The sequence below is a fragment of the Phyllobates terribilis genome, unplaced genomic scaffold, assembly GCF_046119375.1.
Source record: "Phyllobates terribilis strain yellow unplaced genomic scaffold, ASM4611937v1 Scaffold_1__5_contigs__length_1240528914, whole genome shotgun sequence".
Lineage (NCBI taxonomy): Eukaryota > Metazoa > Chordata > Amphibia > Anura > Dendrobatidae > Phyllobates > Phyllobates terribilis.
This window is the reverse complement of record NW_027362761.1, coordinates 902,789,675-902,933,853: the sequence shown is the minus strand read 5'-3', so window position 1 is coordinate 902,933,853 and position 144,179 is coordinate 902,789,675.

The following is a 144,179-nucleotide window of genomic DNA, read 5'->3' as shown; positions in this document are numbered from 1 at the left end:
TTTTCAGGGAAATTGTCCTGCTCTTACCGCCAATTTGCTTCCTTTCTCAGCACCCTAGCACTTACTACGACCATTTTAGAGCCATTTTACAGTACAAAACAGCATTGGTTTCTATGGGGCTTGTGTTCGAGGTCAATTTCAGGTCAAGTTCTGGTACCCGAACAGAACTTTGCACTACAATTTGACAGAACATGACTAACCCAAACATCCACGGGTCTGCTCATCCCTATTCCTTAACTTTCACTGCTTCACCTTATTTGAATGTGTCTTAATTTCTCACCTTGGGTTCTCGTATCTCTCCTCACACTTTCCTTTCTCCTTGTTGGTAGTGTGCTGAGGCCTCCCCTCTGGTTCCACAGGAGGTACAAGAAACCCCTCGACGGCCTTTTAGGGAGCCAGGTCCGAGGTGATGTTTTTTAGTTGTGTAGCTAGGGCCTTTCTAGTCTGTACAGGGACCAGTTGGGTGTAGGTGCGGCATATCCCTATTGTGAGTGTGGTCACATGCATAACAACTGCTAGATCTGGAGAAGATAAACAAGGATTTTATCAAAATGACAGCAAGCAGCCCAGTAAGGGATACATTGCTGGAATTAAAATCTCTGCCCCTACATCATGATACTGTCAGATTTGGTACCAAAATTTTTGAGGGCCATTATAAGAGATAACCTGCAAAAATATATTACAGATAATAATATAACTGACAACCAGCATGGTTTCATGAAAGCTAGATCGTGTCTAACCAACATGTTGGGTTTCTAGGAGGAGGTAAGTGCAAATCTGGATGTTGGTAATGCTGCTGATATGATTTATCTGGACTTTGCGAAGGCATTTGATACACACCAGCCTTATACTGTACTGAAGCTCCAGAAGCAAGAACTAGCGGACCCTATATGCACAAGGGTAAAAACACTGGTTAATGACAAGGAAACAAGTCATTGTAATTATTACATGGGATGGCAGGCACCAAACCCCCCCACCCTCACAACATTCCCAACTAAAATGAAACACGACACATAGTGTGCGGATAAAAGGCCGCAGTATTCATTAATGGTTACTCAAATATTAAATATATTAAAGCAATAAATAACCATAAAATTCATTACTCCATAGACAATAAAAAACATCCAGTCTCCACCCAGCATAGCTGGGCGAGAACCATCTAATAAATACCACGACGACATTATAACTTAAGGGAGGGCGGGCGGGCAGCTGTTTCTTCAGAAACTCGGCTGTTGTGAGTCCCCTGACAGGAAGGCAGGGCTTACAAAGGCTCTTCTGTTTCCCGCCGAAATCTGTCCACCGATCAGGCTCCTGTCGCTCATATTTGCCTGGCACCTGAAGACTAAGAGACCAATCTACAAAAGGTACATACCATTAGTCATTACCTATCAAAGGAAGGGGGGGGGGTAAAAACCCATTACTGATAGAACTAACGGGACATACCAAGACTAAACCCTAACTAGACTAGGCTTTAGAAAACAGGGGGAGTTGGTGCCGCAATCCCATGAAGCAGCCACGCTGTATGATCTAAAGGGGGGCTTGGACATTCTATAAATGGGATATAGTCAGTAGAGATGAGCATTGTTCTACTCGAACTGTTCGCCAATCTCAAATTCGAGCTGTTTTGGGCGGTGTTCGAGCCGTTCGGCGAACACGAACGATTTGAGAAAAATTCGGCTGTTCGAGGTTATGTTCGATAACTGTTCGTGCACCAAAATCATAACTGGATTTTTTCTCAGTAATGATGAAAATTAATGTTAATACGCAGTTTGAGTGTATAGCGGGGTGGGGGGAGGGGCAGGGGATGGATCTCTGCAGGAATAATGAAGATCTCCATTTTTTTTTCTCTTTCCCGCATTTACAGTGGGGAGGTGCAATCTGTCAGCCTATCAGCAGCGCACACACGGAGCGAAATGCTGTTTTTCACACAAGCAAGGGCATGTGTCATTGGCAGTGTATGTCACATGTCCTTGCCCTATAAGACCAAGCCATTTTCCCCGTCGCCACCATTTTCTCACTGCTGCAGCTGTGTGTTAGACAGCACCGCTGTTGCTGTGTGCGCTATACCTTGTTAATTTCAAGCCAATTTTCGCACAAATCTACAGATAGCTTGGGAGTAGGGAATAGTTGTGATTGCAGTCCTTTTAAGGACTAGGTTACAGCATTTCCTACGACTTTTATCAGGCAGGTCTGTGCTCTTAAATAGATAGATTGTGGGAGTAAAGACTAATTGTAATTGCAGTCCTTTTCAGGACTAGGTTACATCAGTTCCTATCAGTTTTTGCCAGGCAGGTCTGTGCCAGTGCTGTGCAAGTTTTTTTCACAGCATTTGGCTGAATCTAGCAAAGCTAATCCTTTTTGGCCTATTGCAGAGTGTGTTAGTCAGTGGAGTAGCCTATCTGTGTTGCAAGATATACCACCTGTGTATAGAATACCAATTTTTTTACTGCACCTAGTGAAGTAAAATCTTTTGGGCATAGCATCATTCTATTACTCCATCTATACTGACCTCCATCAGGTTGCAAATTGAATATAATTTTTTTCTGCATCTAGCTCTGAAAAAATATTTGGGCTTCTAGCCGTGTGTGGGACTTGATCTATTAGTCCATCTATACTGACCTCCATCAGGTTGCAAACTGAATATAATTTTTTTCTGCATCTAGCTCTGAAAAAATATTTGGCCTTCTAGCAGTGTGTGGGACTTTCTCTATTAGTCCATCTATACTGACCTCCATCAGGTTGCAAATTAAAAATAATTTTTATCTGCATCTAGCTCTGAAAAAATATTTGGCCTTCTAGCAGTGTGTGGGACTTTCTCTATTAGTCCATCTATACTGACCTCCATCAGGTTGCAAATTAAAAATAATTTTTATCTGCATCTACCTCTGAAAAAATATTTGGGCTTCTAGCTGTGTGTGGGACTTGTTCTATTAGTCCATCTATACTGACCTCCATCAGGTTGCAAACTGAATATAATTTTTTTCTGCATCTAGCTCTGAAAAAATATTTGGCCTTCTAGTAGTGTGTGGGACTTTCTCTATTAGTCCATCTATACTGACCTCCATCAGGTTGCAAATTAAAAATAATTTTTATCTGCATCTAGCTCTGAATAAATATTTGGCCTTCTAGCAGTGTGTGGGACTTTCTCTATTAGTCCATCTATACTGACCTCCATCAGGTTGCAAATTCAAAATAATTTTTATCTGCATCTAGCTCTGAAAAAATATTGGGCTTCTAGCAGTGTGTGGGACTTGTTCTATTAATCCATCTATACAGACCTCCATCAGGTTGCAAACTGAATATAATTTTTTTCTGCATCTAGCTCTGAAAAAATATTTGGCCTTCTAGCAGTGTGTGGGACTTGTTCTATTAGTCCATCTATACTGACCTCCATCAGGTTGCAAATCGAACATAATTTTTTTCTGCATCTAACCCAGCCAATAGTTTTGGCCTAATACCACAGTTTGGCCACTCAGCTCTGCTCGGTTCCCATCCATTGTTTTTTTGTGCAAACAACTCCAGAGTTGTGAATTAGTTAACCACCAAAATGAGTGGAAAAAGGCCTGCTGCTGGTGGAAAGGGGAATAGGTGTGTTGAGAAGGGGAAAAAAGGTTGTGTCCATGGGGTAGGTGTTAAAGCAACAGTAACATCTGCAGAAGAAAGACCATCTTTCAGCCAAACTAAAATGTCTACTTCTTTTAGCGGACAATGTGATAAGATCCCTTTCTTACGGCCACGCCAATCGCTACAAATTCCAGATGAGGCACAAAAACAGCAGGTGCTTCAACGGATATCAAGTGCTCCTTTAAGTGGGCTCTCCTCCACATCAACTTCAACATCACAAATACTCCAGTCCTCAAAGGTGTCACCCCAATCGCACTTGCTTCCTCACAGCTCCCAAATCTCCAGCTGCCCGTCTGAGTATGAGGTAGAAGAGATGGTTGAGTCTGCAGAGCTGTTTACTCATACTATAGCCTGGGAATCAGAGGTCGACTCCAGCGCTTCTGTGAATCCAGACGAGGAAATGATCTGCACTGATGCCCAGAATCTTTATGAGTCGGATCCAGGACCAGACGCAGAAGGTTCTGACCATAATGTAGACCCTCATTCCCAAACTGTAACTCCTGTTGGTGGAGACAATGAGGAAGACGATGATAAGATTCAAATACCTGATTGGAGCGACAACTTTAGTTTTTTGTCAGGGCAGGAACAGGTTGGCTCTGAGGACGACGGGTGTGATAACGCACAGGGTGATGATGATGAGGTCGGAGATCCCACTTACTGTCAACCCACAGTCAGCCAAGAGATGAGGTCAGCAGAGGAGGTGGAGGAAGATGCTAGTGACGACGAGGTCAGGTTGCGCCTTCCTGGACAGAGACGTAGTACTGGAAGCACGTCAACAACTGCATCCTCAAACACAACTCTGCCTCTCACCACAAGTCGTGGTGGCTCTTCAGGTCGCATGGGTGCTAAGCCTTGCATAGCCTGGGCATTTTTTCAGATCGATAAAGATGACCCAACTCGTGTTATCTGTAACATTTGTCAGCAAAAGTAGAGGCCAAAAAATACATAGTTTGAGTACTTCATACATGAACCGGCACATGGACATGAAGCATAAGTTGCAGTGGGAAGCTCAGTGTGCTACAATGCGGCCTAGCCGGCCGGGCCAACCACCGTCTGCCATATCTTGTGCATCCGCTGCCTCTTCATCCTCTGTGACTGGGGGGACAGCAGTCACACCTGTTTTGGGGCGCAGACCTGCCACCTCTTTACCCGCAACAGCCAGCGTGATTGGCAGGTCATCATTTTCTTTGGAGGTGGTAACACCAGCTGGTGTTGAGCGCTGTCCGACATCGATAGCACCACCTTTGGATCAAGGCAACCTAACATGTCCGCCTGCATCTTCCTCACAGACCGGCAGTTTGCCGGGGACACCCTTATCAACCCCGTCTAAGCACAATAGCCAGCCCTCGGTCCCTCAGATGTGGACAAGTAAAAGACCATTTCCTCCTAGCCATGAGAAAGCCAAGAGGTTGAATTTCACCATCTGCAAGCTCTTGGCTACAGAAATGCTGCCTTTCCGCCTGGTGGACACAGAGGATTTTCGAGACCTTATGTCCGTCGCAGTGCCCCAGTACCAGATGCCCAGTCGGCACTACTTCTCAAAGAAAGGTGTGCCTGAGCTCCACCAGCATGTCGCACACAACATCACCGCTTCTTTGAGAAACTCTGTGTGTGACAGGGTGCATTTCACCACAGACACTTGGACAATTAGGCATGGACAGGGGCGCTACATGTCGCTGACTGGGCACTGGGTAACTATGGTGACAGCAGGACAAGGGGCTGCTGTCCAAGTCTTGCCGTCCCCACGAGTTGTGCGTCAATCCTCTTTATGTCAAAGTTCCTCCACTGCTTCTGCCTCCTCAACCTCCTCTCGGTCTTCCACCTGCACCCAAAGCCTGTCTGGTCATGCCACAAGCTTTCTAACTGCGCAGAAGGGATCCTGCACACCTCCTTACTATGCTGGCAGTAGGGCTCAACGTCATCAGGCGGTTTTTACTTTGAAATGTCTGGGAAATGTGAGTCACACAGCTGAGGAGTTGTGGTCAGCTCTGGAGAACCAATTTCATGAATGGTTGTCTCCACTGGACCTGAAACCAAGGAAGGCCGTGTGCGACAATGCTGCAAACCTGGGTGCGGCCCTTCGCCGGGGCAATGTCACACACGTGCCTTGTATGGCTCACGTGTTGAACCTGGTTGTCCAGCAATTTTTAGCCCACTATCCCAGACTAGATGGCCTTCTGCAGAGGGCACGGTCGCTGTGTGCTCACTTCCGCCGTTCGCATCCCGCAGCTCAGCGACTTACATCTCTACAGAAGTCGTTGGGCCTGCCACTTCACCGGCTAAAATGCGATGTGCCTACCCAGTGGAATTCAACTCTGCACATGTTGCAGCGACTGTGGCAGCACCGACAAGCCCTGGTGCAATACGTTCTGACGTATAGCCTGGGCCAACGAGATCCAGAGGTGGGGCAAATCACGCTGGAGGAGTGGTCTCAGATCAGGGACCTATGCACCCTTCTGCACAGTTTTGAAATGGCGACGAAGATGTTTAGTGCTGACGATGCCATTATCAGCAAGACTATTCCGGTGATTTACATGCTGGAGCACATGTTAAACAGAATTCGGAGTCAGGTGGTGGCACAAGAGGAGGTGGAGGAAGTAGAGGAGGAGGAGTTGTATGCGGAAGGGCTAACATCTGCAAGGTCCAGACGGTCGGCAGCACCAAGGCGGCAGGCATGTGAGGGTGGGGGAGATGGTTTTACCAGGGCGCATGGTAGCAGCCAAACTAGTGAGGAAGGTGCAGGAGCCCAGGAAGAAGTGGAGGACGAACTGATGGAAGACTCATCAGATGGAGACCTTGATCACATTTCTGTTGTGCGAGGTTGGGGGGAGAGGACAGAGGAAGGAAGCATGATTGTTACCTCGCCACCAACACAACAGGGACTTGGTGCTCCTGCATGCGCAACACACATGAGTGCCTTCTTGCTGCACTACCTGCAACATGACCCTCGAATTGTGAGAATTAGAAATAATCCTGACTACTGGGTTGCCACACTGTTAGATCCCCGGTACAAAAGTAAATTTGCAGAAATTATTCCTGCCATAGAAAGGGATGCACGCATGCAGGAGTATCAGCAGAGACTGTTGCAGAATCTTACATGTGCTTTTCCACAAAACACCAGTGGTGCACGTAGTGAATCTCACAGTTCCAACTTGCCAACCGTGGGACCGTCAAGTGTTCAGCACTCAAACCGTAACAGAACCACAGTATCTGCTGGTAACATCAATTTTGCGGAATCATTTCACCACTTTTTTAGCCCATCCTTTGCAAGGCCACAGGAGACAAGAAGTCTGACACATAGTCAACGCCTAGAGACGATGGTACAGGAGTATCTCCAAGTAAACATTGAAGCCATGACTGTGTCACTGGACCCTTGCTCTTTTTGGGCTTCCAATCTGGATAAATGGCCGGAGCTAGCCACTTACGCCTTGGAGATCTTGTCATGCCCCGCAGCCAGCGTTCTGTCTGAACGTGTGTTCAGCGCTGCTGGTGGTGTGCTGACAGATAAGCACACGCGGCTCTCCACTGATAATGTAGACAGACTCACGTTCATAAAGATGAACAAATCATGGATCCGAAACGACTTTTCTACCCCTGTGTCATCCTGGGGAGAGTAAAAGCTTGATGATTGGTTAAAATCACCCTACCAACCGTTTTAAGCTTTCAAATTACTAATCATGTTTATCTGTATCTTGGCTGGAAAATAATTTGGGCTTTGTAGCAGTGTGCAGCACTGATTCTATTAGGCCATCTATAATAAGCTCCACCAGATTTAAAATTACTAATCATGTTTATCTGTATCTTGGCTGGAAAATAATTTGGGCATTGTAGCAGTGTGCAGCACTGATCCTATTAGGCCATCTATAATAAGCTCCACCAGATTTAAAATTAATAATAATTTTTAGCTGCATCTAGCCCGGAAAATAATTTTGGGGCTCCGAGATGCGCAAGACACATAAGTGCCTTCTTGCTGCACTACCTGCAACATGACCCTCATATTGTCAGAATTCGAAGTGATCATGACTACTGGGTTGCCACACTCTTAGATCCCCCAAACTTTTCGATCAACCTTTTCATTTTAATAAAGACCAAAAAAATGGTCATTTTTGAAATTATAAGCATTAGCAGGTTATTAGAAACTGAAATCAAACAGTTTTCAACTCAAAACTTTATTCTAGGTGATGTTACATTTTCACATAGGACCCCTTGTTTGAAAGGAGCTTCTGAACTCTCTCGTCCATTGAATTTGTCAGGTTTTGGATGGTTTCTGCTTCAATTGTTTTGCATGAGGACAGAATACCCTCCCAGAGCTGTTGCTTAGATGTGAACTGCCTCCCGCCATCATAGACACTCCTTTTGATGATGCTCCAGAGGTTCTGAATGGGGTAGAGGTCAGGGGAGCATGGGGGTCACACCATAAGTTTGTCCCCTTTTATGCCCATATCAGCCAGAGATGCATATGTTTTATGTGCAGCATGAGATGGTGCATTATCATGCAAAAATATGATCTTGCTGTGAAATACACGGTTCTTCTTGCTGTTTGAGAAAATCCACATACATTATGGAGTTCATCTTTAGCGCCTTCAGGGATCCTAAAGGGGCCGACAATCTCTCTCCCCATGATTCCAGCCCAAAACATTACTCCACCTCCTCCTTGTTGGCGCTGTAGCCGTGTTTGCGTGGGGTGTCCATCAACCAGCCATCCTCCACTCCATCCATCTGGACCATCGAGCGCTGCATGGCACTCATCCGTGAACAAAACAGTTTTGAAATCAGTCTTCATGTAATGTTTGGACCACTGGAGCCGTTTCTGCTTGTGTGAAGTGGATAGAGGAGGTCGACAGGATGGCGTATGCACAGCTGCAAACCTCTGAAGGACCCTGCATCTTGTTGTTCGGGGGACGTTGGAGGCACCAGCAGCTTAAAAAAACTTGTCTGCTGCTATGACAAGGCTTTTTTGCCGCTGCTCTTTTAACCTGACGTAATTGCCTGTAGGAAAGAGTCCTCAATTTGCCCTTATCAGCACGCACACGTGTGTACTGTGAATCAGCTACATACTTCTTGATTGCCAAGACACTTCATCCTGATCATCGCACAATGTTGATTGTAGTCATGCCTTGACCTAAACACTCCACAATTTGTTGCTTCTCAGCAGCCGACACATCCTTTTTCTTTCCCATTTTGGCAGAAAATGTAGGCTGCTTAATAATGTGAGACAGCCTTCTTAAGTAGTCTTGCCTTTCATTGGACACACCTGCCAAACTAATTAGCACAGGTGTCTGCAATTGCTTACAGTGATATAAAGAGCCCTGACACACATCACCATCAATGAGTTTAACTAAAAAACAAACAAATTCTTCCCTTATCACTCCTAAACACTTTTTGCATAATAATTTGGAACACAGTGTACATGTGCTTTTCCACAAAACACCAGTGGTTCACCTAGTGAATCTTACAGTTCTAACTTGCCAACCGTGGTCTGTATGGAGTTGTTCAATAAAGGGCCCAAAATTAAGATAACATAGATGGGAGAGGTCTCTATGAATAGGAATTCCTAAGTATTTGATACCCTGTGAGGGCCAGGCAAAGGGAAAGTTGGACTGGATGGAATCCTATATGGATTTGGGGAGGGAGAGATCGAGGGCCTCAGACTTCGCTGCATTGATTTTAAAATTTGACCATGTAACAAAGTGATCTATTTCAGCCATAACAGCATGGATGGATATATGTGATTGAGTGATATATACTAGGACATCATCAGCAAATAGAGAGCACTTGTACTCGGTGCCTCCCACCTCAATCCACCTAATATTGGGGTTATGGCGAATTGATGAGAGCAGGTGCTCCGTCACTAGGATGTATAAGAGAGGGGACAGAGGACATCCCTGACTTGTCCCATTGGTGATTGTGAAAGGTGATGAAAATGTTCTGATGCACCCCCTGGGCCTTGGGACACCCGGAGCCGGACCCTTTTTGGTGGATGCTGGTGGTTGTAGTCTTCGTGGCAGCGACCCGGTTCCATGGCTCAGGGTGGTCAAACCAGTGGCGGAACTATTTATGTGGTTTTGATGTTTAAATGTCCGACTACGCCACCCGTGGATTGCGGTCAGAGTGAACCGCCGCTGCAGGGCAGACCGCTGAGGCTGGTGTTGTGGGTGCAGCAGAGCGTAGCGTAACTCCCCACGGGAGGAGTATAGCCTCAGGGCAGTGTATGCGGAGGATGGGGGTGATGGTGCAGGGCAGCAGCAGTAACGACACGGAGTCAGTGATGCAGTCCAGGGCCTTTACTCACAGTTCTTATTATCCAGACCACGTCTGCAGGTAACGGCTGCCCACGTCGTACTGTGCTCACCAGGTGAGGGGCTCAGACAACTCCCAGATAACTTTGGAGCGCTTCACAGGACCCCCTTTGTGTGTCCTTTGTCTGGCCTTTCTTACCAACCCTTCTGTCCGGCTGCCTCGGGCCTCCTCTTGGTAAACTTGGCGCCAGTTTCCCTGACCCTATGTGGTGCCTTCCTAGCGGGTGTAGCGAGGGGCTGCGCCACATAAAATGTCACAGCCTCCGGTTTCTAGCTGAGGGTCGTTTCCTGCCTCCACTAGTTTCGGGAACCGGTCTCCCCCTTTGGCCTGACCCCTCCACGCAGGTGGATTCGGGCGTGCGGTGGCGACTCGCCCGTCCGCACCCCTGGGATCCCTTCATTCCTTGTTCCTGGAGCCTTCTCCGCTCCTCTTCCTTCCTTCTCCCTCTTCCAGGCCTGGGCCTCTGTTACTAGGCCGGCCTCCGGAGCAGAGCTCATGCAGAGCCCCTGCTCCCTGCCACTTCTGCTCAGACTTCTCTGCACTGAACTAAGATGGTGCCCACCTTTTATACTCCCTTCTCAATGCACCCAGGAACTGCTTCCTCCCTGCTCCTGCACTCCAGGGTTCCCCTTCCTCAGTGTTCCCTCCCCCCACTCCAGCCAGGGACTGTCGTGCCCATCTCAGAGGCATATTGGTCGCCCTGCCACACGGCAATGTGGTGTAATGCATGCAGGTGTCGGGTCCTGATCCACACTCCATCCTTACCTGAGAGTGAGATATCACACCTCTGGGTGAGGTGCAATACCTCTGTAGCAACCGAGCCCTCAGGGTGCTACAATTCCATTTATCTTCAGCCTAGGTGACGTATTGTGATACAGGGCCGTGATTTTGGCTATAAAAGGGTCCCCTAGACCCCTACCCCAAGCTTTTTAAGAGAATCATATATGGCGTGCCAGGAGACTCTATGGAATGCTTTCTCAGCATCCAACGAGAGTATCTAATTACAAATTTTTAACTGCATCTAGCCCAGGAAATACTTTGTGCCTAGTAGCAGTGTCTGCTAGTCAGCGGATTATCCCGGCTGTTAAGCAAGCTACACCACCTGTAGTTTGGACACTTAATTTTTTCAAAGGAAATGCTTCGGGACCACGGGATACTCAGTGAAGAGCATCAGGAGGCACCCCAAGGCATAGGGGCTGGGACTGGCAGTAGGATGCCTTGCGGTGGACAGCCAAGCTCGATCCTTATAAAAGCTTTTTAACTGCAGCAGCTTTAGTGGACGCTACTGGAGCTGGAATTACGCGGCTGCTGGCATGAGACTTGCCCTCCAATAGATCCTTGTAAATGGATTTAAAGTGTATTCATTCAAATTAGAGAGACAATTTAAATTATAAAGCTTAGAGCTGCCTCCACCACAGGGGGGCTCGCTCAACCCACCAGCGGACAGGCACCAGTATTGGGAGAGAGGGGCTGGCCGTCAGGGTTCACCGCGGCTCTGGCACAAACCCGGCAACACGGAGGTGGCACGGGCAGGAGCAGACTGAACGTGTCGGCTTCTCACTTTTTGGATTTTAGAAGGGCATGACATGCCTATATCTGTGTCTCCCCCTCCTTTTACTCCTCCACCTCTTTTCTTTTCGCATGACTATATGTACTTGTCACTTTTCCATGTGTTAGTTGTGTCTTCTGAGCAGTTTGTCAGCTTTTGGACACCTTTGAAGGTGTTTTCTATGTGTTTCTATGTGTTTTTGTTTGCCTGCCATTGGTTTTAACGGTGTTAAAAGGTGTTCGACGAACAGTTTGACGAACAGTTCGGCGAACACACGGGTGTTCGACGAACCGAACCGAACTCGAACACTACGGGGGGTGGCTCAACACTAATAGTCAGCAGTGGGTCTGTGCTAAGACCGATTATTTTTATTCTCTTTATCAATGACCTTGTTGATGAGATTGAGAGAAAAGTGTCAGTCTTTGCTGATGACATAAAACTTTGTAGGATAATAAAATTTGAGCTTGTCTGTGTAATATTACAGAACAATCTAGATAAGATGTCTGTGTGGGCAAAAACATGGCAGATGAAGCTTACTGTAGTGTAATGCACCTAGGACGGAGTAATCGTTTTGCTGATTATATAGATTACAATACAAAGGACTGGCACATGACTTATCCCTTCCAAGGACCTTAGAAAGGACCAGGGGATACTCACTACTTAGGCTGCGTGCCCACTATGCGTTTTTCAAGCATTTTGAAACGCTTAAAAAACGCTTGGTAATACGTGCCCCATGGTCCCCAATGATAATCCACATGTGCTGTGCACATGCTGCGGAAATTTCCGCTGCGGATTATCATTGCGGAAAAATACGCAGCATGTCCATTAATTTTGCGGACACACAGCGTAATCGCCGCCATTGACTAGCATTGGACCGCGTGACATCCGCATCACTGCATCTGCACAAGCGGATATCACACGGTTCAATGTGCGGATGGTACCCGGGTCTGGAGGAGGAGACTCTCTTCCAGACATGGGTACCATAGAAACTGTAAAAAAAAGAATTTAAAATAAAAAATAAAGATTATACTCACCTTCCGATGTCCTCCCAGTGTTTTCTCCCCACCGTCTGGTCTGCTGTATGGGTCACGGTGTTGTGAAGGACCTGCCATGACGTCATTGATTCATGTGACCTGTCACATGACTCAATCACGTCACCGCAGGTCCTTCACACCAACCCGAGCCGCCCAAGACACCGGACGGACATCGGAAGGTGAGTATAATCTTTTTTTTTTTAAAATTTTTACCATTCTTATTCTTTTTTTTTTAACTATTACTTGGTCACACTATATAAATCCATGCCGGTTGCATGGATTTACATAGTGTGAACAAGTTGTCAAGCACTTTTCTGAGTGATGCTAAAATCGCTTGGAAAGCGCTTGATAACCCGCGCGCAGAAATGCATGCAAAAACGCTTGACAAACGCTTCTACCTGGCGGGAAAAACACATGTAAAATCCGCATGCGTTTTTCCTGCCAGGGAGAAGCGGAAAAAATATGCAGCATTTCTGCATCATGGGCACATAGCCTTATGGAGGAAAGGCGATTCCAGCACTAAATAGGAAAGGGTTCTTTACAGTTAGAGCAGTCAGACTATGGAATGCCTTACCACAAGAGGTAGTAATGGCAGATATTATATTAGCATTTAAAAAATGATTGGATACTTTTCTCACAATGAATGACATTGTGGGTTACAAGTGATCTAGCGATGTATAGTGTGCAATTGGTAGAGAGGTTGAACTTGATGGACCTCTGCCTTTTTTAAAAAACTTAATTTTGGAAGGAATGTAGGTAGCACTCAGTAAAAATCTGTCTGTCTCAGTTACAGGAACAGAAGGTTTGTCACTGCTATGGGACACTGTGACTTGCACTTCTAAGGAAGCACAAAAAGAGATCGCCATGTGCTGTCTGCATTTTTAGTTCTGAAGTATTAGAATACTAGTATACTTTTTCTTTACATATCTCACAAATCTAATTAATAAATTTCAGGTAGGCCATCCTATTCCCTCCTACCTTATGGACCCTCTCCCTACAGGGAATGCATCCATTTGAGCCAATCTGAGCAATCTTTAAGAACATGGATGCTGGAACATGTTGCTCTTGCAACTTTATATGAAAACAACTGCCAAAGTATCTGGTGAAAAATAAAGGGAAGTCTTTTCCCACCTTCTGCCTTGCCGTGTGATTGAAATGCTAAAGGTCTACTGAATGTGTTCTAATAAACTGTTGAAAGGCTTCTGGCATTCTTTCCATATGTCTCTTCAAGGTGGTGTTCATCTGGTCTGCAGATACCTTCTAAGTCAACCCTCTTTTACCATTCACTGCTCTACAATAGGTTCCAGGTGAGTCTACAGCCTACCCCATGTATAATGATAGCACAAACTGATGGGAAACAGCTTAACTACCAGTTTCTCTACCACATCTGAAGTTCTTCATATCCACTCTATAAATGGAGAATATCCTGCAGGAGCGACAACAATTTTGTTGAACTGCAAAATTGTTTGAACTGCTCCCCCAAGCACCCTATATATCTGATGTATCTAGTGATATGGCCAAAACCAGATGGCAGGTAAGCGATAGCAAAGTTTACATTCAAATACTCGTAACTTTTCCTAGACTTCTAGACTTGCAGAGAGGAGCTAAAAACATTTTACCGATAAAAGTTTTCACATAATGACTTATTTTATTCATCAGTCATGATAACTAATAATGATTGCACATATAAGGGTATGTGCACAGGATAAGGATTTGCAGAAAACATTTCTGAAACTAATATGTGTATCTTGCGTAAAATATGCACATTTTTACTTTTTTTTGCCATTTTTTTGTGTGTTTTTGACGCTTTTTTTTCTCTTTAATTGAAATGTGCAAAAAACGCTGCAATAATGCTGCAAATAATTGACACGCTGTAGATTTGAAACTGCTTCAAATCTGCAAGGACATTTCAGAAATCTCATTCACTTTGCTGCTTTTTTTTTCAAGGAAAAAACGGATGAAAAAAAATGTAGCAAAAATGCAATGTGTAAACAAGCCTTAAAACAGATTAAAAATAATCTACAAAGTGTTGCTATTTGAGAGAAAGAAAATCTGATGAAGCAGAACAACTACAGGGGCCCTAATGCACAGCATTTTCAGATAAAATTTTCTTTAGATTTTTTTTTACCATAAATACACTGCATCTTTTGTGGAGCTTGGTATATTAAAGATGTGTAAACCAAAAAAAGGCTTGTAATAGTTGTATCCAGTTTATAGTTTTTTTTTCTACAAGCCCGAATAATAAGCTGCAGCAAAGTGTGTGAAGGTAAAGTTAATACACACAATCAGGAAGAGAACAAAACAAAGTGTGCTAAATCCATTCACTTAGCAGCTTACTTTAAGTAGGGCAATTTTTTATCCCAAATTTTGGTAAGCCTCACATATAAGATACACTGATGCTTATTAAAATTATTTCTGATTAGCTAGCACCACCTACAGGACTATCCAAAAATTGAGTGAAAGGAAAATATTGTGTGTATACGTCATTTCTTATTTTTAAGCAGGCATAATAGCACAAAAAATCAAGCAAGTTATGCAATTTTAGAAATCGATCCCAATGCAACAATTAATTTGGGTTTATTAATCATACATTTGGAAAAATAACCTATTCATACTATTTGATTACCCATGGAAAAAAGATATAATAGTCAATACTCCCTTTTTTGAAAACTCTCCAAAATTCCCCTTCTCTGGCTGACTATGATCCAACCATATGTTATCTGTTTTCCCATTATATTGACTGTATGACCATCTGCATCTTCTCTAGAGATATCATCTTGCTGTGCTGAACTATCACTGTTACTCCAAAAGACAATGAATGGAGGGATTGAGAGCATAATCTCCTGGTAGTGATGAGCGAATACCGTAATATTCGTAATCACTATACTCGTAACGAGTACTTTGTAATAATCGCATATTCGTTCGGAATGTAAGTCAATGGGAAATGCGAGTAATTTTCTGCTGGACCCTACAAAGGGGTCTGGGGACCTGAGGAAAAGGCTGAAATGGCTGAAATGGATGGGAAAGTGATGAAACAGAACGGGAAGAGCCTGGAGAATATGCCTGCATGCATTTCTGACTCACATATGATTTCTGGGAATAATTTTGTCGCAGTATTACACCACTTTTACAGACACACAAGAACAACTACTAAACCTAACCTAAATTGCATTTAACAGGCCAAAAAGGTTAAGAAAGTTTTTCCTGCATAATCACTTGTACATAAGGCTTAATAAACCAGAGAAATATCCCTTTTAGTGTTTGTTCACACATACTGTTGTGGCTTTTTTTCGCCTTTTACAATTGGGAGGGCCCTGACTTATACATTTTGTAGGTCCCTCTGTCATACATCATTTTTAGTTCGCTATTCCCCAGCACTTTACAAGCACAGCTAGAACGCACCAGTAGGTATGTTGGTCTTTGACCCAAGAGGCCTCAGGTGGCTCTGTAACATGCGTTTTGGAGGGACAGCTGTTACTTAGACATTTGGGCGGTCCCTCCATCATTGACACTCAGATAGTGGAATACATATTCCATAGCAGTTTACAATGTGCTCATTGTAGCGTTGGGCTTGACCTCCTCCTCCTCCTCCTTTTCCACCACCATGTGATACTGCGGCCCTAAATTCCAATGTTCAGAGGGCCTGCAGTAGGCAGGAAAGCAGAGTTTTGTGAGTGCCCTCGTGTGGCCCTGTAACATACATTTTGCATTCATATTGTAGGGCCCTCACTATTATTTAACTCATTTAAGGGCAGAGACTACAGAGAAAATGGCCAAGAGACATGGAGTACTAGAAGGTAGCAGTGAGTGCGGCCTACGATCCTCAGGTATGGCTGAACTCTGTGAACCGGAAAAATAAAGCTGCAATAGTCAACTGGATAACGAGCTCAAATATATCACTTGTGCAAGTCAATGGACAAAGGATATATGGTGCCCCCCTCCAGGATGGGTTGGAGAAGCTTCTCCAAATGGCTCAGAGATTTTGATTGTCAATATTCCCCAGATTATATAGCAAAAGAAGACTTCTTGATACTGTACTACTTGGTCCAATGCAGAATGTGCATCATATTTCCAAAAATTACTCCTGGAGCTGGGGGCTGTGTCATAGGTGCAGGAAGATTCCATGACAAGGGCCTCCCTTGACAAACATTATCTACGATGGAGTACTGTAGTAGTTGTGGCCCTCAATTCAAGTTTTCAGAGGGCCATCAGTCGGTCATCAACAGTTAGTGTAAATTTCTATTGAATATGTATCCCCTATCTCAGTCACAATGTGGCACAACCTGTGACAAGGGCCTCCAATAACAAATATTAGTTTGGTAGGACTACTGCACATTTCAGATTTGTCCACTGCACAATGTGCATAGGGTTTGTGAAAATTAGCCCTATGGGCTGAGTCATGGTTGACGTAGGAAGCCCCCATCCCAAGGGCCTCCAATCACAAATAGTAGTTAGGCTGGAGTAGGAATACTGTCCTGGTTTGTCCACTGCACAATGTGCATAGGATTTGTAAAAATTAGCCCTATGGGCTGTGTGATGGTTGACTCACTATTTTGGCTGTGCCTGTGACAGCTAGCTTGGCTTGTGCCATCAACATCTGAAAATCTGTCAACAAAACCCAAAATGCCAAAAAAGCCTGTTGTTAAAGAACATGGACATGGTGTTGTCCATGGTGCGTGAGAAGGCACTCAGTCTGTGTCAGGTCAGAAGAAGCTTGATGCATCCACTATGTTCCTGGAAAAAGTTCCCGGTCTGGAACGTAAACGTGTGTGGAAGCCAGAGGAGCAAGAGCAAATTCTGTCTGGATAGCAGATAAGGCCTCTACGCATTTGTCAAGCAGCAACAAATCTTCCACGACCACACAGTCTACTGTGGATACACAGAAGGCTGGCCCTTCCAATCCTGAAGCTGGTTCTCCTTCCTCCCCCCATTATCAGTCACAGGAGACATATGACCCCAAGCTTGGCCACTCCGAGGATCTGTTTGGTACGTATCCTTTGGTTGGCTCTGGCCTATCACCGTGCAGCATTGAAGAGGGACAAGAGGAGGTGGTGTGAGTTGATACTCAAGTATTTGAGGACCTACGGCCAGAAGAAAGCCACTTGGAGGAACGTCATTTACTCTCTCCAGAGGTGGAGACTGATGATGATGAGACACAGTTGCCATCAGGTCAGCCTACAATGTCAACTGGGAAGGAGGATGAGATAGAAGAAGAGGTGGTCGCTGAGGAGTCCACTGATCTGACCTGGACTGTTGGCACGCATAGCCATGACAACAACATAGAGGAAGATGGATATATTGCACCAACGCAGGCATCAAGGGGTCGTGGTTTGCCCAGAGTGAGAACTGGGTCAACTGTTCCCAAGAGCACCCCCACTTTGCGCCAAGTCAGAGCTAGGGTGCATTCAGCTGCGGTGTGGAATTTTTTTTTCTGAAAGTCCTTCATAGAAAAACATTGTTGTCTGTAGCATCTGCCATACCAAGTTGAGCAGAGGCCAGGGCAAAGACAACCTGAGCACCACCAGTATGAGAAACCATATGGCTGCCAAGCAGCCCAGTAGGTGGGCAGAACACCAGGGTACCAAATCTGCGTCTGCGGGTCAAACCAATAATAATAATAATAATACTCTTTATTTATATAGCGCCAACCTATTCCACAGCGCTTTACAATTCAGAGGTTTATATTCAACAGCCATAAGTAACATAGCTAAAGATAATACAATAATTAAAGCAAAAATAATGAAGACCCTGCTCGTAAGAGCTTACAATCTACAATGAGGTGGGGGTGACACAAAGTACAGGGGCTTATTTACAATGATGGTCCAGCCATCTTGAGGGGATGAGGGATAGATAAAGGCTGCATGAGCTCATCACCAGCCAGTATCTGTAGTGCTTTTGGGTTCGGTGGAGACTTATGCCATGTCGCCTGGGCTATGTCCTTCAGAATCTGCTGTTCTAGAAGCAAGCACTCCTACCTCCTGCTAACAAGCTGCGGTTGCTCACACACAACAAACATCAACAACATCCACTTCCTTGAGCCAGCAAAGCGTCCAATTGTTCGTGCCTGAGAGCTTGGAAAGAATGCGTAAATAACCAGCCACGCACCCACAGGCACAAATACTAAACTCACACATTGCCAAATTTCTACCTGTGGAGATGTTGCCATTTAGGCTTCTGGGAACACAGTCTTCCGTAATCTCTTGGCCGTGGCTGCCTCACGATACAGTGTTCCCAGCCGCCACTATTTTGCCCGGTGTGCCGTGTGCCCGATGTGCCGTCCCTAACACAAGCACGTGTTAAACAATCTGAACCGTGCTCTCACCAATGCTGTAACCCGGAAGGTCCACCTAACAACAGACACCTACACAAATTGTTGTGTACAGGGACGATACATTTCAGTCATGGCACACTGGGTTAACCTGGTGGAGGGTGGGACAAAGGCGCAAACTGGAACATCACACATCCTACCCACGCTAAGAATAGCGGGTCCAAATTCTGTCAGAGTTCCACCTCTTTGACGCGCCCCCGGGGCAATGGGGTACTCGGCAGCCGGGCCTATGGATGCTGGGGGGCGTATGTCACAGTGGCTGGCCTGATCCGTGACCCAGGGCGGTCAACCAAAAAGGGGATTGTAACTTGGATAGAAAATAAAAATAAAGTAAATAGTTCATGACGCCACCTGTGGTACCTGGTAAGGTTCACCAGCGCTGCTGCAGACCTCCAGGGGGTGATGGGATGGCAGCTGAGGTGTTCTGCTCCCCACAGGTGGAGCAGGCCCCCGGGGCAGTGTGAAGCTTGGTGGGTGGTGATGCTGAGACTTGTAGTGCAGGCAGGATGGCGCAGCAGGAGTAACTGACAGAGACTGGGGATTCGCTTCAATACCTTTACTGGTGCAGATGTCAGGTACGGTCCAGGGTCCTCAGTAGGATGGGTTCACTTCAGAACTTCTACCCAGTGAGCGGGTATAAGGCCTCCTGGTCCGTGTCTGCCTCTCTGTATGCTCCTGGCCAGCCTGCAACTGGGCCTAGCTTATGTGTCATTCTGTTCCTTCACCTGTCGCATCCGTATCGGTGGCAGAATTCTTTAAACAGCTCGGCTTCAAAGGCAGGGCCTTGATCCGTCAGCACTTTGTCTGGGTATCCATGGGGCCTGCAGAAGTATGCTTGGAACGTTCTTGCTGCAGTCTCTGCTGTCAGGTCCTTTACAGGGGCTACCACAAGGAACCGGGAATAGTGATCCACCATGGTCAGGGCATAGGAGTGGCCTGACCTGCTGGGTTCCAGCTTGACGTGATCCAGAGCGACGATCTCCAGGGACTGGGTTGTCTTGATGAACTGCAAGGGTGCTTTCTGGCTGCCGTAGTCTTTTCTTCTGAGGCTACAGGGCCCACAATTCCGGCACCACCTCTTTATGGAGCTCCGCATTCCAACCCAGTAGAACCGGTCCTTCAGCAGGGTTTCCAGTTGCTTCCAGCCAAATTGAGCTGCTTGATCGTGGTAGGCTTCCAACACCATCTGGATATCTGTCCTGGGTACAACAATCTGCCACACCATTTCATGGGTCTTGGGGTTGACATATCTTCTGCACAGCTTCTCTCTGTAGATGAACAGCCGGCTTCTTTCATTCCACAGTTGCTTGGCTTGTGGAGGAGCATCCTTCTCCAGGTGAGAACCTTCCTGGGTGATCAGTCTTTTGATAAGGCTTAAAACCAGGTCACTGTCCTGGGTCTCCTTCCAACTGTGGTGGGGTAGAGGATTCAGCGTCCTTCCCTGACGTCTTCTGGTGACGTGGACCACTCCGCTTCGGTGGAAAGCAGGTAATTCAACTTCCTCTAAATCATCCACTTCATCCTCGGTGTCTGACGGGTGAGGCATCCTTGACAGGACATCAGCATTGATGTTCTTGTGACCTGCCCGGTACTTGATGGTAAACTGATAATTTGACAGTCTGGCCACCCAACGCTGTTCCATGGCTCCCAACCTGGCTGTCTCCAGGTGTGTCAAGGGATTGTTGTCAGTAAAAGCTGTAAACTTCGTTGAGGCTAGGTAATGCTTGAACCTTTCAGTGATAGCCCAGACCAAGGCCAGGAACTCCAGCTTGAAGGAACTGTAGTTCTCCGGGTTCCTCTCGGTAGGGTGTAGCTTCCTGCTGGCATACGCAATTACCTTCTCTCTTCCATTTTGCTTCTGGGACAACACAGCTCCCAGTCCCTCATTGCTGGCATTGGTGTACAGCAGGAAAGGCTGGCTTTAGTCAGGGTAAGCCAGGATTTCTTCTCCAGTCAGGATTTGCTTCATTACCGCAAAGCATTCGGCCTGTTCTTTGCCCCACTGGAATGGGGGACTTTTACCTCTCTTGGACTGTCCTACCAGGAGGTCTTGTAGAGCCAGCACATTATCAGAAAGTCAAGGAAATGTTGCATGACATGAAAAAGGCAGGGGTAGTAAGGGATAGCTGTAGCCCCTGGGCAGCTCCCCTGGTCCTGGTCAGAAAGAAGGACGGTAGCATGAGGATGTGTGTAGATTATAGACAAATTAATTGAATAACACATAAAGATGCATACCCTTTGCCCCGTATAGAGGAATCCCTGGCTGCACTAAAATCTGCCAATTATGTCTCTACATTGGATCTCACTAGCGGGTACTGGCAAGTCTCTGTTGCTGAAGAAGACCGGGAGAAGACAGCCTTCACCACCCCGATGGGATTATGCGAATTCAACAGCATGCCATTTGGACTCTGCAACACATCCGGAACGTTCCAGAGGTTGATGGAGTGTTGCTTGGGACACCAGAACTTTGAGACAGTGCTGCTATACCTGGATGACGTTATCGTGTACTCGAGGACGTATGAAGACCATCTAAAGCACCTGGCGGAGTTATTTGAGGCATTGTCCCGGTATGGGATGAAACTAAAACCTTCCAAATGCCACCTGCTCAAACAGAAGGTTCAATACCTGGGACACGTGGTCAGCTCAGAGGGAGTAGCACCAGACCCGGAAAAGGTCACTGCCATCCAGAAGTGGCCTGAACCAAGGAACATCGAAGAAGCATGTCAAAAGGGTGCATGGATGGACTTCTCCACAAGAGGCCCTCACTACAAACAGACACCTCCACCCTTCCACCTCAGACCACCAGAGGGAGCCCTGTTAGGGTTATATATATGGAAGGTGGAGTTAGGCAGTGAGTTCTTAGTCAGAGAGCAGTCTGAGAGCAGCATGTGAGCTGCTGTGTGTGTTGAGGGCCCTGAGTGTGTCCGAGGCAAGAGGAGAGGAGAGAGGAGTTGAGGGGGCAGAGGAGCATCACAGGCTTACCCCAAGACACAATCTGGACACCAGGTCCACGCCTACAGGGTTCTCTACACCCAGTAGGGACAACCGGCATACCAGGAGGTTTCCAGACACCTGGTCATCCTGAAGCTACCATCAGTAACAGGACTAGGAACCACGAAGGCCCCGGCGTCCAGGGATAGTGGTTGCCAGAGAAAAGTCCTACTACCAAGTAGTAAGGTGAGAGAGCAAAACAACATAGAAGCTAGGCCAAGTTCCAGGCTGGCCAGAAGCTTAGAGAGGGAAAGAAACGGATCAGGAGGCCTTATACCCGCTCACTGGGGAGAGTCCTGAAGTGCACCCTTCCTAGCAAGTACCCTGGACCATACCTGCCGTTACACCAGTAAAGGTACTGAAGCGAATCCCCTGTGTGCATGTCCGTCATTCCCCCTGACCCGACCGGGCCATCTCTCACCTGCATCCCATCTATCAACTCTGCCCCGGGGGCCCGCTCCGCCTGTGGGGAGCAGAAACATCCCAGCTGCCATCCCATCACCCCCGGAGGTCTGTGGCAGCGCTGGTAACTATTACCAGAAACCACAGGTGGCGTCACGAGACAAACTGTTAACAAAAACACAAAAACCCCTTTTAAAGACTGACCCAGAGGACGGGCCCGGGAGCCGACTGCCGTGACATCCCAAGAAGGTAAAGGCCCGGGTACCGAGTTTCCCCCATATATCCCCCCTGGGCGAGTTATATACACTGCAGGTAGCCCTTAAAAGGGCTTTTGTTTTATCAAGAGGCCTAAACACTCTCCCTAGCAGCTCAGTGATCTCTCCCTAGGCTATTACAATGCAGGCTCCAGATGCAATGTGCACAAAATGGCGTCGGCAGGGCTTAAATAGACCCTATGACTCTGGGCGGCCAGCCAATCACAGTAATGCCACAACCAAGATGACTGCGGCATTACTGTGATTGATTAAGAAGCCCAGCATGTTTAGTGGCTGCAAAGAAGGCGCCAAAACTGCAGGGCGGGACATCCAAATATAGTGAGGCGAGTACATAAATACTCGCAGAATAACGAGTAACCCGAATACCGTACTATCCGTGCGAATAGCGAATAGTAATGAATACACTCGCTCATCACTACCTCCTGGCCTTTAAACCTTTCCTGGCCATTGCCTTATAGCAATAGAGAAAGGGGGACAAAATCCTCTGATATTACTATACAGTGGATTGGTGATAGTTGGAGACTGTATCTGCCATATGGTGACCATATAATGGTAGATACCATAGATAATTACAGCACAGTTACAGATGGTGACTTACAGCTGATGTTCTTTCTGATGGAGTTGTTAACTTTTCACTTATTTTACATCTGGCCTAGACCACCATGACAACTGCTTCCAGACACAACTCATCTGCAGAGTTTACATTTGTTTTTTTTCACTTGAAACACGTTGTGAATAAAAAACCTTATTATCATCATTGTTGAAGAATCGATTTGCTCCAGTAACGCAGCCCACCTAACGTGTTTCATCCAACTGGATCAGGAGTTTACAACAAAGACACATTTGACTTCTCACATTTCCAGCATCTCCTCCATCCTTTCTCAACCTACACTCTCAAACTCCTCAACCTACTGTCACCCCAATACTGAGCCTTCTGCTGTCGTATGTGTCCCTGTTATTGTACCTGTGAAACATAAACATTGCTCTTCTTAGTGAGATACATAAAAACGACCACCACAGTACCCTTAACAAAGTAAAATGCCTCTTCTGTGCTATCTAGATAGTAAAATTGCAAGGATGCACTGCATTGCTACTCATATATATGTGTCACCCCAGGCCTGGATGCCACAAATATTAAAGGCTGTGTCTGAGAGCAGGAGGGAGGTTCCTTGGTCAGGGACCATTAGCATGCAGCACCTCCTGTCCCAGGCCAGTAGGGGGAGCAGGCTGCCCCTATAAAGGCTGGAACTGAGGGCAGGGTTAGAGAGACCAGGACCCACTTCTGAAGCATCCAGAAGGGTTCCCAGAGGAGAGGGACAGGTCAGCCGCAGCTGAGGAGTCCAGGAGGCATAGGAGGAACAGCAAGCCAAGGACAGAGGCGACGAGAGCCGGTCCTGGCTGAGAGAGAACTACATAACCGGACACTGGGGTCCGAGGCTGTCAGCGTTGCAAGCCCTGCAGCAGATAACCAACCCGCAAGGGATTTCAGGTTCCTTGGCCTAAGAGGCCTGGAGGCTCCGCCACACAGAGGGACCGGTACAGCACGGAGAAGCAACAGGTACCTAAGGCCCGAGTCGCAAGCCATACAGGCGTAGTACACGGCCAGCTCAGGGACGTGGGCTATCACACCATGAAAAGGGGGATAGTCAGCAAGGGCAGAGAGGGAACGGTAGGCCTACCCTCTCACCCTGACCAGTGGGGCTCTCCCGAATTCCCTCAGACACCCAGGCCCATTCCTACCCTGTACTCCTGGTGGGTCAGTGATAACATCTGCAGTAAAAGACCCTGGACTGCATTATTGGACTCTGTGTGATTTCTGCTGCGCCTGCACCATCACCCCCAGCATCCTATTACACTGCCCTGAGGCTACACTCTTCCAGTGGGGAGTTATCCTATCCCTGTGCTGCACATCTACATCAGCCTCAGTGGTCTGCCTTGCAGCGGCGGTCCTCCCTGACCGCAATCCACGGGTGGCGTAGTCGGACATTCAAAACCCTACAAATAGTTTGCCACAGCACTTGGTCTGACCACCCTGAGCCACGGGATCGGGTTGCCACTACTACCCCCATCATCACACTGAAGCCCGGTTCCGAGTGCCCCACGGCCCAGGGGGCGAGTCATATACAGTATATAAAAATGTTAGACAAGTGGTCCTACCTGTCACCCGAAATAGCTGTGCACAGGAAAAAATGATGAGCCTTCCAAACTCTGCAGTAAATGCTCCAGACAGCGGGGGAGTGCAACACAATTCTTGACACAGCCTGTCAGTGCACTATCCACCTGGATAGCTGCTCAGGACTGTGAGCGTACAGACAATACTGCTGAGGATAGGAATAGCATTCAGGGTGCTGGCAGGAGATCTGGATCTGTGGCTGCTGGATGATGTGTGGATGTCCAGGGCCGATGAAACAGGATCTGCTGTGTGCCGGTCAAGCTGATGTGGCGGTACAGTTCAGATTCTTGCTGCATGCCAGTCAGGCTGGTGTAGTGATAGAGACCAGGCAGTCAGCAGGGAGTCCTTAATGGAAAGGCTGCAATATTCCTGTTGGAATATCAAATACAGCCATTTGTAGTGAATGTGAAAAATATTGTCCTCCATTTAAAATGGGCAAGGCGAGTAGCAAGGGACGGGGAAGTGGACATGATGGTAATGATGGTGCATGCAGAGGACGAGGCTGAGGCCGTGAGCTAGCTGAAATTGTGCCACAACAAACACCTACATCTTGTCGCTCGACCTTCCTGTCCCAATTAATAGGGGACCGCAGCACACCACTATTGAACACAGAGCAGTGTGAAAAGTTTATTGGTTGGATAGCAGATAATGCTTCCAGTCACTTAGCCACCACGACCACCCTGTCTTCCACACGGTCAAGTCTCAGTAGCTGTGAGTCTGGACTGCATATTCCTCACCCTCATTTTCCTTCCTCCCACCATGCCGAGTGCCCGGAGACAACTGATCACACACTTGGACACTCCGAAGAGCTGTTCACTTTTCCATTTATATTCGCGCCTCTTGCCCGGTCCACTTGAAGCGGGGAAAGAGGAGATGGCATGTAGCGATGCCCAAATATTTGAGCAGCCACAGTCACACGAAGGCGACGGTGGGAAACTGTCACAAGAAGTGGACAATGATGAGATACAATTGCCAGAAAGTCAGGAGGAGGACCAGGGTGCGGAAGTGGAAGACGAGGTGGTGGATGATATAGTAACTGACCCAACCTGGCAGAGGGACATGCAGAGCGAAGACACAGGGGGAGGGAAGCATAGCACCACAACAGGCAGGAAGAAGCAGTGTGGTGGCCACAGACTGAAGGCGGGCAACCATTCCCCGTAACATCAACACGATGGAAGTTGCCTGTACAACTGTAAGTTCTTCTCCAGTCTGGTTGTTTTTCAAAGACTCTGCCGATAACCCCAAAAAGGCCATTTGCACCACCTGCCAGGCCAGCATCAGCAGGGGTAGCAAACCTACCAGCCTGACCACCACCAGCATGATCAGGCACATGGCAGCAAAGCACCCGACTAAGTTGGCCGAACCCCAGGGTCCAGCAAAAGTGTCTGCGGGTGACACCACTGCTTGTTCCTCTGTTGTGCGTGCAAGCCAATCCTCTGTCCATGGCGCATGCGAAGATGGCTCCTGCCCTGCACCTGTCATTGCACACTCTCAAATAGCACCATCAGCAAGCACGCCCACATTCTTGTCCCAGCGCAGCATTCAGTTGTCCACACCCCAGTACTTGGAAAGCAAGCGCAAATACGCAGCAAACACCCCACAGACCATACTACTAACTTCACACATTTCGCGACTATTTGCTTTTGAAATGATGACTTTTAGGCTCATGGAGACAGAAGCTTTAGGCAACCTGATGGCGGCGGCCGTCCCTCGGTACTCGGTCCCCATCCGTCACTATGTCTCCCGGTGTGCCATCCCCGCATTACACGACCACATGTTCCTCAACATTAGCCGTGCCCTCAACAAGGCAGTTACTGGGAAAGTTCACCTAACCATGAACACATGGACAAGTGCTTGAGGGCAGTAACGGTACATCTCGCTGACAGCACACTGGGTTAACATAGTGGAAGCCGGGACCCAGTCGGACTTTGGGACGGAACACGTCCTTCCGACGATGAGGATTGCGGGCCCTGGGTCAATCAGGGTTGCCCCCACATTCTACAACTCCTCCTCCTCTTCAGCATCTATCTCCGAAATGACCACATCAGTCACCAGCTGGAAGCACTGCAGCACTGCCTCGGCCAAGCAGCAACAGGCTGTGCTGAAGATAATATGCTTAGGTGACAACCCACACAATGCTGAAGAGTTGTGGACAGCTCTGAAAGAGCAGGCAGATCTGTGGCTGACACCACTGAACCTACAGCCAGGCATGGTCGTGTGTGACAATGGCCGGAACCTGGTGGTGGCTCTGAGGCAAGGCGAGCTCACATATGTACCATGCCTGGCCCATATGTTTAACCTCGTGGTTCAGTGCTTTCTCAAAACCTACCCAGAGCTGCCGGATCTGCTTGTCAAAGTACGCTGCCTGTGTGTCCATTTTAGAAAGTCCCCTACAGCTTCCGCCACCGTTGCTGTGTTTCAGCAGCATTTGCAGCTTCCGGCTCACCGACTAGTGTGTGATTTCCCCACGCATTGGAACTCTACATTGCTGATGATGGGAAGGATTTGTGAGCAGAAGAGGGCAGTTGTTGACTACCAGCATCAACAAGGCCGTCGGTATTCAGTTCAAACTCCACACATAAGACCTCAGGAGTGGACATGGATGTCAGACATATGTACCATCCTCCAAAACTTTGAGGACTCCACCAAGATGGAGAGTGGCGATGACGCCATAATTAGGGTCACCATCCCGCTTCTGTCTTCTGAAACACTCTCTGCTCACAATCAAAGTGGACGCATTTCAGGAAGAGCACGATCAGATGGCACAAGGAACCATACAGGGTGATCGCACACAGCCCAGCCTCATCTCATCCCAATGTGGATTGGGTGACAATGAGGAAGAGGAGAAGGAGGAGGAGCTAGTTTCATGCGCTATAGACGGTACTACCTGCACGACTGTCTTACCGCCTGTTCAGGGTGGATGGCCTGAGGACAGGGAGGAGGAGAGCATGGTCAGTCGTCCTCTTGGTGAAGACACGGAAGTCTTGCCTGTTAGCAGTCTGGCACACATGGCTAAGTTTATGTTTCCCTGCTTTCCCGTGACCCTTGCTTTATCAAAATTTTGGGTGACAGTCATTACTGGTTGGTGACACTTCTAGACCCACGCTACAAGGATAACTTTCTATCTCTTATTCCCGAAGCGGACAGGTCTACTAAAATGAGGCAGTACCAGAAGGCCCTTGTTGCAGAATTATTAAAAAAATTCCCATCTGAAAATGCTGGGGGCAGAGGTCACAGTTCGTTGGACAACCAAGGAGTACAGGCGAGAGAGACACAACTCCATTCCAGCAGAGGCAGGGGAACACTGTCAAAGTTCTGGGACAATTTTCTCAGACCCTCCCATCTTACAGGCCCTGAGGCGCAGGGTACTCTCACAAGGAGTGCAAAGTTTGGGAAGATGGTGAGGGAGTACCTTGCTGACTGTGCCAACGTCCTCCTTGATTCTTCAGTGCCTTATAATTATTGGGTATCCAAGCTGGACACGTGGCATGAACTGGCTCTCTACACGTTAAAGGTCCTGGCCTGCCCTGCCGCTAGCGTTTTGTCAGAGCGGGTTTTTAGTGCCTCTGGTGGAATTATAACTGATAAGCGCATCCACCTATCAACTGAAAATGCTGACAGGCTGACTCTTATAAAATTGAACAAGGGCTGGATTGGGCCAGTCTTCTCAACACTACCGAATGATAGCAGCGTAACATAAACTCAAATCCAGTTTCTTTTTTTGGGAGGTCTATTCCCATACACCTCTTCACACCTACACATGGGTATACGCTTCCTGATTTTGTCTATTTGCTCTTGTCCTCCTCCTTCTCCTCATCCTCCATCACCATATCATTCACCACCATATCTACCATATCACCTCCTCTACGTGTCTTGCAAGGGGCATTGGAGTTCCTCCAAATTTTTGGCAGCTTTTTCATTCACTGCATAGGCAAACACTATGGGAGACCCACTTCCTAATAATGGGAACATTGTTTTTAGAAGGCTTGCTGACCTCTATGTCTCTTGCAAGGGGCATTGTAGTTCCTCCAAATTTTTGGCAGCCCTTGCAGTCACTGCATACGCAATAACAGTATAGGAGACCCACTCGTTAATAATGGGAACAACAAAGCATAGCCAGATGATGGCTCTTTAGCAATAGCGAGCTATAAAAATAGGCTTTGCGACTTTCAGAGTCCCTCCTTCATAAATGAAACAGGGTGTGTCTGATGATGTGTCACACACCACATGGCCAGATAAGGTTGTAAAATGTTAAAATGACATTTCCCGGTGAATGCATTTGTCTTGGTTGAAAGCAATGCAAAAGTGCAAAAACACATCAAAAACGCTACATATGAACATAGCCCAAGGTGTGGAGGAGCATTTTTGTTTTTGGTTATTTATTTGGCCTTATATACAAGTCATTACCCTGGAAAGGATGTTCCTCAACATATTTCCCAGGAAAATCCATTTTGGTTTCGTTTTTGTATGTTTTATTGTGAGTTCGTAAAAGTGGCGTAATACCTCTGACAACATTGTTGACAGCAGTGACTTGGGAGTCAGAAATGCTTCCAGGGGTCTTCCCCATGCTGTTCCCATGTCATTTGAGCACTGTTCCCATCGATTTGGGCAATTTTTTGGCCCTCTGCAGACCGCCGGGGGAAGTCTCCGGAAAAATGCTCGAGTTTCCCATAGACTTACATTGGGCTCGTTGCTCGGGTCGAACACCCGAGCATTCCAATTTGCTCGACCTGAGCAATGAGCACCTGAGCATTTTAGTGCTCGCCCATCACTATTTTTTATTCATTTCCAGTAATGCATTCTGGGCGTGTTATGTGTCTGTGAGTCATGTTAAATCATGCTAATGTTGTAGTAGATTAGGAGTAAACAACTTTTGCTCAAGGATACAGAGAGGCTACGCAGGGAGTGTGTATGTGTGGCACCCCAGGGGTCCGGTTGCCACAGTGGCATTGCCTCCCTCACAGGGGGTGATGCCATGCCTAGAAGCAAGGAGGGGTCCCCTAATCAGGTATACCAGCATCCAACATTTTCCTGGCTCCAGACCAGAAAGGGGAGCTCCTCCCCTTTAAACTAGAATCTGGAGGCAGGGTTAGAGAGAGTTAGTTGAGAAGAGTTGACGACAGGAGAACAAGCTCACCCCAGAGAGAAGCGCAAGGGAACCGTACACCGGAGTCCGTGGTTGTGGGGCACTGAAGGCACAGCAGCTAAATCCGGAGGGCAGGAGACTGCAGGTCTCCTTGCCCCATCAGACGCCCGGCAGCTCAGCAGCATCATAGGGCCTAGCACCGCCACGAGGTAGCGACACTTGAGGAAGGCCTGAGCTACCTGCCATATGGGTGAGGAAGAGACGTTTTACTCAGGGACGAGGGCCGCAGCATAGCTTCAAGCAGCAGGGCCAAAGAGAATAGCGCAGAAGGAAGGCCTACAACTCCACCTGGCGAGGTGGATCCCCAACTTGCTTCCAGGCCGCCCGGACCTACGCCACCAGCTAGTACCCGTGCCCCGGTCTGCTCTGACAAACCGCAGGTAAAGATAGAGGAAACCGCAATAAAATTGTTGTCTGGTCATTATCTGCGCCCTCAGCCCTGAATCACACCGCACCAACAACATTTACCTCCACAATTCTTCATATACTGCCCTGGAGCTTAGCTCTACCTGTGGAGAGCTGAATCAACTCTGCTGCGTCACCATCAGCTCCAGTGGATCTGCACCGCGGCGGCAGCCCCATAAAGCCGCATACCACAGGTGGCGTCACGAACATTATCTCTAAAAGCTTTATTCCCCTTTTACTTTCCCTTTAAATACTTGACCGCCCGGGGCCACGGACCTGGTCACTGCCACCGTGACATCCCCAGCACCGACCGGCCCGTCTACCAAGTACCCCACTGCCCCATGGGGCGCGTCAACTTGGCTTTACAAACAGGATTCAAAGTCCGGTATAACCGGGTACTGTGTGCCATAGACTTTGCTGAGCTGTATAATCTCGTGATTTGACGTCAGAGGAGGGGAAGCAGGAGGCCCCGATCCGGTACCGCCGGGTAAGCGATCCCTCTCACCTGCAGAGCAGCATACTGGTACGCCAGTAGAAACCCAGGACCTGGCTGAGGTTCACTCGGGGGGAGGAAGATGCCCAACCTGGGAGAGGATCTAGCTGCAGGCGCGGCTGCCACCACAGTAATGCCTTTATCCATGCCGTATATACCGTGGGGTGGCATGGTTGCCCCAGTACTCAGGGGAGTCGCACACCCTGAGCAAATTCGAGGAGAGACTGAGCAGTTTGTTTCAAGTGTACCCCCTGTCTGAGGAGTAAAAAGTCAGCATCCACATAGGCCAGTTAATCGATGCAGCCCAGAGGGAGGTGAAGTCCTGGCCGGGCAGGGACAAAAGCACTGTAAAGGAAATACTGGCCCGGTTGAAGCATAACTTTGACACCTGCACAGCAGCAGAGATTAAAATGAAGTTCTACGGGTGCAAACAAAGGGTGCAGGACAGTGTACGGAACTATGCTCTAAACCTGCAGGAGGCGCTGCAGGCCATTAAACAGGTAGACCCCGACAGTGTGCGAGACAAGGACAGATTGCTAACCAAATAATTTATTGAGGGGCTCCTGTCTAACGCTCACTGGACACAGCTGCGCATTATGGCTCTGCAAAACCCTGATCTGGACTTTGCAAAATTTAAAGACCGAGCCATCCGGGTGCTGCGAGAATCAACCCCAAGTGGCACTGCACCCCTCCGGCGCCCAGCTATCACATACCACCCGGAGGCGCCGTCCTTTTCCCCAGCACCTGCGGAGGCTGACGCGCAGGCCCTAGATAATGACCCCTCTGCAGACCTACGTCTTCAGGTCCAGGAGCTGATGAAAAGTGTGGCTACACTAACCAAAACCGTGCAGGCCATGCAAATGTCTCCAAAGGAAAGAATTCAGCTGGCCTTCAGTCCAGATGACGTCCCGTGGCGACAGCAGAGAAGAATTCCACCGACCAGAGGGAGAAACAGCGATCACTACGACCAGAATGGACAACCCATATGCCGCCGCTGTCAAAAGGCTGGGCACCTTGCAAGATTCTGCGATTTAAACGAACAACCCCTGGGGCAGAGGGCCAACTCCCAGGAGTAAGGCAACCAGACCCGCAAAGCTGGCGAGACAAGTCCGTGGGAGGACGACCAGTCCTACCTGTCGTGCTTGATGGCGTCCCGATGAACGCATTACTGGACACTGGTTCCCAGGTGACAACGATGCCATATATCCTTTTCAAACAATACTGGACTGATTCAGACATTACCCACAATCCAGATGAACATATTAACATCTTTGCCAGCAATGGTCAGCCCTTGCCTCAGGTGGCGTATAAAGAGGTGACCATAAAGGTTGGCCGAGTAGAATTGCGATCACAAGGGATGGTTATTGTAGATATTGATTGCCAAGAAAGCCATCCTATGATAACCTTAGGCACCAATGTGATAGAGAATTGTCTTGGGGAAATTATTGTTTCGTTGCAACAGGTCGCAGAGACTGCCAGTTCTAGTCAGTAGCGAGTTCTGCAGAAGGAGATCAAAGCCCTGATGCAGAGACAACAGGTAGAGCTGTCTGGTGAAAAAGTCGTCAGTGTCAGAATGAGTGATCCATTCCCCATTGCAATGCCCTCTAGGAGTGAAATGTTAATATGGATTTCGGGCAGCAATAGGTCTCACGGGTCAAGATTATCAGGCCCTGGTAGAACCCGTGTACTCTGATAGTAGGCCCACCATCTTGACGGCCAGTGGTCGATGTCCGCAAGGGGAGAGTACCGATTCGCATCCTGAATTGTGGGGAGAAAGAGGTTAATTTACCCCGGTATGCCACCCTTGCTAAGTTGTTCACTGTCAGTAACAACGGAATAAAGGCAGTGGAACCCTTGCCTCCGTCCGAACAGGCGGAAGACAATGGCCCCAAGGGGCAGGTGGAGGATTAGAGTCAGAAGTTACAAATAGGCACCGACTCCACCCCTTTGCACCAAAAGCATGGGGTGTACCGGGTGGTCCAAGAATATGAGCGAGTCTTTAGCAAACACCCACTAGACTTTGGGCAGGTAAAAGGGGTCCAACATCACATCTCCACAGGAGACCATCCACCCATTAAAGAGAGATACCGGCCTGTACCCCCAGCTCACTAATGTGACGGGAGATGAAGGAGGCTGGGGTGATCAGAGATAGTTGTAGCCCCTGGGCAGCTCCATTAGTCCTCGTTAGAAAGATGGTACAATGAGGATGTGTGTTGATTATAGGCAGATTATCCTCATTACATATAAGGGCGCCTACCCATTACCCAGAATTGAGGAATCATTAGCTGCACTAAGATCCGCTAACTATTTCTCCACTTTGGATCTCACCAGTGGGTATTGGCAGGTTCCCGTGGCAGAGGCGGACAGAGAGAAAACAGTGTTTACGACACCAATGGGCTTCTGCGAGTTCAACTGCATGCCATTTGGGCTCTGCAACGCCCGGGAACCTTCCAGTGGTTAATGGAGTGTTGTCTAGGACACAAAAACTTCGAAACCATTCTGCTGTACCTAGACGACGTAATCGTCTACTCAAAGACATACGAAGACCACCTGGAGCACCTGGCCGAGGTGTTCGAAGCCCTATCTGGTTATGGCCTGAAAGTAAAGCCGTCCATGTGCCACCTGTTGAAGCCCAAGGTGCAGTACTTAGGTCATGTGGTAAGCACCGAAGGTGTAGCACCAGACCCTGAAAAAGTCACCGTGATCAAGGACTGGCCAAGACCCTCCACTATCAAAGAAGTGCGGCAGTTCCTAGGGCTGGTAGGCTACTACAGGAGATTCATCAAGGGTTTCACCAAGATAGCGGCACCCATGCAGGACCTCTTAGTAGGCCAGTCCAAGAAGGCCAAGAACCCGAATCCTCCGTTCAAGTGGAGTAAAGCAGAATAAGAATCCTTCACTCGACTGAAAGTGGCTCTTACCGGAGACGAAGTCCTGGCCTACCTCGACTATGGCCAACCCTTTATACTCTATATGGATGCCAGCAACGTTGGATTGGGAGCGGTGCTATCCCAGGTACAGCAAGGCAGAGAGATAATGATTGCTTACGCCAGCAGGAAGCTCCATCCCATGGAAAGGAACCCGACAACTATAGTTTCGTCAAATTGGAGTTTTTAGCCATAGTCTGGGCTGTAACAGAGCGCTTCAAACACTACCTGGCTTCAGCAAAGTTTACCATTTTCACAGACAATAATCAGCTGACCCACCTTGAAACGGTGAAGCTAGGTGCGCTGGACCAGCGATGGATGGCCCGGCTGTCCAACTACTAGTTTACCATCAAGTATCGGGTGGGGCATAAAAACGCTAATGCTGATGCGCTGTCCAGGATGCCCAACTTGCCAGATGGGGGAGAAGACCCGGAAAAGCTGGAGGAGATAGAGCTACCGGCTTTCCATCGTCATGGGGTGACCCAGTGCTCCCATTGTGTGATGAACAAGCGCTCCACCAACATAGAGGTCACGTTTAACCCATTGCCCCACCATGAATGGGCAGAAACGCAGAATAGCAACCCAGCGGTCCACCTAGTAAAGGAGTTGCTGACACAAGCTGACTCGCACCCTGGTCCAAATGCTCCACAGGAGACCCAACAGTTGTGGAAGGAGAAGGGCAAACTGTTCATCTACGAGGGAAAGCTGTGTCGGAGAAGCATTAACTCCCAGACACACGAACTGGTCTGCCAGGTGGTAGTCCCGAGGCGGGATGCGCCAATGGTCTTAGAGGCGTACCACGATGGAGCAGGACACTTCAGGTGGAAGAAGTTGGAAGTCCTGCTACGTGAGCGATTCTACTGGGCTGGCATGAGGAAAGCAATCGAGAGATGTTGTCGAGAATGTGGTCCATGCAACCTGAGACGGAAAGACCGTGATAGCCAGAGGGCTCCCCTGCAGCCCCTAATCACCAAACAACCACTTGAACTGGTAGCCTTAGCTTAGACCACGTGAAGCTAGCCCCAAGCCGGTCAGGCTATGTCTACGCTCTCACCATAGTAGACCACTACTCTCGGTTCCTGGTAGTAGTGCCAGTGAAGGATCAGACGGCTAAGACAGCAGCCAAAACATTTCAACAACACTTTTGTCGCCCGCACGGTTACCCTGAACGAGTGCTTACCGACCAAGGCCCAGCCTTTGAAGTAGAAATTCTGTAACTTGTACGGCTGCAAGAAAATAAGGATGACACCATATCATCCCCAGACCAACGGGTTGTGCGAGAAAATGAACCAGGTGGTAATAGACCTGTTGAAGACGTTGCCCCTTGAAGAACGTAGCCTGTGGACAGAGATTTTACCAGATTTGGTGGACCTATATAACCACATCCTGGTGAACTCCACCAACTGTACACCCACCTACCTGATCAGAGAAAGACCTGGCAAGCTACCCTTCTGGCTTAGACATGGGAGTTCTAACACCTGAGACGACATCACCAGATACAGACTGGTATACGGAGTGGCAGCAATAATACTGCAAAGTGCAAGAATGTGTAGAGAGAAGTTTGTTCCAGGCGAGACAGAGGCAGGAGAGAACTTATAATCAGCACACACCTGCAGTTCCCTTGTCACCTGGAGAACAGGAACTCAAAAGGAAGAGACGAGTTCACAAATTAGTTGATCAGTGGGAGGTTGAGCCATACACCGTCTTACCTTCAAATTTCGACAACACCAAGGTACGCCTCATCAGTAAAGATGGAGGAGAGACTTCAGCGGCAGTCTCAAGAGACCACCTGAAGATATGGCCTGATCAATTGAGACACAAAGAGGAAGACAAAAACAGCCCCCAGCACACAGAAAAGGTGGAAGAGATGGTTCAAATCATCCTTGGAGAATTTCCCCAGCCTTGGACGCAGGTGAACCAAGCAATCGTGGTACCTGTCCTGACCTTTCCCCAAGTAGCCTTACCGGAAGCCGCAGAGACTCAAGAACACCAGAGAGACCAGTCGGCCACAGAAACAGATGCTTCATCAGCAGTGGATCAGGAGAATCTACCCCCTGCTAGCGGCAAATCTGTCATACCCATGGTGAGTCAAAGAAGTCGTAGAAGACTACCAAGCCTACCGGTGTTACCTCAGACTAATCGTAGTGTAGTCCACACTGAGCCCACCACACCAGTGGTAGACACTAGAGACCCGGGTAGGTCATTGGCAACAACTGTACTGCGTAGATCGACCCGTAGTACCAGAGGTCCGCTCCCTGCCCGTTATAGGGACTAAAGTGTAATGAGATAATGGTGTATAGTATGAGAACCTACAGAGACTTCCTGTAATAACTTAAGCAATCGTGAGTGTATATAGTTATTATATTTATGGACAAATGGACCACAGGACTAGGTGTGGTCAGGATAATGTTGAATAAAGTTAATTGTTGGCCTTGAAAATAAACCGCAGGCGTGGCCGAAAACCAGGCCCACCGACAGAGTACCCTGAAGCCACGCCAAGGGACGATACACGAAGTGGGTTAGGGCGGTTCCCACCAACCAACCTTCAGGAGCCTGGAAAAAGATAATTCCCGGATAGTGGTGTAAAGACTAAGCGCTGCAATAACTGTTCCCAATTTTACTTTGGTTTTTGTTATTCTGCAATTTTTGCCTTTTTTGAGACTTTGTAAACTATTTGTAATATGAATAGTTATTGTTGTTAATTGTTTAATTCTAAAGGTGTCCTCAGTCCGGGAGTATTGAATTTAACTAGGGGGGAATGTGGCACCCCAGGGGTCCGGTTGCCACAGTGGCATTGCCTCCCTCACAGGGGGTGATGCCATGCCTAGAAGCAAGGAGGGGTCCCCTAATCAGGTATACCAGCATCCAACACTTTCCTGGCTCCAGACCAGAAAGGGGAGCTCCTCCCCTTCAAACTGGAATCTGGAGGCGGGGTTAGAGAGAGTTAGTTGAGAAGAGTTGAAGACAGGAGAACGATGAGGAAGGATCTGGGGAAGGGCGCTGTGGACAAGCTCACCCCAGAGAGAAGCGCAAGGGAACCGGACACCGGAGTCCGTAGTTGTGGGGCACTGAACTACAACTAAATTGTTGTCTGGTCATTATCTGTGCCCTCAGCCCTGCATCGCAGCGCACCAACAACATGTACCTCCACAATTCTTCATATACTGCCCTGGAGCTTAGCTCTGTCTGTGGAGAGCTGAATCAACTCTGCTGCATCACCATCAGCTCCAGTGGATCTGCACCGCAGTTGCGGCCCCATATAGCTTCATACCACAGGTAGCGTCACGAACATTATCTCTAAAAACTTTATTCCCCTTTTACTTTTCCTTTAATTGACTGCCACCGTGAAATCCCCAGCACCGACTGACCCGGCACCGAGTACGCCACGGCCCCAGGGGGCGCGTCATATGTAGATCTAAATGTGGGGAACAGAGCGCACATTAGGGTGATACCCTATGGAGGGAGATTAAGAGAGTGCTAGTTACACTCACCTGATGGAGTTGTGACAGGCACAACTCCTATGACGGCATGAAGAAAAACAGCTGCTGCTGCCCCGTGGCTGGAAGATAAATCCTCCAGGAGATATTGGATCCAGTTGGATAAACACATAAGTGGGCTGCGCTGCTAAAGTAAATCAATTCTTCAGAGATGATGATGATGATGATGATGATGATGATGATGATGATGATGATGATGAAAAGGCTTTTTTTTTAACAATGCGTTTCAACGCCGTACCGGCGTCTTTCAAATAACAAAAACAAATGTGAATGTGGGGAGTGTGTATGACAGACATGGATTATTTTGGAGCTAGTTTCTCTCCATTCAGTGTCAGTTGCAGAGAGCCTCTGTCAATTGCAAAAGCCCTATGTAATGAGGAATATATTGAAAGGTGTCTTGCCACCAGGTTACAAAAATTGCTTCTGCAACTGTGACAGATGGAGAAAACCATGCCCAGCTGAAAGACGAGGAGGAAGAAACTGCCGTGATAGAGAGTGTCCCTTGAAAGGATATTGGAGCCAGGGAAGAAGGTTGAATGTTCTCTGCCAGAAGTAGGCTGTGACAGTCAAAGTCCACCAGGAGCATAGCTAAAAGCGTATGCAAGCTTATGCTACCAGAAGCAGCTACCATTGCCAAAGCCAGGTAAGCACAGCCAGTGGGCCACAGAGAAAGATGTATCTGCACCTTAAGTAGCCAGTGGGCCAATGACAGGTGATTAGTGTTGAGCGAGCATGCTCGACACTGCTCGTTATTCGCCCGAGCATCACGCTACTTGGGATGTTCGGCGAGCACCGAGCATTTCCGGGTTACTCGGGCGGGAGCTGAGGTCTCCGCCCTGCACGTTGGCACTCTTTACAGAGCCAATGAACATGCAGGGATTGCCAGCCAGTCACTGTAATGCCGCAGCCATGTTGTTTGTGGGCATTACAGTGATTGGCTGGCCGCACAGCGTCACCTCGAGTATTTAAAACCGGGCGCCGCCATCTTGGACACAGTCACTCTGGATCAGATGGTGTAGGGAGAGTGCTGCTGAGTTAGGGAGAGATATATAGTGGGAAGTAGGTAGTGTAGGGTCTCAAAAGCCTGCCAAATCAAACAAACAGTCCTTTTCAGGACTAATATCCATCCCAGATATCAGGCAGGCAGGCAGGCTGTATAGGAGACGCAGTGGTTAAACCAGCAAACGCTGCATTACAGTCCTGTGTGCTCCTGTTGGTCAAATTGCTAGACTTATCACCCCGGTCTCAGGGGCCAGGAAAAATTATTTTTTTTTTCATCTAAATCTTGTATTTTTTTTTCCTCAGTCAGACTGTCCAAATACGTGTCTTATTAACCTTTTGATATTCCCCCCCCAAAAAAAAAAATTGTGTGTCTGTGACTGTTCAGACACCAATATATCTGTTTAAAAGAGTCTGGTGTACGCCACATAACTATAACTGTGGTCTTGCAGTTCCACGGGTCAAATCTCTGTATTATCCTGCTTTTTGCATTTTTTGCCGTAAAAAAAAATAGTAATAGTGTCTCCCTGACAGGTCAGACACCAATATATCTGTCTAAAAGAGTCTGGTATACGCCACATAACTATAACTGTGGTTTTGCAGTTCCACGGGTCAAATCTCTGTATTATCCTGCTTTTTGCATTTTTTGCCGTAAAAAAAAATAGTAATAGTGTCTCCCTGACTGGTCAGACACCAATATATCTGTTTAAAAGACTCTGGTGTACGCCACATAACTATAACTGTGGTTTTGCATTTCCACAGTTCAAATCTCTGTATTATCCACTTTTGGGCCTTTTACATAAAAAAAACAGTTTGAGTGTGTCGCTGACTGTTCAGCCCCAAATATATCTATTTAAAAAAGTCTGGTATACGCCAGTAAATTAGAACTGTGGTTTTGCAGTTCTACTGTTCAAATCTCTATATTATCCAGCTTTTCGCCTGTTTTACGTAAAAAAAAACAGTGATAGTATCTCCCTGTCTGTTCAGTCACAAATATATCTCTTTAAAATATTCTGGTGTAGGCCAGAGAAATAGAACTGTGGTTTTCCTCTTCCACGGTTCTAATCTCCTTTTTATTACCCTTGTTCCATTAATAGTGTGAGTGTAAGCTATTTTACTTCATTTACAATGGGCAAGGCGCGTGGCAAGGGACGTGGAACTGGACGTTCTGGTGATGGTGCGTGTAGAGGACGGGGCCGTGGCCAAGGTGAAAATGTGCCACAACCAACAGCCACATCTTCTCGCTCCCACTTCTTGACCGAATTACTAGGGAAGCACACTACAACACCAGTATTGCGAACTGATCAGTGTGAACAGGTTATTAATTGGATAGCAGATAATACTTCCAGTTACCCGGGCACCACCACCTCAGGTCTGTCTTCCACACGGTCAAGTTTTAGTAGCCGTGAGTCTCGACTGCATACTCCTCCTCACCCTGATGCTCCTTCCTCCCACCATGCCGAGTGTCGTCAGACAGCAACTGATCCCACAGTTGGAGACTCTGAAGAGCTGTTCACTGGTCCATTTCCATATTTCTGCCCCTCGCATGCTCCACTTGAAGTGGTGGAAGAGGAGATCCCATGTAGCGATGCCCAAATATTTGAACAGCCACAGCCAGAGGAAGTCTATGCTGGCAATTTGTCACAAGAGGTGGACGATGACGAGACACAATTGCCACAAAGTGAGGAGGAGGATCGTGGTGTGCAAGTGGAAGAGGAGGAGATGGTGGATGATCTAGTAACTGACCCAACGTGGCAGCAGGACACGAAGAGCGAGGCCAGCAGCCCACAGGGGGAGGGAGGCAGAGTACCCCAACAGGCAGGAAGAAGCAGTGTGGTGGCCGCACACAGAATGCGGGCAACAGTTCCCCGTAACACCAACACGAGGGACGTTGCCAGTACAACCGGTAGGTCTTCTCCAGTTTGGAATCTTTTTAAAGACTCTGCTGATAACCCCAAAAAGGCCATTTGTACCACTTGCCATGCCAGTATCAGCAGGGGTGACAAAACTACCAGCCTGACCACCACCAGCATGATCAGGCACATGGCAGCAAAGCACCCGACTTTGTGGGGCGAACCCCAGGGTCCACGACCAGTGTCAGCGGGTGTCACCACTGCTTCTTCCGCTGTTGTGCGTGTAAGAGAACCCCCTGTTGTGTGTGCAAGGCAATCCCCTGTCCATACTGCATGCAAAGATGCCCCCTCCTCTCAGTCTTCACTTGTTATGGCAGTTTCTCAAGAAACAGCATCAACGTCCACGTCCCACTGCAGCGTTCAATTGTCCATATCCCAGAGCTTTGAACAAAAGCGCAGATTCGCAGCCAACGCCCCACAGGCCACAGTCCTAAATTCGCACATTTCACGACTGCTTGCATTGGAAATGCTGCCTTTTAGGCTGGTGGAGACGGAATCCTTCCGCAACCTTATGGCGGTGGCCGTCCCTCGGTACTCGGTCCCCAGCCGACACTATTTTGCCCGGTGTGCCATCCCCGCACTAAGCACGTGTCCCAAAACATCTGCCGTGCCCTCAACAACGTAGTTACTGGGAGAGTCCACCTGACAACGGACACGTGGACAAGTGCTTGTGGCCAGGGACGGTACATCTCCCTGACGGCACGCTGGGTAAACATAGTGGAAGCCGGGACCCAGTCGAACCTTGGGACGGAACACATCCTCCCCACAACCGAGGATTGCGGGCCTTTTGTCAGTCAGAGTTGCCCCCACAGTGTACAGCTCCTGCGCATCATCCTCCTCCTCATGTTCAGCCTCCATCTCAGATATCACCACATCAGTTACAAGCTGGAAGTACTGCAGTACTGCCTCAGCCAAGCGGCAACAGGTTGTGCTGAAACTCATAAACTTAGATGATAAACCTCACACTGCTTGTGAGTTGTGGACACCTGTGAAAGAGCAGGCAGATCTGTGGCTGAGACCGCTGAACCTACATCCAGGCATGGTCGTGTGTGACAATGGCCGTAACCTGGTGGCGGCTCTGAGGCAAGGCGAGATCACACATGTACCATGCCTGGCTCATGTGCTTAACCTCGTGGTTCAGCAGTTTCTTAAATCGTACCCAGAGTTGCCAGATCTGCTCGTGAAAGTACGCCGCCTGTCAGCTCATTTTCGCAAGTCGGCTACAGCTTCCGCCACCCTTGCTGTGTTGCATCAGTGTTTGCAGCTTCCGGCACACCAACTGGTGTGTGATGTCCCAACACGTTGGAACTCTACCCTCCACATGTTGCAAAGGATTTGTGAGCAGAAGAGAGCAGTTGTGGAGTACAAGCTGCAACAAGGCCGTCGATATTCAGGTCCGACTCCACACATAAGACCTCAGGAGTGGACCTGGATGTCTGACATATGTACCATCCTGACAAACTTTGAGGAGTCCACCAAGATGGTGAGTGGCGATGACTCCATCATTAGCGTCAGCATCCCACTTGTCTGTCTTTTGCAACGCTCTCTGCAAAGAATTAAAGAGGAGGCATTGCAGCCAGAGTATGATGAGATGGATCAAGAACCCATAATGGGCGGTTACACACAGCCCAGCCTCATCTCATCCCAACGTGCATTGGGGACAATGAGGGAGAGGAGGAGGAGGAGGAAGAACAGGAGCTGGTATCATGCGCTGTAGACGGTAGTACCTGTACAACTGTCATACAGTCGGTTCAGCGTGGGTGGCCGGAGGACAGGGGGGAGGAGGAGGAGGAGGAGGAGGAGAGCATGGTCAGTCGTCATCTTGGTGAGGACACGGAAGTCTTGCCCATTACCAGTCTGGCATGCATGGCTGACTTTGTTACGCTGCCTTAACCGTGACCCTCGCATTGCCAAAATGTTGGTTGACAGTCATTACTGGTTGGTGACACTTTTAGACCCCCGCTACAAGGAGAACTTTCACTGTCTTGTTCCTGAGGTGGAGAGGTCTACAAAAATGGGGCAGTACCAGAAGGCCCTTGCTGCAGAACTGTTAAAAAAATTCCCATCTGAACACGCTAGCGGCAGAGGTCACAGTTCGTTGACCAACCAAGGCGTACAGGCGAGAGAGATGCAACTGCAATCCAGCAGAGGCAGAGGAACACTGTCAACATTCTGGGACAGTTTTCTGAGACCCGCCCAGCTTACAGGCCCTGAGGCGCGGGGTACTCTCACAAGGAGTGGAAAGTTTCAAAAGATGGTGAGGGAGTACCTTGCCGACCGTACCAGCGTCCTCTGTGATTCCTCTGTGCCTTTTAATTATTGGGTATCCAAGCTAAAAACTTGGAATGAACTCGCTCTGTATGCCTTGGAGGTTCTGGCCTGCCCTGCCACTAGCGTGTTATCGGAGCGTGCATTTAGTGCCGCTGGGGCAATTATAACTGATAAGCACACTCGCCTGTCAACTGACAATGCTGACAAGCAGACCCTTATCAAAATGAACAAGGGCTGGATTGGGCCAGACATCTCATCACTACCAAATGACAGCAGAGTAACAAAGTCAAATTCACTGTGCTATTTCGGGAGAGGTATTCCCATGCACCGCTTCACACCCACACATGGGTATACGCTTCCTCATTTCGGCTGTTTTTTGCTCTTCACCTTATCCTCAGCCTCCACCACCACTATACCACCAAGGTGACCGTGGTCCGTGTTGCCAGCATTGCAAGATCCTCCGTCCTAGTTTTTGGCAGCTTTTGCTTGGAAGGCATAGACAAAGACTATGGGAGACCCACTCCCCAATAATGGGAATAAATGTTTTTAATATGCTGTACTGCATGGCTCTTGTAAGGGGCATTAAAACCGTCTTGTTAAGCTACTGCGACCTCCACCACTTCTCCAATGGGCATTAAAACAGTCTTGTTAAGCTACTGTAACCTCCACCACTCTTCCAAGGGGCATTAAAACCGTCTTGTTAAGCTACTGCAACCTCCACCACTTCTCCAATGGGCATTAAAACCGTCTTGTTAAGCTACTGTAACCTCCACCACTCTTCCAAGGGGCATTAAAACCGTCTTGTTAAGCTACTGCAACCTCCACGTCTCTTCCATGGGGCATTAAAACCATCTTGTTAAGCTAATGCGACCTCCACCACTTTTCCAAGGGGCATTAAAACCATCTTGTTAAGCTACTGCGACCTCCACCACTTTTTCCAGGGGCATTAAAGCTGTCTTGTTAAGCTACTGCGACCTCAACCACTTTTCCAAGGGACATTAAAACCGTCTTGTTAAGCTACTGCGACCTCAACCACTTTTTCCAGGGGCATTGATATTGTCTTTTTATTCCACTGCGACCTCCACGTCTCTTCCAAGGTGCATTAAAACCGACTTGTTAACCTACTGCGACCTCCACCACTTTTCCCAGGGGCATTGATATTGTCTTTTTATTCCACTGTGACCTCCACCACTTTTCCAAGGGGCATTAAAACCGTCTTGTTCAGCTACTGCGACCTTCACCACCTTTTCAAGGGCATTGATATTGTCTTTTTATTCCACTGCGATCTCCACCATTCTTCCAACGGGCATTGCATTTCCTCCTAATTTTAGTCAGCTTTTGCTTTTCAATGCATAGGCGAACACTAAGGGAGACCCACTCCCCAATAATGGGTAGAAGGTTTTTAGTATGCTGTATTGCAGTTCCTCATAATTTTTGGAAAGCCTTCCATTCACTGCTTACGCCAACAGTGCACAGGAGACCCAGTTGCTATAAATGGAAAAAACAGTTTAGTTAAGGCCCTCTGACCTCCATGTCACTTCCAAGGGGCATTGGAGTGCCTCGAAATTTTTGGTAGGCATTGCACTCACTGTATGCCCTATAACTGTGTAGCCAAACCTCTCTTTTTGGTACAGAAACATATCCTACTAGACATGTGTGGTTGACTGGCTTGATATTGACGTGAATGGTCCCTGTTCCTCCTGATCTTTCTCCTTTGCCACCACCTCATCCATCATTCATCACCTGAAGCTTTGTTTTAACGGGAGTCATAGAACTGGGATAGTAGCAGGAAAACATCCAGCAATCCTCGGAGGAGGTAGGATATGCGCCAAAACGCGGACCACCTCAGGCCTAGCCGCTACTACATACATGCGCTTGCATTCCAAGAAAACAAAGCAGATGCTAACTTCTATCATCATCATCATGCTCCTCATCTTGGCACTCTCATCTCCCCTGATGGAGAAGCCAGGGCCCACCAGAGGAGTCTGGTTCTCTGGTGGGCTTGTCCAATGCTGCCCTAAAGCAGGCCGAGCTAAGAAAAGTGTGTGTGGGGATGTTCCAAGGAGAAATAGGGGCAGCTGGGGACCGTTTATGGACACCCGGCCACCCCCAGGTGGCTGGGAACCGTGTGTGGATACCCGGCTGCGGGGCGGCTGGGGACCGAGTTTGGACACCCAGCCGCCCCCTGGCGGCTGGGGACCGAGCGTGGACACCCGGCCGCCGGGCGGCTGGGGACTGAGTATGGATACCTCGCTGCCGAAGCAGCCATGAGGTAGTGGCCAGCTTCGGCCTCCTCCAAATGCCTAAAAGGCCCTATTTCAAGTGCAAGCAAGCTAGCAGTATGGTATTGCAGCCTGGGGGTGGGTGGTTGGCAGGCTGCATACTTGCGCTTGCATTGCAAGGAATGGGGGAGGTACACTTGAACACTGCCCTGGGACAAGGACTTGCACGGGGATAGTTGCAAGTCTGCATCTTCTGATGCGGCAAGGATCACTTCTGATGGGCACACTTTTAGGCAGTGACCTGGGTGTCAGAGATGCTTCCAGGGGTCTTCCCCATGCTGTTCCCATGCCTTTTCAGCACTGTATGCATGTGTCACACAGCACATGGCCAGATAAGGTTGTAAAATGTTAAAATGACATTTCCCGGTGAATGCATTTGTCACGGTTGAAAGCAATACAAAAGTGCAAAAACGCATAAAAAATGCTACTTGTGAACATAGCCCAAGGTGTGGAGGAGTATTTTTGTTTTTGGTTATTTATTTTACCTTATACACAAGTCTTTACCCTGGAAAGGAAGTTCCTTAACATATTTCACAGGAAAACAGTTTCAGTTTCATTTTTGAATGTTTTATTGTGAAACCGTTAAAGTGGCTTAATACCTCTGACCAAGTTGTTGACAGCATTGATCTGGGGGTCAGAAATGCTTCCTGGGGTGATGCCCATGCTGTCCCCATGTCTTTTGAGCACTGTCACTATCGTTTTGGGCACTTTTTAGGCTTTCTACAGACTGCCGGTGGTGCCGCCGCAAAAATGCTTGAGTCTCCCATAGACTAACATTGGGCTCGTTGCTCGGGTCGAGCACCCGAGTATCACGGCGAGCTCGGCCCGAGCTTCGAGCACCCGAGCATTTTAGTGCTCGCTCAACACTACAGGTGATGCATAGAGCAGTTGCAAATACTGGTGTGAGAGTAAGCCTCCTGGAGAGATTTGGGGAAGTGTCTTAAGTGTGTGACAGGCCCTGAAGTGTGGACAGGCAGAGTGGTTGCAACTACAGTGGTATTAAAGTGAAACACTAGCACATGCACACAAGGTAAAATGCAGCAATCAGAAACTTTATATGTTTTAGGAAAAATAAAAGTGCATTCAAATTGGATGACTATAAATAAAGTCACCTTGAACTGTTCACATCATTTGGTTTCTTGTCAGGAAGCAAGTGTATGCTTGAAACACACTACTGAGCATGTAGTGACATCCAGTCTCCCCCTCTTACAGGAATTAACCAGAAAATTATCAAATTCAGACCTAAATTCATTGAGTCACTAATAACCAATAGGAAAATGAACAGTTGGCAGTGCATTGAAAAAGGTGATGGTAATATTATAATACAGTCACTCTGGGAAGAGTCATTCCTTTACTCTAGAATATAAAAAGACTTGAGATTCATTGTGCTTAGTCCAAGTGGTTTACTGTATTCGATTAACTGCCAGGAGAAAGTCTTAATGCTTTCTTCCATTTAAGTGACTTGGTATATACTGTATATAATAATATATGATCCAGGCTGGATCTGTGGGTGGTCAGGTATGTGTGTAAAGAGATCCCAGCTTAAACACCTCCAGAGACCAGGTCTAATCTTCATTTGTTACTGCTTGTTTGAAATATAGTTTTGAATTTTCTCACAGCATATATATACTATATCCAGATGTGTAATAGCCAAGATCCTTATTTTAGAAACACAGAGGTGTAAGATAAGCTTAGCAGAGAATGAATTGCACTATATAATAATACATTTAGACTTTTTTTCCTAAAAAATGGGACCTTATCAAAGAGAGCATTCTTCTTTACATGGCTTATGAATCACTTATGTCTTTTGTAAAGCTATCTTTAGAAGGCATTTTGTTATAAATCTAACTCGGGTTTAGGTTTGTCATATATTGTATTGTTTTCAATTCTTTAGGGACCTATTATGCTTATAGACCATCACAAATATATAGAGCTATGATATACCTAAATCCCAAGACAATACTGTTAAGGGTTTAATATAAAGAATTACATTGTCAACTGAGTAAAACAAGTTCCTTGGGGTGAAGAAACCCATTTATAAAACAAAAACTATGACCTAGGAGGTCATTGTAAATGGAATCTGTAAGACATTTTGGTTAGCAGTTTCTTAAGCTTAGAGGCTGGTTCAGCTTAAATGCAAGCTTCCACATATTAGGCATATGGATATGCCATACATTTAAGATACTGTATATGCAAATCTCACTTCTAATACTCAAACCTAACTCCACAAAATAGGTTCCGTGTCTTTTGTCCTGACAGCTATGTTCAGGCAGCTAATGAATGACTATTAGTGATGAGCGAGCATGCTCGCTACTGCTTGGTGCTCGCCCAAGCATCTTATTGCTCGAGATGCTCGGCGCTCGCCGAGTATTTCTGGGTTGCTCGGGCGGGAACTCGGGTCCCCTCCCTGCATGTTTGGCGCTCTTTAGAGAGCCAATTAACATGCAGGGATTGCCTGCAATGCACTGTAATGCCATAGCCATGTTGGTTGTGGGCATTACAGTGATTGGCTGGCCGCACAGCGTCATCAGGCCTATATCAGACCTGGCGCCGCCATGCTCGTCACAGTCACTCCGGATCAGACAGTGTAGGGAGAGCTGCTGCTGAGTCAGGGAGAGATTTGATCGTGTATTAGGTAGAGTATTGAGAAAAAACGTACATTACACATAACCATCTTAACAAACTGTCCTTCTGAGGACTAATCCATCTGCAGAGATATCAGGCAGGCAGGGTGTATATAGCAGACTGCAGTGCATATAGCACAAGAGGCTCCATTCCAATTCTGCCTTCTGCTGCTGTTAGATATTTCTATACAAAGGCCCAGGTCTCAGGGGCCAGGAATACTTTTCTTTGGATCTTAATCCTCATTATTTGCTTAAAAAGCAATCCAGAGAACACCATTTTTTCTGCGCCATTTGCTTGTTGGCACAGCAGAATACAGCCAGGTCCTTAACATATTAGAGCGTTGGAAATCCAGCTAGTTAAAACTGTGTTTTCTCCGTCAAACGGATCACATATACGTTGTCAGAAAATACTGCCATTTCTGGCCTCCATTAAAAATTTCCTTTAGTGTGTCATTGAAGCAATTCACTGCAGTTTGCTGTTAAAACTACTTACCTACAGGCCAGGTATTTAAAACTGTGTTTTCTCCGTCAAACGGCTCACATATAAGTTCGCTCCAAACTCAGTCATTTGTAGTGAGCATGGAAGATACTGTCCTCCATTTAAAAATGGGAAAAGCACGTGGCAAGGGACGGGGAACTGCACGTGATGGTAATGGTGCATATGACGCGCCCCTGGGCCTGTGTCGCGCTGCGTTGCGCGCGCGGGAGCTTACCCGGAGCCGGATCTGTTGAGGGTTGTAGTCTCGTGGCGGTGATCCGGTCCGTGCCCAGGGAGTCAGACTAAGTGGCGCTGTTTTAGCGGTAGATGTTGGACGACTATGCCACCCGTTGAGTGCAGCCAGGGAGCTGCTGCTGCAGGGCAGACCGCTGAGGCCGGTGGTAGGATTGTGCAGCGTGATAGTATAACCCCCAACGGGAGGGGTATGGCCTCAGGGCAGCCGACGTGGATGATGGGGGTAACAGGAACCACTCGGAGACGGTACTGTGTAGTTCAGGGTCTTTACTGGTGACAAAGATAGACCCTCCCGGAGTACTGGCTAGCGATTGGGGCCTGGTCAGTCCTTGAGCAGATGGGATCTCCCCTGGCCAGGCGGAGTTGTAGGCCTCCCAAACTAACGATACTCTTCTGGCTACCTTGCTAGAGGCGGGTATAAGTAGCCCACGTCCCTGAGTGTACCGTGTGGTGCTCACCCGTATGGCCGGTGACTCGGGGCCTTCGGGTTTCTGGGCCAGAGGACCTGCAATCCCCTGCCGGTCGGTTTCTGCTGCTGGATAGGAGTTAGTCCCCACAGCCTCGGACTCCGGGTCCGGTGATAACTTCTCAGTCAGGGCGAGCTCTGCAGCTGCCAGCCCCTGACTCCTTGTAACACTGCTCCCACAGAGCTCCTGTTGTTTCTTCCTATATTTGCTTCTTTTCTCTGCTTCTTCTCTACTCACTAACCCTGCCTCAGCCCTAGGTTTATATAGGGGAAGTTCTTCCCCTCCCAGGACTGGGCAGGAGGTGTGGCATGCATAGGATCCCTGACCAAGAGACCTCCCACCTGCTCTCAGACATAACATGGCTGTTACTGTGGAAACCAGACCCCTGGGGTGCCACATTCCCCCCTAGTGAAATTTAGTACTCCGGGACTAAACATATTTTAGAAAAACATAACAAGATATAACAATAACAATACAATAAAGAAACACATAAAGGTGGTCACGGCATGTCCGTAACCGGGTGCAGTCTTTGAAGAAAGCAAGGTGTCCATTTCACCAAAACAGGGAGACGTAACCAGGTAGGGGTCTGTCCTGCCCCGAGTCCTTAACAGTCTTTAGTCCGTCCTGGGTTACGCTCCAACTATGTACACAGGATTCCCGGTAAATCCACCAAAGACTCCTATAAACAACTAGAAACACATAATTATACACAAGCAACAAGAAAAACAGGTAACCGCAAATAAAACAATTTATACATTTCAAATCCTCCAACGTGCGGGTAACTGGCCTCTAGTGGCCCTAGTGGACCTACGGAGCTGACTGTCTAGCCCTGAACTACAGGGTGTAGGAGCTGTCAAGGGTAAACTGGGCAGCTGTCTACCGGCTCTTTGGCTCACTAGGGGTACGGCAGGCTCACTATAAGCAGAGGGTTGATCCTCCTGTTCTGCTTGTGTGGAGTCTTCTGCCTCCTGGACCGGCTGTTCTTCCAGCTCTACCTGTTGCTCCGTAGGTACTTGGGATGCTGGTTGGAGGAAGGTGAGTATGGGTACCACAACTGCGCCATTGACTTGAGTCCAAGACCGAGGGAAGTCTCCGAGCACAGTACTAACCATGTCTTCCCTTTCCTCTACGGGTCGAGGGTCTTCTTGTTCCTCTTCAGGGTTCCGTAGCTGTTCGGGACACTTCTTCAGGTGATCCCCGGATACAATGGTTGTGGTTTCCCCTCCGTCTTTACTGATGGTACAGACCTTTGGGTTGTCGTGGCTTGAGGGCAGTACGGTGTACGGGTCCTTCTCCCACTGGTCGTCCAACTTGTGGAGCCGTCTTTTTCTCTTCAAGACCTGCTCTCCGGGTACCAGGGGAACAGCGGGAGCATACTGGTTGTAAGTTTTCTCTTGTCTTTCCCTAGCCTGACAGAGACTTCGCTCCACGCTCTCCTGTACTCTCCGGTACTGCTGCTGCCTCTCTGTGTCCCAGTCTGCTTCTGGTGAAGTGTCCTCGGGTGTCAGGACTCCCATTTCCAGGTCAACAGGTAACTTACCAGGTCTCGCCCTCATTAGGTAAGCCGGGGTACAGTTGGTGGAACCTACCGGGATGTGGTTGTATAGGTCCACCAGATCGGGCAGCTTCTCAGGCCACAGACTGCGTTCTTCCAGGGGCAACGTTTTCAGAAGATCCATTACCACCTGGTTCATTTTTTCACAAAGTCCATTAGTTTGCGGATGATAGGGTGTCGTCCTTATCTTCCGGCAGCCATACAGAGTGCAGAATTCTTGAAGACCTCCGCTTCAAAGGCAGGTCCCTGGTCTGTCAACACTTGGTCCGGGTACCCGTGTGGACGGCAGAAATGCTGCTGGAAGGCTCTCGCTGCTGTTCGAGCTGTTAGGTCCTTGACGGGGACGACAACCAAGAACCGGGAGTAGTGATCCACGATGGTTAGTGCGTAGACGTAGCCACTTCTGCTTGGGGTCAGTTTTACATGATCCAAGGCTACCAGTTCCAACGGCTGCCGGGTGACGATGGACTGCAGGGGAGTCTTCTGGCTGGCACGGTCCTTCCTTCTTAGGTTGCACGGGCCACAGTCTCTGCACCACCTCTCGATGGTTCCCCTCATGCCTACCCAGTGGAACCGCTCGCGCAGCAGGAACTCCAGCTTCTTCCATCCGAAGTGTCCAGCCCCGTCGTGGTATGCCTCCATCACCATGGCTGCGTCTCTTCGTGGCACCACTACTTGCCAGATTAGTTCATGCGTCCGGGAGTTAACCATTCTGCGGCACAACTTCCCCTTGTAAAGGAACAGTCGACTCTTCTCAGCCCACAGTTGCTTGGCTTCCTCCGGAGCGTCTGGGTCAAGGCGAGCCTCTGGCCGAGTCAGCATCTCCTTCACCAGCCGGACGGCAGGGTCACTGTCTTGCGTTTCCGCCCAGTTGTAGTGAGGTAAGGGGTTAAGCGTAGCGCCTTGCTCACTCCTTACCCGATGGGAATACTGGATAGTCCCATGACGGTGAAACGCGGGGAGTTCGACTTCTTCCAGTCCCTCTGGATCTTCTCCTACGTCCGGTAGGTTTGGCATTCTGGACAGGGCGTCCGCGTTGGTATTGGAGCGTCCTGCCCGGTATTTGATGGTGAACTCGTAGTTGAACAGGCGGGCCATCCATCTCTGCTCTAGGGCACCGAGTCTTGCCGTGTCCAGGTGTGTCAACGGGTTGTTATCCGTGTACACGACGAACTGGGAAGAAGCGAGGTAGTGCTTAAAGCGTTCGGTGACTGCCCACACCACTGCCAGGAACTCTAGCTTAAATGAGCTGTAATTCTCAGGGTTTCTCTCGGTGGGTCGCAGTTTTCGGCTGGCGTAAGCGATTACTCGTTCTTTCCCCTGCTGGATCTGGGACAGCACGGCTCCTAGCCCGATGTTACTTGCGTCGGTGTAGAGGATAAAGGGCTGGCTGTAATCCGGGTACGCCAGGATTTCATCCCCCGTGAGGGCCATCTTCAGCTGGCGGAAGGACTCCTCTTCCAACTTCTCCCATCTGAAGGGCGGCTTCTGGTTCTTGGCCTTCCGGGACTGGCCTATCAGGAGGTCCTGCATAGGAGCTGCCTTTTTGGTGAAACCGGGGATGAACCTGCGGTAGTAGCCTACCAACCCGAGGAACTGCCGCACTTCCTTTACACTGGAGGGACTTGGCCATTCCTTAATTGCGGTGATCTTATCAGGGTCGGGAGCCACTCCGTCAGCGCTCACCACGTGTCCCAGGTACTGCACCTTTGGTTTCAGGAGGTGACACTTGGAGGGTTTCACCTTTAGGCCGTAGCTTGCCAGAGCTTCGAACACTTCCGCCAGGTGTTTCAGGTGGTCCTCATAAGTCTTAGAATATACGATGACATCGTCCAGGTACAACAGGACCGTCTCGAAGTTTCTATGGCCCAGACAGCACTCCATTAATCGTTGGAAGGTTCCTGGTGCGTTGCAGAGTCCGAACGGCATGCAGGTAAACTCGCTAAGTCCCATCGGGGTGGTGAATGCGGTCTTCTCCCGGTCCGCCTCTGCTACAGGAACCTGCCAGTACCCACTAGTGAGATCCAAGGTAGAGAAGAAGTTAGCAGATCTTAAAGCAGCCAAAGACTCCTCTATCCTTGGTAAGGGGTACGCATCCTTGTGTGTGATACGGTTGATTTTCCGGTAATCTACACACATCCTCATGGTGTTGTCTTTCTTTTTGACTAAGACTAGTGGAGATGCCCAGGGGCTACAGCTATCCCTGAACACCCCAGCCTCCTTCATGTCTCTAAGCATCCCCTTGGCGTGTTGGTAGTGTGCAGGGGGTACGGGTCGATACCTCTCTTTTATGGGAGGATGGTCTCCCGTGGGGATGTGGTGTTCTACCCCCTTGACTCGCCCGAAGTCTAACGGGTGTTTACTAAACACTCTCTCGTACTCTTGAACCACCCGATAGACTCCCTGTTTCTGATGTGAGGGAGTGGAGTCAGTACCCAAATGTAGTTGCTGACACCAGTCCTCCATTGTTTTCTTAGAGCCGTTACCTTCCTCCGGGTGAGATGGAGGCAAGGGTTCCACAGATTGTATAGCATTTTGGTTAATGGTATATAATTTGGCTAGCGTGGCATACCGGGGCAGGTACACTTCCCTCTTCCCGATATTGATTATGCGAACGGGCACCCTCCCATGGCGTACATTAACCACCCCCCGTGCTGTCAAGATGGTGGGCCTACTGTCTGAGTAAACTGGTTCTACCATTGCCTGGTAATCTCTACCTCTCAGACCAATAGCTGCCCGGCACCAAATCATCATTTCACTTTTTGGGGGCATGGCAATAGGGAAAGGGTCACACATTCTCACGCTACCAATCTCACCGCCGGAGAGTTCCACCTGTTGCCGTCGCATCAGTGCCCGGATCTCTTTTTGGAGCACTCGCTGCTCGCCGGAGCTGGCGTTCTTGGCAACCTGCTGTAAAAGGAAAATCACCTCTGCAAGACAATTTTCAATTACATTAGTTCCTAGAGTTATCTTTGGGTGACTCTCGTGTTTGTCAATGTCTACAATGATCAGTCCCTGTGCTGCCAGTTCAACTCTACCAATTTTAATGGTCACCTCTTTAAATCCGATCTGTGGCACGGGCTGACCATTGCTGGCGATGATACTCAAGTCGTCGTCAGGGTAGCGGGTAATATCCGAGTCATTCCAGTACTGCTTGAAGAGCACGTACGGGATGGTGGTGACCTGTGACCCGGTGTCCAGTAGGGCACTCATAGGAATGCCATCCAGTACCACAGGCAAGACTGGACGTCCTCCCACATATTTGTTGCGCCAGTTCGATGGGCCTGATGATCTTTTTCCTAGGGGTTGGCCCTCTACCCTAGGTTGTGCCAGTTTAAAGGACAGTACCTTGCCATATGTCCGGGTTGATTACAGCGGCGGCAGATGGGTCGTCCGTCCTCGTTGTATCGGTCGCTGGGTCTTCCTCTGGCCGGTGGGGTCCTCCTTGGTCGACGCCACGGGATGTCCTCCGGTCCGGATGCCAGCTGGATCTTCCTTGGAGTGGAAACCTGTAAAGACTGCACAGTTCGGGTTAGCGCAGCAACGCTTTTAGCTAGCTCTTGGACCTGATGGTGCAGGTCTGGAGCAGAGTCATTATTCAAAGCCTGCGCATCAGCTCCCACAGGCCCTGCCGACAAGGGCGCCGCCTCCTGGTGGTAGGTGGTAGTGGGGCGTCTGTGGGTCACAACGCCACCTGGTGCCGGTTCTCGGAGCACCCGGATGGCTCTGTCCTTGAACTGTGCAAATCCCAGATGAGGGTCCTGTAAGGCCATTGCCCGCAACTGGGTTCGGTGGGCATTGCAATATAAACCCTCTATAAATTGTTCAGTTAACAGCCTGCCCTCGTCTCCCACGCCGTCAGGGTCGGTCTGCTTAATGGCTCTCAGGGCCTCTTGTAGGTTCAGGGCATAGTCCCTTATACTCTCATGTGCCCGCTGTTTGCACCCGTAGAATCTAAGCTTGATCTCGGCTGAGGTGCGGGTATCAAAGGTGTCCCTCAGCCGGGTTAGTATCCCTGCGACAGTCCTCCCCCCAGGTGGCCAGGACTTTACCTCCCTTTGGGCTGCCCCGGTTAATTGGGCCACCAGGATGCTTACTTTTTGCTCTTCTGTGAGGGGGTACACCTGGAAGAGGCTATCCAGTTTTTCTCTAAAGTCCTGCAGGGTATGTGACTCCCCTGAGTACTGGGGTAGCCAGGCTGCCCCCGGGATATAGGGCATGGTGAAAGGCATGACCGCAACAGCGGTGGCGCTGGCGGGGGTTGGTGCGGTGAAGCTCTCCTCCGTATCCGACATCCTTCTCCCCCCTAGTGGACCGTGGCCTACCTTGCGATGATCCTCTTCCGTAGGCCGCGGCTCCGCAGTGGATCGTCAGGGTTGAGGACCTTCCGTCGCGCTCCTGTGACGTCGGCGTCTGCTGGGCTCCTTCCAGGACCTTACGCAACGTCCAGACGTGAGGCGGGGCTTCAGTTCTCGCGCGTTTTCGGAGTCCACGCCCCTCTTCTTCCCGCGCGGCGTCCCCAAGATGGCATCCAACGGCGGGAAAACTCCACGGATGGCGGGAAGAAGGCTGAAGATGGCGCCGGATGGCGGGAAAACTTCACGGATGGCGGGAAGAAGGCTGAAGATGGCGGGAATCTTCACCGATGGCGGGAAGAAGGCTGAAGATGGCGCCGGATGGCGGGAATCTTCACCACAGGTAAGTTTTAAAAGTCTCTTTTTCAGGCACGCAGTACCCGGTGGTTGCGGGCACGAAATCCTGCCGACTACGCCAAAAGTTGACGCGCCCCTGGGCCTGTGTCGCGCTGCGTTGCGCGCGCGGGAGCTTACCCGGAGCCGGATCTGTTGAGGGTTGTAGTCTCGTGGCGGTGATCCGGTCCGTGCCCAGGGAGTCAGACTAAGTGGCGCTGTTTTAGCGGTAGATGTTGGACGACTACGCCACCCGTTGAGTGCAGCCAGGGAGCTGCTGCTGCAGGGCAGACCGCTGAGGCCGGTGGTAGGATTGTGCAGCGTGATAGTATAACCCCCAACGGGAGGGGTATGGCCTCAGGGCAGCCAACGTGGATGATGGGGGTAACAGGAACCACTCGGAGACGGTACTGTGTAGTTCAGGGTCTTTACTGGTGACAAAGATAGACCCTCCCGGAGTACTGGCTAGCGATTGGGGCCTGGTCAGTCCTTGAGCAGATGGGATCTCCCCTGGCCAGGCGGAGTTGTAGGCCTCCCAAACTAACGATACTCTTCTGGCTACCTTGCTAGAGGCGGGTATAAGTAGCCCACGTCCCTGAGTGTACCGTGTGGTGCTCACCCGTATGGCCGGTGACTCGGGGCCTTCGGGTTTCTGGGCCAGAGGACCTGCAATCCCCTGCCGGTCGGTTTCTGCTGCTGGATAGGAGTTAGTCCCCACAGCCTCGGACTCCGGGTCCGGTGATAACTTCTCAGTCAGGGCGAGCTCTGCAGCTGCCAGCCCCTGACTCCTTGTAACACTGCTCCCACAGAGCTCCTGTTGTTTCTTCCTATATTTGCTTCTTTTCTCTGCTTCTTCTCTACTCACTAACCCTGCCTCAGCCCTAGGTTTATATAGGGGAAGTTCTTCCCCTCCCAGGACTGGGCAGGAGGTGTGGCATGCATAGGGTCCCTGACCAAGAGACCTCCCACCTGCTCTCAGACATAACATGGCTGTTACTGTGGAAACCAGACCCCTGGGGTGCCACACATACAGAGGCCGAGGTCAAGGCCGTGGGCAAGCCGAAATTGTGCCACAACAAACACCCACATCTTCTCGCCTGACCTTCCTGTCCCAATTTTTAGGGGACCGCAGCACACCACTATTGAACCCAGAGCAGTGTCAAAAGGTTGTTGGTTGGATAGCGGATAATGCTTCCAGTCACTTAGCCACCACCACCACCACCCTGTCAAGTCTCTGTAGCCATGAGTCTGGACCGCATATTCCTCACCCTGATCCTCCTTCCTCCCACCATGCCAAGTACCCAGAGACAACTGATCCCACACTTGGACACTCTGAAGAGCTGCTAACTTTTCCATTTATAGATTCGGGCCTCTCGCCCGGTCCACTTGAAGAGGGGCAAGAGGAGATCGCGTGTAGCGATGCCCAAATATTTGAGCAGCCGCGGTCACACGAAGGCGACGGTGGGAAAGTGTCACAAGAGGTGGACGATGATGACACACAATTGCCAGAAAGTCAGGAGTAGGACCAGGGTGGGGAAATGAAAGACGAGGTGGTGGATGATATAGTAACTGACCCAACCTGGCAGTAGGACATGCAGAGCAAGGACAGCAGCACACAGGGGGAGGGAGGCAGAGCACCCCAACAGGCAGGAAGAAGCAGTGTGGTGGCCGCAGACAGAAGGCAGGCAACCGTTCCCCGTAACACCAACATGAAGGAAGTTGCCAGTACAACTGTTAGGTCTTCCCGAGTCTTGTTGTTTTTTAAAGACTCTGCCGATAACCCCAAAAAGGCCATTTGCACCACCTGCCAGGCCAGCATCAGCAGGGGTGGCAAAACGACCAGCCTGACCACCACCAGCATGATCAGGCACATGGCAGCAAAGCACCCAACTTTGTGGACTGAACCCCAGTGTTCAGATACAGTGTCTGCGGGTGGGACCATTGCTTTTTCCGCTGTTGTGCATGCAAGCCAATCCCCTGTCCATGGTGCATGCGAAGACGCCTCCAGCCCTGCACTTGTCGTTGTACACTCTAAGGAGCAGCATCAGGAAGCACGTCCATGTCCTTGTCCCAGCGCAGCGTTCAGTTGTCCATACCCCAGTCCTTGGAACGCAAGCGCAAATATGCAGCCAACGCCCCACAGGCCACACTACTAAATTCTCACATTTCACGACTACTTGCGCTCGAAATGTTGCCTTTTAGGCTCGTGGAGACAGAAGCATTCCACAACCTGATGGCGGCGGCCGTCCCTCAGTACTCGGTCCCCAGCCCCCACTATTTCTCCCGGTGTGCCGTCCCCGCATTACACAAACACGTGTCCCAAAACATTAGCCGTGCTCTCAACAACGCAGTTACTGGTAAAGTCCACCTAACCACGGACATGTGGACAAGTGCTTGTGGGCAGGGACGGTACATCTTGCTGACGGCACACTGGGTTAACATAGTGGAAGCCGGGACCCAGTCAGACCTTGGGACGGAACACGTCCTCCCGAAGCCAAGGATTGCGGGCCCTAGGTCAATTAGGGTTGCCCCCACGGTCTATAGCTCCTGCACCTGATCCTCCTCAGCCTCCTCCTCCTCTTCAGCCTCCATCTCCGAAATGACCACATCAGTCATAAGCTGGAAGCACTGCAGCTCTTCCTCGGCCAAGCGGCAACAGGCTGTGCTGAATCTAATATGCTTATCTGAAAAACCGCACAATGAAGAGTTGTGTACAGCTCTAAAAGAGCAGGCAGATCTGTGGCTGATCACGCTGAACCTACAGCCAGGCATGGTCATGTGTGAGAATGGCCGGTACCTGTTAGCGGCTCTGAGGCGAGGCAAGCTCACACATGTACCATGCCTGGCCCATGTGCTTAACCTCGTATTTCAGCGGTTTCTAAAAAGCTACCCGAAGCTGCCGGATCTGCTTGTCAAAGTACGCCGCCTGTGTGCCCATTTTAGAAAAAGTCAGCTACAGCTTCCGCTGCCCTTACCGTGCTTCAGCAGCATTTGCAGCTTCTGGCTCACCGACTGGTGTGTGATGTCCCCACGCGTTGGAACTCTACACTGCAGATGTTGGGAAGGATTTGTGAGCAGAAGAGGGCAGTTTTTGAGTACCAGCATCAACAAGGCCGTCGGTATTCAGTTCAGACTCCACACATAAGACCTCAGGAGTGGGCATGGATGTCAGACGCCATAATTAGCATCACCATCCTGCTTCTCTGTCTTCTGAAACGCTCTCTGCTCACAATCAAAGAGGATGCATAGCAGGCGGAGCACGATGAGATGAAGCTAGGAACCATACAGGGTGATTACACACAGCCAAGCCTCATCTCAAGCCAACGTGGATTGGGTGACAATGAGGGAGAGGAGGAGGAAACACAGGAGCTAGTTTCATGCACTATTGACGGTACTACCTGCACTGCTGTCATACCAACTGTTCAGCGTGGATGGCCAGAGGACAGAGAGGAGGAGGAGAGCATGGTCAGTCATCCTCTTGGTGGAGACACGGAAGTCTTGCCTGTTAGTAGTCTGGCACGCATGGCTGAGTTTGTTACGCTGCCTTTCCCTGACCCTCGCGTTCTCAAAATTTTGGGTGACAGTCATTGCTGGTTGGTGACACTTCTAGACCCACGCTACAAGGAGAGCTTTATATATCTCTTATTCCTGAGGCGGACAGGTCTACAAAAATTGGGCAGTACCAGAAGGCCCGTGTTGTGGAACTATTAAAAAAATTCCCATCTGAAAATGTTGGCAGCAGAGGGCACACTTTGTTGGACAACCAAGGAGTACAGTCGAGACAGACACAACTTCAATCTAGCAGAGGCAGGGGAACACTGTCAAAGTTCTGGGAGAGTTTTCTCAGACCCTCCTATCGCACAGGCCCTGAGGCGCGGGGTACTCTCACAAGGAGTGAAAAGTTTGGGAAGATGCTGAGGGAGTACCTTGCTGACCGTACCAACGTCCTCCGTGATTCCTCTGTGCCTTATAATTATTGGGTATCCAAGCTGGATACGTGGAATGAACTGGCTCTCTATGCCTTGTAGGTCCTGGCCTTCCCTGCCGCCAGCATTTTATCAGAGCGGGTTTTTAGTGCCGCTGGTGGAATTATAACTGATAAGTGCATCCGCCTGTCGACTGAAAATGCTGACAGGCTGACTCTTATAAAAATGAACAAGGGCTGGATTGGGCCAGACTTCTCAACAACACCGAATGATAGCAGCGTAGCAATCTCAAATCCAGTGTTTTTTCTTGGGAAATATATTCCCATGCACCTTTTCACACCCACACATGGGTATACGCTTCCTGATTTTGACTATTTGCTCTTGTCCTCCTCCTTCTCCTTATCCTCCACCACCATATCACCAGGGTGACCGTGGTCCGTGATGCAACACCCACATAATTTTTTTAAAGGGTGTTTATGATTCCCGTGAAAATGTTTTTTTTATACAATATGTACATGTATACACCCCAGGGGTAAATGTTTGTCAGCCGATACACTTCGTGCATGGGCATTACAAGTATAGGAGGCCCGCTCCTTTCTAATGGGAACATTTTTTTATGAGGCCCTCCTCCACGTCTCTTCCAAGGGGCATTGAAGTGCCTCCAAATTTTTTGCAGCCCTTGCATTCACTGCATAGGCCAACACTATGGGAGACTCTCTCCTTTGTAATGGGAATTTGTCATTACTGTGGACCTGCTCTATGTGTCTTTAAATTCTTAGTACGGTTTTTCCTAAAATTGGTCAGCCGTTGGACTCACTGCATACCATATAACTGTATAGCAGACCCTCTCCTTTCTAATGGGAACATGTCGTACCTTGTTACTGTGGCCCTGCTCTGTGCGTCTTTAAATTCTTAGTGGGGTTTTTCCTAAAATTGGTCAGCTGTTGGACTCACTGCATACCCTATAACTGTATAGCAGACCCTCTCCTTTCTAACGGGAACATGTCGTACCTTGTTACTGTGCCCCTGCTCTGTGTGTCCTTAAATTCTTAGTGGGTTTTTTCCTAAAATTGGTCAGCCGTTGGACTCACTGCATACCCTATAACTGTATAGCAGACCCTCTCCTTTCTAACGGGAACATGTCGTACCTTGTTACTGTGGTCCTGCTCTATGTGTCTTTAAATTCTTAATGGGGTTTTTCCCAAATTTTGGCAACCCTTGCAGTCACAGCATGAGCATTACCACTGTAGGAGACCCGCTCCTTTATAATGGGAACATTTTTTTTACTGAGACCCTCCTCTATGTCTCTTCAAAGGGGTATTGGGTTGCGTCCAAATTTTTGGCAGCCTTTGCAGTCACTGGATACACAATAACAGTATAGGAGACCCACTTGTTAATAATGGGAACAACAAAGCATAGCCGGCTGATGGCTCTCTAACAATAGCTAGGGCCGACTGCTGGCCTTTTAAGAATAGTAAGGGCCGTCTGATGTCCCTATAAAAATAGGCTTTATGACTTTCAGTGTCCCTCCATCATAAATAAAAAGGATGTGTTTAATGATGTGTCACACACCACATTGCCAGATAAGGTTGTAAAATGTTAAAATGACATTTCCCGGTGAATGCATTTGTCTTAAAAAATAACGTAAAAAAAAACAAAACAATAGGATCTTTCTTTAGTATAAAAAACAGCGTCACCAATTTAACCTCAATGTAATCACATTGTTCAGCTTATGCACCTCCTCCTCCATTTCTGAAATGATCACATCAGTCACAAGATGACAGCACTGCAGCACTGCCTTGGCCAAGCGGCAACAGGCTGTGCTGAAGATAACATGCTTAATGCTTAATTGACAAACCGCCCAGTGCTGCAGAGTTGTTGAAAGCTGTAACACCTCAAAGCAGGCTGAAAGCCAGTTTTGTGGCTCTCACCGCTGAACATACAGCCAGGCATGGTCGTGTGTGACAATGGGCGGAACCTGGTGATGGAGAAATGACAGCCAGGGTAGATACAGCTTCCGTCTCCATGAGCTTAAAAGGCCATATTTCAAGTGCAAAGAGCTGCCCAGAAATCTGGCAGTTTAGTGTTGCGGCCTGTGGGTGGGTGAGTGGCTGGCTGCATACTTGCACTTGCATTCCAAGTAACAGAAAACTAAGCTGATGGTGGCCTCTATCATCATCATGGCCTCACCTCAGCACTATGAACTCTCCTGAAGGAGAAGCCAGGGCCCGCCGGAGGAGTTTCCGTTACTCTGGTGGGCCCGTCCAACCCTGCCGAAAAGTGTGGGGGAAGGTTCCCGGACACTCTATGGCTGCTTTTTTAATGTGGATCGGCCATGGTTATGCATGTTATTTCTCAAAACGCATTACAAATCAGGCCATTGTCCAACTCTGTATTCAAGAAATTAAATGCGCAAAGAAAGATGTGTGTGTGTTAAAGCACCACCGACTTTATTTTGCCTTATATACAAGTCATTACCCTGGAAAGAATGTTCCTTAACATATTTCCCAGGAAAATCCATTTTGGTTTTGTTTTTGTATGTTTTATTGTGAGTCCGTAAAAGTGGCGTAATACTCTGACCACGTTGCTGACAGCAGTGATCTGGGAGTCAGAGATGCTTCCAGAGGTCTTCCCCATGCTGTTCCCATGTCATTTGAGCACTGTTCCCATCGATTTGGGCAATTTTTAGGCCCTTTGCAGCCACCTGAAAAATGCTCGAGTTTCCCATATACCTACATTGAGCTCGTTGCTCGGGTCAAGCATCCGAGTATTCCAATTTGCTCGACCGAGCAACGAGTACCCGAGCATTTTAGTGCTAGCTCATCACTAATGACTATGTTTTAAGGTATGTGTGTTGCTGTCTCCATTTATTACTATGATAATAAAGGAATCTTGTGTGACCCACATGTATTATTTTATTTATTTTACTCACTTATAAAGCACAATTCCTCAACGCTTTACAGACATTATCACTGTCTCCATTGGATTTCACAATCTACATTCCCTAACAGTATGACTTTGGAGATTGGGAGGAAACCGGAGAACACATAGGAAACCCATCCAAACACGGGGAGAACATACAAACTTCTTGCACATGGGATATGAACGCAGGACCCCAGAGTTGCAAATCAACAGTGCTAACCACTGAGACATTTATGGCATAAATGGTGAATATGACATGAACTACTCAGATAAAAAATACCCATTTAACATGACATGAAAAGTTCCATTTGAACTTAATTAAATTTTAAAAAGGGAAAGGGAAGTCACCATGCCTTCAAGGGATTGAATACGTGTCTCAACATCAGCTTACAAATAAGTAAGCAGCCACTTTAATGATCCTTCATTTCACTGTTAATGGGACTAAAGTTAAAGGGAACCTGACAGTGGATACATTCTGCCCAAACCACAGGCAGCATTCATCAGACACTGGCTGTATGATTTCAGCCTTCTATGTTTAGCTCTGAAACACTGAGATTTTAGAGAAAAGCATACTTTAAAAGCTGCCTGGGACTGAGCCACTTGAGTGACTCATTGAAAAAGTGGGTGCACGGCAGTTTCCCCACACCTACTCCCCTTGAATGACGAGTCTCTCCCAATGTGTGTGTATAGAGAGAGACCTTTCAGTCACCCTTGGTACCCAGCACCTCGGTGCCCGACAGATTGGTCCCCGCATCTTGGTCCCTGACAGCTTGGTCCCTGTCTGAGTTTTAAAGTATGTTTTTCTCTGAAATGCCGCAACATCTCAGAGTCAAACATACCTGTCTGAACTAAAACAACCAGCGTCTGATACATGCTGTCCTTGATTTGGGCAGCATGTATCCTCTTTCAGGTTCCCTTTAATGACTAATGTTGGTTATCCTGATTTTGGTCAAACCTCCCTTTTGAATTGTTGCCTTAATATAATATATTTAATGGTAATTAATGCAGGTTTTTGGACAAGTGAGAAATTATGAGTGCGAGGCAAGTGAATGTTTAATGATCAATATGGTGTGATTGGATGAGATGGAAAAAAATTGGATTGCAGCGAATCAAAATGTTTGGGGATTTGATTTTTGTGAGTGCATCAAAATGGCAGGAGAGGTATGGAGAGGGCCGAGGAGAGAATTATTTTTTATTCATGTATTTTTTTTCTGTTTACTTAATCCAAGACGCTTAGACAGGATCTAAGCTATTTGCACAGCCACCTGAGGATTTCTTCAAGGATATCATCAGTAGCAACATAAAACAATCTGCTGTCACTTTTACATCAAGGTTTTTCCCCTGAACTTTAAGTTGGTGGAGAGTGAGACATAGTCCACTCTTTCCTTCTCATGAATATACAGCATTGTAGCATAGTGGCTTTCTTTTAACAGGGCCAGCTAAGACCAGGTCTGAGGTCGAATGGAGAGCACTGCGACTTGAATGAAAGAATGCCAGACCACTGTCACTGCACAGATGCCCTGTCAGAAGTGAGACCGAAGGGAGCAGCAATCTTATGGAAGTAAACCCTATTCCTATTCACCAGTAAAAATTCACCTATGAAAAAGTAGGGAGAAAGTGGAGTGTGATCATTGTGAATTTTGAAAAAAAAGAGTATTGTAGGGATTCACTTTCTCAGGTAAGCCTTATGTAGCGTTCACACAGGCAATACAGTTTGGTCCAAACATCAGCAGTTTTATTGATTTCATAAAACTCCAAGTAATTCAAAACAAAAAACAACCTCTTCTGGGCACAAAGGTATAACAGCAAATAAACAGTTCATTTAGCAGGGCACATATGTTAGTGCAGGCTCACCCAAACAGATTACAGTACTTTCTCCCAAAGTAAACTTCATACACGGAAGAAGCACGATCCCACCGGTCGTGGTATCCCTTTCAGCCTGAGCTCCAGCAGCTTCCACTGCTAAACAGAAGTGTTCCTGGCACAGTTCACACTGTTCTCTGGACGCACAGACTGCTCAGCATTCTTATCTAAGCCATGCAGTCTCCATTCAGAGAGAGACCCTGGCATGTCTTTCTCTCTCAGCTACATCTCACATCTTGGGGTCACTCACCAGCTCTAGCACACTCGATTCTGCTTCATCCAGTAGACTGACACACCTAGTGAACACAAGCCCTGGTTGTAGTAAAAAGTTAGGCAGGTGCATTAATAAAATCCTGCAGAGCTAGGACTTAACCCTGTCCTACCGGACTCTGCTATATATCTCCTCCTCTGTAAAAAGGCAGGGGCTGGGCACCCTGTGCCAACACACAGAGCCTACAGGGCCCTGCTACCTACAGATTACATGCCATGTTCTACTGCCTTCACATCCTTCAAACAGGCTCTGCTACCTGTACATCACGCTCACAAGCTCTGCCATCTGCACATCACACACACATAGGCTCTGTAAGCTATGCATATTACAAAGACACTCATTGTTAACAACATGCTGTCAGTCTGGTACTACAAGCAAACAAACAAGACACACAACTCTGGAACAAATATAATGCTGCTCTGCAGACACAGCCTCGCATACATGCACTGATACTGATATGTGCTCAGTACTCTAGATCATCATCTCTAAGCAGTACAGTGAAAGGAAATTTACAATTTACACCATTTGAGCTTGTTACCATAGCCGACTTCTGGCGGCTTACTGGACTACTGGGTGCTACAACTTTAGCCCATAAGTCTTAGAACAAAGGAAAATTGTGGCCAATAACAATAGCATGTAACAAGTCCTTCACCACTCCCGACTTGGTGGGACACGAAACCACAATCTGTGCATATGTAGGCCTGGGCCATGGTATAGATATTGACATCTCCATAGATACACCATATCTCCACCCCCTTCCTAGGGACTAACACATGTGGAAGTGTGCCCCTTACCAGGGTCACCAAACTCCTTGAGTCCCAAAGTTCCATCACTTGGACACTGTTCTCAGTCACCTGTCATGACTGAGGCACCTCGTCAGGATGAGGAACAGCACTGCAGGCAGCGTAGGCAGTCCATTGGTTCTTGGATTTGGTCAGTTACACCATCTGTCTGTACTGAGGTGTTTTGTGAACCTTGCTTCGGGCATTGTAGACCCCGGTTCTCCTCCACACAACTCCACTTAAAGAGATGGCTCCCAGGAATCCGGAGCCACACTAGTGACGCTTTGAAACTGCAGAAATGTCACTTCCAGCAGGACAGCTCCTTCATGCTTGCAGACTGTGATTGCAATGCTGTAACTGCCTTTGCCTAGGAGATTCAATCTTCACACTTCAATCACCTGTGCTCTCTGGGAATTCACACCCGCATTTCATCCACGAATTGTAAAGATTCACTCCCTCAGGTAGGCATTACATAGCGTTGCAACAGGCAATACAATTTGGTCCAAACGTGCAGTTTTATTGCTTTCATAAAACTCCAAGGGATTCAAAATCAAAAACACCCTCTTATGGGCACAAAGGAATAACAGCAAATAAACAGTTAATTTATAAGAGCATATATGTTAGTGCGGGCTCACCCAAATAGATTACAGTACTTTCTCCCAGAGCAAACTTGAAGGGGCACAATCCCAACAGTTGCGATATCCCCTTCATCCCAAACCCCAGCAGCTTCTACAGCCAAACAGAACTGTTCAGTTTTGGGCACAGTTCACACTTGTGAGATGAGAATGTTTGGACATTGTTGCAGTATCGGACTGGACTCCGGCCTCAAGAGGTCACTGTTGCCTCTGGAAGAGACTATATGGCTGACCTGATCTCTATAGAAATAATGAAGACCCAGCACTCACATCAGTTTCAATGCTTCTTTAATGAATATCCACATGGAAAGAGGTTTCAGCCCATCCCGAGCTTTTGTCTGTACGGAGTGCTGACCCTTCTATAGAACATAACCTGATCTCTATGGCTGACAGGATAGTGTTTTAGTCTTTTGGAACAGGAAGTTGACTGAGCAGGACATTAGTGTGAGATCCTGGAAGCTCAGTGTGTGCAGTGTGCTAGGAGCTGGTCAGATTACTGAGGAAAGGTGCAACTGTTCCTGTGACTTTGTCAGAGAGGAAGAATTACTTTAGGGGGATGACTATGGTTGGATGCAGAGTTGGATTCCCCCTAAGGCATCTACTGTGACGTGATGGCCTTCTGCTAGCCTGTCAGGATAAAACTATGCTCCAGGTGACAATTCCAGGATCCACTCCTCGGCCTCCCAGCTAAACGGCCAAACGGACGATCAGGCAGTCACTTCTGTGATCGGGTTACAGCCAGTAAGTCCTGAGGTCAGGCCCCTACACAGGGATCCCGGTGGGAGCGGGCACGCAGACTATAGAGAGAGTTTGGCGCAAAGCATAGATTCTCAGTTAGAGACATTGATTGCTAATAGGGCTGTGTGAACCTTAGCTAGATACTCCCCTCAGTGGGTGAGCTTATGTATAGCATACCAGAATTATAATTTTAGAGAATTGTTAAGTTTGTGAATCTCTGTGCTGCACCACTGCAGGAGCCGCCTCTTGCACTCATCTGATTACATCCTTGCTCTGGGTAACTCCCTGTTACCGCATTAGGTGGAACCACAAGTCAGGCAAATTATAATGTATCCTATAGTACATACTGGGCCTATCGGTTGTGCAGTGCAGAGATCCTAGCTGATCTGGGCTAGGTGTGTGAAAGTTATCTGTGTTTCTTTCTTGCCTTTCCGGAGTAACTCAGTTTTCGTTGTTAGTAAAAATTAGTTCCTTAACAAATTGTCTGGTCGTGTTCTTTGTCCTCGGCCTGCTGTATTCTGGGATAGATCACCAGGGTACATGGTCTACACACTGAAAAGGCTGCAGCTTCCACATTGTTCTCTGAATGCTCAGACTGCTCAGCTTTCCTATATAAACCATGCATGTCTCTCTCTCAGCTACATCTCACATCTTGGCTGGTCACTCACCAGCTCCAGCACACTTGACTCTCCTTCATATAGCAGACTGAGACACCTAGTGAACACAGGTCCTGGTTCTAGTAAACAGCTAGACAGGTGTAACTAACCAAATCCTGCAGAGCTAGTGCTTAACCCTGTCCTATCTGGCTCTGCTAAAGTGTGTATGACTAAGAGAAGCTGAGTGAAATTTGAAAATTTGGAGAATAAAAGTTTTCTTCACTTTTTGCACTGTCCTTTGTAAAAATGTTAGCTGCAATGTAGCAAAACAAGTACTGTTTACTGGGCCATACATTCTACCTGAGTATAAAATCTGGCAAGGTTCTCTATAGTATGTGAATGGCAAACTGCAGCCTTGGAAAGATGGGTTTCACAATTTGACTAAATGCAAATCAGGCTATCATTTAGATCACCTCCTGACAGGAGCTTGTTCCTTATTTTACATTGAATATTGTTATTTATCAGCCATGAAATAGAATGTCACTGTGTATTATGTAGCCCAGGTAAAAGTGGTTCAGTTGCTTCTAAAGGGCTCATCTACAAGAGGAGGACATAGCTGCTCGTAAAGGATTGATCAGCAAAATAAAAAATCAGCTTCTTCCAAATTTGTTAATCTGAGTCACTGCATAATGTACATAGACAGGTAGCCACTACACACTGAGGAGAACATTATGACAGGATTTACCTCAATTGCTGTTCCTAGTCACCTCAACATCCTCCTGCTGTTCCATAATACAGAGGCTTATTTTATTTTGTCATCCAGCAAAATGATAGTAGTACAATGGTATCCTCCAGCTCAAAAGCAGGAAGTATCAAACAGCTGTCAAAATTGTGATACAGTACAATGGAGAGCTCAAGTTCACGGGACTTCAGTATCTCTTTCTAAAAAGAGCAAGAACTTTCATCACTAAAGAAGATAGTTTTTTTACATTTAGTTTTCCTAGTTATTAGTGATGGGCGAGCACTAAAATGCTCGGGTGCTCGATGCTCGGGTCAAGCAAATTGGAATGCTCGGGTGCTCGACCCAAGCAACGAGCCCAATGTAAGTCTATGAGAAATTCGAGCATTTTTCAGGCGGCTCCCCCCGGCAGCCTGCAGAGGCCCAAAAATTGCCCAAATCGATGAGAACAGTGCTCAAATGACATGGAAACAGCATGGGGAAGACCCCTGGAAGCATTTCTGACTCCCAGGTCACTGCTGTCAACAACGTTGTCAGAGGAATTATGCCACTTTTACGGACTCACAATAAAACATACAAAAACTAAACCAAAATGGATTTTCCTGGGAAATATGTTAAGGAACATCCTTTCCAGGGTAATGACTTGTATATAAGGCCAAATAAATAACCAAAAACAAAAATACTCCTCCACACCTTGGGCTATGTTCACACGTAGCGTTTTTGATGCGTTTTTACACTTTTGCATTGCTTTCAACCAAGACAAATGCATTCACTGGGAAATGTCATTTTAACATTTTACAACCTTATCTGGCAATGTGGTGTGTGAGACATGATCAGACACATCCTGTTTCATTTATAAAGGAGGGACTCTGAAAGTCACAAAGCCTTTTTTTATAGGGCCATCAGGTGGCCCTTACTATTCTTAAAGGGCCAGCAGTAGGCCCTCGATATTCTTAGAGAGCCATCAGCTGGCTATGCTTTGTTGTTCCCATTACTAAAGAGTGGGTCTCCTATACTGTTATTGCGTATGCAGTGAGTGGCAGGTCTGTCTAAAATTAGGACGCACCCCAATACCCCTTTGAAAATTTGGATGCACCCCAATACTCCTTTGAAGAGACTTAGAGGGGGCCTCCTGAAAACAATGTTCCCATTATTAGGAAGTGGGTCTCCCACACTGTTTGCCTATGCAGTGAATGCAAGGGCTGCCAAAAATTTGGACCTACTCCAATGCCCCATGGAAGAGACGTAGAGGAGGGCCTCCTGAAAAAATGTTCCCATTATTAGGAAGTGGGTCTCCCATTGTGTATGCCTATGCAGTGAATGCAAAGGTTGCCAAAAATTTGGAGGCACTCCAATGCCCTTTGGAAGAGATGTGTAGGTCAGAGGGGCTCCTGAAAACAATTTTCCCATTATTAGGAAGTAGGTCTCCCATAGTGTTTGCCTATGCAGTGAATGCAAGGGTTGCCAAAAGTGGGGAGGCACTCCAATGCCCTTTGGAAGAGACATAGAGGGCCTCATGAAAAAATCTTCCCATTATTAGTAAGTAGGTCTCCCATAGTGTTGGCCTATGCAGTGAATGCAAGGGCTGCCAAAAAATGTGAGGCACTCCAATGCACCTTGGAAAAAACGTGGAGGAGAGCCTCATAAAAAAATGTTCCAATTAGAAAGCAGCGGGTCTCCTACACTTGTAATGCCCATGCACTAAGTGTAAGGACTGACAAACATTTAACCCTCGGGGGTATACATGAACATACTGTATAAGAAAAATTTTTACAGGCATCATAAACACCCTTTAAAAAAATTATGTGGGTGTTGCATCACGGACCACGGTCACCCTGGTGATATGGTGGTGGAGGAGGAGGAGAAGGAGGAGAGCAAGAGCAAATAGCCAAAATCAGGAAGCGTATACCCATGTGTGGGTGTGAAAAGGTGCATGGGAATACACCTCCCAAAAAATGACACTAGATTTGAGTTTATGTTATGCTGCTATCATTCGGTGGTGTTGAGAAGTCTGGCCCAATCCAGCCCTTGTTCATTTTTATAAGAGTCAGCCTGTCAGCATTTTCAGTCGACAGGCGGATGCACTTATCAGTTATAATTCCAACAGTGGCACTAAAAATCCGCTCTGATAAAACACTAGCGGCAGGGCAGGCCAGGACTTCCAAGGCGTAGAGAGCCAGTTCATTCCACGTGTCCAGCTTGGATACCCAATAATTATAAGGCACAGCGGAATCACGGAGGATGTTTGTACGGTCGGCAAGTTACTCCCTCAGCATCTTCCCAAACTTTGCACTCCTTGTGAGAGTGCCCCATGCCTCAGGGCCTGTGTGATGGGAGGGGCTGAGAAAACTCTCTCAGAACTTTGACAGTGTTCCCCTGCCTTTGCTGGATTTGAGTTGTGTCTCTCTCGGCTGTACTTCTTGGTTGTCCAACGAACTGTGACCTCTGCTGCCAGCGTTTTCTGATGGGAATTTTTTTAATAGTTCCGCAACAAGGGCCTTCTGGTACTGCTCCATTTTTGTAGACCTGTCCGCCTCAGGAATAAGAGATAAAGTTCTCCTGGTAGCGTGGGTCTAGAAGTGTCATCAACCAGTAATGACTGTCACCCAAAATTTGGAGAACGCGAGGGTCATGGGAAAGGCAGCGTAACATAAACTCAGCCATGCGTGCCAGACTGCTAACAGGCAAGACTTCCATGTCCTCACCAAGAGGACGACTGACCATGCTCTCCTCCTCCTCCCTGTCCTCAGGCCAACCACGCTGAACAGACGGTATGACAGTTGTGCAGGTAGTACCGTCTATAGTGCATGAAACAAGCTCCTGTTATGCCTCCTCCTCCTCTTCCTCATTGTCACCCAATCCACGTTGGGATGAGATGAGGCTGGGCTGTGTGTAATCACCTTGTATGGTTCCTTGCTCCACCTCATCGTGCTCCACCTGCAATGCATCCTCTCTGATTGTAGGCAGAGAGCATTTCAAAAGACAGAGAAGCGGGATGGTGACGCTAATTATTGCATCATCGCCGCTCACCATCTTGGTGGAGTCCTCAAAATTTTGGAGGATGGTACCTATGTCTGACATCCATGTCCACTCCTGATGTCTTATGTGAGGAGTCTGAACTGAACACCGACGGCCTTGTTGATGCTGGTAGTCAACAACTGCCCTCTTCTGCTCACAAATCCTTCCCAACATCTGCAATGTAGAGTTCCAACGCGTGGGAACATCACACACCAGTTGGTGAACCAGAAGCTGCAAACGCTGCTGAAGCACGGTAAGGGCGGCGGAAGCTGTAGCTGACTTTCTAAAATGGGCACACAGGCGGCGTACTTTGACAAGCAGATCCGGCAGCTTCGGGTAGCTTTTTAGAAACCGCTGAACCACGAGGTTAAGCACATGGGCCAGGCATGGTACATGTGTGAGCTCGCCTCGCCTCAGAGCCGCCACCAGGTTCCGGCCATTGTCACACATGACCATGCCTGGCTGTAGGTTCAGCGGGGTCAGCCACAGATCTGCCTGCTCTTTCAGAGCTGTCCACAACTCTTCAGCATTGTGCGGTTTGTCACCTAAGCAAATTAGCTTCAGCACAGCCTGTTGCCGCTTGGCTGAGGCAGTGCTGCAGTGCTTCCAGCTTGTGACTGATGTGGTCATTTTGGAGAAAATGGCTGAAGAGGAGGAGGAGGCTGAGGAGGATGAGGTTCAGGAGCTGTAGACTGTGGGGGCAACCCTGATTGACCTAGTAATCCTCGGAGTCGGGAGGAAATGTTCCGTCCCAAGGTCCGAATGGGTCCCGGCTAGCGCTATGTTAACCCAGTGTGCCATCAGCGAGATGTACCGTCCCAGCCCACAAGCACGTGTCCGTGGTTAGGTGGACTTTCCCTTCAACTCCATTGTTGAGGGCACGGCTAATGTTGTGGGACACGTGCTTGTGTAATGCGGGGACAGCACACCGGGAGAAATAGTGGCGGCTGGGGACCGAGTACCGAGGGACGGCCGCAGCCATCAGGTTGCTGAAAGCTTCCGTCTCCATGAGCCTAGAAGGCAACATTTCAAGCGCAAGCAGTTGGGAAATGTGGGAATTTAATAGAGTGGTCTGTGCGGCGTTGGCAACTGAACGCTGCGCTGGGACAAGGACGTGCTTGCTGATGGTGCTAGTTGAGAGTGTGCAACGACAGGTGCAGGGCAGGAGGCATCTTCTCATGCACTATTTATTGGCTTGCACGCACAACAGCGGAAGAAGCAGTGGTGTCACTGGGGTTATCGGCAGAGTCTTTAAAAAACAACCAGACTCGGGAAGACCTAACAGTTGTACTGGCAACTTCCGTTGTGTTGGTGTTACGGGGGAACAGTTGCCCGCCTTCTGTCTGTGGCCACCACACTGTTTCTTCCTGCCTGTTGGGGTGCTCTGCCTCCCTCCCCCTGTGTGCTGCTGTCCTCGCTCTGCATGTTCTCATGCCAGGTTGAGTCAGTTACTATATCAACCCACCACCTCATCCTCCACTTCCGCACCCTGGTCCTCCTCCTGACTTTCTGGCAATTGTATCTCATCATTGTCCACCTCTTGTGACACTTTCCCACTGTCGCCTACGTATGACGGTGGCTGCTCAAATATTTGGGCATCCCTACATGCGATCTCCTCTTGCCCCGCTTCAAGTGGACCAGGTTAGAGGCCCGAATCTATAAATGGAAAAGTGAACAGCTCTTCGGAGTGTCCAAGTGTGGGATCAGCTGTCTCTGGGCACTTGGCATGGTGGGAGGAAGGAGGATCAGGATGAAGAATATGCGGTCTAGACTCATGGCTACTGAGACTTGACCGTGTGGAAGACAGGGTGGTGGTGCTCGCTAAGTGACTGGAAGCATTATCTGCTATCCAACCAATAACCTTTTCACACTGCTCTGTGTTCAATAGTGCTGTACTGCGGTCCCCTATTAATTGGGACAGGAAGGTCAAGTGAGAAGATGTGGGTGTGTGTTGTGGCACAATTTCAGCTTGCCCACGGCCTCAGCATCTGCATGCACCATCACCATCATGTCCAGTTTCCCTCCCTTGCCACGTACCCGGCCCATTTTAAATGGAGGACAATCTTCCACGCTCACTACAAATGGCTCAATTTGGAGAAAACTTATATGTGATCCGTGTGACGGACAAACCACAGTTTTAAATAGCTGGTCTATAGGTAACTATTTTTAATAGCAAACTGGTGTCAATAACTTCACTGACACACTAAAATAAAATTTTAATGGAGGCCAGAAATGGCAGAATTTTCAGCTCAATTATATGTGATCCCTGTGACGGACAAACCACAGTTTTAAATAGCTGGATTTTTAGCGCTGTAATATGGAAAGGACCTGGCTGTATTCTACAGTGCCAACAAGCAAATGGCTCAGAAAAACAGTGTTCTCTGGATTGCTTTTTAAGCAAATAATCAGGATTAAGATAAAAACATTATCCCTGGCCCCTGATACCTGGGCCTATTTCTACAAATATCTGTAAAAGCACCAGCATACAGAACTGGAATGGACCCTCTTGCTATGTGCACTGCAGTCTGCTATATACCCTGCCTGCCTGCCTAGCACTGATATCTCTGCAGTTGGATTAGTCCTCAGAAGGACTGTTAGTTTAGATGGATGTGTGTCTCTAATATAGTCTGGTATATCTATACACTAACTAGAAACAAGCAAATCTCTCCCTAGCTCAGCAGCAGTTTTCCCTACACTGTCTGAGTCCGGAGTGACTGTGACGAGCATGGCGGTGCCAGGTCTGATATAGGCCTGATGAAGCTGTGCGGACAGCCAATCACTGTAATGCCATAACCAACATGGCATTACAGTGTGTGGCAGAGAATCCCTGCATGTTGATTGGCGCTTTAAAGAGCGCCAAACATGCAGGGAGGGGACCCAAGCTCCCGTCGAGCAACCCCGGAAATACTCGATGAGTGCCAAGCATCTTGAGCATTGAGATGCTCGGGCGAGCACCGAGCAGTAGCAAGCATGCTTGCTCATCAGTACTAGTTATATGCAGTATATATTTGAGAAATATTTTATTTTTTGGTCTCCTACTTCATGAAGTTTTACAAGAGGTGATCGATACTCCTAAGGAAACTTCTGCATAATTGCAGTAGGTTTCTACAGCACCAACAATGCTTATCACAGGTGTGAGTAATAAGGATGTACTCTACATTGTATAAGGCACTATATACAATTGGTTTCATCTGATACTTTACAGGTTTTCTTTGATCTCTCATGGGATTAATTATTTTCCCATCTAGTAGCTCAGAGAAAAATAACCAACAGCCAACAGTTTGGAGCATCTTAACTAAATTAGGAGTAGAGGTTTGTGAGAGAGGACAGACAACTTTGTCAAATGTAATGTCAGAAAAGGAGTAGATATAAACGTGTACTAATCCCTGAGGTCCTGGCATGTTTCAGGCAAGGAATTATTAGATTAGTACAAACTTTTGGACTGTCAGCTTCAGAAAACAGATTTTAATTAAGTCATATGTAAATACATATACTGTATGTAGAATTAATTTTCCGAATATATATTTGGTTTTGGTCATGTTTTATTAATATTATGATTATTGTATATTAGTTAATTTTGGCCTGAAATAATTATACCAAATGGCCACTTTCACATGAGGCTTATTTGTTCCAGAGTTTGTAGTAATTAGTAGTGTTGATCGAGCACTAAAATGCTCGGGTGCTCGAAGCTCGGGCCGAGCTCGCCGTGATACTCGGGTGCTCGACCCGAGCAACGAGCCCAATGTTAGTCTATGGGAGACCCGAGCATTTTTGCAGCGGAACCCCCGGCAGTCTTTTAAAAGCCTAACAAGTGCCCAAAACGATAGTGACAGTGCTCAAATGACATGGGGACAGCATGGGGATCGCCCCAGGAAGCATTTCTGACCCCCAGGTCACTTCTGTCAACAACGTGGTCAGAGGTATTAAGCCACTTTTAAGGGCTCACAATAAAACGTTCAAAAACGAAACTGAAACTGCTTTCCTGTGAAATATGTTAAGGAACTTCCTTTCCAGGGTAAAGAAGACTTGTGTATAAGGTAAAATAAATAACACCCCCAAAAAAATACTCCACCACACCTTGGGCTATGTTCACAAGTAGCATTTTTTATGCGTTTTTGCACTTCTGTATTGCTTTCAACCGTGACAAATGCATTCACCAAGAAATGTCATTTTAACATTTTACAACCTTGTCTGGCCATGTGCTGTGTGACACATGCATACAGTGCTGAAAAGACACGGGAACAGCATGGGGAAGACCCCTGGAAGCATCTCTGACACCCAGGTCACTGCCTAAAAGTGTGCCCATCAGAAGTCATCCTTGCCGCATCAGAAGATGCAACTATCCCCGTGCAAGTTCTTGTCCCAGGGCAGTGTTCAATTGTACCTCCCCCATTCCTTGCAATGCAAGCGCAAATATGCAGCCAATCACCCACCCACCCCCAGGCTGCAATACCATACTGATTGCTTGCACTTGAAATTGGGCCTTTTAGGCATGTGGAGGCGGAATCTGGCCACCACGTCATGGCTGCTTTGGCGGCTTGGAATCCATACTCAGTCCCCAGCCGCCCCGCGGCCGGGTGTCCACACACGGTCCCCAGCCACCAGGGGGCGGCCGGGTGTCCATACTCGGTCCCCAGCCACCAGGGGGCGGCCGGGTGTCCATACTCGGTCCCCAGCTACCAGGGGGCGGCCGGGTGTCCACACTCAGTCCCCAGCCACCAGGGGGAAGCAGGGTGTCCATACTCAGTCACCAGCCGCCCCGTGGCCGTGTTTCCACACACGATCCCCAGCCGCCTGGGGGAAGCAGGGTGTCCATAAACGGTCCCAAGCCGCCCCTATTTCTCCTTGGAACATCCCCACACACACTTTTCTTAGCCCGGCCTGCTTTAGGGCAGCATTGGACGAGCACACCAGAGAACCAGACTCCTCCTCCATCAAGGGAGTTGAGAGTTCCAAGGTGAGGACCATGATGATGATGATACAAGTTAGCATCTGCTTTGTTTTCTTGGAATGCAAGCGCATGTATGTAGTAGCGGCTAGGCCTGAGGTGGTCAGCGCATATCCTACCTCCTCCGAGGATTGCTGGATGTTTTCCTGCTACTATTCCAGTTCTATGACTCCCGTTAAATCAAAGCTTCAGGTGATAAATGATGGATGAGGTAGTGGCAAAGGAGAAAGAGCAGGAGGAACAGGGACCATTCACATCAATATCAGGCCAGTCAACCACAAATGTCTTGTAGGATATGTTTCTGTAACAAAAGGAGCGGTTCGGCTACACAGCTATAGTGCATACTGTGAGTGCAATGCCTACCAAAAATTTTTTAGACACTCCAATGCCCATTGGAAATGACATGGAGGTCAGAGAGCCTTAACTAAACCGTTTTTTCCATTTATAGCAACTGGGTCTCCTGTACACTGTTAGCCTAAGCAGTGAATGGAAGGCTTTTCAAAAATTATGAGGAACTGCAATGCCCCTTGAAACAGACGTGGATTACAGCATACTAAAAACCTTCTACCCATTATTGGGGAGTGGGTCTCCCTTAGTTTTCGCCATTGCATTGAAAAGCAAAAGCTGACTAAAATTAGGAGGAAATGGAATGCCCGTTGGAAGAGTCGTGGAGGTTAGAGGTAATTAAAAACAACATTTCAATGCCCCTTGGAAGAGCTGTGGAGTTCAGAGTGGCTTAAGAAGACACTTTTAATGCCCCTTTGAAGAGACGTGGAGGTCACAGTAGCTTAACAAGAAGGTTTTAATGCCCCTTGGAAGAGACGTGGAGGTCACAGTAGCTTAAGACGGTTATATTGCCCCTCGGAAAAGTGATGGAGGTCGGAGTAGCTTAACAAGACGGTTTTAATGCCCCTCGGAAAAGTGGTGGAGGTCGCAGTAGCTTAACAAGACGGTTTTAATGCCCCTCGGAAAAGACGTGGAGGTCCCAGTAGCTTAACAAGACGGTTTGAATGCCCCTTGGAACAGACGTGGAGGTCACAGTAGCTAAACAAGACGCTTTTAATGCCCCTTACAAGAGCCATACAGTACAGCATCTTAAAAATATTATTCCCATTATTGGGGAGTGGGTCTCCCATAGTATTTGCTTATGCCTTCCAAGCAAAAGCTTCCAAAAATTAGGACGGAGCAACTTGCAATACCCCTTACAAGAGCCATGCAGTACAGCATATTGCAAACATAAGTCCCATTATTGGGGAGTGGGTCTCCCATAGTATTTGCTTATGCCTTCCAAGCAAAAGCTTCCCAAAATTAAGACGGAGCAACTTGCAATGCCACTTACAAGAGTCATGCAGTACAGCATATTACAAACATTATTCCCATTATTGGGGAGTGGGTCTCCCATAGTATATGCTTATGCCTTCCAAGCAAAAGCTACCAAAAATTAGGACGGCGCAACTTGCAATGCCCCTTACAAGAGCCATGCAGTACAGCATATTACAAACATTATTCCCATTATTGGGGAGTGGGTCTCCCATAGTATTTGCTTAGGCCTTCCAAGCAAAAGCTTCCAAAAATTAGGACGGAGCAACTTGCAATACCCCTTACAAGAGCCATGCAGTACAGCATATTGCAAACATAAGTCCCATTATTGGGGAGTGGGTCTCCCATAGTATTTGCTTATGCCTTCCAAGCAAAAGCTTCCCAAAATTAAGACGGAGCAACTTGCAATGCCACTTACAAGAGTCATGCAGTACAGCATATTACAAACATTATTCCCATTATTGGGGAGTGGGTCTCCCATAGTATATGCTTATGCCTTCCAAGCAAAAGCTACCAAAAATTAGGACGGCGCAACTTGCAATGCCCCTTACAAGAGCCATGCAGTACAGCATATTACAAACATTATTCCCATTATTGGGGAGTGGGTCTCCCATAGTATTTGCTTAGGCCTTCCAAGCAAAAGCTTCCCAAAATTAAGACGGAGCAACTTGCAATGCCCCTTACAAGAGCCATGCAGTACAGCATATTACAAACATTATTCCCATTATTGGGGAGTGGGTCTCCCATGGTATTTGCTTATGCCTTCCAAGCAAAAGCTTCCCAAAATTAGGATGGAGCAACTTGCAATGCCCCTTACAAGAGCCATGCAGAACAGCATATTACAAACATAAGTCCCATTATTGGGGAGTGGGTCTCCCATAGTATTTGCTTATGCCTTCCAGGCAAAAGCTTCCAAAAATTAGGACGGAGCAACTTGCAATGCCCATTACAAGAGCCATGCAGTACAGCATATTACAAACATTATTCCCATTATTGGGGAGTGGGTCTCCCATAGTATTTGCTTATGCCTTCCAAGCAAAAGCTTCCCAAAATTCAGACGGAGCAACTTGCAATGCCCCATACAAGAGCCATGCAGTACAGCATATTACAAACATTATTCACATTATTGGGGAGTGGGTCTCCCATGGTATTTGCTTATGCCTTTCAAGCAAAAGCTTCCCAAAATTAGGACGGAGCAACTTGCAATGCCCCTTACAAGAGCCATGCAGTACAGCATATTACAAACATAAGTCCCATTATTGGGGAGTGGGTCTCCCATAGTATTTGCTTATGCCTTCCAGGCAAAAGCTTCCAAAAATTAGGACGGAGCAACTTGCAATGCCCCTTACAAGAGCCATGCAGTACAGCATATTACAAACATTATTCCCATTATTGGTGAGTGGGTCTCCCATAGTATTTGCTTTAGCCTTCCAAGCAAAAGCTTCCAAAAATTAGGACAGAGCAACTTGCAATGCCCCTTACAAGAGCCATGCAGTACAGCATATTACAAACATAAGTCCCATTATAGGGGAGTGGGTCTCCCATAGTATTTGCTTATGCCTTCCAAGCAAAAGCTTCCAAAAATTAGGAGGAAATGCAATGCCCGTTCGAAGACTCGTGGAGGTCCCAGTAGCTTAACAAGACCCTTTTAATGCCCCTTACAAGAGACGTGGAGGTCAGAGTGAAATAACAAGATGCTTTTAATGCCCGTCAGAAGAGACGTGGAGGTCAGAGTGGTATAACAAGATGCTTTTAATGCCCCTTACAAGAGATGTGGAGGTCAGAGTGGTATAACAAGACGCTTTTAATGCCCCTTACAAGAGACGTGGAGGTCAGAGTGGTATAACAAGACGCTTTTAATGCCCCTTACAAGAGACGTGGAGGTCAGAGTGGTATAACAAGACGCTTTTAATGCCCCTTACAAGAGATGTGGAGGTCAGAGTGGTATAACAAGACGCTTTTAATGCCCCTTACAAGAGATGTGGAGGTCAGAGTGTTATAACAAGACACTTTTAATGCCCGTCAGAAGAGACGTGGAGGTCAGAGTGGTATAACAAGATGCTTTTAATGCCCCTTACAAGAGATGTGGAGGTCAGAGTGGTATAACAAGACGCTTTTAATGCCCGTCAGAAGAGACGTGGAGGTCAGAGTGGTATAACCAGACGCTTTTAATGCCCCTTACAAGAGACGTGGAGGTCAGAGTGGTATAGCAAGACGCTTTTAATGCCCCTTACAAGAGATGTGGAGGTCAGAGTGGTATAACAAGACGCTTTTAATGCCCCTTACAAGAGACGTGGAGGTCAGAGTGGTATAACAAGATGCTTTTAATGCCCCTTCCAAGAGCCATACAGTACAGTATCTTAAAAATATTATTCCCATTATTGGGGAGTGGGTCTCCCACAGTCTTTGCTTATGCCTTCCAAGCAAAAGCTGACAAAAATAAGGACGGAGGAACTTTCAATAATGGCAGCAGGGACCACGGTCACCCTGGTGGTATAGTGGTGGTGGAGGCTGAGGATAAGGAGAAGAACATAAAACAGCCGAAATGAGGAAGCGTATACCCATGTGTGGGTGTGAAGCGGTGCATGTGAATACACCTCCCGAAATAACACAGTGGATTTGACTTTATGTTACTCTGCTGTCATTTGGTGGTGATGAGTGTAACGGGTCCGGGAGGCGGAACCTCTGAGCTACTATACAAGGGGGCGGCCCTTGTAAGGGAGCGGGTGGCAGTCTCTGGGTGAACGGACAGGGAGTTACGGCAAGTGATCAGGGCAGTCTCTGGGTAAGGGGTAGGTACGACCTGTGATGGCAGAGCCTCCGGGTAGGCTAGCAGGCAGATGGTAGATGTGTGCTCCCAGGTGAGCAAGCGAGAGTCTCTGGAATAGCAGGTGGTCACGGCACGTGACGGCGGAACCTCCGGGCTGGCAGGCAGGTAGGTAACGGAGAAGCGCTCCCAGGTGAGCGGGCAAGAGTCTCTGGAATAGCTGGTGGTCACCGCACGTGACAACAGGACCTCCGGGCTGGCAAGCAGGCAGGTAACGGAGATGCGCTCCCAGGTGAGCGGGCAAGAGTCTCTGAGATAGCTGGTGGTCACAGCACGTGACAACGGAGCCTCCGGGCTGGCAAGCAGGCAGATAACGGAGAAGCGCTCCCAGGTGAGCGGGCAAGCTGGTCCATAGACAGACTGACCGGAGTAGTAAGGCAGACCGTCGGACCTCAGGCAAGCAGGCAGGTAGCTGATATGCGCTCCCAGGTGAGCGGGCAGGCTGGTCCTTTAGACAGACTGACAGGAGTAGTAAGGCAGACCGTCGGACCTCAGACTGGCAGACAGGTAACAAGTATTCAGGCAGGAATCAGGCAGGTAACTGGCAGGTAACTAGCAGGAAACTGGCAGGAAACTGGCAGGAAACTGGCAGGTAACTGGCAACGGGACCTGAGGGCTGAAGCACAGGTGAGACACAGGTGCAAACAACATTGCTCGGGCACCTCCATTTTGGAGGAGGTGCCTTATATATGATGAAGTCCTCCGGCCATTGGCCGGGGACTCCTTAGGACGACGCGCGCGGTCCCTTTAAGAGGAGGGGAGCGCGCGCGCGCGCGCCCTAAGCACAGGGGCCGGGAAGGAGCGCGCGCTGAGAGCAGAGCGGGAGGAGGACGCCGGGAAGGAGCGCGCGCTGACAGCAGAGCAGGAGGAGGACGCCGGGACGGAGCGCGCGCTGACAGCAGAGCGGGGAGAGGACGCCGGGCACGGAGCAGAGCGGTGAGGGGAGCAGCGTCCCTGCCTAGCAGAGGGCAGGGACGCCAGCGCTACAGTACCCCCCCCTTTAGGCCCCCCCTTTTTTAGGCCAGACAGAAATTTAGCTAGGATGAGAGGGGCATGGATGTTCTCCCGGGGCTCCCACGTTCTCTCCTCAGGACCAAACCCCTTCCAATCTACCAGAAAAAAGGTCTTTCCTCTTACCCTTTTGGTGGCAAGAATGTTCTCTACCTCAAACTCGTCCTCAGCAGAAACCGGAGCAGGAGGCGTACCTGTAGACTTGGAAAAAGAGTTAAGCACTACAGGTTTGAGGAGAGACACATGGAAGGAGTTAGGGATCCGTAAGTTGGCCGGGAGTTTCAATTTATAGGCCACCGGGTTGATCTGACTGATGACCTCCAGTGGGCCGATGAACCGAGGCCCTAACTTATAGGAAGGGATCTTGAGCCGGACATATTTGGACGAGAGCCAGACTTTATCCCCAGGGCGGAATTGAGGAGGGTCCAGACGTTTTTTGTCAGCGTGTCTTTTCATACGCTCGGATGACAGAAGGAGTGCGGACCGGGTACTCTCCCATATGGAGGAAAATTTGTTAACAAGAGATTCCGCAGCCGGATTGTCCGCCGAGGTGGAGACGGGAAACGGGATCCGAGGATGCTGACCGTAGACTATAAAAAACGGGGATTTGGAGGAAGACTCGCTCTCGTGATTGTTGTACGAGAATTCGGCCCATGGCAGGAGATCCACCCAGTCAGAATGGTGGGCATTAACGAAGTGCCGAAGGTAACTGGTCAGGTTCTGATTGATCCGCTCCACTTGACCATTAGACTGTGGGTGGTAAGCGGAGGAGAAGTCCAGGGTGACGTCCAGCAATTTACAAGTGGCTCTCCAGAAACGGGAAGTGAACTGTACCCCACGATCCGACACGATGTGACGGGGCAGGCCATGAAGACGGAAGATGTGGTGGATAAAGTCTTTAGCCAGCTCGGGTGCAGACGGAAGACCTGGCAGTGGAATGAAGTGAGCCATCTTGGAGAAGCGGTCAGCGACCACCCAAATGACCGTACAACCGGCAGAGACGGGTAGATCAGTAATGAAGTCCATCGCTATATGCTGCCAGGGGGCAGCAGGTACTGGCAGAGGTAGGAGGCGGCCGGCCGGCAGGTGTCTCGGAACTTTGTTGCGGGCGCAGGACACACAGGCAGAAACAAAGTCTATTACATCCTTGTGCAGGTTAGGCCACCAGTAGTGCCGGGTAATAAGCTGGAGGGTCTTTTTCTGACCGGCGTGGCCAGCTAGTTTAGACGAATGACCCCAGTGTAGGATCTTCTCCCGATCAGGTACTGGTACGAACGTCTTACCAGGAGGAAGACGATTTAGACTCACGGGAGCCACCTGCATTACTCTGGCGGGATCGATGATATGTTTCGGATCCTCCTCGAGATCAGACACCAGAAAGGACCGAGACAAGGCGTCCGCCTTGACGTTTTTGTCAGCCGGGCGAAAATGAAGGACAAAATCAAAACGAGCAAAAAACAAGGACCACCGGGCTTGGCGCGGGTTAAGTCTCTGGGCATGCTGGAGGTAAGCCAAGTTCTTGTGGTCAGTGTAAATTATTACCGGGTGAAGAGCCCCCTCGAGCAGGTAACGCCACTCCTCCAATGCCAGTTTGATGGCCAATAACTCTCGGTCTCCTATGGAATAGTTGCGCTCAGAGGAGGAGAAGAGTTTAGAGAAGAAGCCACAAGTTACCATCCTCCCGGAAGATGATTTTTGAGTAAGTACCGCTCCGGCTCCAGAGGAGGAGGCGTCAACTTCCAGGAAGAACTGTTTGTTGCCATCTGGGCGATGCAGCACCGGGGCGGAAGAGAAGGCCTGTTTAAGGGAAAGAAAGGCCTCCTCTGCTTCGGGTGGCCACTCTTTGGGATTAGTACCTTTACAGGTGAGCGCAGAAATTGGGGCCGTCCGGGAAGAGAAGTGTGGTATGAAGAGGCGGTAGTAGTTGGCGAAGCCCAGGAATCGCTGAATGGCCTTCAACCCCTCCGGTCGGGGCCATTTCTCGATGGCAGACAGTTTCTCAGGATCCATTTGTAGGCCGGTCTGAGAGATAATGTAGCCCAGAAACGGAAGCGAGGTCTGCTCAAAGAGGCACTTCTCAAATTTAGCGTAGAGATGGTTCTGCCTTAGCCTGAGCAGGACCTGACGAACGTCCCTCCGGTGAGTCTGGAGATCCGGAGAGAAGACCAAGATGTCGTCCAGGTACACCACTACGCAGGAGTAGAGAAGGTCCCGGAAGATGTCATTGACCAACTCTTGAAAGACGGCAGGAGCGTTACAGAGACCAAAGGGCATTACCAGATATTCATAGTGGCCGTCCCGGGTGTTGAATGCCGTCTTCCATTCATCCCCCTGACGAATACGAACCAGGTTGTACGCCCCACGAAGGTCCAGTTTGGTGAAGATCCTAGCCCCCCTCAGGCGATCAAATAATTCTGGAATGAGCGGAAGGGGGTACTTATTCTTCACCGTGATCAGGTTTAGGCCTCTATAGTCTATACAGGGACGGAGAGAGCCGTCCTTCTTTTTGACGAAAAAGAAGCCTGCTCCCGCCGGGGAGGTAGATTTCCGGATGAATCCTCTGGCCAGATTCTCCTCAATATATTCGGACATTGACCGGGTCTCAGCAGCGGATAAAGGATAGATACGCCCACGGGGCGGAGTAGTACCGGGTAGCAGATCGATGGGACAGTCGTATGGTCTATGTGGTGGTAATGTCTCTGCCTCCTTTTTATTAAAGACATCTGCATAAGACCAATAAGGAATCGGAAGTCCAGGTAGATTAGCTGGGGTAGGAGAGGGACGGACGGGATGGACGGGAACCAGGCAGGTTTTATGACAGTCTTGTCCCCAGCGAAGGACCTCTCCGGTTTGCCAGTCTAGCACGGGTGCATGTCTCTGGAGCCAGGGCAGACCTAGCAAGAGGGCGTGAGAGAGTCCAGGCAGAACATGAAAGGAGATACTTTCAGAATGCAGCATTCCCACCTGCAGGGTAATGGATTCGGTGATGAGTTGAATGGGGCGAGGTAAGAGGCCCCCATCCACGGCAGCGACAGACAAGGGTACAGCCAGAGGTTTGGTAGGGATGCGGTATTTCTCAACCAGGGACTGTGAAATAAGGTTCCCGGCTGCTCCAGAGTCAAGTTGGGCTAGTTCGAAATAACGGTTCTCCCCGTAGATGATCGAAACTGACAACAGCAGGGATGGAGAGGATTTATTCTTGTCTAGGTGGACCTCTCTGAGCGAACCTAGACACAGGCGTTTCCCGACCTCTCCGGGCAGGCACGGATCCGGTGCTCCTTACTGCCACAGTAGAAGCAGCTCCCCTCGGCACGGCGTGAGTCCTGACGGGTTTTGACCATCTTGGTCTGGTCGACCTGCATAGGCTCAGGAGAGTGTACCTGGGGAGAGATGGAGGGAATGACGGGTTTCTGGAAAGTAGGAGCTAAACGTGGAATCCTTCTCTCACGGGTGACCTCTTTGGCACGCTCCTGGAACCGTAGGTCAATCCGGGTGGCAAGGGTTATTAGATCATCGAGAGAGGTAGGAATGTCCCGACCAGCAAGTTCATCTTTAATACGACCGGACAGACCCTCCCAGAAGACGGATACCAGAGCGTCGTTATCCCAGGCCAGCTCCGAGGCAAGGGTGCGGAACCGTATGGCATATTGGCCCACGGTGAGACCCTCCTGACGGAGGCGTAGCAGAGAGGATGCGGATGAGGTCTTCCGTCCGGGTTCGTCGAAGACTTTCCGGAAAGCCGAGAGAAAAGCAGGCAAGTTGGACACCAGGGGGTCTCCTCTCTCCCATAGAGGATTTAGCCAGGCCAGGGCCTCCCCGGTGAGATGGGACATGATAAAGGCAATTTTGGCCCGGTCGGAATTAAACTGATGGGACAAAAGTTCAAAGTGCAAGGTGCACTGATTTATGAAGCCCCGAGCCTGGACGGGGTCGCCTCCGAAGCGAGGAGGTGCAGAAAGCCGGGGTCCGGGGTAGGATACCATAGTATTAGTGGGCAGCGGAGCTGCCGGATTGCAAGATATGGCACTGGCGGAGGTTGTTGGTGGATCAGACAGGGTGTTCAGGCGAGTATTAACATTCCGCAGATGACCCAGGATGGCCTCCTGTTGGGACTTCTGACGGGACAGTTCAAGACAGAGGTCCGAGAGCGAGGGAGCTTGGGTGCCACCGGGTTCCATGGCCCGAGCAAACTGTAACGGGTCCGGGAGGCGGAACCTCTGAGCTACTATACAAGGGGGCGGCCCTTGTAAGGGAGCGGGTGGCAGTCTCTGGGTGAACGGACAGGGAGTTACGGCAAGTGATCAGGGCAGTCTCTGGGTAAGGGGTAGGTACGACCTGTGATGGCAGAGCCTCCGGGTAGGCTAGCAGGCAGATGGTAGATGTGTGCTCCCAGGTGAGCAAGCGAGAGTCTCTGGAATAGCAGGTGGTCACGGCACGTGACGGCGGAACCTCCGGGCTGGCAGGCAGGTAGGTAACGGAGAAGCGCTCCCAGGTGAGCGGGCAAGAGTCTCTGGAATAGCTGGTGGTCACCGCACGTGACAACAGGACCTCCGGGCTGGCAAGCAGGCAGGTAACGGAGATGCGCTCCCAGGTGAGCGGGCAAGAGTCTCTGAGATAGCTGGTGGTCACAGCACGTGACAACGGAGCCTCCGGGCTGGCAAGCAGGCAGATAACGGAGAAGCGCTCCCAGGTGAGCGGGCAAGCTGGTCCATAGACAGACTGACCGGAGTAGTAAGGCAGACCGTCGGACCTCAGGCAAGCAGGCAGGTAGCTGATATGCGCTCCCAGGTGAGCGGGCAGGCTGGTCCTTTAGACAGACTGACAGGAGTAGTAAGGCAGACCGTCGGACCTCAGACTGGCAGACAGGTAACAAGTATTCAGGCAGGAATCAGGCAGGTAACTGGCAGGTAACTAGCAGGAAACTGGCAGGAAACTGGCAGGTAACTGGCAGGTAACTGGCAGGTAACTGGCAACGGGACCTGAGGGCTGAAGCACAGGTGAGACACAGGTGCAAACAACATTGCTCGGGCACCTCCATTTTGGAGGAGGTGCCTTATATATGATGAAGTCCTCCGGCCATTGGCCGGGGACTCCTTAGGACGACGCGCGCGGTCCCTTTGAGAGGAGGGGAGCGCGCGCGCGTGCGCCCTAAGCACAGGGGCCGGGAAGGAGCGCGCGCTGAGAGCAGAGCGGGAGGAGGACGCCGGGAAGGAGCGCGCGCTGACAGCAGAGCAGGAGGAGGACGCCGGGACGGAGCGCGCGCTGACAGCAGAGCGGGGAGAGGACGCCGGGCACGGAGCAGAGCGGTGAGGGGAGCAGCGTCCCTGCCTAGCAGAGGGCAGGGACGCCAGCGCTACAATGAGAAGTCTGGCCCAATCCAGCCCTTGTTCATTTTGATAAGGGTGAGCTTGTCAGCATTGTCAGTTGACAGGCGAGTGCGCTTATGAGTTATAATTCCCCCAGCGGCACTAAAAACACGCTCCGATAACACGCTAGCGGCAGGGCAGGCCAGGATCTTCAAGGCGTACAGAGAGAGTTCATTCCAAGTGTCCAGCTTGGATACCCAATAATTAAAAGGCACAGAGGAATCACTGAGGACGCTGGTACGGTCGGCAAGGTACCCCCTCACCATCTTTTGAAACTTTCCACTCCTTGTGAGAGTACCCCGCGCCTCAGGGTCTGTCCGAAGGGAGGGTCTGAGAAATCTGTCCCAGAACGTTGACAGTGTTCCCCTGCCTCTGCTGGATTGGAGTTGCCTCTCTCTTGCTTGTACGCTTTGGTTGGTCAATGAACTGTGACCTCTGCCGCTAGCGTGTTCAGATGGGAATTTTTTTAACAGTTCTGCAGCAAGGGCCTTCTGGTTCTGGCCCATTTTTGTAGACCTCTCCACCTCAGGAATAAGAGAGTGAAAGTTCTCCTTGTAGCGGGGATCTACAAGTGTCACCAACCAGTAATGACTGTCACCCAACATTTTGACAACGCGAGGGTCACGGTTAAGGCAGCGTAACATAAAGTCAGCCATGCATGCCAGACTGGTAACGGGCAAGATTTCCGTGTCCTCACCAAGATGACGACTGATCATGCTCTCCTCCTCCTCCTCCTTCTCCTCCCCCTTGTCCTCAAGCCACCCACGCTGAACCGACGGTATGACACTTGTACAGGTACTACCATCTACAGCGCATGATAACAGCTCCTGTTCTTCCTCCTCCTCCTCCTCTCCCTCATTGTCCCCCAATGCACATAGGGATGAGATGAGGCTGGGCTGTGTGTAATCTCCCACTACTGCTTCTTGATCCATCTCATCATACTCTGGCTGCAATGCGTCCTCTTTAATTCTCTGCAGAGAGCGTTGCAAAAGACAGACAAGTGGGATGCTGACACGAATGATGGCGTCACTCACCATCTTGGTGACCTCCTCAAAGTTTGTCAGGATGGTACATATGTCAGACATCCAGGTCCACTCATGAGGTCTTATGTGTGGAGTCTGACCTGAATATCGATGGCCTTGTTGCAGCTGGTACTCCACAACTGCTCTCTTCTGCTCACAAATCCTTTGCAACATGTGGAGGGTAGAGTTCCAACGTGTGGGGACATCACACACCAGTCGGTGTGCCGGAAGCTGCAAACGCTACTGCAACACAGCAAGGGCGGCGGAAGCTGTAGCCGACTTGCGAAAATGAGCTGAAAGGCAGCGTACTTTGACGAGCAGATCTGGCAACTCGGGGTACGATTTAAGAAACCATTGAACGATGAGGTTAAGCACATGAGCCAGGCATAGTACGTGTGTGATCTCACCTCGCCTCAGAGCCGCCACCAGGTTACGGCCATTGTCACACACGACCATGCCTGGATGTAGGTTCAGCGGTCTCAGCCACAGATCTGCCTGCTCTTTCACAGCTGTCCACAACTCACAAGCATTGTGAGGTTTATCACCTAAGCTTATGAGTTTCAGCACAGCCTGTTGCCGCTTGGCGGAGGCAGTACTGCAGTGCTTCCAGCTTGTAACTGATGTGGTGATATCTGAGATGGAGGCTGAAGAGGAGGAGGAGGAGGAGGAGGATGATGCGCAGGAGCTGTACACTGTGGGGGCAACTCTGACTGACATAGAGCCCGCAATCCTCGGTGTGGGGAGGATGTGTTCCGTCCCAAGGTCCGACTAGGTCCCGGCTTCCACTATGTTTACCTAGTGTGCCATCAGGGAGATGTACCGTCCCTGACCACAAGCACTTGTCCACGTGTCCGTTGTCAGGTGGACTCTCCCAGTAACTGCGTTGTTGAGGGCATGGCAGATGTTTTGGGACTCGTGCTTGTATAGTGCGGGGATGGCACACCGGGCAAAATAGTGGCGGCTGGGGACCAAGTACCGAGGGACGACCACCGCCATAATGTTGCGGAAGGATTCCGTCTCCACCAGCCTAAAAGGCAGCATTTCCATTGCAAGCAGTCGTGAAATGTGCAAATTTAGGACTGTGGCCTGTGGGGTGTTAGCTGCGAATTTCTGCTTTCATTCAAAGGTCTGGGATATGGACAATTGAACGCTGCTGTGGGACGTGGACGTGGACGTTGATGCTGTTTCTTGAGAAACTGCCATAACAAGTGAAGACTGAGAGGAGGGGGCATCTTTACATGCAGTATGGACAGGGGATTGCCTTGCACACACAACAGGGGGTTCTATTGCATGCACAACAGCGGAAGAAGCAGTGGTGACACCCGCTGACACTGATCGTGGACCCTGGGTTTCGCCCCACAAAGTCGTGTGCTTTGCTGCCATGTGCCTGATCATGCTGGTGGTGGTCAGGCTGATAGTTTTGTCACCCTGCTGATGCTGGCATGGCAGGTGATACAATTGGCCTTTTTGGGGTTATCAGCAGAGTCTTTAAAAAAAATTCCAGACTCTGGCAACGTCCCTCGTGTTGGTGTTACGGGGAACTGCTGCCCGCTTTCTGTGTGCGGCCACCACACTGCTTCTTCCTGCCTGTTGGGGTACTCTGCCTCCCCCCCTGTGTGTTGCTGGCCTCGCTCTGCATGTCCACCTGCCACGTTGGGTCAGTTACTAGATCATCCACCACCTCCCCCTCTTCCACTTGCGCACCACGATGCTCCTCCTCACTTCCTGGCAATTGTGTCTCGTCATCGTCCACCTCTTGTGACAAATTGCCCGCGTCAACTTCCTGTGGCCGTGGCTGTTCAAATATTTGGGCATCGCTACATGGGATCTCCTCTTCTACCACTTCAAGCGTAGCAGGCGAGGGGCACAAATATGGAAATGGACCAGTGAACAGCTCTTCAGAGTGTCCAAGTGTGGAATCAATTGCTGTCTGACGACACTCGGCATGGTGGGAGGGAGGAGCATCAGGGTGAGGAGGAGTATGCGGTCGAGACTCACGGCTACTAAGAGTTGACCGTGTGGAAGACAGACCGGAGGTGGTGGTGCCCAGGTAACTGGAAGTATTATCTGCTATCCAATTAATAACCTGTTCACACTGATCAGTTCGCAATACTGGTGTTGTTCTGTGCTTACCTAGTAATTCGGTCAAGAAGTGGGAGCGAGAAGATGTGGCTGTTGGTTGTGGCACATTTTCACCTTGGCCACGGCCCCGTCCTCTGCACGCACCATCACCAGAACGTCCAGTTCCACGTCCCTTGCCACACGCCTTGCCCATTGTAAAGTAAGTAAAATAGCTTACACTCACACTATCAATGGAAAAAGGGTAATAAAAAGTAGATTAGAACCGTGGAAGAGGAAAGCTACAGTTCTATTTTTCTGGCCTACACCCGACTCTTTTAAACAATCAGAACAATCAGGGAGAAACTATTACTGTTTTTCCTTACGGAAAAAATACAAAAACATGAATAATAGAGATTTTTTACCGTGGAACAGCAAAACCACAGTTATTGTTTACTGGGGTATACCACACTTTTTAAAATACATAGATTTGCGGCTGAACAGTGAGCAACACACTCAAACTGTTTTTTTTTAGATACCAAAGGCCCAAAACTGGATACTACAGAGATTTTACCCGTAGAACTGCAAAACCACACTGGGATTTGTCAGGTGTACATCAGACTATTTTCAACAGATATATTTTTGTGTCAGAACACTCAGGAGACACTACTGTTTTTTTTACTGCAAAAAATGCGAAAAGCAGGATAATAGAGATTTTTTACCGTGGAACAGCAAAACCACAGTTTTAATTTACTGGTGTATATACCAGACTTTTTTAAAAATATAGATTTGTGGCTGAACAGTGAGCGACACACTCAAACTGTTTTTTTTTTAGATACCAAAGGCCCAAAACTGGATACTACAGAGATTTTACCCGTGGAATTGCAAAACCACACTTCTGTTTCTGTGGCCTATACCAGACTCTTTTCAACAGATATATTTGTGTCTGAAAAATCAGAGACACACTTTATTTGGGGGGGAAGGGGGGGACACACCAATAGGTTAATAAAATGGGTATTTGTACAGTGTGTACAGTCATGGCCAAAAGTTTTGAGAATGACACAAAAATTATATTTTCACATGATCTGCTGGCATCTGGTTTTTATTAGTGTTTGTCTGATGTTTATATCACATACAGAAATATAATTGCAATCATATTATGAGTACCAATAGGTTATATTGACAGTCAGAATGAGTTAATGCAGCAAGTCAATATTTGCAGTGTTGCCCCTTCTTCTTCAAGACCTCTGTAATTCTCCCTGGCATGCTCTCAATCAACTTTTGGACCAAATCCTGACTGATAGCAGTCCATTCTTGCATAATCAATGCTTGCATTTTGCCAGAATATGTTGGTTTTTGTTTGTCCACCCGTCTCTTGATGATTGACCACAATTTCTCAATGGGATTAAGATCTGGGGAGTTTCCAGGCCATGGACCCAAAATCTCTATGTTTTGTTCCATGAGCCATTTAGTTATCACCTTTGCTTTATGGCAAGGTGCTCCATCATGCTGGAAAAGGCATTGTTGGGCGCCAAACAGCTCTTGGACGGTTGGGAGAAGTTGCTCTTGGAGGACATTCTGGTACCATTCTTTATTCATGGCTGTGTTTTTAGGCAAGACTGTGAATGAGCTGATTCCCTTGGCTGAGAAGCAACCCCACACATGAATGGTTTCAGGATGCTTTACAGTTGGCATGAGACAAGACTGGTGGTAGCGCTCACCTCTTCTTCTCCGAATAAGCTGTTTTCCAGATGTCCCAAACAATCGAAAAGGGGATTCATCAGAGAAAATGACTTTGCCCCAGTCCTCAGCAGTCCACTCCCTGTACCTTTTGCAGAATATCAGTCGGTCCCTGATGTTTTTTCAGGAGAGAAGTGGCTTCTTTGCTGCCCTCCTTGAAACCAGCCCTTGCTCAAAGAGTCTCTGCCTCACAGTGCGTGCAGAAGCACTCACACCAGGCTGCTGCAATTCCTGAGCAAGCTCGGCACTGCTGGTAGTCCGATCCCGCAGCTGAAACAGTTTTAAGATACGGTCCTGGCGCTTGCTGGTCTTTCTTGGGCGCCCTGGAGCCTTTTTGACAACAATGGAAGCTCTCTCCTTGAAGTTCTTGATGATGCGATAGATTGTTGACTGAGGTGCAATGTTTGTAGCTGCGATACTCTTCCCTGTTAGGCCATTTTTGTGCAGTGCAATGATGGCTGCACGTGTTTCTTTAGAGATAACCATGGTTAAATGAAGAGAAACAATGATACCAAGAACCAGCCTCCTTTTAAAGTGTCCAGTGATGTCATTCTTACTTAATCATGACTAATTGATCGCCAGCCCTGTCCTCATCAACACCCACACCTGTGTTAATGGATCAATCACTAAAACGATGTTAGCTGCTCCTTTTAAGGCAGGACTGCAATGATGTTGAAATGTGTTTTGGGGGTTAAAGTTCATTTTCTGGGCAAATATTGACTTTGCAAGAACAGTAATTGCTGTTAAGCTGATCACTCTTTGACATTGAGGAGTATATGCAAATTGCATTACAAAAAATGAAGCAGTAAACTTTGGAAAAATTACTATTTGTCTCATTCTCAATACTTTTGGCCATGACTGTAGGAGGGGAAAAAAAAGAGGATTTAGATGAAAAAAAAGGATTTTTACTGGCCCCCGAGACCTGGAGCTAAGTCCAGCAATTTCAGAAACAGGAGCACACAGGACTGTAATGCAGCATTTGCTGGTATAACCACTGCGTCTCCTATACAGCCTGCCTGCCTGCCTGCCTGATATCTGGGATGGATATTAGTCCTGAGAAGGACTGTTTGTTCTGGCAGCCTTTACAGACCCTACACTAACTATTTCGCAGTATAAATCTCTCCCTAGCTCTGCAGCACTGACCCTACACTGTCTGATCCGGAGCGACTGTGTCCAAGATGGCGGCGCCCGGTTTTAAATACTCGAGGTGACGCTGTGCGGCCAGCCAATCGCTGTAATGCCCACAAACAACATGGCTGCGGCATTACAGTGACTGGCTGGCAATCCCTGCATGTTCATTGGCTCTGTAAAGAGCGCCAAACATGCAGGGCGGAGACCCGAGCTCCCGTCCGAGTAACCCGGAAATGCTCGGTGCTCGCCGAACATCCCAATTAGCGTGATGCTCGGGCGAGTACCGAGCAGTGTCGAGCATGCTCGCTCAACACTAGTAATTAGGCATCAATTAACAGTAACAATGTACCTTTCCACTATCCCTATGATATGGAAAAATTGAGACTTTCATGTAGGGCTATGCACCAGGATGTAGAAAAGAAAATAATCACCAATATGTTCAATTTATTTTATTCGGATTAATTGGAATTCGGTTTTGGTGATAAGCCCTCTACTCAGACAAACAGATCACAACTTATATGGCACTGCAACACATATTTAAACATCAAAAATGGTATTTGGCATGCCAATGTTGTGGAAGGAATTAATTTAGAGGTAACAATATTTTTAGCTATTTTAAACATTTTTTAACTTTCCTTGTGTCATTCTTTATTTGTCTGAAGAAAGGGTTTATGCCATGAAACATGTCCCAATTGATCTAAAGAGAAGAAATTAACCTTATTGCTGACCATTGCTTTTTCTACATCCAGGTGCATGGCCCTACATGAAACTCCTTATTGTTCCATACCCTTCACCATTATTGAAGGACCAAAAAAGACCAAAGGAGGTCCGCTGCCCCGGAATCCGCACCTGTGTAAAACCAGTCGTCTTTCCAAGTGTTGTGCAATTACAGAACCAGACTAGATGATGATAACAGATATTGTCTGCTGTTGTCAACCACCTCATTGCTTTGAACAATCATACTTCCATATGGTGCACTCAGCTTTCTTTTTTTTCAACCTGGTATACATTATTCCTAAGAAACCATTGCAGGTGCCATATATTCTATAGGCCTAATTAACCTGCACCAAAAAGGATCCTATCTTGTGACTATTCCTAGTTTCTTCATACTACATGATAATTATCAGTGCCTCTAAAGCCCCCGTCTCACATAGCGATATCGCTAGCGATATCGCTGCTGAGTCACGGTTTTGGTGACTCACCAGCGACCTCACCAGCGATGTCGCTGTGTGTGACACTTTGCAACGATCAGGCCCCTGCTGTGAGGTCGCTGATCGTTGCAAAGTGTCCTGGACCATTTTTTGGTCGTTGGCCTCCCGCTGGCCAGCACACATCGCTGTGTGTGACCAGCGGGACCAACGATCTGGCTGGTAACTATGGTAAACATCGGGTTACTAGGGGCACGCGCGCACTTAGTAACCCGCTGTTTACCATGGATACCACTCTGCTACGGTGCACGGAGGCTCCCGCGCACCGTAGCAGAGTGGTATCCATGGTAAACAGCGGGTTACTAGGGGCACACGCGCACTTAGTAACCCGATGTTTACCATAGTTACCAGCCTGCTCCTGCTTGCAGCAGGCTGGTAACGGGAGCAGGACATCGTGGAACGATTCTTTCCACGATATCGCTGCTCCCCTGATCGCTGGTGAGCCTGCCTGTTTGACAGCTCACCAGCGATGTATTAGCGATGCAGCAACGATCCCTGACAGGTCGTATCGTTGTCGGGATCGCTGCTGCATCGCTTAGTGTGACGGGGCCCTTAGTGTTACTTTCAAGGGTCACTAACTGACTCATCAAAGGACAAATATAGGAAACCCTAAAAGAGAGATGACAAATGCTCCATACTGTTTGTCTAGTGTGTCAAACAAACCACTCTTGACCACACTACTGCATGTCATATGCTGAATATGTTGTCCCCATAATAACTCTCCATATCACTTTACGATCCTCCATAGTCTTTTAAACTTCCATTTAATAATATATTTACAGTATTTCTTTTCAGTATGTTATCCAGCCTTTCATTTTGGCCATTTATACTTATTCATTTTTCCTCACATTGACCACTATATAATTAGTAGAACTGCATATAATGCATGGTTTACATAGACATGTGTACTATAATATATTGTATAACTCCTATAAAATCAATGACTTTTAAGACTGCTGATGGAAGCAAGTTAAAGTTAATTTGCTACCAGCCAGTGGTTTTTCTTGCATCCCTCTGACAAGGTTGAATGGATTTACTTTAAAAGTTTGTTTTTCTACAAATCCCATTCTCTGTTGGAGTTGAAGGAGTGAAGGACATTGAAATTAGTAAAGCCTTTCTCAACTGAGATAATGTAACAGAAAGAGCTATGAGACATATTTGTATCCCGTGCCAAAGAAAACACCTTGTAAAATGTAACAAAAAGGAAATACATTATTTATATATATTAAATTTTGTCTGGTGAATTGTACACTTTACGCAAGTACAGTGGGGGAAATAAGTATTTGATACCTTGCTGTTTTTGTAAGTTTGTCCACTGAAAAAGGCATGAACAGTCTATAATTTTAAGGGTAGTTTAATTTTAACATTGAGAGATAGAATATCCAAAAAAAAAATCAAGAAAATCACATTGTATAAATTAGATACTTTTTTTGCATTTTGCAGTGAGAAATAAGTATTTGATCCCTCTGACAAACAACACTTAATACTTGGTGGCAAAACCTTTGTTGGCAAGCACAGCAGTCAGACGTTTTTTGTAGTTGATGATGAGGGTTGCGCACATGTCAGGAGGAATTTTGGTCCACTCCTCTTTACAGATCATCTCTAAATCATTAAGATTTAAGATCTAAGATTTCTTAGAATTTGATATCACAGAGAGTCGGGGAATTAAGTGTGGAGATGATGGAAAACAGGAGAGGAATAATAGTAAAGATATGGCTTTTCAAAGAGGTGTGGCCATATTTGATCATTTTTAGCCCATGTTCATTAACACCTAAGTCCATCCCTCACCCATTTTTCATCTCTATTACACCATGTTCCCTGCCTTCTCAAGGCGCCTGTAACATACCTGGCAGCGTCCTTGCATAGTGGTCCATCTCCCACTGTGCAAGAGCGCGCACTTGATTTCCAGTCCAGACTATCACTCTGGCTTTCCTCCATGCTGTCTGCTTGCCTTTGTTTCTTCTGCTTAAGGGCGGCGCCCGATCACTTCCTGCTTCTTGTAGCTGCTGCGGGCACACCCCTTGTGCTGTCTGCCACCTGGTATTTAACCCAGCTCTTTCCTGGAATCCTTGCCTGAGCATTGTGTTCTGTCAGTTGGCTTCTAGTCACTGATGTGCCAGGTCCTGTCTATGTTTCCTGCCTTGCGGTATCAGTTCCCATGTCTGAACTGTGTCCTTTCTGAACTATCTTCTAGCCTGTTGTCTTCTGCCTATCCTGGAGGCTGTATTTCCAGGCCAGTGTGAACACGCTCCTAGCCTGTTCTTTCCGCCTTCTAGGGGCCGCATACCTAGACCCGTTCCTGTATCTTGCCTGTTCCTGTCTGAACACGCTCCTAGCCTGTTCGTTCCGCCTTCTAGGGGCCGCATACCTAGAACCGCTCCTATATCTTGCTGCTGTGTCTGTTCTTGTCTGAATACTCTCCTAGCTTGTTACCTGTTTTTCTCTATGTCCGTACCTTCCCTTTTCCTGCAGAATCTGATCCCGTACCTAACTCCTACTTGTTGTCCCTGTACTCCCGTTTGTGAGTTTAGAGTCCACTCGCTACTTCATTGCAAGTATCTTGTGTGTACCTGGTTCTGCCTCTACCTTCCAGTCTGTTCCGTGTGAACAGAGCCCTGTCCCCTCTGCTCTGCCTTGCTCACCGCTCCGGCGGTTCTTGCCTGCTCTGCCTTGCTCACCGCTCCTGCGGTTTCCGCTCTGCTCTGCCTTGCTCACCGCTCCTGCGGTTTCCGCTCTGCTCTGCCTTGCTCATCGCTCCTGCGGTTTCTGCTCTGCTCTGCCTTGCTCACCGCTCCTGCGGTTTCCGCTCTGCTCTGCCTTGCTCACCGCTCCTGCGGTTTCCGCTCTGCTCTGACCCTTTGCTCGCCACTCCGGCAGTCTCGCTCTGCTCTGACCCTTTGCTCGCCACTCCGGCAGTCTCGCTCTGCTCTGACCCTTTGCTCGCTGCTCCGGCAGTCTCGCTCTGCTCTGACCCTTTGCTCGCTGCTCCGGCAGTCTCGCTCTGCTCTGACCCTTTGCTCGCTGCTCCGGCAGTCTCGCTCTGCTCTGACCCTTTGCTCGCTGCTCCGGCAGTCTCGCTCTGCTCTGACCCTTTGCTCGCTGCACCAGCAGTCTCGCTCTGCTCTGACCCTTTGCTCGCTGCTCCGGCAGTCTCGCTCTGCTCTGACCCTTTGCTCGCTGCTCCGGCAGTCTCGCTTTGCTCTGACCCTTTGCTCGCTGCTCCGGCAGTCTCGTCCTTCTCCTCTCGCTCACCTCTCCAGGCGGCCTTGTCGTGCTCTTCTCTCGCTCACCGCTCCAGGCGGTCTCGTCTTGTTCTGCTCTTGCTCGCCGCTCTGGGCGGCCTCACTCTGCTGTGTTTGTCCACCGCATCTGCGGTTCTGTTCCTGAGTCCCAGTCTGTACTGGGTCCTATCTACTCGGTACTCCAACCTGTCGTACTAGCCAGTACCTCCCTGCCTGCATACCAGTCGTGCTTACCAGCATCCGCCAGTCTGCATTCCAGCCGTGTCTGCCTATACCCAGCAGTCTGTGTGCCAGCCTAACCTGCCTGTTCCTGTATTCCCCTGTGTTGGTCAACAGTCATGTCCGGGGTCTGTCCTGGGTTAGCACCTGGTCCCTTTGCTCGGTTCCTCCTTGGTGCACTGGCGTTGTATGCCATCGTGCGACCCTGGTCGGATCGGGTGGATACTTAGTTACGCCCCTCCAGGCATTCACTCTCCGGCACGGTCCAGTGGAATCACTACATATGCACGCACACGCCACTCAGCCGGGGCGTGTGCATTACAGCTCCTAGGCACAAGAAACCTTCAGAATTGCTGGGTCTCGGAGATTTACCACTAATACTTGGAGTATGTGTGGTCTCCCCTTTTTCATTGGAGCTGCCTGGATTTTCAGGAAAATTTGGCAAGTATAATATAATCCTGTGAGATAGAAAATAAAAGCATTACCCTGTGCAAGCTAAATGGAATGATAGAAACACATGCAAATAAGGGTAGGACTGTAGAGAAAGTCCTCCTTTTGCAAAGGACTTTAATAATTTTTAAGCCAATAGAGAACACAGTCAATATAATCTGACAATTTACATCCTGAAGTCAAGGGTGTGCAGCTGCCAGTTGTATGTTGTGGAGAGCATGAACTAATACTATTATAGCAACCTCTTAGCACTCAGATACATTAGATCTTAATGGGGATTTTAAGGGATGGTCCAGTACCTAAAATGTTCTTTCTAAATATCTATCCTTACACCCAAACAACTTTTGTAATTAGCTTTATTATAAACTATTCACACAACAACCATAGACATATAGTCACAGGTCAACAAGAGAAGTCTAGACAAACATGTAAAATTCAGTATTTTATTAAAAATCAAAAAAGTGAAAAACAAGGAAAACAGAAATAAAATAAGCAGGAAAATTCTAAGCTAGTCAGGGACTCATCACACAGACTTTTGTCTTGATAAAACACAGTGGACCTACACCAGCAGATGACATGGCTCCCCAAACCATCACTATTTGTAGAAACTTCACATTAGACCTCAAGCAGCTTGGATTGTGGCCTCTCCACTCTTCCTCCAGACTCTGGGACCTTGATTTCCAAATGAAATGCAAAATTTACTTTCCTCTGAAAACAACACCATGGACCAATGAGCAACAGTCCAGGTCTTTTTCTCCTTGGCCCAGGTAAGACGCTTCTGGCGTTGTCTATTGGTCATGAGTGGCTTGACACAAGGAATGTGACTCTTGTAGCCAGGCTCGGTCTGGCCTGGCGGGGCGCCGGGAAGTTTCCCGGTGGGCCCCGGGCCCCATGCAGAGGGAACTGAAGAATTTAAAAAAAAAAAAGTGGTCGTGGGCCCTTTAAGGGCGCGCGCACGCACTTTCACCGACGCGATGCCCAGGACAGTAGCGGGAGGGGCCTGGGAGCAGGAGAGCAGGGGCTGCACTGCAGCATCACACTCAGCAGACAGGGAAGCACGTCTGCTAAAAGTGACGTCACAGCGCGCCCTGCACTGCAGTCTCCCACATTAGGAGCGTGTCTGTACACTGTATGGGCTGGAGACAAGCCAAGGTACTGTAATATTTGTGTGTTTGTATGGATTTTTATGTATATGCTGCCTGCATGTGTGTGTGTACAGTGTGTGTATATGCCTGTGTGTGTGTACAGTGTGTGTGTATATGCCTGTGTGTGTACAGTGTGTGTGTATATGCCTGTGTGTGTGTGTGTATATGCCTGTGTGTGTGTGTACAGTGTGTGTGTATATGCCTGTGTGTATATGCCTGTGTGTGTGTGTGTGTATATGCCTGTGTGTGTGTGTACAGTGTGTGTGTATATGCCTGTGTGTGTACAGTGTGTGTGTATATGCCTGTGTGTGTACAGTGTGTGTATATGCCTGTGTGTATATGCCTGTGTGTGTGTACAGTGTGTATATACCTGTGTGTGTGTGTGTGTGTGTACAGTGTGTGTATATGCCTCTGTGTACAGTGTGTGTATATGCCTGTGTGTGTACAGTGTGTGTATATGCCTGTGTGTGTACAGTGTGTGTATATGCCTGTGTGTGTACAGTGTGTGTATATGCCTGTGTGTGTACAGTGTGTGTATATGCCTGTGTGTGTGTACAGTGTTTATATGCCTGTGTGTGTTTATATTCCTGTGTGTGTGTGTATATGCCTGTGTGTGTGTACAGTGTGTCTGTGTATATGCCTGTGTGTGTACAGTGTGTGTATATGCCTGTGTGTGTACAGTGTGTGTATATGCCTGTGTGTACAGTGTGTGTATATGCCTGTGTGTGTGTGTACAGTGTGTATATACCTGTGTGTGTGTGTGTGTACAGTGTGTATATATGTGTGTGTGTGTGTGTGTGTGTGTGTACAGTGTGTGTATATGCCTGTGTGTACAGTGTGTGTATATGCCTGTGTGTGTACAGTGTGTGTATATGCCTGTGTGTGTACAGTGTGTATATGCCTGTGTGTGTACAGTGTGTGTATATGCCTGTGTGTGTACAGTGTGTGTATATGCCTGTGTGTGTATGTCTCTGTGTGTGTGTGTGTGTGTGTATACCTGTGTGTGTGTACAGTGTGTTTATATGCCTGTGTGTGTTTATATGCCTGTGTGTGTGTGTATATGCCTGTGTGTGTATATGCCGGTGTGTGTATATGCCTGTGTGTGTCCATTGTGTATGCCTGTGTGTTTATGTGTCTTCACACATACGTGTGTGTGTGCTTCCCTGCGTGTCTGCATTTTTGTGTGTGATTGTCTGAGTGTGTCTGTGCATGACTGCGTGTGCATTTCTGCGTGTGCTTGCCTGTGTGTGTACTTGTCCCCATTTCTGTGAGTATGTGTATCTGCGTGTGTATATTAGGGCTCTTTCACATGTCCTGATATTTACGGGACTGGAGATATCCGTGTCCACCTGTGTGTCATCCTTAGTGACACATACTGGCGCTTGGGAATCAGTATACAGTTAGCGCTGTTCCCAAGAGCCGGGTGCTGAGCGCTGCCCTCATCATAGATCCCTGCAGGCGCTGTGATCAGCAGCAGCGGGGTCAATGATGAGAGTAGTAGTCTACTCCCACCGTGTCCGTGTCCAACTGTAAAAATAAGAATAAAATAAAAAAATCCTTATACTCACCTCTCCTAAGTGTACCCCGCTGTAATCCGTGCGAGCGCTCACGCCGAGGAGAATGACTTCTGCAGCGAGCTTGCTCCAGAGCTGCGCTTAGTGAATGACAGGGCACCGCTTGTTGAGCGCAGCTCCGGAGCCCACTCGCTGCAGGAGACATTCTCCTCGGCGTGAGCGCTCGCACGGATTACAATGGGTGACACTTAGTAGAGGTTAGTATAAGGTTTTTTTTATTTTATTCTTTTTACAGTTGGACACAGCTTGTATAGACTATTACTCTCATCATTGACCCTGCTGGTACTGATCGCAGCGCCTGCAGGGATCTATGATGAGGGCAGCGCTCAGCGCTCTTCCCAAGCACCGGGTGCTAACTGTCATCAGTGTGCGGGACTTTTTGCGGTCTGGACAGCAGGTAAAAAACAGACATGCCAGCGTGTTTTGCCCACGGACACCACATGGTCTGTAGAAAGTGGAAACACACTGACATGTGCACATACGCATTCATGTGAATGGGTCTACGTGTGTCAGTGTCTCTGGTACGTGTGGAAACGGTCACCGCATGTACTGACGTGTGAAAGAGCCCTTAATATGTGTCTGTGTGCGCTTTTGTGTGTGTAAGCGTGCTTCTGCATGTCTGTGTGCTCTTCCGAAGATTTATTATATTTGGAGAGAGATGGGAGAGAAATTTTAGGAGACAGAATGGGGAGATGTGTGAAGAAACAGTATGGTGAACTAGGGGAGGGGTGGGAATGGGTGCGGGAACAGAATGGGGAAGGGATGTATAAGACAGTATGGAGAGCGGGGGAATAGTGTGAGGAGACAGTATGGGGGGAGAAAAGTGTGAGGTGACACAGCACAGAGACTAGGTAGTGTGGGGGAAGGTATAGAGATGCGGCAGTATGGGGGAAACAGTGTGAGGGCACAGAAAGGAGGTAACAGTATGCTGAGGAGGGGGAGTGTGATGAAGGGGCACAGTATAGAGACTGGGCAGTATAGGGGGGACACAGTGTGAGAGGACAATGTGAAAAGGGGGCCCAGTATGGTAAGGAGAGGACAGTGTGGAGAGCAGGTACCATAAGAGGGGTAGAGTGTATGTCATGTTTTGTGCAGGGAGCATTGTAAGAGTTAGGTTTATTCAGGGGCTCAGTGTAGATATTTTTATTCAGGAGCATTATAATGACACTGCTATCTTTAAGGGCATCGTGTGGGGATGATCTGCAGAAGACCGGAGAAGATGGAAGTCTGCAGAGACGATCTGTGGATGAGAAAAGTCATCATGGAGACTGGACAAGAGGGAGACGAAAAGAGAGAGAACGACTCTAATCAGAGAAGCCGTCTCAGGTAAGATACCTGGATGTAAATGTTCATTTGTGATCCTGCCTGCGTCTCATCAGTACTGTGGTTCCTGTATGGTCCGCAGTCTGATGATGACTGATAACTCCCAGTATCTCTATTGTTAGTTACATACTGGGAGTTGTAGGTTTATGTGATACAAAGATATATGGGGCTGACCTGACATTACAAATGATGGTGGTTCAGATGATGTATTCATGTACTGATGAGTTTGTGCGCGTCTGCGTGTTTGTGCGCGTCTACGTATCTGGAATAATATGTATTTTGTAAGATGCGTGTATGTAAGAGTCCATTGTGGTGTGTAATAACATTCATATGCTTGAGGCACCTTTACTAAATCTATTAGGACTCACTCACATGTGTTAGGGAATTCCATTTGTCTTTCCACATTTAGGAACAGACAAGTGAAATTTGCTAACCTTGTCATAACCATAGGGTTGTACTTGTATGGAGCGGGTTCAGGAGCTAAGCCTGCTCCATACCGGGCAGATGTCGGCTGTGTTACATAGCCGGCGTCTGCCTGTAACAGCAGTGATCAGAGCTCGCCTTGATTGCTGCTGTTTTGAGTATTTAAGTGCCATTGTCAATCACTGACAGCAGCATTTAGCTAGCACGATGGCCGGTGCATGCAGTCACCTGCTCCCTTGTGCCCCCTGTGACGCAGTTGCAGATTGCTGATGGGTTGCCAGTAGTGCTGAGTGAGCGTGGTCGGATAAGGTGTTATCCCAGCATGCTCGGGTGTTATCCAGGTATCTTGTAGTGCTCTGCTAATATGCTCGAGTCCCTGCGGTAACATGTTTTGCGGCGGTAGACAGAAGCAACATATGCAGGGATTACCTAACAAACAGGCAATTCCTGCATCTGTTGCGTCTGTCTACCGCCGCAAAACATGCTACCCTGGGGACTCGAGCATATTAGCAGAGCACTACAAGATACCTGGATAACACCTGAGCATGCTGGAATCACACCTTATCTGACCATTCTCGCTCAGCACTAGTTGCCATGTGCTGCTGCCATGTTAGTCGTTCAATGAAGCTCAGCCTGAGGTTGGGCTCCATGGAAGTGTCACAATCCAGGTGCCGGACGTTATTGCAGCACCCTCACTTTGTAGTTCGCAGTGACTGTAATGTCTCCCTCCTTGCACCGATCCTATGACAGGAAGCGAGTGGCGGCAGGGAGAATAAAATGTAATTTTCTCTGTGTAGCCAACGCTTTTCCATTAAGCCGTCTAACCAGGCTTTAAACCCTATTTACCTGCAGATTACCCCTATATCTGCAGATAAATAGCGTTTTTCAAGGTGACAAGTTACCATTAAAGGGACTCTGGCAGTACGGAATGACTGTTCAAAGAAAGTCCTGCCGCTCAGTGCTTCACAGCGCGGCCAATCATGTAATTATAGTGCATTATAGACAAGCATAACAAGTAATAAAACCGTTTATGGTGGGCTGTAGTGTGGGCCCCTAGAGTCAGTTCCCCTGGTGGGCCCTAGGCACCCCAGTCCGACCCTGCTTGTAGCCCATGTCCTGGATACATCTGTGTGTTGTGGCTCTTGAAGCAATGACTCCAGCATATCACGTGACATAACAATGTTATTAACATAAGTGTTATTATTTTACTGGGGAGCGAAACAGAGATTGAGAAGGGGTTGTCCGAGTAGTAGACAGCTCTTTAATATTGCAAAGGATAGGAGACGCATAGCCATTTATCTATTTATATGTGAAAAACACTGAGGACAGTGATGGTAAAAATTAACACAAGGATCATACACTGATGACATACTGAGGATACAGTAATCCAAATACGGTACTTTTTTTTTTGAATACGTGAAAAACACTGACGCCTGAATGGGGCCTAATAGTTTATTGTGATATGAGGATACGTGTGATTACAAATGTTTATGTGTGTAAAAATATTCCAATGTTTTGGGCATGTTTACTAAATCTGTAAGGGCTCTACATTGGCTCTACATTGTGGAATGCCATTTGTCTTTTATTTGTAAAACCAATATTTCATGTAACTGATACAAGCAGCATAGGAGTTCTCCATTTTGCACATCGATTCCACTTGTCTGTTCCTAAAATCTCTCTTTGGCCTGGGATGTACATTTTAAAAGCTACAAATGTGGTATTTAGAGGCACCAATGAGCCAGTAACTGTGATGGCAAGACATAGTAGCCCCATGCTTATACCTGATTTGCCTTATTCCTGTTATATGCTTTATATTTCAATGTATACTAAAGAACAACATATATTATACTGCTAAAAAAACATATACCTGGAATAAATACAGTTTAACATAAGCATTATTGATGTGATTTTGTCTGCAGAGCGCTATTTTTGAATACTTATTTATGTATTTTTCAAATGTATTCACTTGGCTGATGCTGCAATTGTAAAATAGAAAACCCTTTATTCTACATTCGCACCATGTATGTTATTGTATCCAAGCTTCTTACAAACTATTACAGTATATGTTTCAGATGGATTTGTTCTGCACCACCTACAACTAATAGAAAATAAGTAAGACTAAGATTAAGTGCACACATCGCGTTTTTGATGCGTTTTCAAGGCGGTTTTTCGGCGTGGAAACGCATCAAAAACGCTTGGTAATTAGTCTGCCAGCCATTGCAATGGCAACCCTGCTGTGCTGTGCACATGATGCGGAAATTTCCGCTCAGGATTGCCATTGCATTTTAAAACGCAGCATGTCCTTTGTATGCAGCGTTTCCACAGCGTTTCCCGCCCATTGACTTTAATTGAACTGCAGCAAATCCACAGGTATAATATTTATACCTGCAGATTTGCTGCGGTTCAATTAAAGTAAATGGGCGGTGAAACGCTGCGGAAATGCTGCGAGTGGTACCCGGGTTGGCTGGGGACGACGACGACTCCCCTCATCCGACCGCCGCTCCCGCTAATAACAGCGAGAGCGGCGCGACTCAGGGGAGTAGTAGTCTTCTCAGCCAAGCTGGGACTGCCCGCTGTGGTAAAAAAAATGTAAAAAATAAAAAAAAAAAACACTATGCTAACCTGTCCGGCGCCCCCAGGTGTGCTCTTGGTCCTCGCGATGTCTTCAGCCCGGTGGCCGACTGTAATCTGCCGGGAGCGCGCTCGCTCTCAGCAGTGTACTGCACTGCCAGGACCTGCGGTCATGTGAGCTCTCAGCTGAAGATCTGCTGACAGCTCACATGACCTCACTTTATGGCACCTGTGCTGCATAGGAACATTCTCAAGAATGTTTCCACCAGTAATGGTGCTGAGGTCATTGGGGCTGATCAGCAGATCTTCAGCTGATGAACCCCAGTGACCTCACTCCTGGAGCAGTATGTACACTGACAGGAGTGACTTTACACTCCTGTCAGTATACATTGCTGTCTTCTACAGCAGTGACATCAGAGATTGCTGAAGTCACTGTTGTAGAAGTGACCCGGATCGCCGAGGGACAATCGTGACGGCGGTAATCGTGGACTATGTCGTGATGGCGGACAGATGAGGGATATGGTTGTTTTTAATTTTACTTTTTTTTCAGGAGATGAGGGATTCGGGGACTGAGTGTGCAATAAAAAAAAATGTTAAAACCGTGTGTCATTTTATTTCATTCAAATACTTGATTCTGGCCGTGTATTTATTGAAAAAGTGTTGACAACTTTACTACGCGGTTAGTAATGGGGGCGTCTTATAGACGCCCTTCATTACTAACCTGGGCTTCATGTCAGCCACCAATACAAGGCTGACATGAACCCCAACCCCATTACTCCATTCGCCACCGCTACAGGGCAGTCAGAAGAGTGAAGGCCAAGCACCAGATTTGGCGCATCTTATGGATGCGCCATTTCTGGGACTGCTGAGGGGTGATATTATTAGCTGCAGAGGGGGCCAGGATCCATGGCCCCTTCCCTGGCTATTAATATCAGCCCGCAGCTGTCTGATTAGCCTTTTCTGGTTAGATTTTATAGTCGGACCCTACGTCAGCTTTAGTCAACATTGCTGGCTAATGGCCCCTTTCCTGGCTACCAATATCAGCCCCCAGCAGTTGGCTTTCCCTCTGCTGGTTATAAAAATGATGCGGGAGCCCTTGACATTTTTTAAAAAAATTTTAGGCTCTGTGCCCACGATCCGGACGTAGCAGCGCTTTGGATGCATATTTTTGCTGCGTCCAAAATGTTGCATTCTATTGAACGCAGGTAAATCCGCATGTGTTCACTGAACCATGCGGATTTATCGCATTCAATACTTTCTAGTGGTCAAATTTCTGTTGAGGAGACTAGCAACTCCGCAAGAGAATTTGACATGCTGCGGTCTTGAAAGACGTGCCGCATGTCAGTGTCCACAGGTGATTCGCAGCCTCTGATGCACGCATAGAGGACATAGGATTTCTAGAAATCCCATCCACTATTCTGTAACATCTGGATGCTGTGGGTTTGATGCCGTATAAACCTGATCTTGGCCACGTACCCAAACTCACCCACAGCATGTCAATTTCTCTAGCGGACACGCCAGTCTCCACTACAGATTTTGACTGATTGAAGTGTCATTTTATGTGGTGGATTCACATGTACCAGCAACAAAAGTGCAGCACTAGAACACAGCGTTTTGGACGCAGCAAAAATACGCTGCGTCCAAAGCTCTGCTTGTTGCTGTTCGTGGGGACGTTTCAGCTAACGAAACCGCAGTGAACTGTTAATAATAGCCATGGACCATGTTTGCCTAATGGCACCTCACTAGGCTAAAAATAGCAGCTCAAAGCTACCCCAGAAATTATATAAATGGAAATGCTAATGAAGATTGGGTATATGGGATTAGTTGAAATATAACAGACACATTCTTTAATCATTTAAATTAACCAATATACTCACCCCAGTTCTGACGGTAATTCAAGGGTTAAGCAATGTCCCACCAAAATAGCTTTCTTTAGCTTCAAAAAGCATTCATTGATGTACAAAAACACTTAAAAAATGCATCAAAAACCACGACAGAAACGCGACAAAAACCCGGCAAAACCTCACATTTTTTTTCCACAGCGTTTTTCCCGCCAAGGAGATGCAGAAACGCTGCAGAAATTTTTGCTTCAAATCCTGAACGTACGCACATACCCGAATTCTTCCTCCTTCTAAATGATTATGATGTTACTAACAGCTTGATAATGTATATAGGATTACATATGTGTATGTGATCCCAATATGAAAACAACACCAGCCACTGTTCTTTGAAGTCTTGTTACTTCTGTTGATTTTATGCAGCAGTCAGTGTTAAGCAGGTTAAAATGGTTTGCCACAGTTCATGGACCACTGCTGCGTGATTGCCCCTCAGGCCAAAATTTGCCAGTCAGCCCCCGATTTAGGTATTAGCTACATAGGGCAAAGTGTAGAGCATTTTATAATAAAGGTAATTACGAAAGTGGTTAGGGTGTAAGAAAAAGATCTGTAAAAAGGAGATTTTAAGTACTGGACCACCCCTTTAAAGAAGCACTCCCACTAAGTTTTTTATCCATTAAATGTTTGTATGTGCATGTAATGTAGTGTGAGTGTATTAATATACTCACCTATCGCTTCTCAGCTTCTCAGTAACGTCACCACAAGTGCGACAAGCTGACTCGTTCCATGCTCTATGCGTGAGCCAGAAATCTATTTTACAATGAAAAACTATGGAACCTCATTCTGATGCTCAACAGACTTACATTGTAAATGTCACTTTCAGTTCACACAGAGCGCAGCGTGACACGGACAGCCTGCAGAGCAGTGATGTCACTGAGAAGAGGAGAAGAACAGAGCTGGGCACCGGAGAGAGCAGTAGTAAGAACAAGTCTTAAAGCCAAGCATTACTTTTTTTGGTCTGTGTTAATGGTCCTCCAACTACATGCTGAATCCTATAATTAACTGGTACATTCAAGGAGACTAAAATGGGATTTCCAGAGTGAAAACTGCTCTGTACTTGGCAGACACAATGGTGTGGTTGGTGAAGGATCCCTACAGTTAGGTCCATATATATTTGGACAGAGACAACATTTTTCAAATTTTGGTTCTAGACATTACCACAATGAATTTTAAACAAAACAATTCAGATGTAGTTGAAGTTCAGACTTTCAGCTTTCATTTGAGGGTATCCACATTAAAATTGGATGAAGTGTTTAGGAGTTTCAGCTCCTTAACATGTGCCACCCTGTTTTTAAAGGGACCAAAAGTAATTGGACAAATTAAATAATTGTAAATAAAATGTTTATTTCTAGTACTTGGTTGAAAACCCTTTGTTGGCAATGACTGCCTGAAGTCTTGAACTCATGGACATCACCAGACACTGTGTTTCCCTTCCATTTTGATGCTCTGCCAGGCCTTCACTGAGGTGGTTTTCAGCTGCTGTTTGTTTGTCGGCCTTTCTGTCTGAAGTTTAGTCTTTAACAAGTGAAATGCATGCTCAATTGGGTTGAGATCAGGTGACTGACTTGGCCATTCAAGAATATTCCACTTCTTTTTTTTAATAAACTCCTGGGTTGCTTTGGCTTTATGTTTTGGGTCATTGTCCATCTGTAGTATGAAACGACGACCAATCAGTTTGGCTGCATTTGGCTGGATCTGAGCACACAGTATGGCTCTGAATACATCAGAATTCATTCGGCTGCTTCTGTCCTGTGTCACATCATCAATAAACACTAGTGACCCAGTGCCACTGGCAGTCTTGCATGCCCAAGCCATCACACTGCCTCCGCCGTGTTTTACAGATGATCTGGTATGCTTTGGATCATGAGCTGTACCACGCCTTCGCCATACTTTTCTCTTTCCATCATTCTGGTAGAGGTTGATCTTGGTTTCATCTGTCCAAACAATGTCCTTCCAGAACTGTGCTGGCTTTTTTAGATGTTTTTTTAGCAAAGTCCAGTCTAGCCTTTTTATTCTTGATGCTTATGAGTGGCTTGCACCGTGCAGTGAACCCTCTGTATTTACTTTCATGCAGTCTTCTCTTTATGGTAGATTTGGATATTGATACGCCTACCTCCTGGAGAGTGTTGTTCACTTGGTTGGCTGTTGTGAAGGGGTTTCTCTTTACCATGGAGATTATTCTGCGATCATCCACCACTGTTGTCTTCCGTGGGCGCCCAGGTCTTTTTGCATTGATGAGTTCACCAGTGCTTTCTTTCTTTCTCAGGATGTACCAAACTGTAGATTTTGCCACTCCTAATATTGTAGCAATTTCTCGGATGGTTTTTTTTCTGTTTTTGTAGCTTAAGGATGGCTTGTTTCACCTGTATTGAGACCTCCTTTGACCGCATGTTTACTTCACAGCAAAACCTTCCAAATGCAAGCACCACACCGCAGATCAACTCCAGGCCTTTTATCTGCTTAATTGAGAATGACATAATGAAGGGATTGCCCACACCTGTCCATGAAATAGCCTTGGAGTCAATTGTCCAATTACTTTTGGTCCCTTTAAAAACAGGGTAGCACATGTTAAGGAGTTGAAACTCCTAAACCCTTCATCCAATTTTAATGTGGATACCCTCAAATGAAAGCTGTTTAAAATTCATTGTAGTAATGTCTAGAACCAAAATTAGAAAAATGTCTCTGTCCAAATATATATGGACCTAACTGTATATTACTTTTATATAACCTATGTAGGAATAGGTTATAGAGAGGAGTATATATAAAGAGTTTGAAGCAGGAATCTCATTCAAAGAGGTCCTGTCACCAGCTCAAAAGGAACAAGATTTGCTCTTTGTTTACTCCTGCTGCTCCCCAGAGTATGTCGGCTTTTATTTTTCTGAATTTTGACATATGGTTCCAGCGATATCGGCGTTTTATACAGTGCTAATTTTTATGGTTTTTACAAGGGAGTGTTACTCACTAGATTCTCTGGGGATGTGTCTTTAGGCCGCTTTGCAATATTACCCTATGAGCAATGCCCCTTTGTAAAGACCATAAAAAGTAGCACTAAAGACCATAAAAAGTAGCATTAAATAAAATCGTCCTTCCTTATCTCTGGAACATTATGACAGAATGGTAAAAATATAAGACCAAAAACTGCCCTCTTTTGACCTGATGACAGGTCCTCTTTATATGTCAGACTGGAGCTATAGAAGTCTGGCAGAACCTGAGACACAACTGAACTCCTTTTTTCTGCCAGGTGCTTTGGATACATTTGTGGAAAGTATGCACTATACAACTGTTCCTTTTGAAGCAGAGTTCACTTGCAGGATGGTGGAACTGGAGATTACAAAATCAGCTCTTGGCGGTTTCTGGAGTAAAGCATAATGTTAGGTTAGGCTCTTCTAAGGTGGAATGAAAATAAAAGCTCAAATAACATATGAGGATTTCATCTGACATGAAAAGAGAGCTTTGGTGGTCCAAGTACTCATTATCTGTGTCTTTCGAAAGTATAAAGTTCACCTTGGTCAGTTCAGCCCTTCTGTGGTTCAATACTCCTGTATAGGCTTTCAATTAATTGGCCACAAATAGGAAATTGCAAGCACAAGCAATTATGAACTATGCTGATGATATATATATATATATATATATATATATTGTGGTAGATCGACTCACTTGGTTGCACATAGAGGTACACAGGAACACTGTCTCTTTAAATCTTCTGCTGAGTTTATTAAGAGCACTGCTTAAAAAGGCCTCTATATCTTCACACGGGGTCATTTTCTGTAAGACTCTTCTCACCGCCTTTCGGACATAGAAATAATCAGCTGACAATGGAGTCGAAGCCGCTGCCGTGCCATGAACAGCCTCTGTGAGTAAATCAATCTGCTGCTGCTGTTGTCGACTCTGTTGCTGGTGCTGTGGCCGCTTTCAGCTCCAGGCCCTCCACACACCAAATGCTCTGAAAGGCTGTGATTTTATCCTCCAAGTTCCTCCCTTTCTATAGGGTGCTTAGTTTTAGGTGTGAGCAGTCACCCTAGCACTGAGATGGCTGATTTCTATACTTCGTGTGCTGGAACACTTCTTTGTTTGCATCAATGGAGCTAACAATCTTAGTGCTACACATCTTCTCTCCAGTACTTTTCCAAGGACCTTGTCACAATATATATATATATATAATTTTATGACTACATCTATAACTATGTACAAAAAGCAGCAAGCAAACTATATATATATATATATATATATATATATAAAAATGTGCTTAGGCTTCAACCGATTAAATTAATATGTATAAAAATATGTATCACGTTAGTAACATAGTAACAGAAAAAAATAGATATTTTTACTCTGCACGAGCTCTGCATAGAGCTGAATTTCACCACCACAAAATGACAAAACTGAGATATGGCCATGTCTCTCACTGATTTCCCCGTTTGCCAGGCAACGCTGAATGCTGCTTTGTCTGGTACTGAGCAGTGGTGAAATTGTGTTCATTCTTCTGTGCAGGCTAGCAGGGAGTGTCAATCTGGGGATGATTGGGATATAGTCAACACCTGGTCATTAGGCGAGCTATTTAATCCTGCTCCCTGCTCAGTGCTTTGCTGTTTATTGCAGTTCCATGTGCTGTGGTGGTGTTAGCATTACGCTTGCTATCTTTTCAGGGGTTTTCTCATTTCCTCTTCTGATTTCACTTCCTGGGATTCTTGCAGAGGTACTCACCTGGTTCTTGACTAGGCACCAGCCGCATCACCAGATGCCAGCTGTCCAGCAACAGTGGGCCTTGGAAGGGCTCTGCCAAAGTCTCCCTTCCATTTACTGGTAGCTGGGTAAAGAGTATTCCCAGCCCTCAAGGGCTCGCCTAGCTTGTGCCAAATGCATCTGTGGCTGCGCCTTTGCTGGTTTGGTACCAGTCTTGCTTGGTCCCTCTGCAAAGCGCATAACAGAATAAACAACCATATTTTTAAAAAAAAATGGATCCGGTAAAACAGCTTACTGACCAGATGGGTCTTCTGGGAATGTTCCAGGATTTGGCAGGCACTGTGGACCAGCACAGCCAGACCCTGGCTCAGGGGGTCCCCCAGACACAGACAAGTTCTAACCCCAGTCCTGCTGTGGGGGTCATTCCCATAGAACCTAAGGTGCGGCTTCCTGATTTTTTTGGGAGAGATTGAAACTATTTAGTAATTTGAAGGAAGGAAGGGTGCAAATTATATTTCTAACTTCACCCTGTTTCCTGCAGGAATGAAGGTACTTGGGTGGGTCTTGTTATTTCCCTTCTTAGAGGGGATCCCCAGTCTTGGGCATTTTCATTACCCTCAGGTTCACCCATACTCTCATTAGTGGATGAGTTTTTTAAGGCTATGGGGCCGATTTATGATGAACTGGACCAGGTGGCCTTAGCTGAATCCCATCTTAAGGCATTGTGTCAGTGGGACCTTACTGCGGAGGAATACTTCTCCCAGTTTCGTAGCTGGGCCATATAGAGACTGGGTTGAATGATGCCACTCTTCGTAGTACTTTCCTGTCTGGGTTTTATGAAGACCCGGGGTCTTCCGTGGGCATAGCGCTACTCAGACAACACAGGGTGAGGGTAAAACAGCACGGCAATACTTTATTGAACCTCAAAGTGGATAATAAACACACAGAACAGTCCCAGCAAATACCCAAGATGGTACAACATTACACAGTCTCACCCTTCCTTCTCCACCTGCCTGGGATAGAACAGCTGCAACTATGGAGACTTCCAGGGCCAACTACCTCAACCAGTGGCCCCCCCCGCTTCTGGCGGGCCCCCACAAAGAGAAGGTAGCAGCAAGCTTAGGAAGCTAGCAGTCCATTGAGGTACACAACCAGGAGACCTGAGGGTCCCAACCTGACCTCTCCAAGAGTTTCCATGGGGCCAGATGACTGGTGGGTCCCTCCTGGTAACTCCAAACAACATATATGTGACGTCCAGCTGCGCTTGGTATCACAGATCCTAGAAGGGTGTATTGATGGATTCCTCCACAAGAGGCCCCCATAACCATTCACACATCTCCACCTTCCACCTCAGACCACCAGAGGGAGCCCGTTAGGGATAGATAAATAGGGAAGGTGGAGCCAGGCAGCAGTTAGTTGTGAGTCTAGACTGGAGTTGAGAGTTGGAGTCAGAGTCCAGTTCAGTCTGGTTTAGCAGTGAGTCCAGTGCAGTCTGAGAAGAGTTACCTCAGAGGACAAAAGCCTGTTCCAGCTCCTGCAATTGCTATCCTGCAGTGGAGCTTATCCAGATCAAGACTCAGTGTAGCTCAGAGTAGTGAGCTTAAGGTGTGCCGGCGCCATAAGATCGGTGAAGCGCAGCAAGCTGCCGTTAGCGTGAGTAGCCTAGTGAGGGCCCGAGTAGGCCGAAGGCAAGTGGAGAATTAGTACATAAGGGGGCAGAGGAGCTTAACTTGCTCACCCCGAAGAATTTACCGGACACTGGGTCCGAAGCTTACCGGGATCTCTATGACCCAGTAAGATATAACCGGAATCCCTGGAGAACTACAAGTCCCAGGATCGCTAAAGTGCTGATACGTAACAGAGCCAGGAGACACATAGGCCCCGCAAGCTGAGGAGCGTGTATTCCAAGAGAAGGCCCTACCACAAGGTCAGCCAGCGCAGGACAGAGACAAAGTTAGGCTTAGCTCCAGGCAGGCCAGAAACTTACTACGCAGAGGCAAGAAACAGGAGGCCCTACACCTGCTCATTGGGGAGGATCCTGATATGCACCCTTCACCCTACAGTGCTCCGGGATTTGCCTGAATTTCCATCAGTAAAAGGTACTGAAGTGACTATCGTGTCTGTCCCTGTTCTTGCTCTGACCTGGCTGGGTCTCGCCTGTCCTGCATCCATTGCCCTGAGGTCTAGCTCCACCTGTGGGGAGCTATACCATCAAGCTGCCTTTTCATTGGCCTCAGTGGACTGCGCAGCGCTGGTGATCCTCACCAGAAGCCACAGGTGGCGTCACGAACTCTTTTATAAATGTAACAAATTATCCACCCTTTTTAAGGAGAGACCCCAGGGTACGGGCCCGGGAGCCGACCACCGCGACATCCCTGAAGGCCAGACTAAAGGCCCAGGTACCGAGTCATCCCCCATTCCCCTGGGTGAGTCATATACATGGGTCCAGGTGACTTCCTCGTTGCACCCTAGTCTCCCCAAAATGTATCCATGTTTCTCTGATTGTCAAATGGAGCAGATCAGTATCTTTTCAGTCAGGGCCAATACCCTTAGACTAGAATCACATAGAATTCAAATCTGTGTCTCTTTGGGTAATGCCAAGCAATCCATCTACTGTCCTGAAGGATGTCTCTCATTCTCCTTGTAAAGTCTTTCTCCAATCTCTGTTTTAAGTCTGACTGCTACAAAATCACATGTCCCTACTGCTTCTCTGGGTTCAGCCCCCTGAATGGCAGAACTGCTCTTGCCCTCCCCCACCAAAGCTAAGTGTGTGTGGCACCCCGGGGGTCTGGTTGCCACAGTGGTAGAAATACCATGTCTGAGAGCGAGCATGGGTTTTCCTGGTCAGGAGCATTATTGCATGCCACGCCTCCAGCCCCAGTCCAGGGAGGGGAGGAACCTGCCCTTTATAAACTGGATCTGGGGCGGGGTTAGGAGAGAAGTCTAGTTCCAGGGAAAGGGACAGAGCAGCGGCAAGGAGCTCTGTAGGAGCCAGGAGCTGAAGACCAGGGACTGGCGCAGAGCTCGTCCTGGCAGAAGACGCAGAGAACCGGACACCGGAGTCCGAGGCTGTGGGGATATCTACATGCAGCAGCAGAAACCACCTGGCTGGGGATTTCAGGTCCTCTGGCCATATAAAGCCCGGAGGCTCAGTCACACGCAAGGGACTGGCACCACCATCAAGGAGCGGAAGGCACCAAAGGCCCCAAGTCACCAGCCATATGGGTGAGCACCACACGGTACACTCAGGGACGTGGGCTACTACACGACTACAGCAGGGTAGGCAGGAAGAGTGCAGTCAGACGGGAAGGCCTACACCTCCACCTGGCCAGGGGGACTCTTGCTCGCTCACAGACTGACCAGGCCTCCCAGCAGGGCCTTCTTCATTACCAACAGTAAAGACCCTGAACTGCACTGCATGGACTCTGAGTCATTTCTGCTGCGCCCATGCACCATAACCCTCATCATCTACAGACGCTGCCCTGAGGCTATACTCCTCGCTTGGGGAGTTATACTACCCTCTGCTGCGCACACAATATCAGCCTCAGCGGTCTGCCCTGCAGCGGCGGATCTCAGTGACCGCGATCCACGGGTGGCGTAGTCGGACATTTAAATATTACAAAACCAAAGAAACAGATCCGCCACTGGTATGACCACCCTGAGCCACGGGACCAGGTCACCGCCACGGAGACTACAACCCCCAGTATTACACAGAGACCCGGCTCCGGGTATTCCCCTACACACACGGCCCAGGGGGCGCGTCAACTTTGGCGTAGTCGGCGGGATTTTGTGCTCGCAACCACCGGGTACTGCGCGCCTGAAGAAAGACTGTGATATTTACCATGGTGAAGTTTCCCGCCATCCGCAGCCGTTTTCCCGCCATCCGCACCATTTATGGAACGCCGCGCGGGAAGAAGAGGGGCGTGGACGCCAAAAGCGCACGAGAGCTGAAGCCCCGCCTTACGCACTGACGCTGCGCAAGGTCCTGGAAGGAACCCAGCGGACGCCGACGTCACCAGCGCGCGACGCAAGGTCCTCGACCCCGACGATCGCCTGCGGAGCCACGGCCTACGGAGAAGAAGCAACGGAAGGTAGGCCAAGGTTAACTAGGGGCGAGGAAGACACCAGGAATGGAGGGAGCTCCCACCGCCAGCGCGGCTGCTGCCGCAGTGATGCCGTTCACGATGCCGTATATCCCCAGAGCGGCATGGTTACCCCAGTACTCAGGGGAGTCGCATACCCTGAGCGACTTTAAAGAAAGACTGTATAGCCTATTCAAAGTATACCCCCTGTCCGAGGAACAAAAAGTGAGCATCCTGACAGGCCAGTTAACCGGGCAGCCCAAAGAGAAGTGAAGTCCTGGTCAGCCAGGGAAAAGGGGACTGTAAAGGAAATACTGGCCCGTCTAAAGGACACTTTTGATACCCGCACCTCCGCAGAGATTAAGCTAAAATTTTATGGGTGCAAACAGCGAGCACAAGACAGTATACGGGACTATGCTTTGAATTTGCAGGCGGCCCTGAGAGCCGTTAAGCAGGCAGACCCTGACAGCGTGCGGAATGAGGATAAGTTGTTGACTGAACAGTTCATTGAGGGTCTACAGTCCAGCGCCCACCAAACCCAGCTGCAAAGCACTGATGAAGACCAAGATAGCCCTCAACCCGCAGAGGAAAGGGAAGAAATGGTCAGTACAGTACTCAGAGAATTTCCCCCGTCCTGGACACAAATTAACAATGCCATTGTGGTACCCGTCCTTACCTTTCTCCAGCCAGCCCCTCAAGGGTCTACAGAAGAGCAAGTAGTGTTGGAAGAGCAACCAGCCCCGGAGGCGGAAGATTCCATACCAGCAGCCCAGGAGAATCAACCCTCTGCTAGTAGTGAGCCTGCCGTGCCCGTGGTAAGCCAAAGAGTACGCAGAAAGCTGCCCAACCTACCCGTAACATCTCCAAACACCTGTAGTGCAGACACTAGTGAGCCCACTATACAAGGGGTAGAAATAGGGGACCCAGAAAGGACACCACCAGATAGCGTGTTACGAAGGTCCACCAGGAGCACTAGGGGTCAAATGCCCGCTCGCTGGAGAATTTAAATGTAATATAAATACCTGTATATTGCAAATGTTAAAATGTTTGTTGCCTGCATACTAATTGTGTTTTTCTAGTTACCCGACAGGGTTCATGGACTGACAGGTCCAGACCACAGAACAAAAACCCATGGAGGTGGCTGAAGACGTGGTCCAACGCCGGATCATCTATGCCCTGTAGCCACCCCAGGGCCTACGTTGAGGGTTTGGGACGGGTCCCTCAAAAGTGCATCTTGAGTGACATGGACACCTGGTTACGGAAGCGCCGTGACCTATAAAGACTAAACTGCTTGTAAATATGTTACTGTGTTGTTATTACCTGTTGTTTTTTTGCAAAATGTGTTTAGTCCCGGAGTACTAAAATTTACCAGGGGGGAATGTGGCACCCCGGGGGTCTGGTTGCCACAGTGGTAGAAATACCATGTCTGAGAGCGAGCATGGGTTTTCCTGGTCAGGAGTATTATTGCATGCCACGCCTCCTGCCCCAGTCCAGGGAGGGGAGGAACATGCCCTTTATAAACTGGATCTGGGGCGGGGTTAGGAGAGAAGTCTAGTTCCAGGGAAAGGGACAGAGCAGCGGCAAGGAGCTCTGTAGGAGCCAGGAGCTGAAGACCAGGGACTGGAGCAGAGCTCGTCCTGACAGAAGACGCAGAGAACCGGACACCGGAGTCCGAGGCTGTGGGGATATCTACATCCAGCAGCAGAAACCACCTGGCAGGGGATTTCAGGTCCTCTGGCCATATAAAACCCGGAGGCTCAGTCACACGCAAGGGATCGGCACCGCCATCGAGGAGCGGAAGGCACCAAAGGCCCCAAGTCACCAGCCATACGGGTGAGCACCACACGGTACACTCAGGGGCGTGGGCTACTACACGACTACAGCAGGGTAGGCAGGAAGAGTGCAGTCAGAAGGGAAGGCCTACACTTCCACCTGGCCAGGGGGACTCTTGTTCGCTCACAGACTGACCAGGCCTCTAATGTTAGCCAGTACTCCCAGCAGGGCCTTCTTCATTACCAACAGTAAAGACCCTGAACTGCACTGCATGGACTCTGAGTCATTTCTGCTGCGCCCATGCACCATAATCCTCATCATCTACAGACGCTGCCCTGAGGCTATACTCTCCCGTGGGGAGTTATACTATCCTCTGCTGCGCACACAATATCAGCCTCAGCGGTCTGCCCTGCAGCGGCGGATCTCAGTGACCGCGATCCACGGGTGGCGTAGTCGGACATTTAAATATTACAAAACCAAAGAAACAGATCCGCCACTGGTTTGACCACCCTGAGCCACGGGACCGGGTCGCCGCCACGGAGACTACAACCCCCAGTATTACGCAGAGACCCGGCTCCGGGTATTCCCCTACACACACGGCCCAGGGGGCGCGTCATGTGCATTAGTGGAGTCATCTTTCTCAGGTTGACCACATCACATGTGAGACTCCTGGTGGTGAAGGCTCCGCCAGATCTTCTTACCACACTTACACAATTGGCCTACGTGATTTTTGAACAATGGTTAGAGGCTCCGGAGACACTAAGATTGGTGGAATGCTGGACACTTTACAAGTTAAATTAGTGTACATACACTGACGAATGTTAGTAAAACACAGTCAACAATCTCTAATAAAACACAATAATGTATTTCTCTTGAATTAACAAATCTAATCGTCTGGCTAATTAAGATTTTACACTGTATCATCACAGGCTTAATGAACATATTAAAGATATGCTAGTGCATCACTCTCCTACCTGGTCGTTAGAGGCCGCCATGACTTTAGCTGTATGACTTGATCGGAGAAGTCGCGAGAGATGTCAGGAAAGATTGTCCCTCGGGCAGAGTTCATCCATACCCTCTGCCGGTCCTGAGGCTGAGGTAGAATCCATGCAGCTTTGTGGAGTTGGTACCTCTCGGGAGTCAAGGCAGAAAAGATGGTGTCGGCGACAGTGTATTTTACGTGGTTCCTCACGCCATCTGGTTCGTGAATGTTCACATCTGGAGCCGGCGAGAAATTACCATGCCTAACTGAGTTCGGGGATCCCCAGTTAGGCGCTCCCGTACCCTTCCACAGAAATAACTTTTACCAATTGTTATCACATTTAGCCATTTAGCAGTAAGAGTGTGGAGGGTTATGCTTTTGTTAATTCAGGGGCTGAGATAAGTTTTTTAAATGCTGCTGTGGCCAAGGAGTTGGAGGTTACTCTTATCTCCTTGGATACTTCTTTAACATTATCTTCTCTTTATAATTCTCCCCTTGCCCAGAGTATTGGGTATCGCACCGCCGAACCAGTATCTATCACCACAGGATGTCTGCATAAGGAAGAGGCATGATTTTTGATTTTACAGGATCTTCCTACTGTTGTGGTGCTAAGTTTCCCTTGGTTTCGCACTCATAACCCTATTATTGACTGGCAAAGGGGGGATATTGTTAAGTGGTCCTCCAACTGCCAATCCCTTTGTATTATCAAGCCTACTAAGGTGGTTCCACCTCCCAGGTCCCGTGGTATGTGACAGAGTTGCCACAGGTGTTCTCCAAAGAGGCCTCCCAGAAATTACCTCCACATAGAACATATGACTGTTCCATCCAGCTCATTGAGGGGGCAAAGTAAACTAAGGGCAGAATTTTTAACCTGTTAGAATCCGAGAGGCAAGCCATGAGGGAATATAGTCAGAAACATTTGAAGAATGGATTTATCTGCCCTTCTAAATTCCTGTTTGGAGCAGAGTTCTTTTTTGTGGCCAAAAAGGATGGCGGTTTGAGACTATGTATTGACTATTGTGAGCTAAATCGCATAACTGTATGTAATCAGCACCCTCTCCCACTCAAATCTGACTTTTTTAACCAACTGGTGGGGTCAAGTTGGTTTACTAAGCTGGATCTTCGGGGGACTTACAATTAGTGTTGAGCCACCCCCGTAGTGTTCGAGTTCGGTTCGTCGAACACCCGTGTGTTCGCCGAACTGTTCATCGAACACCTTCGAACACCGTTAAAACCAATGGCAGGCAAACAAAAACACATAGAAACACATAGAAAACACCTTCAAAGGTGTCCAAAAGCTGACAAACTGCTCAGAAGACACAACTAACACATGGAAAAGTGACAAGTACATATAGTCATGCGAAAAGAAAAGAGGTGGAGGAGTAAAAGGAGGGGGAGACACAGATATAGGCATGTCATGCCCTTCTAAAATCCAAAAAGTGAGAAGCCGACACGTTCAGTCCGCTCCTGCCCGTGCCACCTCCGTGTCGCCGGGTTTGTGCCAGAGCCGCGGTGAACCCTGATGGCCAGCCCCCCTCTCCCAATACTGGTGCCTGTCCGCTGGTGGGTCGAGCGAGCCCCCCTGTGGTGGAGGCAGCTCTAAGCTTTTTAATTTAAATTGTCTCTCTAATTTGAATAAATACACTTTAAATCCATTTACAAGGATCTATTGGAGGGCAAGTCTCATGCCAGCAGCCGCGTAATTCCAGCTCCAGTAGCGTCCACTAAAGCTGCTGCAGTTAAAAAGCTTTTATAAGGATCGAGCTCGGCTGTCCACCGCAAGGCATCCTACTGCCAGTCCGAGCCCCTATGCCTTGGGGTGCCTCCTGATGCTCTTCACTGAGTATCCCGTGGTCCCGAAGCATTTCCTTTGAAAAAATGAAGTGTCCAAACTACAGGTGGTGTAGCTTGCTTAACAGCCGGGATAATCCGCTGACTAGCAGACACTGCTACTAAGTATTTCCTGGGCTAGATGCAGTTAAAAATTTGTAATTAGATACTCTCGTTGGATGCTGAGAAAGCATTCCATAGAGTCTCCTGGCACGCCATATATGATTCTCTTAAAAAGCTTGGGGTAGGGGTCTAGGGGACCCTTTTATAGCCAAAATCACGGTCCTGTATCGCAATACGTCACCTAGGCTGAAGATAAATGGAACTGTAGCACCCTGAGGGCTCGGTTGCTACAGAGGTATTGCACCTCACCCAGAGGTGTGATATCTCACTCTCAGGTAAGGATGTAGTGTGGATCAGGACCCGACACCTGCATGCATTACACCACATTGCCGTGGGGCAGGGCGACCAATATGCCCCTGAGATGATCACGACAGTCCCTGTCCCTGGCTGGAGTGGGGGGAGGGAACACTGAGGAAGGGGAACCCTGTAGTGCAGGAGCAGGGAGGAAGCAGTTCCTGGGTGCATTGAGAAGGGAGTATAAAAGGTGGGCACCATCTTAGTTCAGTGCAGAGAAGTCTGAGCAGAAGTGGCAGGGAGCAGGGGCTCTGCATGAGCTCTGCTCCGGAGGCGGGCCTAGTAACAGAGGCCCAGGCCTGGAAGAGGGAGAAGGAAGGAAGAGGAGCGGAGAAGGCTCCAGGAACGAGGAACGAAGGGATCTCAGGGGTGCGGATGGGCGAGTCGCCACCGCACGCCCGAATCCACCTGCGTGGAGGGGTCAGGCCAAAGGGGGAGACCCGTCCCCGAAACTAGTGGAGGCAGGAAACGACCCTCAGCTAGAAACAGGAGGCTGTGACATTTTATGTGGCGCAGCCCCTCGCTACACCCGCTAGGAAGGCACCACATAGGGTCAGGGAAACTGGCGCCAAGTTTACCAAGAGGAGGCTCGAGGCAGCCGGACAGAAGGGTTGGTAAGAAAGGCCAGACAAAGGACACACAAAGGGGGTCCTGTGAAGCACTCCAAAGTTATCTGGGAGTTGTCTGAGCCCCTCACCTGGTGAGCACAGTACGACGTGGGCAGCCGTTACCTGCAGACGTGGTCTGGATAATAAGAACTGTGAGTAAAGGCCCTGGACTGCATCACTGACTCCGTGTCATTACTGCTGCTGCCCTGCACCATCACCCCCATCCTCCGCATACACTGCCCTGAGGCTATACTCCTCCCGTGGGGAGTTATGCTACGCTCTGCTGCACCCACAACACCAGCCTCAGCGGTCTGCCCTGGAGCGGCGGTTCACTCTGACTGCAATCCACGGGTGGCGTAGTCGGACATTTAAACATCAAAAGCACATAAATAGTTCCGCCACTGGTTTGACCGCCCTGAGCCACGGAACCGGGTTGCCGCCACGGAGACTACAACCACCAGCATCCACCAAAAAGGGTCCGGCTCCGGGTGTCCCAAGGCCCAGGGGGCGCGTCAGAACATTTTCATCACCTTTCACAATCACCAATGGGACAAGGCAGGGATGTTCTCTGTCCCCTCTCTTATACATCCTAGTGATGGAGCACCTGCTCTCATCAATTCGCCATAACCCCAATATTAGGTGGATTGAGGTGGGAGGCACCGAGTACAAGTGCTCTCTATTTGCTGATGATGTCCTAGTATATATCACTCAATCACATATATCCATCCATGCTGTTATGGCTGAAATAGATCACTTTGTTACATGGTCAAATTTTAAAATCAATGCAGCGAAGTCTGAGGCCCTCGATGTCTCCCTCCCTAAATCCATATAGGATTCCATCCAGTCCAACTTTCCCTTTGCCTGGCCCTCACAGGGTATCAAATACTTAGGAATTCCTATTCATAGAGACCTCTCCCATCTATGTTATCTTAATTTTGGGCCCTTTATTGAACAACTCCATACAGACCACGGTTGGCAAGTTAGAACTGTAAGATTCACTACGTGAACCACTGGTGTTTTGTGGAAAAGCACATGTACACTGTGTTCCAAATTATTATGCAAAAAGTGTTTAGGAGTGATAAGGGAAGAATTTGTTTGTTTGTCAGTTAAACTCATTGATGGTGATGTGTGTCAGGGCTCTTTATATCACTGTAAGCAATTGCAGACACCTGTGCTAATTAGTTTGGCAGGTGTGTCCAATGAAAGGCAAGACTACTTAAGAAGGCTGTCTCACATTATTAAGCAGCCTACATTTTCTGCCAAAATGGGAAAGAAAAAGGATGTGTCGGCTGCTGAGAAGCAACAAATTGTGGAGTGTTTAGGTCAAGGCATGACTACAATCAACATTGTGCGATGATCAGGATGAAGTGTCTTGGCAATCAAGAAGTATGTAGCTGATTCACAGCACACACGTGTGCGTGCTGATAAGGGCAAATTGAGGACTCTTTCCTACAGGCAATTACGTCAGGTTGAAAGAGCAGCGGCAAAAAAGTCTTGTCATAGCAGCAGACAAGTTTTTGAAGCTGCTTGTGCCTCCAACGTCCCCCGAACAACAAGATGCAGGGTCCTTCAGAGGTTTGCAGCTGTGCATACGCCATCCTGTCGACCTCCTCTATCCACTTCACACAAGCAGAAACGGCTCCAGTGGGCCAAACATTACATGAAGACTGATTTCAAAAATGTTTTGTTCATGGATGAGTGCCGTGCAGTGCTCGATGGTCCAGATGGATGGAGTGGAGGATGGCTGGTTGATGGACACCCCACGCAAACACGGCTACAGCGCCAACAAGGAGGAGGTGGAGTAATGTTTTGGGCTGGAATCATGGGGAGAGAGATTGTCGGCCCCTTTAGGATCCCTGAAGGCGCTAAAGATGAACTCCATAATGTATGTGGATTTTCTCAAACAGCACTTCCTGCCATGGTTCAAGAAGAAGAACCGTGTATTTCACAGCAAGATCATTTTTCTGCATGATAATGCACCATCTCATGCTGCACATAAAACATCTGCATCTCTGGCTGATATGGGCATAAAAGGGGACAAACTTATGGTGTGACCCCCATGCTCCCCTGACCTCTACCCCATTCAGAACCTTTGGAGCATCATTAAAAGGAGTGTCTATGATGGCGGGAGGCAGTTCACATCTAAGCAACAGCTCTGGGAGGGTATTCTGTCCTCATGCAAAACAATTGAAGCAGAAACCATCCAAAACCTGACAAATTCAATGGACGAGAGAGTTCAGAAGCTCCTTTCGAACAAGGGGTCCTATGTGAAAATGTAACATCACCTAGAATAAAGTTTTGAGTTGAAAACTGTTTGATTTCAGTTTCTAACAACCTGCTAATGCTTATAATTTCAAAAATGACCATTTTTTTGGTCTTTATTAAAATGAAAAGGTTGATCGAAAAGTTTGGGGGATCTAAGAGTGTGGCAACCCAGTAGTCATGATTACTTCGAATTCTGACAATATGAGGGTCATGCTGCAGGTAGTGCAGCAAGAAGGCACTTATGTGTCTTGCGCATCTCGGAGCCCCAAAATTATTTTCCGGGCTAGATGCAGCTAAAAATTATTATTAATTTTAAATCTGGTGAAGCTTTAGTATAGATGGCCTAATAGGATCAGTGCTGCACACTGCTACAAAGCCCAAATTATTTTCCAGTCAAGATACAGATAAACATGATTAGTAATTTGAAAGCTTAAAATGGTTGGTAGGGTGATTTTAACCAATTATCAAGCTTTTACTCTCCGCAGGATGACACAGGGGTAGAAAAGTCCTTGCGGATCCATGATTTGTTCATCTTTATGAACGTGAGTCTGTCTACATTATCAGTGGAGAGCCGCGTGCGCTTATCTGTCAGCACACCACCAGCAGCGCTGAACACACGTTCAGACAGAACGCTGGCTGTGGGGCATGACAAGATCTCCAAGGCGTAAGTGGCTAGCTCCGGCCATTTATCCAGATTGGAAGCCCAAAAAGAGCAAGGGTCCAGTGACACAGTCGTGGCTTCAATGTTTACTTGGAGATACTCCTGTACCATCGTCTCTAGGCGTTGACTATGTGTCAGACTTCTTGTCTCCTGTGGCCTTGCAAAGGATGGGCTAAAAAAGTGGTGAAATGATTCCGCAAAATTGATGTTACCAGCAGATACTGTGGTTCTGTTACGGTTTGAGTGCTGAACACTTGACGGTCCCACGGTTGGCAAGTTGGAACTGTGAGATTCACTACGTGCACCACTGGTATTTTGTGGAAAAGCACATGTAAGATTCTGCAACAGTCTCTGCTGATACTCCTGCATGCGTGCATCCCTTTCTATGGCAGGAATAATTTCTGCAAATTTACTTTTGTACCGGGGATCTAACGGTGTGGCAACCCAGTAGTCAGGATTATTTCTAATTCTCACAATTCAAGGGTCATGTTGCAGGTAGTGCAGCAAGAAGGCACTCATGTGTGTTGCGCATCCAGGAGCACCAAGTCCCTGTTGTGTTGGCGGCGAGGTAACAATCATGCTTCCTTCCTCTGTCCTCTCCCCCCAACCTCGCACAACAGAAATGTGATCAAGGTCTCCCTCATCTGATGAGTCTTCCATCAGTTCGTCCTCCACTTCTTCCTGGGCTCCTGCACCTTCCTCACTAGTTTGGCTGCTACCATGCGCCCTGGTAAAACCATCTCCCCCACCCTCACATGCCTGCCGCCTTGGTGCTGCCTTCCGTCTGGACCTTGCAGATGTTAGCCCTTCCGCATACAACTCCTCCTCCTCTACTTCCTCCACCTCCTCTTGTGCCACCACCTGACTCCGAATTCTGTTTAACATGTGCTCCAGCATGTAAATCACCGGAATAGTCATGCTGATAATGGCATCGTCAGCACTAAACATCTTCGTCGCCATTTCAAAACTGTGCAGAAGGGTGCATAGGTCCCTGATCTGAGACCACTCCTCCAGCGTGATTTGCCCCACCTCTGGATCTCGTTGGCCCAGGCTATATGTCAGAACGTATTGCACCAGGGCTTGTCGGTGCTGCCACAGTCGCTGCAACATGTGCAGAGTTGAATTCCACCGGGTAGGCACATCGCATTTTAGCCGGTGAAGTGGCAGGCCCAACGACTTCTGTAGAGATGTAAGTCGCTGAGCTGCGGGATGCGAACGGCGAAAGTGAGCACACAGCGACCGTGCCCTCTGCAGAAGGCCATCTAGTCTGGGATAGTGGGCTAAAAATTGCTGGACAACCAGGTTCAACACGTGAGCCATACAAGGCACGTGTGTGACATTGCCCCGGCGAAGGGCCGCACCCAGGTTTGCAGCATTGTCGCACACGGCCTTCCCTGGTTTCAGGTCCAGTGGAGACAACCATTCATGAAATTGGTTCTCCAGAGCTGACCACAACTCCTCAGCTGTGTGACTCACATTTCCCAGACATTTCAATGTAAAAACCGCCTGATGACGTTGAGCCCTACTGCCAGCATAGTAGGGAGGTGTGCAGGATCCCTTCTGCGCAGTTAGAAAGCTTGTGGCATGACCAGACAGGCTTTGGGTGCAGGTAGAAGACCGAGAGGAGGTTGAGGAGGCAGAAGCAGTGGAGGAACTTTGACATAAAGAGGATTGACGCACAACTCGTGGGGACGGCAAGACTTGGACAGCAGCCCCTTGTCCTGCTGTCACCATAGTTACCCAGTGCCAGTCAGCGACATGTAACGCCCCTGTCCATGCCTACTCGTCCAAGTGTCTGTGGTGAAATGCACCCTGTCACACACAGAGTTTCTCAAAGAAGCGGTGATGTTGTGTGCGACATGCTGGTGGAGCTCATGCACACCTTTCTTTGAGAAGTAGTGCCGACTGGGCATCTGGTACTGGGGCACTGCGATGGACATAAGGTCTCGAAAATCCTCTGTGTCCACCAGGCGGAAAGGCAGCATTTCTGTAGCCAAGAACTTGCAGATGGTGAAATTCAACCTCTTAGCTTTCTCATGGCTAGGAGGAAATGGTTTTTTACTTGTCCACATCTGAGGGACCGAGGGCTGGCTATTGTGCTTAGACGGGGTTGATAAGGGTGTCCCCGGCAAACTGCCGGTCTGTGAGGAAGATGCAGGCGGACATGTTAGGTTGCCTTGATCCAAAGGTGGTGCTATCGATGTCGGACAGCGCTCAACACCAGCTGGTGTTACCACCTCCAAAGAAAATGATGACTTGCCAATCACGCTGGCTGTTGCGGGTAAAGAGGTGGCAGGTCTGCACCCCAAAACAGGTGTGACTGCTGTCCCCCCAGTCACAGAGGATGAAGAGGCCGCGGATGCACAAGATATGGCAGACGGTGGTTGGCCCGGCCGGCTAGGCCGCATTGTAGCACACTGAGCTTCCCACTGCAACTTATGCTTCATGTCCATGTGCCGGTTCATGCATGAAGTACTCAAACTATGTATTTTTTGGCCTCTACTTAGCTTTTGCTGACAAATGTTACAGATAACACGAGTTGGGTCATCTTTATCTATCTGAAAAAATGCTAAGGCTATGCAAGGCTTAGCACCCATGCGACCTGAAGAGCCACCACGACTTGTGGTGAGAGGCAGAGTTGTGTTTGAGGATGCAGTTGTTGACGTGCTTCCAGTACTACGTCTCTGTCCAGGAAGGCGCAACCTGACCTCGTCGTCACTAGCATCTTCCTCCACCTCCTCTGCTGACCTTATCTCTTGGCTGACTGTGGGTTGACAGTAAGTGGGATCTCCAACCTCATCATCATCACCCTGTGCGTTATCACACCCGTCGTCCTCAGAGCCAACCTGTTCCTGCCCTGACAAAAAACTAAAGTTGTCGCTCCAATCAGGTATTTGAGTCTTATCATCGTCTTCCTCATTGTCTCCACCAACAGGAGTTACAGTTTGGGAATGAGGGTCTACATTATGGTCAGAACCTTCTGCGTCTGGTCCTGGATCCGACTTATAAAGATTCTGGGCATCAGTGCAGATCATTTCCTCGTCTGGATTCACAGAAGCGCTGGAGTCGACCTCTGATTCCCAGGCTATAGTATGAGTAAACAGCTCTGCAGACTCAACCATCTGTTCTACCTCATACTCAGACGGGCAGCTGGAGATATGGGAGCTGTGAGGAAGCAAGTGCGATTGGGGTGACACCTTTGAGGACTGGAGTATTTGTGATGTTGAAGTTGATGTGGAGGAGAGCCCACTTAAAGGAGCACTTGATATCCGTTGAAGCACCTGCTGTTTTTGTGCCTCATCTGGAATTTGTAGCGATTGGCGTGGCCGTAAGAAAGGGATCTTATCACATTGTCTGCTAAAAGAAGTAGACATTTTAGTTTGGCTGGAAGATGGTCTTTCTTCTGCAGATGTTACTGTTGCTTTAACACCTACCCCACGGACACAACTTTTTTTCCCCTTCCCAACACGCCTATTCCCCTTTCCACCAGCAGCAGGCCTTTTTCCACTCATTTTGGTGGTTAACTAATTAACAACTCTGGAGTTGTTTGCACAAAAAAACAATGGATGGGAACCGAGCAGAGCTGAGTGGCCAAACTGTGGTATTAGGCCAAAACTATTGGCTGGGTTAGATGCAGAAAAAAATTATATTCAATTTGCAACCTGATGGAGGTCAGTATAGATGGACTAATAGAGAAAGTCCCACACACTGCTAGAAGGCCAAATATTTTTTCAGAGCTAGATGCAGAAAAAAATATATTCAGTTTGCAACCTGATGGAGGTCAGTATAGATGGACTAATACAACAAGTCCCAGACACAGCTAGAAGCCCAATATTTTTTCAGAGGTAGATGCAGAAAAAAATATATTCAGTTTGCAACCTGATGGAGGTCTGTATAGATGGATTAATAGAACAAGTCCCACACACAGCTAGAAGCCCAATATTTTTTCAGAGGTAGATGCAGAAAAAAATATATTCAGTTTGCAACCTGATGGAGGTCAGTATAGATGGACTAATACAACAAGTCCCACACACAGCTAGAAGCCCATTATTTTTTCAGAGGTAGATGCAGGAAAAAATATATTCAGTTTGCAACCTGATGGAGGTCTGTATAGATGGACTAATACAACAAGTCCCACACACAGCTAGAAGCCCAATATTTTTTCAGAGGTAGATGCAGAAAAAAATATATTCAGTTTGCAACCTGATGGAGGTCAGTATAGATGGACTAATACAACAAGTCCCACACACAGCTAGAAGCCCAATATTTTTTCAGAGGTAGATGCAGAAAAAAATATATTCAGTTTGCAACCTGATGGAGGTCTGTATAGATGGATTAATAGAACAAGTCCCACACACAGCTAGAAGCCCAATATTTTTTCAGAGGTAGATGCAGAAAAAAATATATTCAGTTTGCAACCTGATGGAGGTCTGTATAGATGGATTAATAGAACAAGTCCCACACACAGCTAGAAGCCCAATATTTTTTCAGAGGTAGATGAAGAAAAAAATATATGCAGTTTGCAACCTGATGGAGGTCAGTATAGATGGACTAATACAACAAGTCCCACACACCGCTAGAAGCCCAATATTTTTTCAGAGCTAGATGCAGAAAAAAATTATATTCAATTTGCAACCTGATGGAGGTCAGTATAGATGGACTAATAGAATGATGCTATGCCCAAAAGATTTTACTTCACTAGGTGCAGTAAAAAAATTGGTATTCTATACACAGGTGGTATATCTTGCAACACAGATAGGCTACTCCACTGACTAACACACTCTGCAATAGGCCAAAAAGGATTAGCTTTGCTAGATTCAGCCAAATGCTGTGAAAAAAACTTGCACAGCACTGGCACAGACCTGCCTGGCAAAAACTGATAGGAACTGATGTAACCTAGTCCTGAAAAGGACTCCAATTACAATTAGTCTTTACTCCCACAATCTATCTATTTAAGAGCACAGACCTGCCTGATAAAAGTCGTAGGAAATGCTGTAACCTAGTCCTTAAAAGGACTGCAATCACAACTATTCCCTACTCCCAAGCTATCTGTAGATTTGTGCGAAAATTGGCTTGAAATTAACAAGGTATAGCGCACACAGCAACAGCGGTGCCGTCTAACACGCAGCTGCAGCAGTGAGAAAATGGTGGCGACGGGGAAAATGGCTTGGTCTTATAGGGCAAGGACATGTGACATACACTGCCAATGACACATGCCCTTGCTTGTGTGAAAAAAAGCACTTCGCTCCGTGTGTGCGCTGCTGATAGGCTGACAGATTGCACCTCCCCACTGTAAATGCGGGAAAGAAAAAAAAAAAATGGAGATCTTCATTGTTCCTGCAGAGATCCATCCCCTGCCCCTCCCCCCACCCCGCTGTACACTCAAACTGCGTATTAACATTAATTTTCATCATTACTGAGAAAAAATCCAGTTATGATTTTGGTGCACGAACAGTTATCGAACATAACCTCGAACAGCCGAATTTTTCTCAAATTGTTCGTGTTCGCCGAACGGCTCGAACACCGCCCAAAACAGCTCGAATTTGAGATTGGCGAACAGTTCGAGTAGAACAACGCTCATCTCTACTTACAATCTTGTCTGCATCAAGGGGGGATGAGTGGAAAATGGCCTTCAATACCCCTGAAGGTCATTATGAGTATTGTATCATGCCCTTTGGGCTCAAAAACACTACAGCCTTGTTTCAGATGCTTGTAAATGATATTTTTCGTGATCATTTGGGTATTTGTATTATTGTTTACATCGATGATATCCTCATCTTCTCCAGGGAACTGGCTGCGGATAGGGACCACGTGCGCACCGTCCTGAAAAGATTAGAGGATCATTATCTTTAAGTCAAAAAATAAAAATGTGTTTTCGAAGTGCAGGAGTTGGAGTTTCTGGGACTCATTCTGTCACCCACGGGGTTTTGGATGGACCCCGAGAAGGTGAGGGGGGTTTTGGAGTGGGCACAACCGGTTAACCTCAATGGATTGCAGCATTTTGGGGGGTTTGCCAATTATTACCAAAGGTTTATTAAAGGTTATTCCAAGGTGGTGAATCCCCTCAACTATAAGGGGGCAGACGTGTCTAATTAGGGACTGGAGGCCATAAAGGCCTTTAATACACTTAAAAAGGCCTTTTCCTCCACTCTAGTTTTTGTCCAGCCTGATGTCAATAAGCCTTTTGTGGTGGAAGTGGATGTCTCTGAGGTAGGGGTGGGAGCAGTGCTCTCCCAGGATTCCACCACACTAACGCATTTGAGGCCCTGTGCATTATTTTTCTCAAAAATTCTCTCTTTCAGAGCTCAATTATGACATCGGCAGTCATGAACTTCTTGCCATAAAGTTAGCTCTGGAAGAGTGAAGGCATCTCGTTGAGGGAGCTAAGCACCTATTCATGGTGCTTACTGACCATAAGAATCTTTTTCTTTAAGAGAGAATGCTAAGAGACTGAACTCGAAACAAGCCCAATAAGCCTTGTTTTTTTCCAGATTAAATTTTTCAATCTCTTACCTCACTGGGACCAAGAATATTCGGGCAAACGCTCTCTCTCGGAGTCTTTGTCCCAGTGAGTCTGAAATTATGGAACCTGATTTCATTCTTCCTAGGGGTATTGTAGTCTCTTCTGTCAATTTAGCTTGGAAGGTGGTTAAGGCTCAGGGTGTGAGATGGGAATGATTGGACATTGTTACAGTATCTCACTCCGGCCACAAGAGGTCACTGTTGCATCTGAAAGAGTTTCTATGACAGACCTCATAGTGTTTTAGTCAGTTAGAACAGGAAGCTGACTGAGCAGGACAATCTTGTGACATCCTGGAAGCTTAGTGTGTGCAGTGTGCTAGGAGTAGAGATGAATGAATGTTTTGATGCTCGGGTCTGTCAACTAAACCCGATCATTAAAATAAAAATATTCTAGAACATAGAATCTATTTGAATTGGCCTTCCCATTATTAAGGAGTGTGTCTCCTATACTGTTATTGCATATGCAAAAATTTCAAGGGCCGTCAAAAATTAGGACACACTCCAATACACATTTGAAGAGACGTAAAAGAAAAAAAATAAATACATAAAAACACAGTAGGATCTTTCTTTAGTATAAAAACCAGACTCGCCAATGTAACCTCAATGTAATCACATTGTTCAGCTCCTGCACCTCCTCCTCCAGTTCGGCCTCCATCTCCAAAATGACCACATCAGTCACAAGCTGGAAGCACTGCCTTGGCCAAGCGGCAACAGGCTGTGCTGAAGATAATATGCTTAAAGTTAGATGACAAACAGCCCACCGCTGCAGAGTTGTTGAAAGCTGTAACACAGCAGCCTGATCTGTGGCTCTCAGCGCTGAAAATACAGCCAGGCATGGTCGTGTGTGACAATGGGCGGAACCTGGTGGTGGAGAAATGACAGCCAGAGTAGATACGGTTTCCCTCTATGCTAGTCCTTTCACTGAGCTAAAGAATATGGCCGTAGTTAAATACAACTCTCACCGAGAAGCAGTGTAATTGAAAAACATGGGCCCACCAGAGGATTTGATTTTGAGGGCCCACCTTCCTCCCCACGCTCAAGAGCCTAATAGCAGCTGCAAAGTTTGTGGTATCATGAACTCTCCTGATGGAGAAGCCCGGGCCCACCTGAGGATTCTCTGTTGGGCCCATAAAACCCTGCCGAGAAGCAGCCCTGGCTAAAAAAAAGTGCCGGAAGGTTCCTGGACACTCTATTGCTGCTTTTTTACTGTGGACTGGCTCCAGCAATCTATAAGATTGCAATCTATGATCCCTTCACTGGCTCACAATTGGCCAGAGACTTCAGTTCAAAACCGTAACCATGACATGTAAAGCCATCCACAACCTGTGTGCTCCATATATCTCCTGGTACATACCAGCACGCAACCTCTGATCCTCATAAGATCTCCTTCTTTACTCCCGTCTTCTCTCCTCTTCCCACAATCACATACAAGATTTTTCCTGTGCATCCCCTCTACTATTGAACTGTCTACCCTAACATATTAGACTCTCGCCTACTGTTGAAACCTTTAAAAGGAAGCTGAAGACCCACCTCTTCCAACAAGCCTACAACCTGCAGTAACCCTCGCTCCACCATACCGCTGCACGACCAGATGTACCCTCACCTACTGTATCCTCACCCATCCCTTATAGCCTGTTTGTGCCCCCTCACGGGCAGGGTCCTTTCTGCTCTTGTTCCAGTCAGTGACTTCTTTTCACATGTAAAGCACAATGGAATAAATGGCGCTAAACTAATGAATAATAGTAATTATACTACTTGTACTCTGGGTCAAGACTTAGGCAAGAAAGTGAAAGAATTGGGAGCGCAGGTGGTCTTCTCATCCATCCTCCCAGTGGATGGCCATGGAACAATGAGGTTGAATAAGATTCTACAGGTGAACAACTGGCTACGTCGATGGTGCCATCAACAAGGATTTGGATTTCTGAATCACGGAATGAATTACCTATACGATGGACTACTTGCTAGAGATGGGGTGCACCTTACGAAGACTGGAAAACATGTATTTGGAAGTCGCCTTGCTACACTCATCAGAAGAGCTTTAAACTAGAACAATGTGGGAAGGGAAGCAAAAGGCCAGAAAAAGCCATACAGCTGACAAATACTATTGAGATCTCTGCTACTGGAAGTGGAAAGGAAGAACAAAGACAAAACAATTTAAATAATAAAAATATGGGAGGAAGAGAAACCAATCACAAACTAAAATGTTTTTATACAAATGCACAAAGCATGGGCAACAAACAAGGAGAATTGGAACTACTAACGCAGGAAAAGGAATATTATGTCATTGGAATCACTGAAACTTGGTGGGATGATACACATGATTGGAATAAAAGGCTAAAAGGATACAACTTATTTGCAAGAAACAGACTTGATAAACGAGGAGGAGGTGTCGCATTGTATGTTAGAAAAGCGTATATCTGCACAGAGATTGAAGCTTCAGAGACTGGGAGTTCTGTGGAAACTGTTTGGGTAAGAATACAAGGAGAGAACAACGGAAAGGACACCATTGTAGGCATTTACTACAGGCCACCTGGGCAAGCTGAAGATATGGATGAACTCTTTATGTATCAAATGACCAAGTTCTCCAAAAAATATGATGTAGTGGTCATGGGAGATTTCAACTATCCAGACATTTGTTGGGAATCTCTCTCAAGTAAAACTAACAGGTCAAGCAAATTCTTATCCTCTCTTGCTGACAACTTTATCTTCCAAAAGGTAGGGGAGAAAACAAGGGGATCTGCTACTTTGGATCTAATCCTTATAAACAGGGAGGAAATGGTTGAGGAGGTAAAGGTGGCTGGGACGCTAGGAGGCAGCGATCATGCTATTATAGAATTTTGGATAACTAGAGGAGGAAGACATGTGAAGACTCAAACTTCAAGGTTAGATTTTAGAAAGGCAGATTTTAAGAGACTCAGAAAGAGAATAGGAGGGATCCAATGGCTGGATGTCCTTAAGGACAAAAATGTCCAGGAAGGATGGGAAATTTTTAAAAATGAGATTCTCAAAGCACAATCGTTAACAATCCCAAAAAGTAGGAAGAATGGGAAGCATTTAAGGAAACCAGGATGGATGAACACAGAACTTAAACACATGCTAAAAAGAAAGAAAGAAATGTTTATTAAATGGAAAGAGGGAGGCATATCTAAAGAAGATTATAATGCAGTCTGCAGATCCTGCAGGGCACGTATCAGGTTAGCTAAAGCTGACAATGAATTAAGGCTTGCAAGAGATGTCAAAAGCAATAAAAAAGGATTTTGGGGGTATGTCAAAAGTAAAAGAAAAGTCAAAGATGCTATAGGATTTTTACAGGATGAAAATGGAGAAATGGTAAGAGAGGATGTTGAGAAGGCCGAACTTTTTAATTCCTATTTTGCATCTGTTATCTCTCAGAAAGAAAATGTAACATCAACTGATCTTCACTGTCCTTTTAAAGGAATAGAGGAATCCAAGTTATCTGTAAACAGAAAGATTGTGAGGGAATATTTAGCTAACATAAATGAGTTCAAGTCTCCAGGTCCAGATGAATTACACCCCAGAGTACTGAAGGAGATCGTAGAAGAAATTTTAGAACCACTCTCCATAATCTTTGAAAATTCTTGGAGAACAGGAGAAGTCCCAGAAGACTGGAGAAGAGCAAATGTTGTTCCTATCTTCAAAAAGGGGAAGAAGGTGGACCCAGGGAACTATAGGCCGGTGAGTCTGACTTCTATACCAGGAAAGATCTTTGAACAAATTATTAAACAACATGTATGTAAGTACATGGATAAGAATGAAGTGATTAACCAGAGTCAGCATGGGTTTGTAACTAACAAGTCATGTCAGACTAACTTAATTTCCTTCTATGACAGAATCACTGACTGGGTGGATCAGGGAAATGCTGTAGATATAGTATATCTTGACTTCAGCAAAGCATTTGACAAAGTATCTCACACCATCCTTATTGAAAAAATGACCAAGTATGCAATGGACCAGGCAACTGTTAGGTGGATTCATAACTGGCTTAGTGATCGGACTCAAAGGGTGGTTGTAAATGGCTTCACATCCAGCTGAATGAATGTCTCAAGTGGGGTACCACAGGGCTCCGTCCTGGGACCTGTATTGTTCAACATCTTTATCAATGATTTAGATGAAGGAATTGAGGGTAAACTGATTAAATTTGCTGATGACACAAAACTAGGAGGGATAGCTAATACTAGAGAAGAGAGAAAGGATTCAAAAAGACCTAAATAAACTGGAGCAGTGGGCAGCAACCAACAGAATGGTTTTTAACAGGGAAAAATGCAAAGTACTACATCTGGGCAATAAAAATGAAAAAAGCATATACAGAATGGGAGGAATAGAGCTAAGCAACAGTACATGTGAAAAAGACTTAGGTATACTAATAGATCATAGACTGAACATGAGTCAACAGTGTGATGCAGCAGCAAAAAAGGCAAATACAATTCTGGGATGTATTAACAGAAGCATACAGTCTAGATCACGTGAAGTCATTATCGGTCTTTACTCCTCTTTGGTCAGACCTCATCTGGAATACTGTGTACAGTTTTGGGCACCACATTTTAAAAAAGACATAGACAAACTGGAGCAAGTTCAGAGAAGAGCGACCAGAATGGTGACTGGTCTGCAAACCATGTCCTATGAGGAGCGGTTGCAGGATTTGGGAATGTTTAGCTTGCAAAAAAGAAGACTGAGAGGAGACTTAATAGCTGTCTACAAATATGTCAAGGGCTGTCACATTGTAGAAGGATCATCTTTATTCTCATTTGCACAAGGAAAGACTAGAAGCAATGGGATGAAACTAAATGGGAGGAGACACAGATTAGATATTAGAAAAAACTTTTTGACAGTTAGGGTGATCAATGAGTGGAACAGGCTGCCACGAGAGGTGGTGAGTTCCCCTTCAATGGACGTCTTCAAACAGAGGCTGGACAGACATCTGTCTGAGATGATTTAGTGAATCCTGCTTTGAGCAGGGGGTTGGACCAGATGACCCAGGAGGTCCCTTCCAACTCTACCATTCTATGATTCTATGATTCTATGAATTGATGGCACTTTCCTGGTGACTGCCCCTTTGACAGCGTTCTCCTGCCTCTGCCGCATCTGGTTTGTGTCTTCCTCGCTTGTACTCCTTGGTTGTCCAATGAACTGTCTGACTGTGACCTCTACCGCCAGCATTGTCAGATGGGAATTTTTTTTTTTGTTATTAATCTTCAAAAAGAGCCTGAACTTAATATCTCCCAAAATTAACTCCTTCGGTTTCCTCCCTCTACTAACCTACGTATACATGACTTTGGGAGTTATGGTGGCAGCACCTAAAGGAAATTACACTCAGCACGCCTGCTATCTTGGAGTCATATTTGACACACAACTTTCCTTTATTCAACTTAGAAAATCACTCACTCGCTCATATCACCTGCACCTTAAAAACTTCTCCAGAAGTTGACCTTTTCTCACCTTTGATACTGCAAAAACTCTTACTGTCACTCTTATTCACTAGTGCAACTCTGTTCTAAGTGGTCTCCCTCTAAACAAACTGTCTCCTCTCCAATCCCTTCTGAATGCAGCAGCCAGGGTTGTATTTCTATCAAGCCGCTTCACTGACTCCTCTACCCTGTGCCAGTCATTGCACGGGTTAGGTTAAACAATCACTAAAGAATACAATACAAACTCATCTCTCTCACCCACCAAGCTGTCCACAGTTCTGCACTGGCTTATAGCTCTTCCCTCATTTCTGTGTATCACCCCTCTTGTGCCCTCCATTCTGCAACTGATCTAAGACAGATATCCTCCTTAATCAGAACCTCACACCTCCGTCTCCAAGAATTCTGTTGTGCTGTGCCAGTTTTCTGTAATGCCCAAAATGCGTACAACGCGATGGTCACAGAGGAAGGGGAACATAAAGTCGGCCTTGCGTGCCAGACTGCCAACAGCCAAGACTTCCCTGTTCTCCCCAAGAGTATTACTGTCTATGTTCTCTTCCTCCTCCTCCTCCTCCTCATTATCACCCAATCCGCGCTGGGATGAGGCTGGGCTGGGTAGCATCACCCTGTACAGTTCCTTGCTCCGCCTGCAATTCCTCCTCTTTAATTGTGAGCAGCGAGCGTTTCAGTAGTCAGAGAAGCGGGATGGTGACTCTAATTATGGCGACATCGCCGCTCACCATCTTGGTGGAGTCCTCAAACTTTTGGAGAATGGCATAGATGTCAGACATCCATGCCCACTCATCAGCTCTTATGTGCGGAGGCTGACCTGAATGCCGACCGACATGTTGAAGCTGGTACTCAACAACTGCTCTCTCCTGCTCAAAATCATTCCAAACATCTGCAACGTTGATTTCCAACGTGTAGTCACATCGCACACCAGTCGGTGAGCTGGAAGATGCAAGTGCTACTGAAGCATTACCAGGGTGGTAGAAGCTGTAGCTGACTTTATGAAATGGGCACACACGCGGTGTACTTTAACAAGCAGCTCTGGCAGATCAGTGTAGATTTTGAGAAACTGCAGAACCACTAAGTTGAGCACATGGGCCAGGCAAGGTACATGTGCGAGATTGCCTAGCTTCAGAGCTGACACCAGGTTTTCTCATACAGCTTTCAACAACTCTGCAATGGTGTGCAGTTTGTCGCCTAAGCATACAGTCCTGCTTATTGATTGTTATTGCCACACACGAAGTTTAAGTAAATAATCTGGAATATGTTCTGAAAAAATGAATCAAGTGATGGAGATGGAGGATGAAGAGGAGGAAGAGGTGGTGCAGGAGCTGTAGAATGTAGGGGCAACCCTCATTGACCCATGGCCCCCAATCCTCTGCGTCGTGAGGACGTGTTCCATCCCAGGGTCCCACTGGGTCCTGACTTCTGCAATATTAACCCAGTGGAATGCGTCAGTGAGATGAACCGTCCCTGGCCATATTCACTTGTCCACTAGTTTGTGGTTAGGTGGTCCTTTCCACTTAAGTGCACTGGGGAGGGCACAGGTAATGTTCTAGGACACGCGCTTGTGGAAGGCGGAGACTATACCGGGAGAAATAGTGGCGGCTGGGGACCGAGTATGGACACCCAGCCGCCGCTGCCATGAGGTTGTGGAAAGCTTACGCCTCCATGAGCCTAAAAGGCAACATTTCAAGTGCAAGCAAGCAGTCCAGAAATGTGGCAGATTAGTATTGCGGCCTATGAGTGGGTGGGTGGTTGGCTGCATACTTGCGCTTGCATTCTAAGTAACACAAAGCTAAGGAGATGGATGATCCAACCATCATGAATAATTTGGTGGTTGTCTAGGAGACCGAGCACAATATTAACCCAGTGACATGCGTCAGTGAGATGTACCGTCCCTGGCCACATTCACTTGTCCACGTGTTTGTGGTTAGGCGGTCCTTCCCACTTAAGTGCACTGGGAAGGGCATGGGCAATTTTCTGGGACCCACGCTTGTGGAAGGCGGAGACTATACCGGGAGAAATAGTGGTGGCTGGGGACCGAGTATGGACACCCGGCTGCTGCCATGAGGTTGTGGAAATCTTCTGACTCCACGAGCCTAAAAGGCAACATTTCAAGTGCAAGCAGTCCAGAAATGTGGAAGTTTAGTATTGTGGCCTGTGGGTGGGTGAGTGGCTGGTGCATACTTGCGCTTGCATTCCAAGAACTGTGGTAGGGACAACTGAACGCTGCAAATGGACAAGGGCGTGGATGTTGATGGTTGCAAGTCTGCAATGACAGGTGCAGGGTGGGAGGCATCTTCAGATGCACCATGGACAGGGGATTTGCGTGCATGCACAACAGCGGAAGAGGCAGTAGTGTCACCGGCAGACACTGTTTCTGGACCTTGGTGTTTGGCCCAGCTTTCAGGTGCTTTGCTGTCATGCTGGTGGTGGTCAGGCTGGTAGTTTTGGTGCTCTTGCTGATGCTGACCTGGCAGATGTTGCAAATGGCCTTTTTGGGGTTATCTAAACAGTCTTTAGAAAACAACCAGACTCAGGAAGTGACTGGCAACTTCCGTTGTGTTGGTGTTCCAGGTAGTAGTTGCCCGCCTTGTGTCTGTGGCCACCACACTGCTCACACTGCTTGTTCCTACCTGTTGTGGTGCTACACCTCCCTCCCCCTGTGTGCTGCTGTCCTCGCTCTACATGTCCCCTTGCCAGGTTGGGTTAGTGACTTCATCATCCACCGCTTCGTTTTCCACTTCGCACCCTGGTCCTCCTCCTGACTTTGTCCATAGTGTCTCATCATTATCAAAAGCAACAAAAAAAGAAAAAAAGGTAGCACTCACCGATCTTGTTAAAAAGCCATAAATTTATTAATCCATCAAAAATGGTACAGGGGGAGAATGAAAGGAAACCTCCGGACGACGGCCGTTTCGCGCCTTCTTGCGCTTCAACGGGTCCTAAGGTGTGTGAAGAAACAAGCCAGTGGAGGATATCACAAAACAAAAAAGTCCCACCCACCACAAGCTGCTAATTAAACAATTTCACACCTGGACTGCAACACAAAAAAAATAAATAAAAAGAAATACACCAAACAGAAGAAAAAACAATCCCACACCTATTGCAAAGTAAAAAAGGAATTATCAGAAATTTGCTATAAAAAAACTGACATATCCAGTTTATCATTAAAACCTAAATTGCCCTGTGCACCTGTTCGCATAATCCAACGGGCTTCTCTTTGCAGGAGAATTTTATGGAGATCACCTCCTTGGACAGGCAACTGAACCCTTTCCAGACTTCCAAACCGTAAAACCTTGGGGTCTCCTGCATGAGTAGCCCATATATGGTTGATCAACCTCATTGACCCTTTTCTAGTAGAAATGGATTTATAATGTTCGCGGAACCGCACGAACAAGGGCCTGATCGTTTTGCCTATATAAAAAAACCCACAAGAGCAAAAAATAATGTAAACAACAAATTTTGTGCGGCATGTGATCAAATCTCGAACAGAATGTACAATATCACCAATTCTGAATGTCTTATCAATAAGAAAGAAGTTACAGAAATTACAACTCCCGCATTTTTTGTTTCCAATAAGGGACCATTCTTTTAACCAGTTATTTTTATTGTTCATTAGCCCATTGTGCACCAATAAATATCTCAAATTGTGTCCACGTCTAAAGGAAATCAAAGGACCTTGTGAAATCATTGCTGACAGGCTAGGATCCTGTTCAAGGATATGCCAGTTTTTTAAGATGGTGGATCTAATAACCTTTTCCATTGCATTGAACTTAAAATTAAATACAAATCTCTTGCTACTTTTAGATTTTTTATCTGACGAACTCCAAAATAAATGATGCTGTGAAAACATATTAGCCCTATTGAGAGCTTCAACTACTAACTGTTCAGAATAGCCTCTTTGGATAAAGTTGTTTTTTAAAACATCTGCTTGTTCTTTGAAACGAGCTTCATCAGAATTTATCCTTTTTAATAGCAAAAATTGACTGAAGATTTAATGTAATGCAGATGTGCGCTATTAAAGTGCAAAGAAGAATTCGAGGCAGTAGGTTTTTTAAAAACCTCCGTTTTCAGAGAGCCCTACGATGCAGTCACCCTAACATCCAAAAAATCCAAAGAACTACCTCCAAAAACCGATGTAAAACGGATATTCATGTCATTAACAGAATTTAAAAAGTCCACAAACTTATCAAATAGCTCCTTAGAACACCCCCAAATGATGAAAATATCATCCACGTAACGCAAAAACATTCTGATAAATTTCAAATAAGGATTAATCAATGAAAAAACAAATCTTTCCTCAAAAACTGCTAGATATAAATTTGCAAATGTACATGCTACCGGTGTCCCCATCACGGTTCCAGTCTTTTGTAAGAACCATGTATCCATAAATTTTAAAGCATTATGACTCAGAATGAAACTGACACCATCTTTTATGAAGTCAATGGTATTTGTGTCTTTTCCTGTATTAAGGAGTATCGACCCCAAAGCCTACACACCAGCATCCTGTGGGATCCTGGTGTAGAGGCTCTCGACGTCGATGGACACCAACGAGAAGCCCTCCTGCCACTGGAAGTCTCTGATGGCGAGCAGAAAAGCACTAGTGTCCTTTAAATATGAAGGAACAGAAACCAATAAAGGTCTAAGGAGCCAGTCCATGTACTTGGACAAGGGTTCCGTGAGGGACCCTATTCCTGAGACAATGGGACGTCCGGGTGGACTTTGAATAGACTTGTGGGTTTTTGGAATAAAATACCAATGAGGTTTTTGAGGAAATTGAGGAAAAAGGCGTTGCGCCTTTTTTTTAGTCAGGGTGCCCTTTTCTATCTGTAGCCTTAAAAAGGTCTGCAGTTCATTCTTGAACTTAAAAGTGGGATCAAAGCATAATTTGCTGTAGGTAGCTGCATCAGAGAGCTGTCTAAATGATTCCTTCAAATAATACTCCCTTGTGAGGAGAGCAATATTACTGCCTTTATCTGCTTGGCGGACAATTATATCTTTCCAGCTATTAATTTCTTTTAAGGCTTTCTGTTCACCTACACTGAGATTATTAGGGGATTTTGGATAGATAACAGCCCCTAGATCTCTAATTACTGGTGTTGAGCGAGTATGTTCTATTAACCCTTTCGCCGAGTATGCTCGGCCCGAGCTCCGAGTATTTACAGCTGCTCGGTGATAAGGTTAAATCGCTCCCGTGTGCATGATTTGCAACTGTTTGACAGTTTTATTACATGTGAGTAATGTCCATTTCTTACACATTCCTCACATGTAATAAAGCTGTCAAACAGTTGCAAATCATGCACACATGAGCGATTTAACCTTATCACCGAGCAGCTATAAATACTCGGAGTTCGGGCCGAGCATACTCGGATAGAACATACTCGCTCAACCCTACTAATTACCTGTGCCTCAAGCACATCAATCACACCGGTGATACTGTGGGCATGAAAGAAGATTTAACCCCTCCTACAAAAGGCTCTGTCACTGGATCAGATTGTTGAAAACATTTCACAGTACTATCATTAGTTAAACTCAACAAAAGAGCCGCCTCACTGGTCATACCTTCCCTGGTTTCTGCGTCGACAGAACTGACACAAAAACCCAGGGGACCCATGGAACAGGGACTTTCTCCTGGGAGAGTCTGAGATTTTTTGACACAATCTGTTGAAAATATTTATATAAGTGCATTTTTCTAATAGTTTTAAATAAATTGATTTTAAAGTCCGTAAAACCAAAAGAGTCTGGAATACAAAAGCTCAATCCTTTAGACAAAAGCGAGACACAATCCGGGCTCAAAACATGCTCTGTCAAATTAATAATGTTGAAAGAGAGGTCTACTTCTGGGAGCTTTGACGCCAAGAAACCAGTTTGTGTTTGCGGTCCCTTTAAGGACCTGCGTTTTTTTCTGCCCCTCTTGACCCTTCTCATAGGTTTAGACTCATTGTTTCCCGTTCCAAAGGGTCAACAGCCATGAGGTCCGAATAAGTTGAAACTTCTTTACTGTAACTGGAATCAGAATATGTAGTCCAATATTCCTTAAGGTATTTATGATGTTTATTTCTATACCATCTTTGGTTCCGGAAATTTCTGTTGTGTGAATGGCCAAACTTATCTCTTTGTTTTTGCCAAGAAAACACTTGTCCTGCATCATAGTCTCCTTTGTCTCTGGTGAACTTATCTCTTAATTTGTTTAATCTCAATCTGAGACGGTACCAACTTTTTCTCCAATTTTTTGTTAAATGCTGACCACTGCGGGTCTGTCAGGCGGGATTGGAGTTCTGCTTTAGCATTTTCCAAGTCCTTATTGATATTCAAATAATTCAGATTATTCTGCTCCATAACAAGACTGAGCAAATCTTTTGAACAACGGTGCAGGATTTCATCCCACCGTGAACGGAAAACTTCATTGCATTGAAAATTAGTAACTTCTTTATAAATCTGTAATCCACGGGGAACTCAATTACAATCCATATAAGATTTTAAAGATTTATTAGTCCAAAAGGCTCGTACTTCTTTTTCGGCCAAATTTGTTACTTTGAATTTCAGTGTCTTTGAACTGATAGATTGCAAAGAATCCTGATGGTTACAGTCCAAAAAGAAGGTTTCCACATTCTCCATCCCTGCTAAAAGGCTGTTGGAGGTGGATACTGTCTCAGAAGCCATCATATATCAAAAAATCTATGCAGATAAGTCCAGTCTCATCATTATCAACCTCCTGCAACAGTATTTGCACTTTCCCACCGTCATCTTCAGGTGACCATGGCTCCTCAAATTGCTACATGTGATTTTCTGTTGGCCTGCTCGAAGTTGGCTGGTCGAGAAGCCCAAATTTATCGATGGAAAAGTGAACAGCTCTTGGGGTAACCCTGGACTCTAATCTCTCCTTCAAACCAGATATCCAAGCTCTTTCCATTTCCGAGAGGACCGACCGAGAGGCAAGAATCTACAAATGGAAAGATGAACAAAACAACTCTTCGAAGTGTCCAAGTGTGGGATCAGTAGTCTCAGGGCACTCGGAATGGTGGGAGGAAGGAGGATCAGGGTGAGGAAGATGCCGACTCCAAGTAAAAAAAATCTCCCGGATCCGCACATTCCTCAACCACAAATCTACAAAAACACTAGTGCACGCGCTCATCATCTCCCTTCTCGATGACTGCAACCTCCTGCTCTGTGGCCTCCCTTTTAACACTCTCGCATATCTCCAATCTATCCTAAATTCTGTTGCCCGACTAATCCACCTGTCCCCTCGCTATTCCCTGGCCTCTCCTCTCTGTCAATCCCTTCACTGGCTCCCCATTACCCAGAGACTCCAGTTCAAAACCCTAACCTTGAAATGCAAAGCTATCCACAACCTGTCTCCTCCATGCATCTGTGACCTAGTCTCCCGGTACTTACCTGCAGCAACCTCCGATCCTCACAAGATCTCCTTCTCAACTCCCCTCTTAACTAGTCTTCCCACAATCACATACAAGATTTCTCCCGTACATCCCCCCTTCTCTGGAACTCTCTACCCCACCATTTCTGACTCTTGCCTACTGCTGCTATGTATACCCCTTTTTCACATGTAAAGTGCCATGGAATAAATGGCTATAAAGTAATAATAATGTGATTCAGACTCACATCTACTGAGACTGGACCATGTGGAACACAGGGTGGTTGTGGTGGCAAACTGACTGGAAGCATTATCTGCTATCCAATCAACAACCTTTTCACACTGCTCTGGCTTCAATAGTGGTGTTCCCCGGCCGACTAGAAATTCCGACAGGAAGGTAGTTCGACATGATGTGGGTGTTTGTTGTGCTCCCTCAGCAGACACAGTTTCATCTTGCCCACAGCCTCTGTGTGAACTATCACCATCACCCTAATGTCCACTTCCCCGTCTCTTGACACACACCTTGCCCATTTTAAATGGAGTTTAAGATTTGTCACCTTGCCAAAAATGGCTGTATTATTACCTCAGTAATATTGGATCACATCTGATGAGGTGACCACAGTTTTAGGCAGTGACCTGGGAGTCAGAGATGCTTCCAGCCCCAGGGGCCTTCACCATGCTGTTCCCATGTCACACACCACATGGCCAGATAAGGTATTAAAATGTTAAAATGACATTTCCCTTTGAATGCATTTGTCTTGGTTGAAAGCAATACAAAAGTGAAAAAACGCATCAAAAACGCTATGTGTGAACATAGTGTAGCGCCCTGAGGGTTCGGTTGCTACAGGGGTATTGCACCTCAACCAGAGGTGTGATATTCCACTCCCAGGTAAGGATGGAGTGTGGACCAGGGCTCAGTTAGCTGCATACACACACTAACCCCATTTCCGGGGGACAGCTCGACGGTGCTCCCATTTATGCAGGCACAACTGACCATGTCCCTGGCTGGAGTGGGGAGGGGGGAGAGAACCCAGTGATGTAGGAGCAGAAGGGGACGGTTTCTGGAGCACAGGAAGGAGCTCATTGGATGTAGGTCACCTGAGCTCAGACATAGAGAAGCAGATAAAAGGTGGGAGCCATCTTTAGAGTGGGGTTCAGTTAGTGAGTTCAGAAGGGAGAGAGAGCTGACAGGGAGCCGAGGCTCAGCCTGAGCTCAGCTCCACGAGGCAGGCCTAGAGAGAAGGCCGGGGCCAGAGAGGAGAAGAGAAGAAGGAGAAGGAAGGAAGGAGAAGAGACAGAGGAGTAGAAAGGCTCCAGAAACAAAAAGGCAGAAGGGATCCTAAGAGAGAAGAATGGACAGCAACCGTTGCAAACCCGGGTGGCGTAGTCGGACATTCAAAACACTGTTAAATAGACCGCCACAATTCGGTCTGACCACCCTGAGCCACGGGATCGGGTTGCCACTACTACCCCCAGCATCGTACAGAAGCCCGGTTCCGGGTACCCCACGGCCCAGGGGGCGAGTCAATAGCCCAAGGTGTGGAGGAGTATTTTTGTTTTTGGTTATTTATTTTGCCTTATATACAAGTCATTACTAGTGTTGAGCCACCCCCGTAGTGTTCGAGTTCGGTTCGGTTCGTCGAACACCCGTGTGTTCGCCGAACTGTTCGTCGAACTGTTCGTCGAACACCTTCGAACACCGTTAAAACCAATGGCAGGCAAACAAAAACACATAGAAACACATAGAAAACACCTTCAAAGGTGTCCAAAAGCTGACAAACTGCTCAGAAGACATAACTAACACATGGAAAAGTGACAAGTACATATAGTCATGCGAAAATAAAAGAGGTGGAGGAGTAAAAGGAGGGGGAGACACAGATATAGGCATGTCATGCCCTTCTAAAATC